The sequence below is a fragment of the Rhea pennata genome, chromosome 6 (genome assembly GCF_028389875.1).
Source record: "Rhea pennata isolate bPtePen1 chromosome 6, bPtePen1.pri, whole genome shotgun sequence".
Taxonomy (NCBI): domain Eukaryota; kingdom Metazoa; phylum Chordata; class Aves; order Rheiformes; family Rheidae; genus Rhea; species Rhea pennata.
The window spans coordinates 17,835,812-17,966,554 of NC_084668.1; the positions used below are offsets into that span (position 1 = coordinate 17,835,812).

The following is a 130,743-nucleotide window of genomic DNA, read 5'->3' on the forward strand; positions in this document are numbered from 1 at the left end:
TGGAGGTAGGATTACATCTGGGGACAACCTGGTGGCAGAGACAAGCCCTCCATCATGGGCATACAGCCAAGGGGCTCTGGAGCAGGAGGAAAGAAGATGCATGGAGCAGACAGCTGCCAAGCCCTGCAGAGACCTGCTCCAGCCCTGCCCCATAGCAGGACCTTTCTTGAGGGCAGGGGAGGGTGCAGATAGGGTGCATGTGCCTGGCTGGCAGGCTCAACGCTGCCCGGTAGTGCTGATCCTTGTCAGGAATGCGACACAGTTCCAGCACTTCCACCCAGGAGGACCCACCATGGCTGGGAAAGCCCAGAGAGCCCCAGAGCTCTGTCCACAGAGCCTCCTGCCTCCCTATATGGTTCCCACTGGCCTCCACCATGCCACACACCCCTGTCCTAGAGGTGGCTGCTCCCAGGATGTATTTACACCACGTAAGATGCTAGTGGATGGGAGAAGGCAGGGTACAAGCCAGCTACAGCAAGGGTGGTTGTCAGCACCAGTTCCCCACGGCTTCCCCTTCCCACCACCCACCCTGCCCTGCACACTGCTCCCTCCGAGAGGAAATATAAAAAGCACCAGGCTGCTCTTGCTCTAGGACTAGCCTGCTGCGGCTCAGCAAAGGCCCTTTCATTCCCCTTCCACAGACACAGGGGCTGCTCCGGATGTTTTTGTTTCCCCCTTGCTGCCCGTGAGAGCAGGCACCGTGACCGCAGCCAGCCCAGCCCCAGGGAGCAGGGCACTCAGGGCCATGGGTCCCAGCGCCTGCAGAGTGCAGTGTAGCCTGCCTGGGGCAGCACTGCCAGGCCCTGGCTGCTCTTTTAGGGTCTGGCTTAGGCACAGGAGTGGAGTCCCAGCCCCAGAGAAGGTGCATGGACACAAGGCAGGACGAAGAGAGCAAGCGATGGATGGATGAGGTGTGGAGGGACAAATGTGATGCAAATGTGTCCAGGGAACATCTGTAACTTGCTCTAGGGCATGGGAGCTTTCAGTGCCTTAGTGGCTTGGTTAGCCCCTGCCCCTTAGAGGCACCAGGGGCTGCATACCCCTCCCGATATTGTGGGTCCAGGTGGCACAGAGCAGGAGAAGAGTGAATCTCACCCAGACACAGTCTTTTATTGCAAATCAGTCCTAAATTAGGGTGGGTGGTTGTGTAGCCAAAACCTATCGCATCAACCCCTCAGTATCCCACTAGCCCTGCCCAGGTCCAGCGCTGGCTCCACTGTGGGACAGGCTGGGCACGTGGCAAGCTCTGCACCAGGTAAGAGGCAAAAAAGAGATTCCTGAGACACTGGCAAAGGATAGAGACACCCCATCTTCCTGGCACAGCCCATTGCTGCAGCAGCTTGAGAGCGGAGATTGCCCCGGGCTGGGCCCACTGGGAGAGACAGGAGAGGAGGCAGAGGGCAGAGGACATATGGGTGCTCTGCATGGCCTCTCTCAGATGCTGGGGGAGCAGGGACACTCGAGCTGTGCAGCGATCTTTCAGCTGAACAGCCCCTTCGCCTTCTTCTGCTTGGACTTGGCAACGGGCAGCCGGAGCTTCTGAGCTGGGGAGGAGGCCAGCTGGAAGAAAAGCGGAGGCAGCATCAGACCCCGTGGGGGCTCACGCCGGGCGGATGCGCATGTGCAAGCAGTGATGCCCACCCCAGATGGGCTGCAAACAACACACGTGTGCAACGTGCTCGCATGCTGCCCAACCAGTGTGCACAGACTGGGCACCTAGGTACCAAGCTGGGACCCCCAATATGCCCCAGAGGGGCATCGGGCTGGGATGCAAGGAGAGAAGGGGGGTGCAGGGAGGCCACAGTCAGGGCACCAAGGAGAGTGGGAGCAGGCTGCTCTGTCTTCCTGCCAGCCTGGAAAGCCCCATCCTACCAGAGGGTGTTTCTGGTGCTGAGCTCACCGTGGCTCCCTCGCTGGAAGGGGCTGTCTCATTCTCCTGGGTCTGAGGTGCTGAGTCTGGGTGCCCTGGGTTTTCTCCAGCAGGTGCCAGGACCTCAGCTTCTCCTGGTTCCAGAGACAGGAGAAGCAATTCAGGATTAAGGGAAGCAAGGCCAGGAAGAGGGGCACGTAGCACGGCTCAAGCCCATGCAAGGAACTAGTCCTGGATGGGAGAGCTCAGCCCTTGGGAAGAGAAGGATAGACGGAGGCTGCTGCATGGGATGAGCTGCACCCTGCCAGAGGGTCCTCTCTCACATTCCCCAGGCATGGGGGCCCAACCACCAGGAGAGGGGGCTTTCACACGTTCCCCATTGTGCGGCCAGGAGCTCCTCACCCGAAAGGTGCCGTTTCCGGACCTGCCTGGCCTCTTCCTGTGTCACTGCCACGTAGAGCTGCCGCAGGGTGGTGGCGAACGCCTGCCCATCTCCCGCCCCGCAGATCTGGGGAAGGGCCTGCAGGAGAGACCAGAGGCACCATCACTCCCACCAGCACCAGCGTGGGGAATAACCTGCGAGGAGCCACATCCCACCCTCTCCGAGATAACCCTGCTCTCTCTTGGGAGCAGCACCGCACGCCTGCGGGGACCGACGGCTGCGACGTGCATGACTACAGCACCCTCCAGATCCACGGCTGCAAAGCGAATTCCTGCCGGGCCACCCCAGGCGAGGGAGCCCCGGGTGCCGGGCGGCAGAGAAGGGGCCCAGCACCCTTCTGCCGTCCCCGGCGGTACCGCAGGTCGGGCACCCTCTGCTCCGCGCCGGGGCGGCCGGGCCGAGGCACGCGCAGGGCTCCTGCGCAGCCTGCCCTGCTGGCTCGCTGCTCAGCGCGCGCTTGGCAGGATGCTGCTCCTCCGCAGCTGTGCACACACAGAGGCACGCGCACGTGTGCACGCACCCTCACACCTGCGCCGGCCCGCGGGCCGCCTTCCCATTCAGCAGAGGGCTGCAGAGGCCGGGGCCGGGGCTGCGGCGGGTTGCGAGTCATTCATGAAACGCTGCAGATAAGATCGCACGGGAAGGGCTGCGGCTTCCCCCCGCGGCAGCCGCGCGGAGGCCACGGCTCGCCGATAAGCACAGCAAGCCTCCGGCAGCGGCAGGACCCCGCACACCAGCTGGGGATGGGGACCCTCCGCCTGCCACAGCCACCCCCAGCGACGCCTGCGTGGGCAGCGCAAGCCCCCTCCATGCTCGGTGGCCCCGCGTCGGCCCTTCAGCCGCCCCAGCACAGGGCCCCGGGGATCCTGCAGCTTCCCGGCCGGGAGGCAGGCTCGCAGGGCGATGCCGGAGCCGGGAGGGACGCCCCGCTCCGCAGCCCAGCTCCCGGGCCGTCAGAGCAGCTCCAGGCTCCCCGCGCCCATTTGGCTGGCATCTTTCCTTGGCCAGGTCGGACGTGGGGGAAAGCCCCCTCCTCCTGCCCGGGCCCCCCGCCAGGGCGGCGTGCCGGCGGGATGCCGCTCCGGCCGCGGCGGGCCGTGCCGGTGTGCACAGGGGGCCGCGGTTCCTGTGATGAGGAGGCTGCCAGGCTGGGCCAGCACCATGCCCTGTGGGAGCCTGATGCAACACAGCCAGAGAGCTAATACTCGCCCCAGCTCGGCTCAGCCTCTCCCATCACCTGGATGATGGGACACAACCGGTCCCCAGCGGCAGCACAGGGCAGGCAGTAATGGGGGTTGGAGAGTGACGGAAGAGGGTGCTTGTGCAGGGGTGTGAAAATGCATGTGTGCACCAGAGAGTGCGGCTGTGCAGGGGCAAGTGTGCCACTGTACACGTGCGTGTGCACAAGTGGCCGTGCTTATGGGTAGGTGAGCATATATGTGCGTGTGCAGGGGCGGCTGTAGCAGTGTGTAGGTGAGCGTGGTTATGTGTGCATGCGCCTGTGTGGTTGGTTGCGTGTGTGCGTGCGTGTGTGTGTGTGTGCCAAAGGTCTGCACACTAATCTCTGCTCTGCTCCACACCCAGACCACAGGAGAACAAAGTGTAACAGATAAGGCCAGTTCCTCTGCGGGCCAGGGGAGCGGGGAGGGGACAGGGACACCCAGACCCACTCAAGGCCAGAGTCCAAAGCCTGAGCCTGGCTTCCCAGTGGCAGAAAGGGCACGCCGAGACCCCCCCCCCCGGTGCTCCGTGCGGGGACGGGGAGGGAAGGCAGAGCTGACACCAGCGCGGTTTGACTGCTGCCCGAACAGGGACCCCCGCAGGTCTCAGCCCTCCTGCCTGGGGCGGGCTGGAGCGCATCCCTGCTCTGCTGGGATGGGCACGGAGGGCCCCTCAGCGGCAGGGCACACGTGCCACTTTGGGGACAGCTGCTTTGGGGCATGGGGACCAGGGGCTAGAAGCCAGGCTGGTATCCTGGCCCAAGGCACCTGGGCACGGCGGGAAGGACAGGGCAGCAGAGTGAAGAGACCTTGGCCCTGCAGGGAGACTCCCTGCCGGCCCCTCTGCCAGCCCTGCAGCCCACGCCTGGCTCTGCCCTGAACTCCCCCGTCTCGGGGTGCTCAGCCAGCCCCATCACCGCTGGCCCCACAGCCAAGCGGGGCTGGCCCAGAGCCTGCCATGGGGCAGGCACCGGGATGGCAGCAGGGGCTTGTTGCCCCTGCTCCCCGCCGTTCCCAGGGCAGGCGAGTGCGGGGGGCAGCCGCGAGCCGCGGCGGCGGGGGCTGTGCCGTGCGGGGAGCGCACCCGCTTCGCTTCTCCTCCGTGGTCGCACAGCAGGGGCAGCCCCGCATCTCCCCCACCTCTGCTCTGTGGTGCTCCGGGGCCAGCTGCTGTGCAAGACCTCCCGTGCCCCTGCCCGCTGCCACAGGAGGGAGCGACGCTCTGGGCCGAGCGCCCTGCTGGCATCCCGGGGATTGCTTGCCACTGGGCAAACACGCAGTTCAGTGCCTCTTTGCCCTGCCTCCAGGCTGCCAGCTACACTGGCCCATCACCAGGTCCCCATCACCATGGCCCAGGAAGGAGGAGGGATGCTGAGCACTTTACCCACCACTAGGATGCTCATGTCTTGCCCTGGACATCTCCGTCCCACAGGGCCAGGATTATTCCCGAGCTGGCAAGAGCAGTGTCCGAAGACAGAAAGGCGACTGCACTTCAAAGGCAGCAGAGGGGCTGGCAACGGGTGGCCCGACACAGCCCAGATCAAAGGCACAAGCTGGAGTCATAATTCAGAGAAAAGCAAACAGCAGCTCCCAGGAAAGCCGGGCACGGTGGAGCAGCGAGCAAAGTGTACCAGATAGCGCTGCGCGGGTCAATGCCCCGGGCGGGCGGGAGAGCCCCCGCCGAGGCACCCGGCCCGCGGTGCTGCTGCCCACCGCTCCCACTGGCAAGAGGTCCCCCGAAAGGCCAGGGTGCAAACTGGGAATCAGCAGCCGCCTCCGGCACTGAGCCGGGAGGCAGAGGGAGCCGGCGGCCCCGGAGCGGGAACGGCAGGGCCGTGCCACGCAGCCCTGCAGCCAAGCCGGTTTGTAACCAGACTCAGCGATGTTTCCCTGCAGAGCCGGGACTCAGCAGGCAGCAGAGCATGCTGTGCCAGCCACCGGCCACCTGATGGCCCCGGAGGATGGGAGGGACAAGGAGGCATCCCCCCCCTCCCCAGGTGCCAGTGGCTTCCCCTCCCTGCTTGCTGCGTGGGCCGTGGGCCCGGCGCATCCCCCACCTGAGCCCTGTTATGGCCAACTCGCTGCCCCGCCGCGCCTCCAGCCCTGTCCCTCAGCTACTTGTTTTTCTCCATTACTAGTCTCCAGGGTAAACACGAGGGCCAGGGAGCAGCGCGGGCGCAGAGCGCAGCCCGGGGAAGGCGCCGGCACGGCAGAGCCCAGCGAGCCCCCAGCTCCCGGCCGGGATCGCCCGCGCCGGCGAGCGGGGGTTGCCCCGCGTGTTATGACTACCTGGCTGCAAGGCCAAGCGCGATGCCTGGTATCAGGAGCGCCTCAAGGCTGCGGCGTGGGCCCCGCAGCACGCCCCGAGCCGGGCGATTAGCCGGGCTGGGCGATATCGAGCGCATCCGGGGTCGCTCGCCGTGTTCGGGGCATGCTGCCCTCCCTCCATCCACGTCCCTTCGCCCGGAGGAGACGGTGGTTTCGCCGTCCTCTCGACAGCACGACTGGGAGGGTCACGTCCCGCAGCGGGGCACCGTGCCACCGATGCAGAAGCATCGCCTTCCCCCGGCACCGGCTGGGAGCGGGTTCGCAGGCTGGCCGGACCACGCGGGGCCCCCGCGCCGGTGCCAGCCACCAGAGTCTAAATCGGTCGTGCTCAAAGCTGGGGACTGACCCTTTCATTATCACACCAGACGTTCGAAGCGGTTACCAGCGTTCTTCGCTACAAATCCCACATTCCTATTTTTTAATATATTTTTAACTGGAAAACACAGCGAACGGGGCCTGTTTGGAAATTACAGCCTGGCTGCTGTGGCTTGTATGTCAGATCTGCCCACATTCCCGCGGCCAGCCTCAGCACATGCTCCGCAGGGGCACACTTAATAATTCCTGCCGGGGCCGGGAGCCAAGGGCTGTGGGCGGGGGGCACATGGCTTCCCCGGCTCGCCCCGCCGGCGGGCTCCGCGCAAGCGGCGTGCCGGAGCGGCGGCCGGGGACCGGGGCTGGCGGCGCTGGCGGGACGCGCCGCTGCCCGTGCCGGGAAGGGAGCCGCGCTGGGGCGCGTGCAGCCCGGCGCCCCGCAGCGCACGGCGGCACCCCGTCCGGGCTCCCGCGCTCCCAGCGTTCGCGGGGGGAGCCGGGGCTTCCCGGGCACGGCGCCAGCGCTCCGCGCACCTGGCAGGAAGCGGCCGCGCGGGCCGCGAGAGGCAGCCGGAGGGCTGCCGCGAGGTGACGGGGTCGCCCCGGGCAAGAGCGAGCGGAGAGGCCGGGACAGGCAGCCCGGCACGGCGCGGCGCGGCACGGTGCGGCGCAGCCCGCCGCTCCCCCCAGCCGGCCCTCGGGCCCTGCTGCGGGCGATGTTTTCCTTTCCCCCGACTTTCGGGGCCTTTCCAGCGAGCAAATGTCAGGCGCATAAAGAGCGGCACTGTGAGCGGAAGATGGAGCGAGGACGCCTGCCCGCGTCCCTCCGTGCGCGCTGTCTCGCACTTCATCAAGGCAGCCTTTGCGAGCGAGGCACCCGCTTAACAACCAGCAGTCTATGCTGGCCGGAGACCGCAGCAGCCTGCCTGCCGCTCAATACGCTTTTCTTTTCCCCTTGTGCCGTTTCGGCGGCTTGGGTTACAGCCCTGCTCGCAGACACAGAGCGAAGGGGCGCGCGAGCCGCGGGGGCTCCGCATTGTGTCGCCTCTGCGGCGGGGCGGCTGCAGCTCGCCCGCGCCGGGGGGTCCTGCCCCTGCCCAGCCCTCCCGCAGCCCCTTCCAGGGCTGGATCCAGCGGAGAGGAGGGCCCACAGCAGCCCGGGCGGAGGGCAGGGGAGAGCAGGCGCTCCTGCATCGCGAGCATCGGCCCGTGGGGACCGGCTGCGGCTCGGCAGAGGGGCTGCTGCTGGGAGAGGGGTTCTGGTCCCCCAGCAGCCATGGTCCCCTGCTCATCAAGCTCAGGAGAGCCCTGTGAGAGGCTGGGGATGGCTGCCCGGGGGCTGGGGAGCAGCTGCTGGCTGTACCTCCACTCCGTCCTCGCCAGGAGCACAAGCCCTCCCATTCAGCAGCCCCTGGGGGCAACACTGGGAGAGGGGCAGCTGGAGCTGGATGCCACTTTGGCTTCTAAGAGGAGTTGGGCAAGGAAGAGTGCCCTGAAAAGCAACAGGTCCAGGCAAGCCAAGGCCTGTGAGGACTCGCTGCTGGTTTCCAGGAAGGCAGAGACACAGGCTGGTGGCTCCTATGGGCATCACCTCTGCCAGCTGGGCCCTCCACCAACACAGGGTGCCTCCTGCAACGGCCGAGAGCAGGCAGGACATGTCCTGAGCAAGCCCAGGAGCAAAAGGTGTCAAGACCCACTCACCAGGTCTCCCCTGAGCCCAGCAGCTCCCAGGAGGGACGGCTCAGGAGCCCCTCTTCTCTGCAAGGAAGTTGGGTGGCTCACGCTGGATAGTTATTGTAGGGTGGCTCGGCAAAGCTGGACAGCTCACCCGGGTTTGTTATTGTAGGGTTGCTCTGCAAAGCACGCCAGCTCATGCTGGGTTATTATTGTCCGTCCAGGAAAGCTGGACGCATCTCCCTGGTTTGTTATTGTAGGGTTTCTCAGGAAAGCCGGCCAGCTCATCCCGGCTTGTTATTGCTCCCGGCTTACGGGGGGCTGGCCTGGGGCTGCCAGGAAACTTCCTGCAAAGTGGGGTGACGGAAACAGAGCCACACCTGATGAATCACATGGGTGCCGCGCGGAGATAAGGGACAGTGACGGGTGGGATCCCGCACCCCGGCTCCACCCAGCCAAGACAGGCCGCCGGTTCATGGGAACAAGCGCTCGGCGCTCCCCCGAGGCGCGAAGCCCGCGCGCGGCGCCCACCATGCAGACGGCAGCGGCGGGGCAGAGCAGCCCGCAGCCCCCTTGGAAAGCGAAGCCCCGGCTGCAGCGGCAGCCCCGGGATGTGCCGGGAGAAGAGCAGGGGACGATCCCCGCGCCCGCGTCGGAGACGTGGGTTTGCGTGCCAGCGGGCGCTGGGGCAGGCTGGAGGCAGGGGCCGCTCCACCCTGGCGGCTTTGCGGTTCCTCCCAAGCGTGGGTGCACCCGTCCGGGCCCCACGGCATGGCACGGCCACGGGGGCAGCCCCTGGGGACGCTCCCCCCGCTGCCCCATCCTGACCCGAAACTGGAGCAGGAAGCGCTGCTGTGCGGGGCAGAGCGGGGGATGGCAGGGCTAATCCCCCGATTAACTCAGACATCTCCTAGGCTGGGCCCCGACGTGCCCCAACGGCACTGGCACCGCCGCTGGCACAACCACTGAGTCACTGCCACTTCCCCCTGCCCTGGCATGGCCTCTGCCTCACGGCCCTGGCAGCCTGCAGCATGCCTGGCACTGTACCCCAGCCAAGGGGCAGTGCCTGGGAAAGAAGGGTGTCAGGTGTCCCTTCGGGATGGGGACCAGGTGAGTCTGGTGGCAGGTGTCCCCTTTGGCAGTGTCCGGGTGATCCAGGTCCCCAGATGTCCCCTTAAGGAGTGCCCAGATGTGCCAGGTGCCCAGATGTGCCCACAGGATATTACCGATCTGTGTCAGGTGCCCAGCTGTGCCCCTGAGGCATCGCCCAGCTGCGCCAGGTGCCCAGGTGTCCCCCCCGGGCACTGCCCAGCTGCGCAGCCCAGATGTTGGGCGCTGGCCAGGGAGCAGGACTGAGTGTCAGGCGAGCTCTCCGCGCGCGGCAGCGGCGGCGGCAGGAGGCCAGGCTGCGCTGCGAGCACACAGCCCCTTCATTCATGGCAAAAATAGCCCCCCGGGGTGTGGTCCAGCCTGGAAAAGCCCCCTCCAGCCCCGGCCAGCCCATGTTTATTCAGCCCGGGGGACGCGCTGCCCTCCCCCTGCCCATGAGTCCCGCGCTGTCTCTGTGCCAGAGTGGCCGTTCTTGGATGCGGTTCCCCAGCTTCCCCCCCCGGCCAAAACATACAGGCTGGGGTGGGGGGAACGGCAAACCCCTAAAAAGCACCAGGTTTGTCTCCGGGAGGAGCAGCTCCCGGTGATGTCATGAGTTTGCAAGCGGCCACATGAAAGGGACTCGCTGCCCAGGAAATCCACGGGCCCGCGCTCCGGCAGACAAGCCAGTGATTCTTCAGTGGGCCGGGAAGGAAACCTCGGGGAGCCAGAGCCAAGGCTGCCTTTGCCCCAAGGCCAGAGCCTGCTCCCTGCCCCACAGTCCCCCAGGGTCCCTGTCCCTGCCCCACAGCCCCTCTCTCAGTCCCACAGTCCCCAGCATCCCAATCCCTCCCCTAGAGACCCGCTGCATCCCAATCCCTGCCCCAAAACCCCGAGGGCCCCAGTTCCTATTCCACAGTCCCCAGGACACCACTTACCGCCCCAAGGTCTCCAGCATCCCAGTTCCTGCCCCCTGGCCCCTGACCCTCCCTCTGCGCGGCAGCGGAGGGCAGCACCCCCAATCCCACGCTGCTCCATCAGGCTCGGAGCGGCGGGTGATTTAGGGCCAGGCGGTGCTGCCGGCCGACATCACGGATGCAGCAGGGCAGGGGATTCTCTTTCGCGAGGGATTACGCTGGGGACAGCTGGGAACACACAGACGGGGCCCCCTCCCCAAGAGCCGGCTGGGGTCTCGCCCCGCTACGGCGGGCACGGCAGACAGCAGGCTCTGAAACCAAATCTGCTGCCACGGGCCTCCCGTCGCCGCTTCCCGCGGGTGCGGGGCGCAGGCTGCAGTGCCGGGGCAGACGGGGAGTCCCTGCCTCGGGCCTCCTCCCCACGTGCGGAGGCACCGCTGCGCTTCGGCCCACCCCCCAGGCCCCAGCTCTGCACCCCCCGCAGCGGGCCGCCTGTCTCCTCCCGGCCAGCCGAGCGCACGGGAGCGGGTGTCGGAGCCCCAGGCCCTGCCCCGCCACTGCAGCGACCCGGGCAGAGCGCCGGAGGGGAAGCGAAGATCAAGGACTTTTCGGCTTCACCCCTCCAGGCTCCCCAGAGCCTCACTCGCACATTTTAAGGGGCTGCAAGCGTCCGGCCAGTCACCTGCAGCCCCGTCTTGGCGAAAGGGGTGGCTCTGCGCGGACCTCGGCCGCGGCCCGCGCCGCCTCCCGGGCGCCGGAAGGGCTGGGTAGGGCCGCGGGGCATCTCGCTCCTGCCGGGACCCACGTCCGGCCTCGGCTGCCCCGGCTCTGCAGCGCTGGGCTCACGGAGCGGAGGGAGCCCCGGGGCAGCGCAGGGGCTTGCAGGGCCCTTCCCGCTGCCCCCGGGGCAGGGGGGTGCTTGCTCCCGCGGGCCCCGTCCGGGCGACAAAGCAGCGGCTCAGGCTCCATGGCTGCCAATCAGGCACCTTTCACCGGAGCTAAAAATGCACTTCCAGAAGGAAAACAAAATAAAAACACAAAACAAAACAGAGAGGTGAAAAATTCCTTGACATTTCTCTCCTGCGAGTCCCCAGGGCCAGCAGAGAGGCGAGAGCCCCCGGAGTTTGTCAGGCAAACACTTTCACACCCTCGGCCACGCTCGGCACGCTGCCGCTGGAATGCCAAATATATATTTAAGCCCTGCTCATCAAAGGAGCCTGTTCGGAGTCGGTCTCGGGCAACGTGCATGTGGGTTTGGCCCAGAGTGAAAACCAGAGATGCTGAGAACATTTCTTGGGGATGGGAGAAAGTGCAAGCGCCCACGGAGACGCGCGCGCGCGGCGGCGCAGGGGATAAACGGCAGCCTTCAAGGTCATGTGTCTGCAAGGCCGTGGGCTGGGCACGGGGTACCTGCCCGCTCGGCGCGCTCGCTCTTATCAGCTCCCGTCGCGCAGCCGGGTGGGGATGTTTAGGCTGGACCCGGGCCAGCGGCGGTTCTGCATTCCTGCGCGCTATAAACCTAGTCAAAGCTAAAGGAGCTCGGCCAGCACAGCCAGGGTCCAGGGAGACGAGCAGGAAGCGACGCTCTGGGAGAGGACGAGCCTGCGGGGCCGCGGCGCGAGGGCGGGGGGGATCGCGGGGCTGGCCCGGGCGGCGCGCGCCGCGAGAAGCGGTACCTCCGTCCCCGGAGGTGACAGGTCAGGCAGGCCGGGGGCTGGCCGGGGGCCGGAGGCGGTGCGGCCAGGAGGGATCGCCGCCGCGAGCAAAGCGAGCGCGCCGCCGGCGCTGTGAAATCACGCATTACGCGCCTGTCGCCCGCGGCAGGACCTGTCCGTCAGGCCGCCGGCGAGCCGGGCGCTGCGCGCTCTGGTTACGGCCCGGGGAACGCCGCCTCGAGAGGCAGCGCCGGCCTGGCACCGACCCCGCGCAGCCGTGCCCCGGGTTCATCTCCAGGTGAGCGCCCGGAGCGCTGGCCCGCGGCTCGCGTTTCAGGCACCTGCTGCTAATAAAACACCCTGTCGGGGCATCTTCGCCCTCCCGTCTGCTCTCGGCACCCCTGCAGCGCTGTGGGGAAGGGGAGCGCAGGGCGGTGGGAGAGCGGCGGGCAGCGGCCCGGCCCCCTCTCGCCCCACGCCGCGGCCCTGCGCCCGGCGAGCAGCCGTCCCGCCGCGGGCTGCAACGCCCATCCCTCGCTGCGTCGCGGCGCCCAGGCCGCGCGGCGCTCGGGGCGACGGTCACGCCGGCGCCTCCGCGGTGACGGGCCTTTTACGCGTGGCTACGAGGGAAATAACACCCACCCCGGCACCAGGCCTGGAGAGCAGCCAGGATTTTTCCCTCTTGACGTGCTGACGTTTCCTCCCCGGTCCTGAACCCCTGCTTTGCTCTGGTGGCTTTAGCCTTTGAGGCTTGGCCCTCTCCATTCTCATGCCCGCTCTCCAGCCCCCTGCCCGCTCTCCGTTCGGGGCTGCCTTGCTCCGAGGGGCTTCACCCACATCTGCCTCCTCCTGCCAGCAGAACTGTGGCCTCTGGCCAAGCACACGCTTTCCTTAAAAGGCTCTCCGTTCTCATCCATATTTGTATAACCAGATTTTCTCTTCCATGGAGCATCACTCATCATCATCACTGCTGCAAAACAAGGTCCTAAGAAGCACCCAGGCCCCCTTTATCCACGACAAACACCATGTGCTCACAGTCACTTTCTCCTGGACCAGCACCACCACTTTCCATTCCAGCAACTCGTTTATCCTTAATAAGATGCTCCAGTATTTGCTGTCTTCTACAGAGCATCAGGCTAGAAAATCCTCCTACATAGCTTAAAGACCCTTCTGTGATGTTTTGGTCCTGGTGGCTCCTGTTGGGTCTTCAGGTTGACCCTGCCCAACTCCTGCTGTCCCCTTTTCCCCACGTCAGCTCCTTTGCAGTTGCCATCCCCTGTGCTGCTCTCTGCCAGTCTTGAAGACACAGTATTTTTCCGAAGGAAGGAGGGCTCAGCAAGCCAGCCCAAACGTGCTCCTTGCTGTGCTCCCCGCTGCTAGGCCCCAGAGGGGTCCAGAGCCGCTGGGCCTCGAGCAGAGGAGACCACCTCCCTCCCCAGCCATGACTCACTGGGGTCTCAGGGAAGAGGGGAGCATTGCAGACCCTCCTGCACTGCCATCAGCTGCCGCCATCTCAAAACATGAGCCCGTGGCTGGAAGACACAGCAGTGCCACTCGGGAAGCTGTTTCGTTGCTCACCAACAGCACCAGCTCCTCCAGCCACCCAGAGACGACCAAGGAAAGAAGGGTGCCCTCGAATCCCCCTGAGCGGCAGAAATGCTCCAAATGCCTCGAAACTCAAAACACAACAGTCAAAGTGGATGTCAGCACTGAGCGGAGGACTGGGCTGCGTGGGGCCCCCATCCCGCTGGGGACCTTGGGGTTAGGATCACCTCACCCTGCCCTGGGCTGGCTCCCCCGCGCCGGCGCCGACGGCTCGGTGCCTCCTAGCCCGCTGCACATCCGCCGTCTCGGCCCCGAGCAGGAGAGCAGGAATCAATTAGAGGGCTGGCAAAGGCAGGGCTCCTCCAGGGCTGGCGAGCGGCACCGGCTCCAGCGGCCGCAGAGCAGCGCTCGAGCGCACGTGGCACCAGGGCCAGGCAGCTCCCGGGCCGTCTCCGTGCATCCGGCCTGAGCCCCGGCTTGGGCTGAGCCCACCCCACCTCTGCCGCTGCCGGCCCTCGAACCCCTCCCCCGGGAAAGCAGATGTACAAATGGCTCATGGGGGAGACACATGGGAACCACTTGAAAGCCATGGTATGAAAGCGCTGGTAAACCAGGGCCACTCCTCTGCTCCTCCAGCTCCAGCGCTATTTATAGTGCTCCTGGTGCCCGCCCGGGGGGGCTCCATCCCCGGGGCGCAGCCTTCTGCCAAACCAGCCATCGTCTCCTCCGCGCAGCTCCCAGGCCCCCCAGCAAGGTCCGCAAAAGGCCCCAGACCCACGTGATAGTCAAGGTACTCTAGGGTGGGCTCTCCTTGCCCTCTAGGAGCCCAGCCAGCCCCACGGCGCGGCGGCATCAGCCTCTCTGGGAGAGGGCAGCTGCCCTGCTCCAGGCCGGGCTGCTCCCAGCACCCTCGGACATCCAGCACGTAGAGCAGGAGCGTACACGCATATGGAGCCCACTATGCCAGCCTGGAGACACGAGAGACCCCACCAAGCCGTGATCCCTTCCTGGAGCTCCAGCATTAGCAACCCAAGCGTCTGCGGCCAGGCTGGAGGAGACATCCCTGCTCTCTCCAGCCTCCAAGCAGCAGCCGGATGGGAAGGCAGGGGGAGACTTGCCTCAGGCTCTTTGGCTGGTTTTCATGTTGCACGAGAGGGGATCAGGTTTCCGCCCCATGTCCTGGTAGCTGACACCTCCTGGGCATTTGCAGGGACTTCCTGAGCCGCTGCAGGCAGAAGAAAGTTGAGGGTGTGATGGTGAAATGTGTTTTTGGCAACCCACACCTTGCCAGGGCTGTGGGGACAGATACCGGCCCCCCGGTGACGGGCAGTCACAGCAGCCAGGCACCGCGGGGGGCTGCCACCCCTCCGCCAGCCTCCGCAGCAGCGCGCGTGCGGACGCCCACGGCAGCACCCTGCCCTGCCAGCAGCAGCTGGGGCTCCAGCTGGGCACGCAGCTCAATGCCGAGTCGTGCACCGATGGCCGGAACGGGGGCCCAGGAGTCCGGGGAACAAACATGGCGGCAAGCCCACGCCTCGCTCCCCGGAGCAGCGGTGCGGGGGCTCTCGGCCTCCCCCCGGGCAGGCCGGGGAGGATGCCACACGCGCGAGCATCCCCGGGCAGCCGCAGCCGCGGCGGTGCGAGCAGGCTGGTGCAGAGCAGGTGCTCGCTGCCGGCGCTCCCCTGCCACCAGCCCCAGAGCAGCCAGACTTATTCCCTGAATATGTGGCCACTGGGGGGGGGGGGAGGCTTGGGGGGGCTCTGCCAGCCCCATCTGCCCTCCCGCCCCATGCACGGTCCGTGTCCCACCGCCCCCCTCGGTGGCCGCCGGGGCTGCCGCGGGCCCGACACCAGTGACGGGAACAGAGCCCTCCTGGACCGTCTCCGGCACCCGCCAGCCCTGATTACTGGCCCCGAGCGGACCCAAGTCTTTCCTTCCTCAACCACAGAGGGAAAAGTTTCCAAATTAAAAACCTAAAACTGGCAACAAGGTGCCCATGGCAGGAACCTTTTAAACTGGCCATTAAAGTTTATAAGTTAGACGGGCACCAAAAGCGAACGCCGAGCTGCAGGAAAACAGCCGCTCCTCCTCGGGCAGCCTAACCACGGCTCTCCCCAAAGCCGCAGGGCTGACGTCACGGCATGACTTCACCCGGCACCCACCGCCCGCCAGCCCCAGCCCCGTGTTTACCCCTGCCCGTCCCCGCCGCGGGCCCTCGCCGCCCGCTCTCCCTTTGAGGTCAGCAGCCCGGGGCCTGGCGAGGAAAAGAGCAGAAAGCAAGAAAGCAAACCTCAGCGCCCACAAGGCGGGCTGCAAAACACGGAGCCCCGGCGGCGGGCTCCGGCCCGGCCCTGCCGCCGAGCCCCGCCGCCGGCTCCGTCGCCTCCTTCCCGCCCCGGAGCCGCTCGGCCCCGGGGCGGCAGCGCGGAGCCGGGGTCCCGGCTGGGCGCAGGGCAGCCAGCCCCGGAGCGATGCACCGTGCCGCCCGAGAGGAGCTGTCGGCTGGGGGAGCTTCAGGCCTGGCGGAAACACCAGCACCGGGTGCCCGGGCTCTGGGCACTGCCGGGGTGGCACCGTTGCCTCCCCCTCCCCTTGCCACCGCCCGGGCACCGGGGCTCCAGGCTGCTTGAATCACCGCCGGGCTCGGGCAGGTCTTGCAGGCGCGCGCAGGGCACCGGTTTGCTTCGCACGGTGGGGCGGCAGCGCAGAGAGCCGGCAGGCAGCGATGCTGGGAGAGCCCTGCCTGCCTCGGGAGGGTCGCTGCGGCTGTCTGCAGAGCGCCGGAGCAGCCGGGGGATAACGCCAGGCTCTGCAGACCCTGCGCAAAGCGACCGTGGCAAGCCGTGAGCTCCAACGGGCCCGACCGCCGCGCTCAGTTTGCAGGCGCACGTTGCCAAAAAAACAGGTGAGAGCCACAAAAGCCACCCGGGTTCACACGGGGGTGGCGAGGGAAAGGCCCGCGGCTTCACGGCCACCCGGCCGCCCTCCGCGAGGCCAATGTGGAGACGCTGCCCTGCGGGCAAGGCGCTGGACAGAGCGGGCTGGGAAAGCCACCGTCCCCATCCGCCGACGGTCGGAGCCGCCCGCCGCCCGCCGCCACCCCCGCCAGAGGTCTGTGGGCTGCATTTATAGCCTCGGCCACAGGCCCTGGCCACAGAGAGCCCTTGTCCCCTGGACCGCACGATGCTCGGGAGCGCCTCCGGGAGCGGGGAGCTGGGCCGACCGCCTCCGCGCCCCGCCGGGCCGGCGCGCGGGGCACGCACGCAGCCTGCGCGCGCCTCCCCGCCGGCTCCGGTCGATGGGGAAGCACAAGGAAAATGCACGCACAGCCGCACACCCGCACACACACACACCGGGGCAGCCTCTGCAAACAACTGCTCGTTAAGTTAAAATTAAACTCTGCACAAATATTGACCTTTGGAGGGGACACAAACTCTGCCGATATATTTACCAGCTTTATAAACGGGCCTGACCACGGCGCCCTATACGCCGAGCCGGCGGAGACGCGGGCTGCGGAGGGACCCCGACGGAGCCTGCCCCCGCTCGGGGCAAGGCCGCCGGGCGCAGGGCGGGAGGATGGACCCAGCCCCCTTCTCCCCCCCGCCCCGAGCCGCGGCGCGGGTGCCGGGCAGCCGGCGGGTGGCAGACCGCCCCGGGGCGGGCTGGGGAAGGGCCCGGGGGTCCCAAAGCCGCCCCTCGCCGGCCGCCCGCCCCGGTTCTCCGCAGGAGCGGATGCCCGCGCCGGCAGAGGCAGCAGGAGCTGACCGCGCACGGCCGCCGCTGCGCACGGCTGGCGGAGGGGGGCACGCACCCAGCAGACGCGACCGCCGCGCCGAGAGCGGCCCCGACGGCGGGCGCAAGGCTGCCGCCCGCGCCGGCCGCCCCGGCCCCGGCCTGGGAAGCAGGTACAAGGAGGGAGGAGAGCGCTGCGCATACAGCAGGGGATGCCCAAGCTCCGGCTCTCGGAAACACTGAATAGAGTCTTATTCAGGCCGATGTAAAACACTGTTAAAACACACAAAAATCCTTTGAGTAATGGGCGAGCGGGAAAGAGGCATCTATAATTAACAGTAACTGTTCGAGACGGTCGCTGCCCAGAGACGTGTACTGTGCAAAACCACTTGAAAAGGCCCCGTCTGAAAGGCGAAGCCTGGGGTTTTTCAAGAAGCCCGTCATGTAACGATCCTGGCCCTTCCAAAATAATTCTGCCATATTAAAAAAACCCAAAACCTCAGCTTAATCGCCCCGCAGCGCTGGGACTGCAGAGCTCTGAGAAGAGGGGAAGGGAAGCACAACCGGCTCCAATTAGAGCCTCGTTAGAAAGAAAAGCTGGGGAGCTATTAGAGAGCAAGGCCAGGAGCAAGCGGAGCTGAGCTGGCTGCTCCTGGCAGGGACCCGCTGCGGGAGGGATGTCCCCACGCAGCCCCATCCCCTCTCCATCCTGCTGGGGACCCCAAAGTGGCAGGGTCCCAGCCTCGGGCACTTGGCCTGTGCACCCAGACGAGTGGCACCCCAGCGGCAGAGACCGCCCCAGCCCGCGAGTCCCCACGGTGCCCGGATGGGGGCTGCGTCCGCACGGGGAGCATCTCCGCCAAGCCCTGGGTGGCAGCTGCAAACGCAGGACAGTCCCACCGCGAATGCCTGAGTCCTCCCGCCCCGCGCACCTGCACGGCGCTCCCGCCTTGCCTCCCGCCCGGGCGCCCTCGGTGCCCGGAGCCCTCCTGTCCCCCCTCACACCGCAGGTGTCCCCAGCGCTCATCCCTGCACCCCAGCGGGCTCTGCAAGCCGAGGACGGCCTGCTGCCTGGCTACAGCTGGACACCGAAATGCCAAAGCCCCGTCGGCTTGGCGCGAGCGCCAGCGCATCGCCGCGCAGGGCAGCTTTGGCCGCAGCGTCCGCTCCAGGCAGTGCCTGCGCCAGGCCGTTTGCTTCGTCAGCGCCGGCTTTAATTGCGCCTGTCGGCCCCTGCCCGCCCCGGGGCAGGGCACCGGGCGCCCGCCTGCAGCCCGGCTCCGGGGCCGGCTGGGAGGCATGCTGCCCGGAGCAGCCTCCCCTTCCCATCCCACAGCCTGGGACCCATCCAACACAAAGTTAATTTCTAACCATGGGTAACCACCGATGCCCGAGCTGGGATGATTTATCCCCTATCTGCCGGGGTCGGATTTATGAGCCACGCATCCCCTAGGCTGCGATAAAGGCCGTGCCTGTGCTCCTCCGGCCCCCCCTTCCCGCAGCCCCTCCGCGCGGCCGAGCCGCCCCCCCTCCCTCGCGCCCCCTTTGCCAGCCTGCCCCCGGTGCGGAAACCTGACAGCCCGCAGAAGAACAGTAAACAGCACAGAAAATAACACACGCTGGAGGCCAAGGAGAGACGCGCCGGCCGGCGAAGCCACAAATGGTTCCTGCTTTCGGGACCTGCTCAGGAAAACAGAGTGGGATGCAACCTGGGCGCCCACCGGCCGGCGGAAGGGGAGAGGGGAGCTGCTATTAATAGCCGGGCCAGGGCGCCGCTTGCGCGCAGAGCTCGGCCCCGCGACGCCGCGGCCCCGGTGCCGTCAGTCGGAGGCAAGGCTGCTGGGAGAGCTGGGTGGGAATGGGCATTTCCCCTGCAAACTGGAATTTGCGCACGGGCCGCGATTTCACTGCAGCAGGGACGCTCCAGGTTTGCATCCCGTCCACTCCGGGGGTACCCACACACCCCCCCCCCACCGCCCCCGGCAAGCCGAAATGTGTGGAGAGCTGAGAGCCTCCCCAAACCTGCCCCAACTTTCCTGCCTTCCACCAGCCCAAGGCCACCTTTCCCGAGCACACCCCACGGTGGCCAAGTTGCTCCCAGAGCCCCCCGTGGCAGCGCCGCTGCCCCTGCCCCACGCGCTGCAGTGCTCCAGCCAGGACGGCATCACCCTTACGCACCCTCACTGAGATTCTGCACCCACGGAGCCAGCCCGATGCTCAGGCCGGCAGCCCCCGGGGTGCAAGGAGCGGGGCGGACGAGGCTGCGGGCAGTACTGCAGCTCTGGGGGGAGGCCCCCACCAGCCCCCACCGCCCCCAAGTGCTGCGGCACTGATAGCGGCAGCCCTGGCGAGGGAGAGAAGAGAGCCTTGTTCTGGGGCCAAGACTAAGGCGATTCAGTGCTCAGCTCCCTTGAGGTTTCTCGGGTGAAACCTGGCTCTGTAATGGCTGTGTCTGTAAAACGTATGGAAATGCCCATAAAACCTGTATCAAATGCTATATGGATATATATGGATATATGGAGAGAACTATGAAATTAGGAGTACGCGGGGAATTGGGGCAGGACGGCTCCTCTCCGAGCCGTAAACACACACAAGTGAAAGGCACCGCCGGCAGCGGCTCCCGGAGCCGTGCAGACAGGCCGGCACGGCCAGGAGCTGGGGAAGGACTCCGTGTCTCCGGCCGGAGCGGGGCTCTGCGGATGCACCGGTCCGGCGTGCATCGCGTTAAGGAAAGCCACCGGGACACAGGGACAACACGATGCTCAGCCCTCCCTGCAGGGCAGCGTGTCGACAGAATCGTGCGTGGGGCTGGAGGTCCCTCTCCAGGGCTTCACACTTGCCCCAGACCCCTGCTGCAGGCAGGGGCAGGGGTGCTGGCTCTGCAGAGACCTGGGAGTACCTGACAGCTCCAAGCAGAGCCGCCAAAGTGATCAGCAGGAGGCTGGAGAGAAGAGATGCACGTGGGGAGAACGGCCAGGAGCGGAGCAGTTGCAAAGATTTGAGGGCCGAAACACTTCAGGAAAGAGATGTGGGGCCCAAGGTGGATGTGGGGACAGAGGCCCTGACCGGGGAGCCGGAGGTGGAATGGGGACAGGGGTAGCCGGGTTATCATCCGCTTCACAGGGATACTGCCTCAGCAGCCTTGAGGCTGATCAGCATCCGCCAAAACCATGCAAGGTGCACAGCCCTTCCCCAGGAGCTGCAGGGCTGGCAGCGAGCAATGGGAGAGAAACGCAGAAGACGCCCGATGCCAGCCCACACCGCAGCGCTACGTGACTCCGGCGCATCCACCAGCCAGACCCAAAGAGAAGCCCTGCAATGCCTGGAAATGCCAGGGGACCGCTTTGCACCTTCTCTCAAGTGCAGGCTCTGGACAAGCCAAGGAACGCGTGACCCTCGTGCTGCACGTGGGTGGCTTTGGGGAGCCCCGCGGGAGGCAGGCGCAGGGCATGCTGCTTCCTCAGTGGCTTTCTGGGCTGCTCTGAACACAGAGGCGTCGCCTGCCCTCCAGGCCCCACGCACATGGTGGTAACTGCAGCTGCCTCCCAGAGCAAACCTGGTGCAGCTGGCAAAACTGGGGCTTCTAGCAAGGGGAATGACCCCAGAGATGACACCCTGTGCATGGGAAACCAGGCAGTCGCATGCTCCGCAGTCAAGGAACCACATAAATACGCTGGACAAGCAGCAGCCCTCTGCTCTACCAGTGTCGAAGAGCCATCGGGAGCCTACGACATGGGATCAGAGCACAGGGGAGAGGTGCAGGAGCAGCAGGTAAATAACTGCTGGTCCTGGTTGGAAAAGGGAGACCCCGTGGGCCAGAGCCAACTGCTTTTGAGGCGCACAATGCCAGAGCTCCTGCTCTACAGCCCCTGCCACGTGCTCGCACTGGGTCCCCATGGGAAACTTCCCAGCATGAAGGTTAGCAGGTCTCTTCCAGGGAGAGCAAATGCTTGGAGAACAGTGTGCAAGGGCAGCCCTCAGCCCCACTGCAGCCCCAAAGGCAGAGCAACCTGTATGCCACTTCGGAGATGCCCCTTCCCAAAGGGCAAGTTTCAGCACAAGAAGATGGCACAGCATTGGTTAGAGCAAACAACTTCTATTTTTACTCCAAGGGCATGCGCAAAATGCAAAGCACATGTGCAACCCCAAACACACAGAGCTCATGACACGGGCCCACAACACAAGGAGCTTTTGGGGTCTCTTTACTGGTCTCCTGGTTTTCAGCTCCTCCTCCACAGGGACAGGAATGCAAGGATGCAAGGCAAAAGGATATGCTGAGCAGCAAGCAGAGCCTTGCTGTGATCAGCATCCCGCTGGAGAAATTTGTTATGGACGAGAGGAGACCTTCCAACTCTACATAGCAGATTTGCCTTCCCCTACAATCTCATGATTTCCAGAGCTGAGATTTTATGAAAACATCAAATATCATCAGATTTTATAGCCAAATTACAAATAAATGGGCAAATGGAGCGTGCTTACCTGGAGTAAGCAATAAACCATGAGAGAAGAGCTGTGGTGGTACAGCGCTGTCACCACTGAAGCTTTTCGCTCCCTGTCCCACGCCAGGCGGCACCTGGTCGTCTCTGTCTCTCTTCCCTGGCACCAGCAAAGGCCAGGGAGCTGGACTCCTCACACCCAGCCCTCTGCTGCTCCCACTGAAACCTTTCCACTCCTTTAAGCTTTCCCAAAGCAGAGGATGAGCCCAGAACCCCCAAATTTGGGGATTAATCCCATTTGGCTGCCCTGACCACCTCCCGTAAGAGCAGTGCACGTAGAGGCACCTGTGCACCATTCAAGTGCTTGTGCAGCAGGGGAAGCCAGGGCAGGAATCAGCATGAGTCTCCGGCTTGTCCCTGCTCCAAACTTGCAGCCAGCAGGGAGCAAGGTGGTGTCTCAGCTGCCCCAAGCGTGGGGCAGGTGCTGCAGCGATGGGGAAAGCTCTCTGGCCCCTCCACCCCACACGCCTGCTGCGTGACAGCCGCCGCGTGAGGAAGGGCTCTCCCCACTGCACTGCTAGCTGGGGCGATGGGCCTCCGCAAGGCGTGATGCTGCCGTCTGCCCAGGAGCATCCCTGCCCCGGCGGTGCAGCCGGCGGGATGGGGAGGCGCGGAGACGCCGTACCGGGGCTGCGGGGCCGCGGAGCCGGGAGGCAGCGACGCGCTCCGCGGGCTGCAGCGGTGCGGTGCGGTGCGGCGCGGCGGCACGCTGCAGAGGCAGAGCCCCGCGCCGCCGGGAGCTGCTAGCCGGCGGCGCGGCGCCATCTGCCGCGTCCCTGGCACATGCCGGGACGTGGCACGTCCCCAAAGCCACACGCAGGGAGACGGCCCGGGCGCCCAGCTGGGCCAGCGCTGGGCACCGGGCCGAGCCGGGCTGAGGCAGGCAGCGTGTGGCCGCTGAGCTCCCCCTCCTCTCCGCAGCCCCTTTACCGGCCTGACAACCAGGACAGGCCACAGCCCACACGGGACAGGAGCAGTGAAAGGTCTGATGTTTCTGGGGTGCAAGAGCAGCTCACGGCACCGCGGCAGAGGGTGACAGTGCTAAGCTAGAGAGCTGTCATCCTGCAGGGCTGCAGGTCTAACGTCTCCGAGAGCCTCGGTCATCTCCCCAGAGCTCTCTGACAGCCAGGGCACCCATTTTCCAGCAGTGCGGCAGTGATGAGGGTGCGAGCGCCTCCAGCCTGTCTCCTTTGGTCTCCAAGCCCTAGTGCTTGGAGGGCTGAGAGGGAGTTTGAGGGGGCCTACAAAATAAATTAGTGAAGCACCATAGTTATGTGGCCATGCAAGGGGGGAACATCATCATCAGAAACTGTCAGCAAGAGCTGGAGAGAGGGATAGCAATGGAGGGGACCGCACGGGAGCTCTACAGGAGATGGATGGACCTGTGACCCTCCTGGCTCGGCCTACAGCTCTGCTCTGCATCACCAGGTTCAGACCCTGCCAAGGGACTCCAGAGGCAGGGGGCAACTTTGGGGGACAGGCTTAGGTGGGTGCTCTGCCAAGGCAGGGGTGCTGGGCAGGGACAGGGCTGTGCCAGACTGCGTGGCAGAGCAGGGACACTGGAGCATCCCCCTTCCCAGGTGCTCCCGATGGGTCTGCCCAGCTCCGAGCTTGACCAGATGGCCACGAAATGGGGCAGTGCCCAGGGTGAGCCAGTGCCCAGGGTAACCTCGCATCCCCCTGGCAGCAGTGCCGCACGGTTCAGCTTGCACGAGCAACCGGGGCCGTTGCTCTCAGCAAGCAGTGCTCAGCCCTGGCCAGCGGTGGGTTGGCATCTCCATGCCGGGGCTCTGGCTCAGCACAGAGCTGCCTTCCTTGGGAACCGAACTGCCAAGCAGGTGAAAAATACACCAGGACTGCACAGTCCAGAAGAAAAGGCATGAATATGGATAAGGCCTGGGGGGCTCATGAATATTAACGCACATTGCGGCTTTCAGGAACATCAACGCGGCGCAAAGATCTAATATTGCTCTTGGCCCCGCAAATGCAGCAATATCCTCATTCAACCCTGGCTGCCTGCTGCCGGGACCGTGCCAGGCGTGCCCCAGCCGGCACGGCCGGCATGGTGTGTCCGTCCCCCAGCTAAGCCCCTCAGCTCTGCAGCAGCCTGGATGTGCAGGCCATGAGCCCACCATCTCTGCAACCCCGCAGTCCCAAAATGCAAGCAGCTGGAGCAGCCGGACAGGGAGGCGAGCGCTCTGTGAGCATGGCACCTGCCCCGCGCCCGGGCGAACGCAGCCGCGGCGCCCCGCGAGCCAGCCCGGGGCTGCCGGGCGTGGGAGCGGGTGGATGCATGGGGCCGACACAAGCTGCCGCCGGGGAAAATCGCACCAAGTGTCTCAGCCCCTGCGGGCAAGGGGCAGCCTAAGCTGGCAAGGTCTGTTCGGGCCAGTAACACCTTAGTAAGTGCCTTTGGCGCAGTTTGCACAAGCCAGCGAGCAGATCCCCCTGCGCGCTGCGCTGGCTGAAGCACCGGTCTGGCCGTGCCACGGCCAGGCGCCAGGCGAGGGCAGAGCCCGCAGGGAGGCAGAGGACAGCAGGGGACGGCAGGCAGCCCCTGCCCGCAGCGGGGACACGCGCCCCCTCCCCTGCCCTGGTTGCAGGCTGTGTCCCAGGCACGGTGGGTGCTGGGGACTGGTCTCTGCCAGGACCAGTCACCCTGGGGCTTCCCAAGGATCCTGGCCCGAAGTGCAACCAGGACAGGAGCTTTGGGGCACAGCCACAACAGAGGAGATCCCTGGGGGATTTGGGGATGCTCCCCCAGGCCTCAAGGACCACATGCACAGACCAAGCACTGCTGCCGGCAGCAAGGCGACGGGAAGGATTTCAGGGGATGAAGAACCACGAAACAGAGCCAAACCCAGGGCAGGACGGGGAGCAGTGGCCCTCTCCGGGAGCAGCCCCCCACGGAGCTGGGCACAGCAGCCCAGCGCCTGCTGCAGGAGGGGGCCGTCGCCCGCACCCCCGCACGTACCCCGGCTGCACAGGGAAGGTGCCCCGAGCCACCTGCGTGTCCCCCCGCGAGGCCGGCAGCCCCGGAGCTGGGCCGGTCCCGTGGCCGCGGCCGGACAGAGCCCTGCGGAGGTCTCTGGGCACGGCTGCCGCGTGCTGAGCCGGTGCAGCGCGGGGTCACACCCAGGCCCGTGAACCCGGGCCAGGCACAGGAGGAACCTTCTAGTCGCACAATTACTATATTATGTAGCACTAATAAAAAAAAAAAAAAAAAAAAAGAAAAAAAAAGAAGGGCTTGAAGTTTTCTTAGTGCCACATAGTAAAGTATTTATAGAATTCCAGGCGTGAATGGGCCGCTCACAGGCCACACTCCTCCTCGGCGTCAGGATCTCCAGGAATTATTCTGTGCACTCACATTGTTGTATTCACCCGGCGATTGAGTTTAATTACAGACACCCGGGCGAACAGGCTGTCACTGTTCCAGCCGCGGAGCCTCGCCGGGGAAAGGGCAACTGAGCTCCCTTTAATGCAGGGGTTTTAAAAAGACCCAAGGCTGGAATAGCCGGGGGGGGGGGGCAGAGCCAGCCGCGGGGATGGCGGGGCCGGGGGAGCCGGGGGCACCGGCGGAGCCGAGGCTCCGCGCCCAGATGCGCCCGCAGCTGCTCCGCGCGCCGCCGCCGCAGGGAAAGCGCGCGGAGCCCGGCGCGGCCGCCGCTCCGGCGGCTGGCACGTCCCTCCGGAGCCCCGGAGGAGCTTCCCAAAGGAAAAGGTGGTGATGCGGGGCGGGGGGGGGGGATGCGTGGGGAGGGCTCCCAACTTATTACAGAGCAGGGTATAAACAGCACAAATAAATATAGAGCTGCTTTATTACAAGGCTGGCGGGCTCCGGTGGCGGGCTGATTACAGGGCAGCCGGCTGCAGCGCGACACGAGCCCAGACCTCAATAAAAGCCGGGCTTCTGCTCAGCTCCGGCGGCGCGCGCGCCCGCCGGGCCGCTGGGTGCCCCGCGCCGCCGCCTGCCCCCGCGCCCCGCCGGGCCGGAGGGCCGCAGCGGCGGCGGGGAAAACCTTAAACAAATAGTGAGTAAGCGATGAGCAGGGGCAGGCGGCCTCGGCAGACGAGCGCTAAAAATACGGTCGATTTTCCGAAGGAGCCGGCAACTCCCCAAACTGGAGATTAAAAAAAAAAAAAAAGAAAGAAAGAAAGAAAAAAAAGGGAGAGGAAAAAAAAATAAAAAGCCCGGAGGATTACAAATCCACCGCGGGGGTGGGGGGAAGACCCAGGAACAAGGAAAGACAACCACAGGGATGAGTAAGGCGCCGGCGTGACGTAGGCGAGCGCGCGGAGCGGGCGGCGGTGCCCGGGGCCGGGCGGCGCGGGAGCGGGCGCGGGAGCAGGCGCGGGCCGCGTCCCGGCCCCCCGGGCCCCCGGGCCCCCGGCCCCCCGGCCCCCCGGCCCCCCGGCGGGGGAGCGGAGCGGAGCGGGGCTCTGCGAGGGGCGGCCGGCGCGCCGCGGAAGGGCGCGCGGGCCGCCGGGTGAGGAGCGGGGCAGCCCCCGGGTCGCCGGGTTATCGGACGGTGACAAGGCGGCGCGGCCCGAGCACGCGACTTCCAGCAATGCAAGGCGCTTCCTTTGTTTGGGGAAAACAAGGGGCCGCCGGGACCGCTTCTGGCACGTCCTCGCCCGCCCTCAAACTGCCCCCCGCTTGCACCGGGGGCCCCCGCGGCCCGCGCCGAGCCGGAGGGCGCCCCGGGCCGCCCTTCGCCCTCTTCGCCTTTCTGCCTTCCGCCCGCGTTGCAGCGGGGACGGAGCCCGCGGGGGCCCTGCCGAGGCGCTGGCGCTGGCGAGCCACGGCCCCACCGCGGCGCCCGGGGAGCCGCCGAGGGTGCGGGTTGGAGCGGGCCAGGGGAGCACACCCCCCCCCAACCAGCCCTTCCCCGGCGGAGGAGGAGGAAACATAATAAGAAAAATAAAATTTATAAGCGAGGCAGTAATTACAGCATGGCTACCAAAGGCTGCCTCCTCAGGGCCATCATTATGTGGCTAAATTTAACGCCCCGCGCGGCCGCTCCGGCGGGGGGAGCCGCGTCCCGGGGCTCCGAGCATCCGCACAGACGCCGGCTCCTGCTACCTTCCCTGCACGCCGGCCAGGGCAGCACAGCTGAACGGCAGCCAAGAAAGCCATAAAGCAGGTCAGAATTTTTTTAATAGTCTATTTACCAAGATGCTGTTTTTACTGCCGAGGTTTCTCTTGTTTTATCTCTGGCCTTTTTTTTTTTTTTTTTTTTTTCCCTTTTTCCCCTGACTCCCGAACAGACTGGGCTGTATTTTCTGTTTTAGGTTCCTCTCTCTCACTTGCTCTAAATACTATTTTCAGAACTCTAATTTTATATGGTATGTCCCTTTTTTCCTTTTTTTTTTTTTTTTTTTTTTTTTGGTAAATATTTGCCATGACTAAGCCAGGACACATCCCGTTTAAAAGGCTCCCATCCCACAAAACATCAGCCCTTTAATGACATGAATCTCATTAGCTCTCCCCATGAAAAGAGGTATAGAAAGGGAGCATCACTCAGCCCCTCTGAATTCCTGTATCTGCACAGATATATATTTAGCCGTGTGTACTGTACAGTCACAGAAGGGGACAGTCTGGGCACACGCACACCACCTCATTCAGCTGCAGGGACCGAGAGCGGGGGCCCTCGGGACAGATTCTGCGGCGAGTGGGTTTTGGGATATCCGTCTGTCTGGGATGGGGTTTGGAACGGCTCTGGGCCCAGCAGAGGCTGAGCCGGTCCCTGGCAGCCGGTGGCTGGGCACAGAGGAGCCTCAGAGCCCCTCCGGGATGGCCTTTGGGCTCCTTTGAAGGTGCTTCTGCAGTGCACGGGGACAGTCGTGTGGAGCCCATCAGGGCAGGCCCACAGGGCTTACTTTACTGAGGTGAGAGTCTGTCTGTACCGCACCTAAAGACACCCATACGCCAGGGCTAGCAGGGTGCCGGCCTCCCAGGGAATGAGGGATCCATCCGTGCGGAGCAAGCCGAGCTCCCTGGGAAGGCCAAGCTCTTCCAGTCTTCCTCCCACGAGGGCCACTGGGCTCCGCAGGGACCACTCTTCTCCCAGATCTGCCCTCACCCACAACACCCCCCTCTCTTGGGAATCTGTCCACCCCACAGTTCCTTACTAAGCACGGTCATCCCTTCCCTGGTATGTTCATTCCTTCTTTGGCTTGCTCTTCCTTTTCTGAGCATGGTCATCCCTTTTTCAGCATGGTCTTCCCTTCCTCATCATGGCCATCTCTTCCAATACATGGCCATCCCCGTCTTGGCCTGGCTGTCCCTTCAATGGCATGGCCATCCCCTTCCTCTTGGTTCAGGCTGTTGGCAGCTCTTTGGTACCGGAGGGTGAAACCCCAGGAGATGCCATGAGCTTTGCCGTGGCTGAGATCTCATCCACAGCATCTGAACCCCAAAGCAGCAGGAAAAGTCAATGGAGACGGATTTGCCTTCCTACTCCAGGATGCTCCCCCAGCACACGCCCAGAGCCTTCCCCTTCCAGCCAGCGCTGCAGCACCTGCCCCGGCTCTCTGTGTCAAGGACTTGCCTCACCCCTCGCAGACCCTCCCCCAGGTAAGGGGCCCTTTCCCAGCTCCTCTCTGCATTCCCCCCCCCCCCCCCCCCCCCCGTTTCTAGTAAGAAAGCTTTTGCTGCAGTTCCTTGGCCCTACCGCACCCGGCCACGCAGCTGTTGGGGGAGCGTGTTAGTCCGGTCTTCTGCCCCTCCGCTTTTACTTTACCCCCAAATAAAAGCTGCGTGAGTGCGCTGCTGAGCCTGCAGCGCTTCGCAGAGGCAGGGCAAGGCGGTGCTCACTGCGCTCACGCGGGCGCTCCTCTGCACTTTGGGGAAGACGTTCAGCAAGAGAAATAACGCTGGGAAGGGCTGCAGACGGGCAGCGGCGTGCGGAGGGGCCAGCGCCGCTGCAGACACTCCCTCCCGCGCTGCCCGAGCAGCGCAAGCTTTGCAGCATGTAAATAAAGCTGGGGGGATTTCATTTCCCCACTGTTTTCTTTAAATTGCTTTAAAGATTTCATGTGGCCTGTCGGTTCAGGCAGCTGAGGAGACCTAGCAACAAGCGATGGCACCAACCCGAACCGCCTCGATCATGCAGCAGCCCCCCACAATAAAAAGATCAACACATCAGCGTGGCCCGCACGCTCGCTCCCTAGTTTGGGATCCTCTCCCTCGCAACAGCAGCACGTTTCCAAGCTCTTTACCGCCACCGGGAAAGCTTATTTAAAGGAGAAGAGAGAACGGCGGGCAGAGTCGCACCGAAGCACGTGGCTCCGGGAGCTGGGGCTTTCCAGAAACCTGCAGCTGTGCCGAGAGCTGGAGTCGTACCCCAGGCTGGAGCACGTGTGCCGAGAACGGCTCGGCAGGCGCGTGCCCCGCGGAGCCCCGCTCCCCCCCCACGCACAGCAGCCAACATTAATTCATTAACAGTCCCATTAACACCCAGCTGTGGTTTCCCCCCAAACTCAGGCAGGGACTCGCTCCCCTGCGACAGCTGCTGACAGGCCAAGTTTCCACATTCAGCCCTTCTGGAGTTCTGTATGAAAATAAGTGGTGCTTTTTTAAAAAGGAAAACTCTATTTCCCCTATACGCACACCCGCACGCGCGCGCACACGTGCAGAACTCACAGCAGGAATTTTCTCCAATTTCCCCCATCCACAAACACATCTCCTTTGGCCAGTGCCCAAACATTGCCATTTTCAGCCCAAAATACCAGTTTTTCAGCATCCAAAATGCAAAAAGCTGGTGTCACTACGAGCTGGGCTGGACCTGGTGCCTGCCCACCAGCCGCCAGCATGCCGGGAGACCCAGCGATGTGCCCGCCACCTCCGGCAGCGCCGGGCTGGGCCGTGCCCCTTCCCTGGCAGCGGCACGGGTGCTGCCATGGGCTTGGCGCAGTCCTAAGCTGGCTGCCACCAACCTGCCCCTTGTCAGCCCAAAGTGGGCAGCCCGCTGCATCCCCTGGCTGTGCTCATCCTGCAGCCCCAGTGCTTCCCAAGGTGATGCCTTCGCAGCCAGGACCTGGCACCCAGCACTTACATTCTCCTTCTCATCATCTTCCTTAGAGCTTCCCAAGGAGCTGCCCCCACAGCCCACTCAGGATCTGGCACCCCCTAACTATTTTCTCCTTTTCCCAGTCATCATCTTCCTTAGACAGCCGTGAGCACCAGAAACTGCTCAAGAAGCAGCTCCAACTCTGCAGAAGCCCTGGACTACCCAGTTTTCCACACAGCCTGAAATCCTTGCATCTGCCTGCACCTCAAGCACAACAGGAGCTCAGTCTTTGGCACGGTCACAGGAAGACTGGCAAGAGGGGAGCCAAGACCTCCAAAACGCAGCCCCATGTCGTGACCGGGCCGGGGGCATCAGCACAACGCTCGGGGCTAGCTGCATATGCAGGCAGCCAGGCAATTTCTGCTCCCCGGAGGCGGCAGGGAAAGGGCCATATATTTCCCAAGGTGCCGGGCCTCTAGCAGGACATCCTGCATCCCTTTGATACGGAGGTGTTTGGCTCACCGGGAGCCCTATAACTACTTGTACCTTTAAATAGCAAAGCTCACAACTGCCCTATATGGCTCTGGGTCTATAAGTTGTCTATATATTTGTGTACACACATGCACACAACACACAGAGATTTATTCGTGCTTTCAGAGTGGTTCAGGATACATTCCAAGACGAAATTCCAGCCAGCGCTGGAGCCAAGAACATCAGTCGCCCCGGCATACGCTGCCCCCTCTGCCTGTGCACACACTAAATGCGGAAAGGGAGAGGTATAAATAGAGAGCGAAACACATGAATGGCCCTGTTTCCTTGTGCGGATAGATACTGCACAAAGGTCCGAACGGAGAGGGAGCAGGCGGCCTCAGGAATGCTCCGGCAGCGGCACCGGGCTGTGCGGGCCCGAGGGGCAGGCTGCGCCCCACGGGGATGCGGAGCGTCCCCCGGGATGCTGCCTCCTGCCCAGATGTGCCCAGCTGTTCTGCACCGCGGTCCCTGCCCTCTACATGGGTTGGCACAAAGTGGCAGAGGCCACCTGAGCTCTCAGAGACGCAGGGAGCAGCCCGGGTCCCCTGCCACGCTTGTTTAGAGGCAGCCTGGCCATCCGGGCCGGGAGGATGGAGCACCCCGGTCCAGACCCGATCAGCCGAGGATGGAGAAGCCACCACGTCCCTCCCTGACACAGAGCAGTTCCTTTACAGCTCTGTCAAAGTCCACCTTGTTCTCCTCCCTAAAAGGTCCTTTGCTGGGAGGAGCTGCTGCCACATCCTGAGCTTTCCCTGGGCTGGGAAGCGGCTGCCGAGCCGCTGCAGCGCTCCTTCCCCAAGCCCCGTGGCACGGCAGCACGCAGCCCTGCGGGCACACACAACCCGCCTCGCCGCGGCAGAGCTTCGCCCTCCCTCTCTCACGTGCCCTTTTTGCCCCCTCTCCTCCAAGGCAAAAACAGGCTCCGCTGAGCTGATGCATTTCAGGGGCAAGGGAGCTGCGGCAGGCGCGGGACCCAAAGGACGAACATCTGGGAGCGGGGCCGGGGGGCGGCGAGCAGCAGCCGGGCGATTGCCCCTGACAAGGCGCTCCAGTTGCACCACTTTCCGGAGGGGGAAGGGGCTCTCCCCCTTCAATGCTCCTGTTTGAGCTCAGGCCTGGCACCGGCTCAAACCACTGCTCGCTGACACGAGATCAATCATCCCCCGAGCGGCTCCTCAGCAGCACCGCGCGGCCAGTGCCCATGTGCGGCAGGCTGGGGCCTCTCCCGCAAGAGTGGGGCGCTGACCCCTTCTGCCAGCCCGCCTGCGACCCCCTCTCCTCCGCCAGCCCGCAGCGATGCGCTGCATTGCATGGCACATCGCGGCATTGTACGGCGTGGCGCTGTATGGCATGGCATGGCATGGCACGGCATTGCATGGCACGGCATGGCGTGGCATTGCATGGCATGGCATTGCATGGCATAGCATGGCATGACATGGCACAGCACGGCATGGCATGGCATTGCATGGCACGGCATGGCATGGCACGGCATTGCATGGCACGGCATGGCATGGCATGGCATGGCAAGGCATGGCATGGCATGGCATTGCATGGCACAGCACGGCACGGCATGGATGAGGAAGACATCAGTCACAGAGGAAGGGTCCCTGCATATGCCAGATGGGCTCTGCATCTCCGGCGTGCACGTGCAAGGCACCACGTCGTGCCCCGGGGAGGATGCCACAACAGCCCTGGCCCAACCTGCGCAAGCCCAGAGACGATGCTGGGCTGATGCTGGGCCGGCTCCAAGCATGCAGCTCTGCGCCCAGCCACGTGCTGCCCAACCTCAGCGCAGACCTGAGCCGGGGCTGCGGCCAGGTGCAGCCGCAGCCGTGGGCAGCCAGGCAGCGAACCCCCACGTTGCCCTGGCGGCTGCGGGCTGGCGCGGCATCCCGCGGCGCTCCGGCACAGCCAGCCCGCTGCCCGCCGGGGCTCGGCCCCCGGCCCCGGGGGAGGCGCCACGGGGGGATGCAGGGGCCGGAGCAATCACAGCCATCAGGCGGGCAGCCAGCCCGGCCCCGGCGCTGCTGCCGCTGCCGCTGCCGCTGCCGCTGGGGGTTTGTTCCTTGCCCATGGTCTGGGCGCTATTTCGAGCCGCCTGCTGCCCTGGGGCGCCCGCGCCAAGTCTGGTTTTAGCAGCGTGCAGCTCCACTGACTCACTGCTTGTGTAAGCGGCCTGTGGTTCCCAGCGGTGGCCCAGCCAGCGCGCCCTGGCCGGGCCCCCCTCCCCTGATTAAGCCTAAGCAAATAAATAAATAAAGCCGCTCCGCCGCGCGGCTCAGCAGCAAACCCGCGGGGAGGGCCCGGCCCCCGCGCAGCGGTCGGCCCCCAGCACGTTGCCCTGTGCCATCCTTGCCGCCGCCCCGGCACGGGTGCAACGCACTGGCCTCACGAAGGGCGTGCAGAGGAGCCGGGGCCGGCGTGCACGCTCACGTTCTCGCGCGTGCAAGGGCAGGGCCGGGCCGTGGCGGCTGACGCTCGCTGGGGAGCGAAGCAGGCTTTATAGCCCGGTGCTGCGGCCTCCACCGCAGCCTCCTCCCCGGGCGGCCCCGCGCGTGGCGGCGGTGCGACGGGGCGTCACCCCCCGCCTGCGCGGGGACGGGGACCTGCGCGCCGGGGCCGCGCGCCGTGCAATGGCACGTGCTGCTGCACGCGAGCACCGCTTGCAGCTGCAGAGCCGCAGCTACCTGGCGCTAATTAAAAACATTCCTGGAGGAAGGAGCCGAAGGGCCGCTTCCTCCCCCTGCCATTGCCCCGCTGCACGGCGCTGGCTTGGGTTTAAGCTCCAGCTTGGCCACTGCTGCCTTCAGCCCCCAGGCAAACTCCTCTCCCGGGCTTGTTTTTGGCGCCTCTTAAAAGGGAGATGCAGCGTGCGAGGGGGTCGGGCAGAGCGCGAGGAGCAGGTGCCGGCCGGACCCGCCGGCCGACGCAGGGCTCTTCCCCTCGGCGCCGGCCGAGCGGGCCCCGTCCGGCCGGCCGCCCGCGGGAATCGGCCCGCCGGGCCCGCTTGGCCCCTTTCCCAGCCCGGTCGCCCCCGAGGCGGCGAACAATGCGCCGGGCTCTGACCCCCGAGCTCCTGACGTCAGCGGCCACCGCCGGCGGCCGCCCCGGGCGCTCCGGCGCGGGGCTCCCCGCTCGCCCTTGGCCAGGGGCGCGCTGGAAGCCGGCTGTTTGTTTATCTTCCTATTCAGCGTTGCTTGTTTTGATGGCACATCCTCCTCGCCGGGCCCGGGTCGACCTGTGAACCCTCCGCGTCCTGTTTGCCGCGGCCCCGCTCCGCCAGCCAAGTGCACGGGGCGGCCGGAGGCGCGGCGCAGCCGCCCCAGCACGCACCGGCCGCGGGAGATAAAAATATTCAGGGTGAAACATCCTGGGGCGCAGGCGGCTATATTTGAACTGATCGTATCTGTGAGTTTATCCGAGTGGTTTTGATTGCTGCTCTATTGAGTCCGGGCAGCCAAAACAACCGCAGCTCCAGCGCTCGCTTGCAAAGCAAGGCAGCACCGCTCTGCCCGCTGCTCGCTTGCGCCCGGGCGCAACCACGACCGCCGTGTGTCCTGCAGCCCCGGGACCGCACGGTGCGTGTGCCTGAGGGCCCAAGTCATAGCCTCCCTCCCTCCGCAGCGCGCTGGCGGTGAGCCGGGAGCGAAGCTCTGGAGACAGCAAAGCCAGAGCAGGGAGGAGCCAGGCGGGTCCTGATGGACCCAGGTCCTTGGCAGGAGCTGGACCACTCCAGGAGTCTGCTGCTTTTGCCACGAGGCCGGGAGGGAGGTGTGAACCGGCCAAGTGGGACCAAAGGGACACTCAGCCTGGCCTGTTCGCTGCAGAGTGGGAGACTGCCCCTGCCCAGCAAGCGCGTGACCGCCCCTGCTCCTGCCCCATTACCTCACGTGTCTCTCCTGCATCCCTGTCCCTGTCCTCCAGGAGGTGTGTGACGGAGGCACTGAGCTGCACCGCCCCTCTGCCCCTGCCCCTCTGGGAGCGGGACCCACCTCGCCAGCCCCATGGCATCCCCCAGCCCCTCTGCCCTCCTCCCGTGAGCCACAACCTTCTCCAAGGGTAGTGCCCAAGCTGGCAACACCAGGGAGAGGAACTCTCCCCTGTGTCTTGCACATGTGCCAACACACTCATGGGAGGAAAATCCACCCACTAAATCCAGAGACTCTGAGCAGTAAAGTGCTGGAGCCTGGGGGAGGGCTCTGCTGCCTCATCCTTGTACACCCACTCAGGACAGCGTCAGAGTTGGGACATGGGGCTTGCTGGACCTTCAGGAGAGCCAGTACTGCCATAAATATGTCTGCAGAAAGTCCTGCCTGTATGGAAACAGCATCGAAGCTGCTGTCACAGGGAAGCTGTATCTGCGCACTGGTTAGTCCGTAATGAAAATATCATCCGCAGCTGGGCCAGGACAGGCTCTCAGAAGCTTCTCATGAGTATCCTGAGGTTGCCCCAAGGAGTCATCTCTGCAGCACGCAGGACACCCAGGAACAAAATACCCTTAAACGACCGGCCCTTTGCTGCTGGGCTGGCCGCCAGGGTAGCCCCGAGGTGCTGAGCCCTCTCCCGGCACGCGCGCCGCACTCCTGTCGCCTTCGCTTTCCCCTCACGGCGAGAGCACCTTGGCTTGCCAATAAAAGCTGCTGGCTTTGCCTCCGCTCGTGCGCGGCCGGTATTCTCCCTTGCAGCTCTGCCCAAGCCCAGGCAGCTGCTCAGCAATGAACTCTTGCCAAAAACTGCATGTGTGAAAGCGTCGTTTCCTAAACGTATAAATATTCCCAGGGCTTTGCTGGAAAACTCCCCACGATTAGTTAAAACACCCTGGACGGCGGAGCGAACACAAGCTCAGCGAGAGGGCATGTTTAAACAGAGACGGTCCAAGCAGCACGCAGGAGCGCCCAGGCACGGCGCTGAGCTCGGGGACTGGCAGGTCCTCTCCTCTCAATGAGGGATGCTACAAAAGCCTGGGAAGCGGAGGCTTTCCAAGCAGCTGTGCACTTTCTCTCATCCAGCCAGCCCTGTGCCACACCATCACAGCTCCCTTCCAGCCAGGAGGCACTTACTGCTGTTGTTATTAAACATCCACAATTTTAAGCTCTCTTTTATAGAGGGAAAGGACGGAAGGACCATCAGATCTCTCCATCTGACCTCTTTGCCACTAGCGTTTAACCACATACACCCCGATACTGAGCCCAGCAACTTGGTTTTCTTCCAAGCAGGCTCCCAGCCCACTGTTGGAGACATCAAGAGATGGAGAATCAACCACTGCCCTTGGGAGCACGTCCCAGTAGCTAATCGTCCTTGGTAGCAAAACCATGTGCCTTATTTCTTGTTTGAATTTGTCTGGCTCCAGCCCCCAATCACTGGCTCATGTTCTGCTGCATTCTGCTAGATTAAAGAGAACCCTTCAGTAACCAGCATTTTCTCCTTGTAAAGACCCTCACGCACTGTAATCAAGGCATCTCTCAATTTTCTTCCTGATAAGCTAGACAGAGCTCTTCTCTTCCAAGTCTCTAAAAGCCAGACTCTCCCTCCAGCCCTCAATTCATTCCTGCAGCCTTGCTCTGATTGTCCGGCGTCTTTTTTAAAACCCAGACACCGGAGCTGGCCACAGCATTCCCAGTTCCCCACGGCATGTACTGGGGGACCCTCTTCCCCTCCATCCCATGGAGAACTGCTCCCAGTGGGGAAGTGTGCCAGGCTCATGCCTTCAGCAAGGCAATAAGTGAGCTGGGAAAGGGGGGGAAGGTACTGGCTGAGCCCAGGCACTACCAACACTTCTCCACGAGAACTGCAAGAGCGCTATGACACCAAGCAACAAAACCGTGGCACAACACAAAGCCAGTATCAGCAAAGTAGCTAGGTGGTCCCCAAGATGAGCCTAGCATCAGCTCCTGCCAGGAAAGGGGGTGATCTCAATATCGCTGCCAATAGGTCTCTAGAAACCTCGGCTAAAGTTCAGCCATGGCCAGAAAGGCAAAGGGAACAGCAGGAATGATTAGGGGATGAGGAGAGAACGAGGCAGTAAATACTGCTGTGCCTTGGGGGAAATCACTCCTGTGCCCAGACCTTGAGTTCACTGTGCAGCCCTGAGGCTGTTGCCTCTCTGAAAAAACACGGCTGAACTAGAAAGATGCAGAGCAGCAGCAGAAGTGAGCAGAGGTCTGTAACAGCTTCTCTGCAAGGAAGGATTAAATATATGCAGATTGGTTGGCTTGGTTATAGGACAATTAAGAAATTTTGGTAAAAATCCTGTAAAATTCACACCATGACTTCTCCATGAAAATGCATGCAGAACACGAACAGCAGACTGGTATTTGCTGCCCCTCATTAATACAAGACCTAGGAGGCATCAAGTGAAATGATGAGGTATCAGATTCGAAATGAAGGAAGCAGCTGCTCACACACTGCACCTCTCCGCTGGGGAGCTCACAGCTGCAGGACGTTACATGGACCGAAAGCATCAGTGGGTTTCAAAAAGGACCCGACAAATTCAGAGAGAACAGATTCTTACAGAGACAGTGACCACACAGCTGTGTCCCTCAGCCAGGCTGTCCCCAAGCTGCAGATGCTCAGGCACAGCTCCCAGGAGGCAGAGGACAAGCATTGCTCAAATCTTTCTGTTCCTTGTCCGGTGCCCCAAGATGCTGCTCCTGGCCACTGCCTAAGCAGACCAGGACCCCCCTCCACTCAGCCATTCTGATGCTCTTCCTAGCCAAAGCCCATCTCTTTCACCTGAATACTGCCAACACTTCACCCAGAGATCTGAGACTGAAGCATTTCTGCCTTCAGGAGACCAAACTCCACTTGCTGCAGGTGGAGAACAGGATGGTTAGAGAAGTGCAGAGTCCCACAGCCCATGAATTAAAGTTTGGGGCAGGGTGTTCATTTGCAAGACTGAGGGACAGGAAAAGACCCTCCACATAGACACATTTTCACGTGTGTTCCCACAGCAATGTAGGCCAGACTCCCCACACTTTGTCCAAAACCCTGCAGGTCACAACCCTTCCAGGCCAGGCTGGCTCAGGAGACCACCCCAGCAATTTTCCTCAGTCAGGTCCAGCCCCATTTCACACAGGCACAGAGTTTGCTGGCATATATCATGCTGCCGAGGAGCAAACCCAGCTTGCCAGTGCCTGCTCCCACGAGCTACAGCACCAACTGCACTCCCAAATCTATCCGGTAAGTGCTCCATCAGTCCGTTTTGCACAGCTTTGCAGAGGGCTTGATGAGTTACTCCTGCACACCCCACTGCACAAGTGGTCACCTGGCACCACCAAGCACCTTCACCCATGCCCCTGGCACTCCCCACCAGCTCTTGGGGGACTCTTGGGCTCAAACCCGATGTTCATCTTTAGCAGATGTTGCTCAGCAGTCCCTTAGACAAAGACGTAATTCATCACCCCTGATACTGGCACATCTGCCTGCATCCTTCCAGCAACAGCACAGAAACATTTATTGAGCACTTCTGCCACGTCTGCTTGAGTATCAATCAATTTACCACCTCCATCCACTAATAGGCTTATCCCATTGCTGGGAGTTTGGGTTTTCTTTCTTAGTATACTAAATAAAATCCTTTCCTTCTGTTCTTAGCTCTGCTAGTCATGATTTTTCCCTGATGCCTTTAGCTTCTGTTATCCATTTTCTACACTTCATAATTTCTAATTTATATTGATTGCTATCTACTCCCGCTTTCCCATTTGTTATAAACTGCTCTTTTATTTCTAATTGCTGCCTTCACTTCACCGCTGAACCAGAACGGGCTTTCGGCCAGAGCTGCCCTCTTTCTTGATTGTGGAATTGTGGCTTTTTGTGGCTTCTGAAATTCTTCTGAAAGAGCTCACAATTTTCATTCACATTTTTCTATCTAAATGTTTCCTCCTCGCTGATTTCACTCATAATTTCCCCCTGCTTTGGGAAATTAGCCCTTTCAAAGCATGAAGGATATAAATTACTGTTTAGGAATGTCCTTCCTTTGCCCAGGGTGAATGTAATCTGGTCATGATCATTGGTCCCTAGGCAACCTCCAAGTTTCAGTCCAGCAATGAATTCATCTCTATCCATCATAACCAGGGGGAAACGAAAGTTGCCTGTGCTGGATGCAATATCTTTCATGTAAAAGAGGGATCACCTCTAATTTTCAGAAACTCTGCAGATGGTTTACTGCTGGCTGTGCAAGACCATCAGCATATGTCTCAAAAAGCAATGTCCTGTCCAAGCACCACAGCCTTTCTTTCCATATGACACTATGGAGTCCCTACACCCCCATTCGACTTCCTGGTCTCTAGTAGACCCCATTGCTCCCCACTCCTAGGTCCTCACAGCAGAGAAACCCTCAGAAGCATCTTGAAGCCTTGCCTCTTTGCATCAATGGGCATCTTTTTTTCCTGATGTTCCCACATTGTCTTGAATCATTTCAGTACTTCAGTGACTGTTTCCAGCAACGAAGGAGGAGCAAGAGAAAGACTCTCTCCTTCCAAACCCAATTTCTGTTAAGCACATCTGCGAGGCAGAGCCAAACACCGCTGAGGGGAGAAGGGAGGACACGGCACAAATAACAGGATGAAAGCCACCTGTCCACATGACAAGCCATTGCAAAGTCACTCTTAAAAGCAGCAGGAGAACCAAAAGGAGGAGCTGACTGACCAGAAGTCAAGTCCTCCCTGACGGTGTTTTAGGCACACGGCATGTGCAGAAGGCAGGCAAGGACTCCTCAGTGACCCCACGCTCCCGTGGAGCCCTGCAGACCTGGTACTAGGATGCAAGCATGGGCCACAGCAGAGCAGAGTTGGCATTACCCCTCTCCAGTCAAGTCTGGCCATCCCAGCCAGGCCATGTATGTCCACAGCCCTGCATGCCAGCACCCGCTGGCCCCATAGGCCTCTATCCAGGGTGACATACATGAAGGTCTGTGGCGCAAATTCCCCAGGTCACCTTAGCCAAAAGAGAGAGGCTTTGCACCTCCCCTTACCTCAGCCATGAAGTTCTGCAGGAAAGTCTCCTCCTGGAAGGGCTCCGTCCGCAGGCGGTCTGCAAGAGAGAGCAGGGATCAGCCCAGGCAGGTCTGGCTGAATCCTCACTCTGGATTTGCTTTCCCCTTGCCCACGGGGCAAGGTGCCTGCAGGTAGCAAGGGAAGAGCTCCAACACACTGGAGTGCCCAGCCAGGCCCCTCGGTCTGGGGACACAACGGCAGCTGCCGGGAGACACAGGAATGAGGGTGAAGTGGGTGAACAGGCCACGCCACATGGGTGCATCGATGTGTCCCAGCCCGAGGGTGCCCAGGGTGCAGTAGCATTGCTGGCAGACACAGCATCCATGCATCCCCAGTGGCTGGGTGCAGGAGCAGAACACGTGTTTTGGTGCCTTCTTCTGGCTTCTGCAGTGACGTGTCTACAGGTCTGCGGTGACGATTTGTTCACATCTTCCCATTTTGCAGGATAGGGACAAATCCGTTTTCTACCTCATTCTGATGGGTCCCTCATTCAAAGCCTTAACTTTTCCCCATCACTACAAAGGTGTTGAGGAGTGCACGGCCAGGACGTGCTCCAGCTCCAGCTTATGCCAGAATGCTCAGGCAAGGGGCGGGAGAGGACGCTTGCCATCCCAGCATCAGCCCCAATTCCCAAAGCAGGACTCTCCTGGCTGCTCCGAGCCGTGCAGAGCTGGCGTGTCGTAAGAGAGAGGGGAGTCTGGTCGTCTCGCACCCTTTTTGGGGCAGCTGCAGGGTACATCCAGGCTCCCGTCTCACCTCGCACCGGCAGAAGCAAGGAAGCGCTGCGGTGCAGGGGCCTGGACCCCACGGTGTCCCTGGCAATGCCACACAAGTCACTGCTGAGCTACAGCTGCCACCATGTCCCAGGGGCACCCAGGGAAAGGCAGGTATCATCTCCCCACTGAAGCCGAGCAGGTCTGAGCTGGAAGCCTGCACCTTCCAGCTCTTGCTCCCGGCCCCACACACGCTCCCGCTCCCGTCGCGGGCTGAGCAGCCGGCAGAGAGCGCAGCCGGCAGAGCAGCACCAGTCCTGGCCTCCTACCGGGCCCTGGGCAACAGGGCAGAGCACCGCGCTAGCACGGGACAGCCCGAGAAGCAGCGCCCAGACAAACTGTGGATGCTGAGGACGAGCCCGTCCGCGTGGTTCCTCCATGCAGGGCCTGATCCGTGACCCCCTTGCCTACCCAAGGGGGCTTGCACCCGTCCGCCCCCGCCACCCCCACTGGGGCCAAGGCAGGCTCCCAGCTGGAGAGAGGCCCGTGCACACGGCTGCACTTCCAGCAGCAAAGAGCTGGGAGCCCCTGGTTGCTCTCCAAGTGCTTCGCGAGCTGCCGTGCAGGGGAAGGGAGCCTGCCGCAGCTCCGGCCCGGCCCTCGCTGGCATCGGCGCAGGCTTCTGGGGAGCGGCCAGGTGCTCTCAGCAAAGCGGAGAACCCCTTGGCGACTCCCCAAGTCCTCCGGCTCCCGGTCACCAGCCGCTCCTCCCCACCTCTCCCCCGGGGCTGCTCCCCAGCCTTCTGGCGACCATCTCGCTGCACATGAAACACAAGCCTCGCTGGGTGAGAGCCAGGCGGAGCAGGGCATGCCAGCCCCACGCAAAGAAGGAAACCCCTTCCCTGCTGGCTCCTCTCGTCCGCATCCGCCCAGGCTTCCCTCCTTACCTCTGCTCAGAGCAGCCCCGCTCTCCCTGTAGTCTTCGATCTCGGCGTCTTTCTGGAGCAGCAGGGAGGTCAGCTCCTGCAGCTGGGACTGCAGTGCCAGGCTCATCCTCATCAGGGGCCGCACCAGGTGCCGGGAGACCTGGGACGGAGGAAGGACGCGCTAGGGAAGGGCTGGAGAGGTGCACAGCTGTGCACAGAGCAAGGCCGTCACAGCAATGCCCGAGCGAGAGCTGCAGCCCCAGGTCACACGGGGTTCCCGAGGCATCCCCACGTCTCAAGTCTAGTAGGGAGCGGTGGAAAAGCAAGAACTGGGGGAAGGGAAGCAGGATGCCATGGGGTATGCCCCCCATGCCAGCCCCATCCTTTCACAGCTGGTGAGGGCCCAAGGGGGATGAGGAGCAAGCGATGCTTCAGCCACCAGGAGAAACTCGGGAGGAGGCAGAGCCCCCCTCCATGAAGCTTCCAGCCTGCAGCGGGGCCTCCAGACCCTCTCCACGGCTCTGGGCACCCCAAAGCACATTTCTACAGAGGAAACAGGCACAGCTGGCGCTGAAAGGCCAGGCATATGAAGCAGCCTCCTGCCCATTACCTCCCACAGCCCCTTGGAGAGTATCGGGGAGCCCCCCTCCTACAGCATCGCTCACGAAGCCTCCCCACTCCCCAAGCAGCATGCCCCTGGCACACAGCTCGGGGCGAGCTCATGGTGGGGCTGCACACCCCGAGGCACAAGCCGCAGAGATGGGGGGCCCTGGCACGCGGCGCTCTGCCGCTGCGCCGGTGCTCAGGAGGCAGAGCTGGGAGGCAGCCAGCAGCTCTGCGTCCCAGCTCTGTTCTGTGCGCACCTTGCGCTCCTGGCTGGCTGCTGAGCAGCACCTGGCAGGGCAGGATCAGACCCCGCTTTTGCGTTCAAGGCAGCCACGTTCAGCACCCCAAGCACTTCCCGCCTCCTGGGCGCCTTGCAGACATTGCTCTGCCTTGCTGTGTTTCCAGGCAGAGCGAGAAGAGCAGCTACCGGTGGAGAGCTCGGGACGCCGCTTCGCACTGCCACAGCTCAGACCCCGCGCTTCTTGCCCAGGGAGGGACAGCAAGTCCCCAGGGCGAGCCGAGCCCCAGGAGACCCCGAGCTCGTCCGGTCCGCGGTGCAGCAGCGGACGCGCTCCGATGCCGCACGCCGCAGCCGGCTGGCGAGCCCTGCTCTGCTCCCCGTGACGCTCGAGCACAGTGAGCGATGCGCCCGGTCCCCTAAGAGGGGAGAAGGGCTGTGCGGGGACCCTCCTCCCCCCGGCCCCGGTGGCCTGGCGGGAGGGCAACGCGGCGACTCGGAGCGAACCCCTCCACGCAAGCCCCACCGCAGCTGCGGCTGCCGGGGCTCCCGCGCAGGCCCCCGGCCGGCGCCGGCCCCCGCCGCCGCCGCCGCCGCCCCGCACGTTAGCGGGCGCCGGGCGCCCTCTTGTGCGCGCACGGCCACAGGGCCGGGGTGCCGGGGCGCCCGCCTCGCCGCCCTGCACACGCGCCCGCGGCCCGCGGGGCGCCCGGCCGCCCCTGGGGGGTGGGCTGCGGGGCTTGCCGGCGAAATCGCCCCGGAGAAAGAGGGCACTGAACCGCCTTCGGCTCCGTGCGCGGAGCAGCGTGCCGCAAGCCTGACACGTTTCGCGAGGTGACAGGGAGAGCCAATGTCTGAGGCCAGGTTTTGCAAGGTTTAGACCCTCCACTTATTGGCGTCCCAGGTGGGATCTATCCCAGATATAGCCCCCATCCCCGCTGCAACCGCCCGCACTGCTTTGGGGCAGTGGGGGCGGACTGCGGTCTGGCAGAGGTGCCCGGCTGGTGAGCCCCTGCACTAACCCACCTGCCTGTTCCTGGAGGCTCAGCTCGTCTCTACTGCAACATCAGAAACGAAAGTGAAACCCGCCGAACACCTGAAACCTCCCTGAAACCCAAACTGCCAGGTGGCCCTCAGACAGGAGCAACTCCTAAGAGCTGGGGAGAATCCTGTTTAATTCTCTCCTTTGCTATAGACTCCATATGGACGCTTTTGTGGTGGGGAGGAAGGGAGGGTCACTCGTGCCTCACTCCCCAGCACTTATCACAGCAGAACAGCATCACTCGGCTGTGCTGGGGGGTGGGCAGCGTTGGTACGTGGAGGGCATATTCCCCAAATGGACAGCCTCTCCCTGCTGCTCTGCAAGGAGCACGTGCGGAGCCATCCCTGCCTCCCTGCAAGGTCACCCTCAGCAGACTTCTGCCAGAGAAGCTAAAATGTCAAAGGAAAGAAATGGGCATGGTGAACCTCAGCAGGGGCAGCAGACAGCACAACCCCTCAATTTCTCCAAAGCCTCCAAGCATTAGAAGGCACTTGTTAGCTTCACACTGTCCCCCCCCCAAACTCGCCACAGCCCACGGCCATCGCTGCTCGGTGCCCTGGAGAGGCAGGGTGCCCAGGGCCCTCTGGTGTGTCGCTCACCATCTCCACGGGCGCAGCGGAGCAGTGGAAGTCCCAGTAGAAGGGCAGTCCCGAGAGCTCGCTTTTCACGTGAACGCTGAGCCTGCCAGGCGCGCGGTGGCAGGAGAAGGAGGTGGTGGCATCTGGGTGTCCGGCCAGCAAGGGGCCCATGAGGCTGCACAAGCGGTGCAGAAAGGAGGACACGTGGGCCGTCAGCCGCTTGTTCAGCTCCTGGCAAAAGGCAAGGTTAGAAGACCTCAGCACCCAAAACAGCCAACAGAAGGCCCAGCACACATGGATCAAAACTACTTCCACATGTCCTAGGGCAGCAAAAACCCACCCCTGGGCCTTGACATCTAGCCCCAGGACAGGACATTCCCCACCAGTCCTCCCAGGCAGGCCAAACTAGAAAGGTTTCCCAGCCCCAACCAGCAGGACCAGCAGGGTCTAGAGCAGGGGTGGCCAGAGCATGGTCCAGTGTGCTTCTGGAGCTGTGAAGATAGGACAGGCTGTGGAAGCCAGTGCCTTGGCCGTTAAAGTGAACAAGAGTCTCTCTGACACTAGTGGGACCTTGTTTCAACATACTGCTTAATGCACTGGCTCCGGGAAAAGCAGCTTCCCACTCAGCCCACAGGTGAAATGAGCCTGCCGGCCCTGGCCAAGAGAGGCCATGCTAAATAGTCAGGCCCACTCTCCGGGGAGGAGGGTGCTCGGCCAGCCAGGACGACAGCGCATGGGCGCAGCTGCGCAGGGGCTTCCTGGATCCAATGTGCTCCTGGCCAGCTCATGCTGGGACATCAGCTGGCATAAGGGGAAAAGGAGGTCCTTGGACTTCCCAGACACTCACCTTGGACCTTTGTCCCACAGCCTCCGCGTCCACGCTCTCGTACCAGACGCTGCTGAGGTCAGAGATCAGCAGGATGTAGCCAGAATCCCTGAAGCAAGCTTTGGCAATAAAAGCAGACTCGCCAAAGCAAACAGAAGCCCAGGGCTGGGTGAGGAGGCTGCTCTCCAGCTCCTCGGAGCCCTCCATCTGCAAGGCAGCAAACAGGTCTTTGCCGCAGGTCTCCCTCTGCTGCCTGGGGATCCCCGCTCCCCGCCAGCCCCTCTGCAATGCCCACCCCACATCACAGCCCAGAGGTGAAGATGCTCGGCCAGCTCAAGTCCATGCACTTCCCCCCACGTGCATGCAGCTCTCCTGGGGCAGACGGCTGCGGGAGCGCTGTGCAGGGCACTTCCCACCCCATGTCAGCTTAAGCATCCCGAACGCACCAGGGGACACCCAGGAGAAGCTTGCAACACAACAGCTGCCTCCCCTGGCAGTAACCCGTGCTCGCTGCCATTAATGTGGACAGATCTCTGCGTGCAAATTAATATTTAAGCTGCCCAGCTTGCACCCAGGCGGGCAGCAGGATGCTCCAGCCCCCAGAACATGGCATACGCGGGCTGCGCGCCTTCCCCTGCCTTCAGCAGCGCGCACAGCGAGCAACCCGCAGCGCCTGCGCGTGCCGGCTCCCCCCGCGCGGCGCGGGCCGGAGCGCTTGGGCGGCTCTGAGCCGCCTGCCCGGCCCGAGCGGGGCAGCGTCCGGGCTCCGCAGCCGCGGCGCTGCGGTCCAGTTACCCCGGGGCAAAGAGGAGCAGGCAGGCCTAAACGCGCGGGGAAGCAGCTCTGCGCTGTGGAGGCGAGCGCGGCGGGCCGCAGCGAGAGCCGAGACTACGGCTCCCAGCATGCTGCTGTCCTCCTCGGCGCGCCACGCCACCCGCGGCGCGCCACGCCACCCGCGTCACGCCACCCGCGCCACGCCACGCCACCCGCGGCGCGCCACGTCCCGGCCACACGGGAAGGCAGCCGTGCCCCTTCGCTTCCCCGTGAGGTTCGGCGCCGGGACGCGGGACCGCTGCCCCCGCCGCCTCCCCGAGAGGACGCGGGTCCGGGCTCGAGCGCCCGGCTCAAGCATCCCCGCTTTTCTCGGGAGGCTGCACGGCCGAGAGGCCGCGTCGAGCGGTCCGGACCGGGACACGCTAACGCTTTGTTCTGCGTCTGCTCCTGCCAAGAGCCGCCTCGGTGCCGGCCTGCTGGGGACCGCTCCGGGGCACGCGCTCCGCACGCCGCTCGTCCCGAGCCTTACCTGGGGCCTGGCCGGCCGTGTCCTGGCACGGAGGCACCACCGGAGCTGTGGGTCCCCGCACGCTGACCCCCCCCCCCCCAGCAGCAAGCGTGGACCCACCACTGCGGGGCCACAGAGCTGATGCACTGCAACGGGGTGCTAGGAGAGGTGGGTGCAGCCTGGAGTGCAGGCTGCGGGGGTGTAGGGGAGCTGGGGTGCAGCAGGGCTGTAGACCAGAGCCCAAGTGGAGTGCGGGGGCGTTGGGGTACAGGACCCAACCGGGGTGCAAGAAGGGTGGGCTCATAGGGCACTGCTGGGCTGCAGGACGGGTTGGGGTGTAGGGCCTAGGTGGGATGCAGGACTGGGTTGGGGTGCAGGGTCTCTAGGCTCACCTGGCCCTTGGAGAGGTATGCCCACGGCAACACCAAGTCCCTGCCACCCTCCAGGCACCTTTGGGTGTTCCTGGGCATCTGGGTGCTCCTCAGGACCTGGCTGGGGGCTGAGAGAGCCCCAGGCACGACCTGGAGCTGTGGCTAAGTCACTCCTGTGAACTGCCTCCATCGTCCTCCCAGCCCAAGTCCTTCCCTTGAGCTTGCACCCGTGGCTGGTTTGCAAGGCAGGCACGACCCAAGGGCTGCAAAGCCCTGGCCTTCCCTGCCTCCTGGCCGGGGTTTCATAGGCCAGTTTAGACTGGCCCAGGCTGCACTTGCAGGCGGACTCTGGTCTGCTGTAAATGCTGGGAGCTGCAGACACGGGCAGCGCAGGCTTCACTGCAAGCAGCGTAACCAGCGGGCAGCAGGACGCCCACCCAGCAACCGGCCTGAAGCACGAGGGGTCAAAGGCAATGTTTTCTTCCCCCAGAAAAAGCCCCTGCTGGCTAGCTGAGCAGCAAGAGCAACACACCAGCCTAAGAGAGCGCCTGACGGAGCGTTTAAGTGGTGAACGTGCCCGGGAGGCCCCCGCTGCAGGTTACAGCGGGCTCCCGGCGCTGGGGAGCAGAGCCGAGCAGGGCGGCTCTGCCCCCTGAGCGTGGGGCCTCCTGCTGGGCCGGAGCTTTAGATCTGGCACCGTGGGACCCGAGGGACCGCGGGCTCAGCTGGGAAAAGGCACTGCGCAGAGACGGGGAGAGCAGCAGGGTCAGGGGAGGCCAAGCGGCGGGCAGATGCCTGGGGGGCAGCTACGAGCATGCCTCCAAGCAGAAAGCCCTCAGGCTCCTGCTCAGGGCGAGGGCTGACCCCACCAGACACTCAGAGGAGCCCTGTGCTTTTTGCTGCCGTAGGCAACAGGCAGCAAACACCCCTCGGCCCCCTCGCAGAGCCCAGGGGCTGTGAAGAAACGCCCCAAGGCACAGCAGGGCACGGGGATCCTGGTGTCGGCAGCACAGGGCACGCGGAGAGGTGCCCACAAGCAGCCCAAAGCTGCAGGGTGAATCGAAACGTCTTGCACAGCTCCTGGCACAGCTCCTTGCCGGGGCAGAGGGACGGTGCAGGGCCGGACAAGGTGCTGGGAGCCGCTCTGCAGCTGAGCGGCAGCCACGGCAGGCGTCCGGCAGCGGTGGGAAGCACCCTCGTGCCAGGGCACACGGCAAACGTGCAAACCCAGCCCATCCCCACCTCTTCAGCCTGGTCAGTGGGGCAAAAGTGGACCTTAGGGTTGCCCATGTCCTTGGCCAGGCTGTTGTGCCCTCCACAGTCGCAGTCCTAGGGGCGCTGCGGGATGGTGAGCTCGTGTCTCCCAGACAGATCCCCACTGGAAAAGAAACTCCGAGAACAAAGTTGGTTGAGGGTTTTTATAGTTCTCTTCTGAAGTGGGGTAAATGAGGTTCATGCTGGGGCACATGGGCCCCTCCAGTCCATGCAGGCTTCGGAAACAAGGGAAAAAGAGGCTTGCGGGGATCCAAGTCGCCTCCCGTCACTGCCTTGGAGGGCTGACACAGGTCCCATGGGAGATGTCCCCTCTCCGTGGGAGCAGGGCCCACGGTCAGGCCGCAGCGTGCCACACGGGCATCTCCGTCTCGCTTGGCCTCCTCTCCGACTGCATCTCCACCGTGCCGACTTTCAGCAGCAGGTGCGTCCCTTCCCCGGTGGTGGCAGTCCCCTCCTCGGCGGCACGGCCGCCCCCCTCCTCCTCCTCCTCCTCCTCGCGGCCCGGGCAGAGGAAGCAGCAGGGGAAGGCTTTGCACCTGGAAGGAGGCAGCAGCCTCCTCAGCCCGGCGGGGAGCCCGTACACGTGGCTGGTGTCGCCCCTCTCTCCCCAGGGGCAGCGATCGCCTCTCCGTGCCGCTGCCACCTTGGCGAGCAGCCCTCGCTCCTCCAGGGTGCCTGAAAACAGGGCGATGGACAGGGTGTTGAGAGCCCTTCTCCACAGCTGCACCCACGTCCCTATGCGCGCAGAGGGGTCGTGTCAGCCTGTGGACATGCTGCAGCGCCCTGAGCATCCCCTCACCTGAGACCGTGTTTTCCAGGAAGAAGGACAAGAAGCCAGTTAAGAAGACAGGCACCATCAGCAGGGAGAGGAAGAGGAGGTCCAGAGGCACCCAGCCTGGGGGCAGCACCAGGGTTACCCAGGACATCCCAGCCCAGGAGCCAGGAAGGGGCAGGAGCATGTCTGGGCAGACCCAGGGGCTGGAGCCAGTGGAAAGGGCTTTGGTTGCTGCCATGAGCGATGTGTCGCTCCAGCCTCAGGAGACACGTGGCCATGGTGGCACCAGGCCCAAGGCTTCCCCTTCCCTAAGGAACATCCCCGCTACCTGTGGCCAAGTGAACCGGAGTGGTGCTGAGCCACCGTGGCACCAGCAGGGCCATGAACATGGTGAAGCCGACAATAAAGATGTTCCTCCCTGAGTCGATGTCCGCGTACTGGAAGTAGGAGATACCCGTGCCCACAGCCACAGCGTAGGTCACGCAGAGCACCCCTCCTGCGAGGGGCAGGAGTCAGGCAGCGCTGGGCACGAGGTGGGATGCCGGCACGCGCCAGCCTCTTCCTGTGCCTTGGGAACCCTCGGCAGCGGAGGGGGAAAGGGGACGTGATCCCTACCGTGAACCACCAGCGGGATGCGGGTGAGGAGCCCTGCCAGCCTGGGGGACATGCCCAGCAGCACGCACACCAGTGCGCTCACTTGCACCGAGAGGCGAGAGCCAGCCTGCCGCAGCGGGAGAAGGGCGGGTGAGCAGCGGCGATGCCACCGCCCCGCTCTGTGCCCCGATCCTACCGCCCAGCGTCAGCTCAAGCCGGGCCATCACACCCGGCGGCTGGGGCAGCGGGGTTCCCCGTGCCTCCCCGCAGCCTCACTCCGCGCCCTCGGGACGGGCGCCCGGCCGTACCTGCGTGAGGCTGCTGGCGCAGGCGTTGGCGATGCTGGAGGCCGTGCCGCCCGCGGCGCCCAGCAGCCCTGCCAGCAGGCTGCCCAGCGCCTCGGCGCAGAGGCCCCGGTTGCAGGCATCCGGGGGCGGGCGGGGGGCTCGCAGCAGCCTCCCGCACAGCACGTAGCAGCCCACCGAGTTGACGCTGCCGCCGACGGCCATGGCGATGCCCACCGCCAGCGCCCGGGGGGTGAGCAGCGGCCACCCTCCCTCGCCTGCAGCAGGGGGAGAAGCGGTGGGTGATGAGTGCCCGAGCAGAGGGCGATAGCGGTGCTAGTCCTGCCCACCCCGACCTGGGTAGGGGATCCAGAGCCACGGGGAGCGGCCAGTGCTGTTGGCCCAGGGCAGCTGTTCCATGGCCAGCTCCAGCGAGTCCCAGGGGATGCGGAGGTGGCTGAGGATGGCGCACACGATGCAGATGCCAGCAAATGGGAGCAGCACCTGCAAGGTAGCGTGGAGATCCTGAGCAGGGCACCCTCCCTTGCTGCACCCCCACCAGCTGGTCCTTTTCCCATCCCTTCTCCAGGAGACACCCTCCACCTGTCCTACAGCACCCCTATGCTCCCCCCCAACACCATCTGGAGCCTCTCCCAGTTCACACCAGGTCCTTCCTCACCCACTTTCTCTGCTTGCAGCACACAGCTGCACTCTGGGGCAACCAGGTCCCACCTCACCCACCACCGAAGAGCCAAGCTCAGTGAGGAGCCTGGCGCAGCCAGAGGGAGCAGGGCCAGGCAAGCCATGGTACCGAGAATGTGCGCAGGGTGGGGATGGACGGCGCCACGTAGCCCCCCCAGGCACAGCAGGGCAGGCGGCAGGACCCCAGATGCTGGGAGAAGGTGACAGCGAGGAGCACTAGCCTGGGAGAGACAGGGAGCACAGGTCACTACGCGGCGACGGGGCCCCCGGGGCAAAGCGCAGTGCCTGGGGCTGCACGCCGGCGCGGTCCCCCAGGCTCACATACAGCAGCGCTACCCCCCAGTTAGCGGAGCAGAAGAAGGCTGCCTCCTTGTACGCGGACAGCCCCACGATGGAGAGGCTCGGGGCCAGGACCATGGGCCCGCAGCGGCGGGCTGCCCACCCGCACACTCCGGACGCTCCCAGCACCAGCTGAACCAGCCCGGAGACCACCACAGCTCCCGAGACCTACGGGAGGAAAGGACGGGACACAGGAGACAGGAGCCGGTGAGGGCAGCCCAGCGCCTCCCCTTGGCCGCCCTCCCGCGCACCCCTGTGGGGTCCCCCGTCCCACGTGCTCCAGCCCCGCTCCGCTCGCCCCACGTGCCAGGGAAGGTAAGAGCATGCCCACTACCCGTCATTGCCTTCACGTGCATCCTCGCGATCCCCTAGCGGCTCGCACCCCGCGTGGGCTGAGGGCGGAGCAGGGGACGGGGACCCCGGGTCGGAGCTCAGGAGCACCAACCTCTCGCAGCGACGCAGCCCGGCTACCCGCGATGTCGCAGTGCGGTGCAGGGCACACGCTGGCCGCCGCCGTACCTGCAAGGGAAGTTCAGAGGGGGCTGAGATAGGCAGACACGAGGCTCCCAGAGCCCGGCTGGCGTGACGCCTGCAGAGCACCAGATCGGGACCATGCAGAGTGGGGTACCCAGGCTGGAGAGGGGCCAGCATGCCAGGGACAGCACCCCAGCATCACACAGGGGAGCTGTATCTGCTCCAGGACTGTCTCTGGGAGCAGCAGCCAATGACAAGAGGCTCAGGGAGGCAGTGCCAAACCTGACCTGGGGCAGATAAGCTGCTTCAGGAAGGGGTCATGAGTGCTTGGGCATCCTCCTGGGGCCACAGCACCTTCGTCCTTCTCCTGGCAGGGTCTCTGGCCGGGCTGTTGCTGGGTGGTGCAAAGCCAGGTACAGAACTCGAAGTGCTGGGAAGGGCCCGGTCCAGTCCTCAAGTCCTAACCCAAGAGGTGGCCACTGTGGTGATACAGGCCACGAGTCCTGCAGTCATGACCCTGTGCACCTTGTGAGTGTGCCCAGTGGTCAGTGAGGTGCCCAGGGTGCTGTGTACCCCATCACCAGATGGGCTAGGAGGCAGGACCCACTGCTACCCCCCATCTTGGATGCTCCAGGCTCACAGCACCTTGTTGCTGCTGATGCCCTGACACCAGCATGGCTCTGGGCCCCGTGAGGTGCTGGGGAAGGCTCCAGGGCTGTGCTCACCATTCCTGTCTGCACTGGCACTGACGGACCGGTGGGAGCTCAGCACCATGGCAGGGACCAGGTATTCAAACGATGGGATTTGAACCAGCGGCAACCTGGGAACAGGGAGACAGCAAGGGTAAATTAGGGAGGAAAGGGGATAGGGCTGTTCTGGGACCTCCTAGAACCCCAGCTGTCAGAGGAGTCAGGGATGGGAAGGGGCAGTGGTGGAGGCAGGAACTCCAAAGTGGCAGCAGGGACACTGAATATCCCAAATGTGTCCTAGTATATCCCAAGCAGCACAGGGGATATGCCCAGAGGCCAGGGGCTTTGCCAAGTGCATGCCCAGCTTGTACCTCGGTGCTGTGTATGGGCAGCGTTCAGTAGGCACCGCATGAAATGGAGAAAGCACGAGTTATGCTAGGGCGAGGGAGTGAGGATCTAAAGGGAGAATGCAGCAGTTTTGGTGGAAGGAGATGTGAGAGGAGGATGCAGCGATGGCATGGAGGGGACAGCCCATGCAGAGGTGCTGCGCAGAGGATTGTTGTAGGAAACCAGCATCTCCAAGGGGACCTTATGGCCCAACAGCAAATTCCTTGTTCCCGATCCTTATGCCCCTTCCCAGCTCCCACAAAGCCTATCCTCTCCCATCCCAAGAGAGGGGCAAAATACCACTGGCCCAGCTGGTGATGGCTGTGTCCCCCTTGCTCACCGGCTCCCCAAACAGGTCTGTAGGATGGTGGAGATGCCACAGGCAAAGAGGCTGCGTGCCAGCAGCTCGCTTGCAGCCTGGGGCTGCTCCTCAGGCAGGGTCGGGAGCAGGAGCAGGTGGAAGATGCAGAGCAGGGAGGCCTGTACAGCAAGGTGCTGCACAGGGAGGAGAGAGTGACACGTCACAGGATCCAGAACTGCAGCCCCCAGCACCTGGCACCCCTGGCAGGATGTATGCTCACGGACACCTCTTACGCCAAGCCTGCCACTGCCCAGCCATGCCACCCTCTCCTCTCTCAACCCACCCTGGCCCTTTGCATAGCGAAATGCAGCCCGTGTCCTGCCACTTGCGAGGATCCCAGCCCTCTCCCCATCACCCCAGCTGCTCACCGTGATCCACCCTTACCTGAAGGGCTAAGCAGCAGCTCAGCATACAGGAGCACATTTTCTGCCAGGAGCAGGATGGGGGGCTCCCAGCACCAGGTATTCTGTGGCAGCCCCCATTCATGCTGCTGCCTCCCCGCGCTCCCTCCTGTTCTGCAGTGCGGAACAGACCGGCAGACTCCCACCCCCCACAAGGGCCTAACACAGCCTGCACATGGCTGAACTTCCACCTTCTGCAGCAGCTGCCCCAGGGTTAGCCATTAACCTGAGTTGGTGAGTAACCTGCAACTGGGAATGCAAGTGTCACTCTGGACCCACCTGGGCCAGGGTGACAGCCAGCCACGGCCAGGACCCCAGACACCATTGCAGTACCAATGGCCTGAAGCCCAGACCACACTCAGGCTCCTACATCCTTCCTCCCTCTTACGGTATATGGGGCCAGGGACTGGGCCATGGCATAGACACCTCTTCCTTCACACTCTTGGAGCATCAGCAACAGCATCCCCTGGTTCCAGCATCTCCTGCTCACGTATGTTTCTCCCATGCACAGCATCTCTGCTCCACTAGCGCCAGTCCTTCCTCACAGTCAGCCCCTGAGGATCCCATTAAGAGCCATGTTGCCCTCTCAGCTACTGCCACCCTCCTCTGCAGACAGCTTCCGCTCTGAGCTTGTCACCGCTGTGAAAACAGAGTACACAACACACTGCACTGGGCTCCTGGGAGCCCAGCCTCCTCCTAGAAGGAAGGCAGGAAGTCCTGCCCACAGATGACACGTGGGCAGAAGATGCTAAGGGACAAGAGCTGCCTGCTTGGGTGGGAAGGCTTCCAAGGGAGCACAGATAGGGGATGCCCACGTTTTGTCACAGGACAGCGCTGGCAGTGCTAGCAACCACAACAGCAACCTTGCAAAGCCCTCACTGCTCATTAACTGGATAGTCAGCAGAGAGCAAAGAACAGTGGAGGCCATGCATTCCCCACATTCCCAAAGATGGGAAGTCTGCCTCTGTCCCATTGCCCCTGCCTTCCTGGCCAGGCTTAAGGTCCCTCTTGTCACCTGCCACCAGAGTCCAGTCTCTCTCGAGCTTTACAAGACAGCATGTCCCATAGCTGTAGCCCAGGACAGCCACAGGGTGTTCCTGGGGTGCCTGGGACTCCATCCCAGTGGGGCTCTGTGCCAGGGATGCAGGTGCTGGCCACAGGGAGAGGCTCAGGAGGAAGGACAAGGCAGGTGCACAGCAAGAACTACTTTTATTGGAAGAGATTTGCATCTACAAAAGAGTGAAAAACAGGTGTAAAATCCAGAGTAAAAAGAAGGGGTGCAATGAGCTGGGCTGGTCAGCAGGACAAGCTGCCTTCTCCCTGCCCCGAGGAGCAGTCAGGCACTGCTGTCCTTAGCTCCAGGCAGCCAGGATTTGAGATGGGGTCACAGAGTACCCCGCATTCAAAGAGTCCACTCAAGGCAGTACAAGGAGACACATCCCCAGCCACACCTCGCCACCCCCAAGCCACACAGGACACACCCTTTCCTTGGGGCACAGCCACATCAGAGTCCCCTCATAGTGTGATCCCTGCATCTCCTGAGAGGCAGCCTGCAGCTCCCAAAGGGGAGCTGCTGCTGGGGCACGCCAGCAAGGGCTGCTTCCACCTCCTTCCTCCTCTCCCCTCAACTATGCACACCATCCCCATGCCACACTGCCTCCCCCTGGCCAGGGTCACTAGCCCGGGCCCTCCACTCTGCACAGCCCCAGTGTCCTACATCCCACACATCACCTCTGCCCCCAAGGCACCAAGGGCCATGCAGCTCCTGCATGAAGCAGGACTCTCCCTTACCTAGCACCCTAGGCAAGCACACCCTACTATTCAGCTAATATGCCCTTGTCTCAGCACCCAATGCTCTGCAGCACCCAAAGTGAAGGAAACCTCTGCCCTGGAGTAGGGGTGGGAACAACAACAACACCACACAAATGCTGGTTTGGAAGTAACACAGGGGCCCCCAGCCCTGTGCAGCCCCAGGGATCAAGGATCCCAGAAGTGCAAGGAAGTGAGTTGTGCCACACTGGAAAGGGAGGGAAAAGGGCTGCCCCATGCTCCTAGCTGGGAAAAATAAAGCTTTTGATTCTGCTGAGATCCAGGGCCATGTGCAAGGAGCACTGCCTCAGCCCTAGGGGTTCCGGCCAGTCCTTGCGGTTGGAGACTGAATCCCAGGTTGGGCCAACGCTGGCAGAGCACGCGTGGCAGTGAAGCACTGGAGGAGCTGGGAGCAGGGCAAGTCCAGAGGGACCAGGCTGGCTAAGAGTTGTGGCAGGGACTGTACGGTTGGATCTCTCACATGCGCTGGGCACTCTCCGGAGGGGACCTTGTGGGGAACTCCTGTGTGGGGCAGGACCGGGCACCTCAGCATAGGAAAGAGCTGTCATCACGCTACCCCAGAGGTAGAGCGCGGTTGCTGTGACTCCCCCACGATGCTGCTCATCAGCTGTCTCGTTCTTCCCCATGCACCGGGCACTGCTGGCTGGAAAAACAGCAGGCAGCTCAGGCTGAGTCTGGCTCGGGGCCAGGGGCAGTAGGGCATCCAGCTGGCAGCTGCCCTCCGCAGGCAACAGCGCAGGCCGGGGGGCCGCAGGGCCGAGGTTCCTCGCAGACACAGCCCGGTGCACCGCAGTGACGGAGGCGAAGACAGCCACGAAGCCGGTCAGGTACACGACACCCAGGAGGCAGGCCAGCTGCAGAAATGCAGAGAGTTAGCCCAGACCCGCCAGCAGTTCCCCAGGGCCTGCCGCAACCCAGCTCTGCTCAGCACGGCTGCACATCAACCATGACGAGCAACAGCACTGTCAGCACTGGGGCTGGACACCAAGGAGCAGGCAGCCATGCTGCAAATGGCACACAGCTCGTCCAAAGCAGGGGCTAAATACCACTAACCAAGATGCTCCAGCTAAATCCTAACAGCTCCCAGCTCCTCCAGAGTGCCTCCTGCATGCCCCTGCACAATCGCGTATGAGGCTGTGGTTTGGCACAGACTGCTCCAGCACCAGGCTGCAGTGTCTGGGGCAGCACAGCTGCACAGTAAAACCAGCATCTTTCTGGCTTCTGATGGCTTCATTTTCAACAGGGAATAAACAGGAAGTTTCCAATGGAAAAGGGTCCCACCCCCAAATCCATGGCCAGCTCACATCTGGGATGTTTCCCTGGGCTCTTTCAAGGAGCTGCCCCCAGCCTTTACCTTCACCACCTGCTGGTAGAACTGGCCCAGCGCTTGCTGCCACAAGGACTGCTCCAGGAGGACACACAGATCCGTGTAGGTGAACCAGCCACGCCACGTGCCCTGCTTCTCTGCCACACTGCAAGGAAAAAGGGCATGGGGGATGCAGCACAGACCTTCCCCCACCCCAGGAGCTGCAGCCCAGGCAGGCCCTGGCATGCTCGGAGCGAGACCCTGCCTAAGGTGCCGTGGTTGCGGAAGGGGGCTGCAGATCCCAGCAAAGGCTCACACGTAGCCTCAGCTCTTGCTTCTCTGCAGCAAGGCTGGCTCTGAGCACACATAGCAACGTTCATCTGGGGCTCTAGACTGACAAACAGGATTCCTCAAATGCGTACCGTCCTTCCAGCCAGCTCAGCACTTCAAACAGCTCCCGGGGGTCTGTGTAGAGACTCCAGTCCTGCAGGGACAACAGTGACGCATCAGCCGTGACCTATGGCCAGGCTGCCCAGAACCTTGAAGGATGAAAAACAGCTGAGCACATCCTTCTCCATCCCCTCACAAGAGTATAGGAGAAAAGAAAAACGCCAGGCTCCCCTTAAACCCCTCCTTTTCCTCTCTATGAAGCTAAGTGGACACAGGGACAGTGTTACTTACAATGGCACTCAGGAAGTTCATCTCCAGTGTGTTCATTGTCTGGACATCAACCTTCCCTGCTGCTCCCCATTCGTCGTTGAACACCTCCTCCTCCTCACCCTCATCATACAGGTACTTACTGGCAACCATCTAGAAGCAGCACAAAGGATAGAATTTCAGTCCCCGCCATGCTCCTCCAGGCCTCTCTCCCACTCAGGGGCCTCCCAGTCCACCCTGCTCACCATGGAGATCAGGAAGAGGTCTGAAGATGAAATCTGCTGGAGGTATTCAGGGTTTCGATGCCGGAGTCTCTCAATGTAAACCAGTGCCAGCATCATGGAGCAGGGCGAGATGCAGGCTTCCCTGTGACGACAGGGCAAGAGCCAATCTGAGGGTTACTTGTGTGCTACAAAGGGCCCAGACACCACAGCACAACCCGGCTGCTCCCTCCGCATGCAGAAACTCCTTGTCAGCTGCCCTGAGGAGTTGCAGCAAGAGAAAGAGCAGAGGACAGAGAGCACACACCTCCTCTCTCTGGGCACAGCCAGTTCTTAACTGAGCAGGCCTGCCTGCAGCCAGACGTGCTGCAAGGGCTCAGCTGCTCAGAGCAGACCCAGTATTCAGACATGACTGCATGGCAAGTGCTGCACAGCCACAGCCAGAGATCCAAGCCTGTACAGACACCCCAAGAACATGAGCATTCCTACATCCCAGAAAAGGGAACAGGACTAAACTTAAGTGACCTGGCTGTGTCAGGAAGACACTGTGCCCGCAGCCTTGCCACCTACCCAGCACCTCTCTGACATTAATTAGGTCTAAGCACAAAGCTAATGTTAGCTTGGAGGACATAACTGAGCCAGAGCAGAGGCAAAACCAGAGGCAGCCAGCTCTGACATCAAGCACAGGGGACAGATTTTGCTTCTTACCGAGAAACATGAGACACGTATTTCTTCTGGAGCCTGCGGATGGGGCTAGGAGCCACTTTCTGGAGCAACTCCACGGCAATATCTAAGATAAAAGAGCAACAAAAGGGGCTAATCCCATACAGCACAATCCATCCCCACATGCACATCCCATCCTGCCCCCTTTCCCTACAAGCCCAAGGACTCTTGGCTTTTACTCCTGACAGCTCCTCAAGGATCATTTAAACTACGAAGGTAAGATAAGCCTTGTCAGAAGTCTGGCATGAGGCAGCAGCAAACAAATAGGCCCAGAAGAGCCAGGCTAAAAGCAGGCAGGGGATGCAAGTGTCCCAAATACAGCAGCAGTGCCAGATCCAGATTAGCATGTCTGTGTCAGAGAGGATGACCCACAGTCAGCTGCACAGAGAGGCTGACACCTTCCCCTCACCCTGCAGCACCTCAGACAACCTTTCCTGGTTGCGCTTAACGAGACTTTCCAGGACCTAATCAACACTAGGTCTTGCCAGTTCCTTGCTCCACCCAACCATCATCATCCTCCAGGGTTGGTCAGTGCTGGCCTAGCTTCTCCCACCACCACAGCCCCAGTGCTCCCAAGATGAAGGACAATGTATTTACTTAAGCAGGAGTCCAAAGGGACTAATAGGAAGCAGCAATATGCTGTAACTGTGTACCCAGTTGCCTTTGTTTGCCAAGCCTTGGCTATGTGACAGCTCACTCCAGCCAGGACAACTGGTTTAGGTGACTGAAGAGCTCTCATTTTTTATGTGGCTGTATAGATACCAATTATGACTGAAGCTTGCAGCAACAAACAGGGTCCAGAAAGGAGCTTGCTGCCAGTCCCAGTCACACACTCAACACAGACAGTATCCCAAGTGCAAGCTGAGCGTGGCACAGCAGGCTCTGCTGACAGGATCACCAACAAGGTCCCCTACGGAGGGTACGTGCGTAGCAGGGGCATTGCTAACACACACTCTCACACATCTGCCCATCACATTTGCTGAGAAGGAACTCCACACACAATCCGTCCTTGCTGCAGCTCCATGCCTCGATCTGCTTGCTGCACTCTTGAGACATGCCTCAGCATCCAAGCGCTGAAAAAGCCAGAGACTGACGGATGGCAGATGGCTTCAGCAAATCCCATCTCACTTCTCAACACGATAGGACCAGCTGGCATTATCCCCAACAGCACTCTAGTCTGGTGCATGGCAAGAAACGGTTTTGACAGGCAATTTGAGCTCCATTTTGCCATTGAGTCCTCAGTTATAGAACTGAGAATGGAGCTCATTCCAGCAGCCTCACAATTCCAGCTCCCAGGAAGCATCAGTACACCATCTCTCCAGTACCTAACAGGAAGGCTGCAGTCCCATAGGCACTCATGCGTGCAAATAATTCCCACCAGCAATCACTGTACTCAGAAATGCATAGCTAGAAGACATCTTCCTAGGTCACCCTGGCCACACCATTGCTGGGTGTGACAGGCAAGTAGATTTAGCTCCAGTCACCCCCGTCAGCAACTCTTACACTGGTGCTGCATCCCACTGCACCTTCCCACCATGCTCAGCCACCCTTGCACAAAACAGGACACGCTTGTCTTTCCCTGCTATCACACCAGCACCACAGTCCCGAGGGACAGAAAGAACCCAAGTCCTCGAAAGCTTGCTCCATTCCTCCCCTGTCAGAGGCTGGCAGTCCAGACTGTTGCTTTAACTCTCCCACACAAGGAATCACACCTCTCCCAGACAGGCTTTGCCACCTTTCTTAGCTGGGAGGTTTGTCCTGGCATCAGACCTATTTTTTAGCTCACAAATTGTTGGATTTGACAGGATGACAACACGCAGGGAGAACAGTTGACCATTGGTCCTGTCTTGCAGCTACAACCTGCTGAGAGTCATTACAATTTTTTCCTTTCAGGATTGAACAACTCCTTTTCTTTCAAACACTCTTCTGTCACCTAACCCAGTACTGCCTCCTGCTACAGCCCTCCAGGGTCCTTCAGGACCTTTTCTAGCTCTTGTCATGCTCTTCCAGGCTCTCCTCACAACTGCCCATCTTGTTTAAAGGGCAGTGCCATAAACTGGCCATGTAGCAGCAAAAATGCTGTACTGAAACAGATCCCCCAGTCCCAGGTCCCTTCTCTGACAGTGGCTGATGGCACATGGCAAAGGAAGACTGCAAGAACAGATAAGCTTGCAGTGATATTCACCATACATCTCCCCCACCCCCAGTGGCTGGAACCAAGGTATTTCCTGATCGGAGACAGTCTTTGTATTTAATAGCCTTCAGGAGAGTTATCTCCCACGAATGTGCCCTTTGAACTTTCAAAGTCAGCAGCATCTTGTGCAATACTCACATCTTGCATCCAAGTGTGAAGTCAGCCTTGAAGAGGAGTCACCTCCCTCTTTCGTATCATTTCCTTCAGCACTTGGGATCTCCAGCAGCGCCCAGGCAGCTGGCTACCCTGCTTGTCCCTTCGCTGTCCCTACATGGCCCATACCTCCCTCCTCAGTGAGGTACTTCAAATTCAGCCTGCTGCCCATTTCAGACAGCTTCCCCAGACTTATCACGGGGGTTTTGAACACCATCACACTTCCTCACCCACTCAATGCCCTCTGCAAACTGTGGAAACATGCAGTCAATGGAAACACTAGTGGGACCAAGTATGAAAGTCCCTTAGCAAATTACTGCTCACCCTCAACAGTTTCACTGTTATCACCTGCACTATCTCCAGAGCCTTGACACTGCAGAGCCCTTCTGCTCCCCCAAGTGCCACTGGATCAACAGGAGAAGAGGAGCATGATCCAGATAAACACATGTGGGACACTTCTTATCCCTTTGGTGCTTATAACAACAAGTTTCATAAGTTCCCCAATATCTTGCAGAGCACAAGGAGTTGTTCAAGACAGCTCCCATCAGGGACAGGGACACAGCCTTCATGCCAAGAGATCTCTAAGCAACCCAAAGGGCTCTGCACACCAGTACGGTGCCAAAAATGCATGATACGCCAGGCAGAGCAATAAAACAGAAGGCAGGAGCCACGAGGCTCTGGCACCCTGCCCACTATGCTGCACAGAGTGGAGAGGGCCGGGGAGCAGGACAGGGGTGGGATTTGGCACTGGGAAGGAAGCGGGTGATTTGTTGGTCTCAGCCCTTGGGCTATTTCCAACCCCCTTGACTCAGCATTCCTATCTGGGGACACCGAGCACCCACCTGCCACGGGGCTGGAGAGATTATCCAAGCTGCAGTCTTTGTCCCAGCCATAATAGAGCCGCTTCCGCACCCTCTCGCTCAGCTGTTGGTGCCTGGGCAGGAACTGCAGGCAGACGCAGGAGAGATCAGAAGAGCCCCACGGCCCAGCCCCGCGCAGCGCCGGGCCCAGCCCCGCAGCCCAGCCCCGCACCCGAAGCGGGCGCGGCAAGGCCCCGGGGCCGCAGGGGAGGGCGGAGGCAGGACGAGCAGGGCTGGCGAGGGGCAGGGCAGGCCCGGGGCCCCCAGGGGCAGGGCCTGCGCGCCGGGAACCCACCGTGAACTCCTGGAAGCCGCTGAGGGAGAAGGCGCCCTCCTCGTCCAGCAGGAGCCCGTCCAGCTCCATCCCCGGGCCGCGGCTGGATCGCGCCCGCCGCCGGGCCCTCGCCGCGGTCTCCTGGCCGGCGGCCGGGCCTCCCCGAGGGCGCGGGGCCGGGTGGCGCGGGCGGCACCGCCTCCTCGCAGCGGCGGCGGCGGCGGCGGCGGCGGCAGGAAGCGCCCTGGGGCGGCCGCTCCGCTTTCCTCTTCCGGGGGAGAGGGGGGGGAAAAACACCGGAGGCGCATGCGCACAGCGCCCCGCCGCTCCCGCGGCCACCGGGCATGCGCGGCCGGCCCTCTCCCCTCCTCCAGCGGGGAGAGCGGTTTCGGCGCATGCGCGGCGCCCCAACGGCCGCCGGCCCTCGTCACGTGGTGCCGCCGGCCCGGGGCGGCTTCAGCGCGTCGCCGCCCCCCGCTTCCGGCGGCGGCTGACAGCGCCCCCGCCCTCCTGCCTCGGCGGCGCCGGAGCCGCGGCCATGGCGAGCGGCCGGGCCGAGGAGGCGGCGGCGGCGGCGGCCGCCGAGGAGGAGGAGGAGGAGGCGGCGGCCGTGGCGGCGGCGCGGCTGGCGGCGGCGCTGCGGCAGCGGCTGCGGGGCTGGGAGGCGGCGCTGGCGGCGGCGCAGCGGCTGCTGGTGTGGGAGAGGCCGCTGCACAGCCTCGTCACGGCCGCCGCGCTCGGCGGGGCCCTCTGGTGAGCGGGCCGGGGCCGGGGGGGGGGCGTGGACGGCGCCGCCGCCCCCCGTGGGGCTGCCGGCCGGCTGCCCTGAGCCGTGGTCCCTCAAACGCGCCAAGATGCGCAGCGGGCGGGGGAAATGGCTGAAAACGCGGAGCCTCCCCTGCGTTTGTTTTCTCGCCGAAGAGGGGCAAACATGGGGTGGGGAGGGAATGGAAATAAAAGCCCTGACTGTGCAAAGAGTTGCCCCGTCTCTGGTCACACGTGAGGAGTCCTGGGCAGCAGGTGCGTGAGGTAGTCCTTGGACCGCTCCAAAAGGGTTAGGAAGTCTCGTTTGCTGACTTGGGTATGTGGTGGGTGAGGTGGCGGTGGGAGCCCAGTGTGCAGCCCTAAGTTGTGTCCTGAGGGATATCCATTCCAGCCTCCCTGCCTTTTCCTGCTGGTTCCCAAATTGAGGTCAAGGAGGTTGTGGTGAGTGGGCTGTAGCAGGAACCATATGGCTTTTAGGGTGTTTTTAATTAAAAACCTGTGTACTTGCTTGTCATAAGTCTTCAGGGTTGGCAGTGAACTGTGGCCCAGGACATCTGGGAACTACTGCACCATCTAATCTTGTCTCTGCTGTATGTCATCTATGTTTCTGTGATAAAGATGAGAGCAGCTCAATCCACAAGAAACAGCTACAGAGGATGTGTTTCGCCAGGAGTAACCCTGCTGTTTTCCTTTGACAAGCATAAACAGGCTCCTCCCTGATGCAAGCAAAGTGCCAAAAGGTTGGACAGGATTTGTCCTGTGATAATAAAATGCAGCTCCCAGCTACTGTGCCTAATTGGAGACTTGCCCAGGCACATTTCTGGTTAAATTTTGCATCCTTGCTCTTTTGGTCCATTTCACTCCATAATCACAGTCAGCAAACCGGATGGGTTCCTGGAATGGAAGGCTGCCGTGTGCTTTATTTAAACCCTTCTACTCATTGATCTGTTTTGGAGGACACTGATCTTTTGTGAAGGCCAAGGCTGCTCTTTTTCAGTACGACCGTATTCCTGCCATTCCGCCTTCCCTCATTGTCGGTCTCGCAGGCGCAGCAGCAATGTAACAAGTCTGGAGTGTGAGTGGCAGAATCCAGCTGTGGATGGGAATGAAAAACATCCTGTTTGTTTGTATAAACAATGAGTCAGTTGTATTGGCAAGATACTCTCAGTTACTGTCTTTCTAAGAAGAAAAGATTAAAACTGTTCGGGGAAAGAGTTAAACGTTAGTTGCAGATGAGATTGGAAAGGACAGATTGAAGTTGGAAAAGGGGGAGTGGGGAAAGCACGTGACCATACAGCCTTTGAAGTCACTCTGAAGAGGCTGCTTATATTTTCTTTCCTCATCCGTAAGAGTATTCAGAGGCATACATGATAGCTGGGTACTTAAATGACTTTGGGCTGCTCTACCAGATGGAAAGGCCCAAATGCAAGCTTTGAAGTTAGCGGGAGCGGGAAATGCGTGCCATGAGACTGCAGGAATGGTATAGGATGATGACTAAGGGGCTGTGTATGGAAAGGTTGAGGGAGGAACAGAGTGCCCAGAATATGGGATAGCAGAGAGAGATTTAAATATCATGGAGGAGGAGGAATTATCTGCAGTCCCGTGGAGCATTTAGTCTGTATCCTGTAGTTGAAATACCTATTTGGGGAGGGGAGTAGATAGGAGGAAATTCTTTCTGAGTTGACATGTTAAGCTACAGAATTGTTGCTTCAGGAGAAGTGATGAAAGATATGTTGTTCAGGTCATTATAGAGCCTCAGTAAATCCTTCAAAAAATGTGAATTTTATTCTGTGCTCCTCAGTGAGACACATCTCTTCCAAGTCCTCTCAGTGGGGAGCACAGCAAAGTACATGCGCTCTCTGGTTCTGTTGATTGGTTGGTTCATTTGCAATTAGTTATTGACAAATATTTTTTTGAAGAGTAGCAAGGTAAAATACCTGAGTGGCTTTTACTTTCTGGAAAGGGATTTTCATTAATGGAGAGAGGGTGAGAGCATTTCCTCTGGCTGTCTGAGAACAGTAGCAGTTGCTCTGCAGTGACTTAAAAACAGCTCCTCTGGGCTGGAGCAAAGTGCTGATAAAAGTAGGAATACAAACAGCCATTACTGGCTCAAGTCCCATCCTGGGACTTTTGCTGTTGAATCTGCATGAAGTAGGGAGATAAACTCTTTGATGTTGGGGTTGCATGAGTATCTGCTGGTGTTTGGCTCAAACAGATGTGTTGGAGAGCGACATGAAAGGTCTTAGGATAAAGTCAAGTGACTAACTAAACCACTTAAATGCTAGGCTTTGACTAAGCAGGGAAATGTTTGTGAAAAAAATGGCATCTGGAAGCTGATACAGGATCTATTTTGGTGCTACCTGGGGATGGCACTGGATGTTATGATGACAGATGGAACATAAGTTTTCAGAGAAGGGGCTAATTCTCCACCAGTCTTCTGCAGGGCCTGTTCGGCAATTTGTATTTACGTTATCTATAGCCTCCACCTTGAGCACTTGAAGGGACTTGTACAAGGGAGCTTTAGCCTTGCTTCACAACTGCAGGAGACACTTGGGAGCGGGAGGGGGGGGAGAGCGCACTCGGAGATGACAGGTCTGATCACGGTTGGATAGTGGGCAGAGGCACCATTTGAGAACGTTCCCATGGCTGGGTGGCTGCTGTGGAGTACAGTGCTTACTGCACTGGCCTGGAGCAGTCAGATGTTTCTGTTCTGTTGAACGCTGAGCAGCATTTGTTTGCTCATCGAGAGCAGCAGCTGCTTGCCTTTTCCTTGCATTACCCCAACTGACAATTTCCCGTTTGATTTCTAGGTTGTTTTCCTCCACTTCCCTGAGACCCCTCTTTCTCCTAAGCATGTCCTTTCTTGGCATCCTCTTGCTGGAGAGATGGAAGCCCAGATTCCTATTTGACTTCTCAGGTATGTGATGAGTAACACTGCAGCTGGTGATGCAGTTCTGATGTTACCAGCTCCTGCACTATTGCCACAATCAGTCTCTTCCTGGCTCTGTTATAGGTTGTATAAGCCCCGTTCCTTCTCTAACTGCAGGCTTTGTTACTGTTGCTGCCCCTTGTATACTGGTGTCTGCCAGAGCGTTAGGATGTATCCCTTGGCAAGCCTGTGCAAGTAGAAAGAGACAGTTTTTGAGGACTGACAGAATTGCTCCCGTACTGAGAGGTGCTGGGAGTAGTCTTGAGAGTGACTGATGTGGTCCAGCTAGCTCAGATAAGCTTGTCAGAGAAGCTGGTGACAGATGTTGAAGTGTTTCCGCTGGGCACTGGACTTTCTCAAATCTTAGATTTTTCTAGCCAACTTAGAAAGGAACATATTAAGAACATCTGTGGTCTTTTATTCCTCTTTCTATGCAGAGTTTAACTTCTGCTGGCTGTGTAAATTAGCAGATGCACATGCCCTTTCTCTCCTGCAAGTGTCATAGTGAAAAGGTCATTCCAGATCCGAGTATATGTGTCCAGCTGAGCAAGGGAGAGGAAACAGTGGGTTGAATTGCGTTGGTTTTAGTTAATACGGTGTGGGCTTACAGCCTGAGAGAGGCAAAGCAGATGACAGCCATGTTGCCTTGCAACACATAGCAGAGTGGATGATGAGGTCTAACAGTGAGGACAGTTAGTGTATTGTACCTGTGCTGAACAGCATTTGGTCTCCGGCTAATCGTTGAGTCCGGTCACTTGGCTTATCTTTCATGTTTATTAAAGTCTTTGCCAACCTCAAACACAACAGCAACAAAAGTAATATTCTTATTATGATGATAGGCATGGATTGGCTGCTGTCTGCTTTGAGTGCCTCCTTCACTGAAATTTCTTACACAACTGGACCTAGACCTGCCTACTTCATCCACTGCTGCTGCTGTTCAAAGGCAGCCTGGGGCCTGCTATCCCTGCCCCCTTACTCTAGGGAGGGTTTCTGAATGAAAGCCCTTCTATGTGTGTGTTTGTAAGGTACCCTTTATGTGACCTAAATGGGTACTGCCTTAAAGGGTGCTTTCACAGAAGTCCTGATAAGATTAGATACGTTTCGCTGTAGTCTCAAACTGTTTGCTTTGTGCGGTTCAGGTAACTAGGCAGCCAGACTGGACTCACCAATTTAATTTCCTGCTTATTCGCATTATTTTTTTAAGGGAATAGTTTAAACCCAACCCAAAACATCTCATTTGAAACATGTCCAGAAATGCAAAGGCTTGGTGTCCCATACAGAATGGTGTTATTGAGGCACTTGGGGGTAGAACCTCTCCAGAAAGAGCCAGGCTTGTAAAAGTTGCATTATCTCAGAGGAAATAGGAAATCTATACTGAAATCAATTTATATGATGCAGAGCAGTGAATAATAATAATAATAATAATAATAAAAAGGGAAGTTAGGCTAATCCTGTGTCGTCAGTTCTGTAAGAAGTTAGTGTGCATCCTATTAAGCTGCTCCTCAGTGGTGTTCCACATGTTTTGCTCCTTTCTGAACCCTTTCTGCCTCTCTGCTGCTGACACCAAAGAACATGGACACCTTTCTGGTGTACTTGATTAGGTTACAATCCTGATTTCAGCTTATTTCACTGGACCACATTTCCTCACCCCCTGCAATGAAGGAGTTGTGTACTGCTTACCTGCGGGGCCTTCTGGTTGAATTAGCACTGCTAAATACTTTGGGGGTTTTGTTTGGCGCTGGCTTCCCGCTGAAGCAGAGGTGTAGCTTTGTGGCTTTCCTTCTCAGTGCTTCCTATAAACCTTTCCAGGAGTTTTTGGAAATAGGTCAGTACCACACCTTTAAGAATTGGCATGCATATACACAAACCTCAGCTTATGGCAGTTCTGTATGTCTTGGGTGCTGCTTATAACGTCATTTCTGAAGGAATGCTGGCATTAAACCTCAGCATTTATTCTGCAGTTACTCACATGGTGTTAGCTGGGACACGCTAACAGCACTGAGATGCACAACTTTTTTAGGTCCTGTCAGAAGAGACTGGGTGTTTTTAGCTCCCTTACAGGATGTTTTCTTCATATGTAACCACCTCTATGTGGAGTAGTTAGTAAATATTGTTTAACGACCGAGGAAACATCTCCACTTTCTCCTGAAATGGCTATCAAGTAGGGGTGTTTTGTAGCATTGTTGTTCGGCAGCTGTGTTTTTGTTGGAGTTTAGTGGAGAAGAGCTCTAGCAATGGCTGCGTTGTGAGCGAATGCTCATGCTCCTTAAAAAGGGCCCCTGCTTTCTAGCTAAAATTTATACGCTGATGAAGAATGCCCCTTGGGGAAGTGTTGAAAACCTGTAAGAGCTGAGGAATCCATCAGTGATAATTTGTCAGTACCAACATGTAACCTAAACTCTTGTGCTGCTGACTGGTCTCCCAGAAGTAACTGGTGTGTGTCAGATGATTCGTAACTTTTCACACTGGATTGTGGATTAATGACAGCAAGATTTCAGCTGATTTTTGATGTTGTGAGGCCAGCTGGGTGTCCTGTTTTCTGGCTTAATTGTACTGGTGCTCAAAACTATTGCGGCATAAGTTGGAGTTAAGTCTTGCTTAAGTAAATTTGACCCATCTGAAATGCCCTCTAGGTTTATTGTGGTTGTACTGTTCCTCCAACCAGTGTAAGACTGCAGTGCATTGGGATGAATAGCAGGCAGACTACACTACTGTAGGCACCAAAACACAATTGATTTTAAGAAAGCTTGTGTTTTGCCAGATAAGTAAAATCACATGAGCACTCTGCAGCCTGCTGAAGTGTTGCACAGCTCCCCTGGATGAAAAATCTTTCTGACACCCTCAGAAGAAGCAGTTGAGAGCAATTATTTCACTCCCTCTGTTGGCCTGCTTTTGATGGCTTAGACACTGCAGTCAGCCTGGGAAACGTGGAATTCCTGTGCCGTGCAACTTGCTGCATTGCTGGTGCATCTGCAGAGTGCATCTGGTGGACTACAAGTGAGCATCTCAGCACCTTGTTTGGTTGTACTGGTACAACCAGTATAGCCTGCAATCATAGACACGCCAGTGCCAAATATAAATTTTTTAGTCACCTAGTGTAGTTAAAAGATGAGACTTCAAGATACTGATGGACTTCTGCATGCTACAATTAAGCAGGTTTAGATTCCTGAGCACAGTAACAAAATACAACAACGGCTGTTACAAGAGAGGAGCAACTGTTCAGCACAGGTGAAGCTGCATCCATATTTCTTTCTCAATCTGAGGCAATAAACTTGAGTTTCTTTCGTGGCCAATGCCTGCTGGCTGCCCAGACAGCCATGCCAAACAGTCTTCGGTAGAGGAGAAGATGAGCAAACCAGTCTGAAAGCAGTTGACTCCTCTTGTCAGGCCAGATTACTGGAAATCTGGGTCATGCTCTCAAAGAATTGCCTCCTCCCTTCTGTGGATAGCCTACCACTCCACTGCACTGTGCAGGCTGCCTGGTGCAGTGCCTGCAGCGGTAGGAGGAGTCTGACATACTTGGCCAAACATCCTGTATCTTGGGAGGATAGGGACAAGGCCACTACAAGCAGTTACTCACTTCTGTGGGAATGAAGTGAGGGTTAAACTGAAGTCTGAAATCTCACTTGCTGTTGGCAGTGAAGCATATTCTTTTCCATGTGTTTCGCTGGGGAAGTCAGTTCCACTCTTGGGCCTCACATCTGGCTTCAAACCCTCCTCTTCCCCCCCCACACACATTGCATTTGTAAGCGCATTTCTAGACCAGCTGACCTAGTCTTTGAGCATAAACTCTTTTCCTTTGTTTTAATCCTATTTATGTGATGACATGCTGTGTGTCAGATAGGGTCCCACTGATTTTTAGAACCTCTGGGCAACTTGAACCAAGTGTGATGTTGGCCAGACAAAGCTGTTTCAGCCTCAAAGATATTTCTGCCCCTACAAGTTTCAGAACAGTAAGCAGACAGTAGACAAGGGTAGACCTTGAGGGGCCTTGCCAATATGATCAAGGACCTTGTTAAAAACGGGAGAGTTATAAATGTTCTGCTGCTGGAGAAGCTTAGGTTGAAGCTTGTGCGTCCTTAGACTCTAGTCAGCTAGCCAGAAGACCCAAATCCAGGAGAAAGCAGGCTGAATTGTTCTTCCCTTCAGCACTACACAGAGTCCCCCTTCGATTGTCTCTGGGTTGGGTGCAAAGAGGGATGGGAGACACACTGCCTTGTTCTCAGCTGGATTGCTAAACCTTAGCAGTGTAGTTAAATTTGTGTCTTGCTGGCACAAGGTGCTGTCAGGAGACATAAAAGAGCCATAAAATTAGATAATTATACATGAGACTGCTATTTGGTAGTTAATTCCATGGAAAAGGGCAGAGACAAGAGAAGATCTGTGGCATTTGTACACTAGTGCCCTGCCAGGGACTGTGGTCTGGTCAGCGGGAAATGCAGCAGAGACTGCCAGTGCCTTGTTTAGCTCCGTAGCAGGAGCTGAAGTTTTGCCCAGCTCGGGGATCGTGCTGGCAGCCCGTTGTGAATGACAAAGGCTAGGCAGCTGCCCTTGTCTTCAGTACGGTGCCACATCCTGTGGGGGCTGTGCTGCCCAAACGTGCGGGGGTCCAGGGTGAGCTGTGTGATCCCTGCACTGGAAGGCCCAGGTGCTAGTGGTGGGGTGCACCTCAGATAGGAGCACTGTGCCACTCATCTGTCAGCGCTGGCTGCAGGATGTGCTGGGACACCCTGAGACAAGCACTTTGGCGGCTCCGGTTTTCCAGGTATGCTTCACTGAATCCCGGACTGTGCAAACTCCAGGCCAGTCTTTAGTCTGATTCCAGCTTGCGTGTGAGCATGATAGAAAGTTCCCAGGGTGCATCCTTAGCTAAGGATGATGCATCTCCAGCTCTGCTCTATTCAAGTAGTAAAAATGTCATGTTTTATTTTTCACTTGGCTGACTAATATCCTCTGTTCTCCTTACAGCACAGCCATCGGAGGAGCCAGGAGGGGACAGGTAAGCTCACTGTGTGCTCCTTCGTGAGAGGAGAGAGTAGGCACACCTCAGTGTGACACTCTCATCCGCCCTCCTTGCTATTGTCCATAGACTGCATGGCTCCTGCTGTGAAATGGTGTCAGTAGGAGTTTCCACTGCACCAGGAGCTGTTTATCAGCTCAGGAGCCTCAGCTTGAGACTCTGGGGAAAGCTAATGTTCTTCAAGTAGCAATAAAGCTCAAGTTCTTCTGACATCAGGAACTCTAGAATTTCTTCCTTAAATAAAACATAGACAAAGAGGATCTGTCCTGGGCTATTTGAAGAATCCTTCAGAGAGAAAGAAATTCCCGAGACTGATTTTTGCAGGCCATGTGTGTTGTCTGTAATGGCATAATTTGCATCCTGTGCTTGGCCGTGGTTATGGTTTTGAGCTCCACACTCTTGTTGTCTTGGACTTGATGCTAAAGAATGCTGCGTAACTAGTTCTACCTCTGACGCTTCTGTCTGTGTCGCTTTTAATAAATCGCTTTGCATCTTGGGCCTGTAGCATGGGGATGCTGTAGCACAGTGTCTGCTGCTTGGCTCAGGAGTCTCTTGGCTGTTCCTGCTGAAGGGAAAAAGTATCAACAAATCAAGTATCTTCTGTAGTTCAGTTAAAGATACAGTCGGTATTATCAAGCCCTTGGTAGGGAGCTCGACTTCGTTGTGCAGCTGTACCCCCAAACAAACTATGTTCAGAGATTGTCTTCTTGCTCTTGTCTGTCTCTAGTGAGGGGGTGACTTCAGGGGCACAGCCTCACCTGCTGAGTGTCCCTGAGCTGTGCCACTGTCTGGCAGAGAGCTGGGTCACCTTCAGGCTGTACCTGCAGGAACTGCTACAGTACAAGAGGCAAAATCCTGCTAAGGTAAGCTAGAGACACCTACTCTTCTGTGCAGGGGCTTTTCTCTCCGTTGCTAATGGCCTGGGAGATGGAGGAATGTCAGATCAATATTTTTACAATTGCTATCTTTGTTTAATATTTGCTATTCCTTACTTTCAGACTATGCCATAGGAAGCTTAAGTAATGAGTGATTGGCTTCCAGTATTTGTAAGCTAGAGCTGAACTTAACCCCTTCTGTGAATGGCTAGCTATGCTTTGTTTTATTTCCTAGTGTGCAAAGGAAGCTCTTTGATTGAGAATGAGGAGAAAAAGGGAAACCTACAGTCTCTGCCCTTTCATAGGCTCCACTTGACCCTGTAAGATAGTCCTAGTTACTTTGCAGGCTGCTGCTAGCCAGATCCAAATACAGCGGTGTTTCTGAGTGCATGGAAACTTGTCATAAAGCATGTTCTGATGGCTGTGACGTGTGTTGTTTGAAAGTGTTTGTAGACAGGAGTTGCCTTAGCATCATGAAAAAATATGACAAACCAGCCACTAAGATTATATCAGGCTTAGTGGAGTCCAATGCACAAAAAAAGCATGTTCCTGTCACTTCTGATTGTTCCTCTTCTGATATAACACTGTCTGAGCACAGGGAGTAGGGGAGTGGGACCAAGATGCCTATAAAGTGTGAATTCATTGGAAGTAATGCCCTTAAGATGCTCTAGCCTCTTCATTAGGAACAAAGCTTTCCACTGCTGGATATAGTTAGTATCTTAACCCATGTCCTAGGTTGCAAGGCATCTGGTTTTGCTTCTCCTCATCCCCAGGAGAATGCAGGACAAGCCATCAGCTTCCACTTTCTCTAGAGGAGCAAGACCCTGCTCCGGTGGAGTTATGGGTTCTGCAAATGCTTCTGCCGGCTGGTTTATTGCATGGCAGTGGCACATTGTCTAGTAGCTTTGTAACAGCTTCCTGTCTCTGTCAGGATAGTACAGGCTTCTTTAAAATTCTGAGCTCTGCAGAGGAAATGTACTCTAAATGACAATTTGCAATATCCCATCCTAACCTCAGGGAACAGCATTCATTTCATAAAGAAGGTTTCAGAACTTTCCCAAAGCTTTGTTTAATTTTACTGGGGTCTCGGGCTACCTTGGTCTTCCTGTGCTTGAATCTCTTTGTATGCTTACAGCTTAACCCAACCAACCTGTCCAAGTTGTGACCGTCAGCATCTGAACACAGTGCAAAATTGGGCAAGAAAATAAACTCTTGGACTGCTTTCAGGGAGTTTGATGTACTGAGTTTGTCAGGAGCATCTCTCATGTGCTCTAACTGGGTTTCCTACATCGGATGCATAGATGTATCTCTGCCTCTTCTCACTTCTATTTGTTCTTCTCTCTCTCTTTCTTCAGTTCTGCATGAGTGTCTGTTCAGGCTGCCTGATTCTGGCTATAGTTGGACACTATGTTCCAGGCATAATGATCTCCTACATCATTTGTGAGTATAAGCAGCTTTCTTATCTGATTTAAGCTAAAATGTGACCTACTTGTGCTGTTGATAAGCTGGTAGATGCATACTTGTGATTTTCTTGAGGGGATCCACGCTGGATGATAAATCAATACAGGCAATGCGCCTTGGAGTAGTTTCTTGCTTTCAGTGTGTGCATGCAGTGCAGCTGTAAAGTCAGGAGAGGGAGCCGTGGTTAGAACATAACTTTACTCCTCCACCTACTTCTGGGGCCCTGCTGGCCAGAGAAGCAGAAAACTGTAGCCTTTCAGTTCCTTGGGTGGGCAAATCTGTATCTGCCAGGCTTGCATCGGAGAGTTATTAAAGAAACTGCACATTTAGCTTTAAGTGAGATCTTTTTTCACTGCATCATGAGTCCCTGCTAACTGTGAAAACTGTTCAGGTGGTCTGCTGCTAGCATGTCAACACATGAGCTGCATGCTGATACCCTTATAAAAGTCTCAGTGATTTTATTTTAATAAGCCCACCTCCAGGACTCTGTTGCATACTCAGACTGGGGCCTGTTAGCTGAAGTGGAGGGCTTATGCTTTATCCTAATGTAGATCAGTATCCTAATGTGAATGAAGACAGAGATGTTTTAGGAAAAGATGGCTAATTATCAACTTCAGAATGAGTGAGAGAGCCAAGGAAAGATGAGAAAGCAATTGTCATCCAACTGTGTTTCCCTTGATGCAGAGCTTCTTGCTGGCACCCTTTGAAAGGGCTGTGTTGCACTTGGGCTGGCTCTCACACTCCCTGCGTCCTGTGTTTGCAGTGCTCAGCATTCTGCTCTGGCCACTGGTGGTTTACCATGAGCTGATCCAGAGGATGTACACACGATTGGAGCCTGTCCTGATGAAACTGGACTACAGCATGAAGGCAGAGACGCTACATCACAAGCATGAGAAGAAAAGTAAGGACCTGCCTTCTCTCTGACTGTCTGCAGTGCTGTGCCCTAGCACTAACAAAGGAGTAGGGGGGCATTTCTGACAACAGCGTATGTGTGAACAACTGCAGTGGAGCGAGAGCAGAGGAGAAAAGATTGAAACTAGAGAGTTATGGGGAGGGCAATTGAGCAGGTAACTATCTTGAGAATAATAGATTAAAGCAATAGATCAGATTTGTCTCTGGGAATCTTGGGATTTGGGGAAACCTATGCAGCTTCCTACAGAGTAGGAGAGGTGGTGGCTAAATGATACATAAAAGAACAATATTCCTGACTCAGGCTCATGTTACTCATGTCAAAGCCTTTTCTTTCTTTTTCACAGAGCGACAAGGGAAGAGTGAGCCTGCAGCAGGTGATGAGCCAACAGCAGAGACAGAGAGTGAGAGTGAGGCAGAGCTGTCTGGCTTCTCCCCAGTGGTAAGAGCACAGAAGGGCTATGCAGAAACCAGTCCCTCCTCCATGGTCTGTAGCAACTTGAGAACTGAGGGGTCGTCTGAGTACAGCCACACTGGTACCAAACAAAAGCAGCGAGTTACTTCTTTGCAAAATCCCGGGGAGGGGAAGGATATAGTTTGGTAAAAGCCATTATCTCCAATCTGAGTACTATGAATCCAGTGTTGCAGGGCTGGTGATGCAGTAGCAGGGCAGAATGAGCCATGCTCTGGCCTCCTCTGCTGACCTGCAGAACTGCTTTGACGCTAACACTCCATGCTCAGAAAATGCAAGCCTCTTCTGAAGAAACCAGCTGTCTTGGTGTAATGTGCAGAGGCTCCACTTCAGTTCAGCACTGGAAAGTGTGGAGGAGCAATACTAGCACCTGCCTTTGCTGAAGCTTTGTGCTTGAAACGTTAGCTTCCAAAGGAATGCAGATACTTGGACCTGCTGCTGCCTATAGAAGTCTTCATAGGGCCCAGTGACAGGAGAAAGGGGTGCTGTGCTCCTTGATGGTCCCAGGAGAGAAGGAAGGCACAAAGCCCTTTGCAGAAAGACCTTGAGGAGCTAAACCTGTCTTGTGCTAGCTAGCTCTTTCAGATTCAGCATCAAGAGCCAGCAAAGTTTCAGGCAGTGCATTATTGCAGGAGAGCACTGAGCCAAGACAGTCTTTCCCTGGCAGTGCAATGATCACTTTGTGTAACCCTTGCTGTTCTCATAGTGTCCCTCTGCAGAGTCTTTCCAGCAAAGAACAACTGCCTGGGAACTCTTGTTTGTGTGGAGGAGCCCATAGGCAGCAATGGTAGTTTGTCCTTCTGCCTTCATCCCGTGCAGGTGGATGTGAAGAAGACAGCCTTGGCACTGTCAATCACGGATTCTGAGCTCTCTGATGAGGAAGCATCCATCCTGGAGAGTGGGGGCTTTTCTGTCTCAAGGGCTACCACCCCACAGCTGACGGATGTTTCTGAAGGTATGTGATGGGATACTTAATACCTTCCTTGCCCTGGCTGTTTTTTCCCAAAAGAACTTTGTGGTCCCAGTAAGGCCATCTCTTCTTCCTCCTATCCAACCTAACAGGACAATAGGGAAAGAAGACAGCTATTTGCAAGAGAAAGTGTGAAAAAGAGAAACTAGTAATAGCAACAAAACATGTCCTGACTTTATGGGTGATTCTGAGTTGGTCCCGACTGGATATCTTCCTCCAGCTACAGTTCCACAAGACAATTTCTCCTGTCACTCCGAAAGGGGAACAGAGCTGTCCTCAAAGTCCATGCTAATTGGCAGAGAACAGGAGGATGGAGCAGACCAGCAGAAATAATTATATGGTGTCCGTAGTTCCACAGCCAGGCACTGATGCTGGGTCACACAGGTCAGAGCCTGCACCCTGTAAGCCTTACAAGCTCAGAGAAAGACTGGTTAGTGGTGAGGAATGGTAATCGCTCAGAGGGGTCGCTTGAGCGTCTGGGGAATGATAGGCAGGTGAAGTGCTGTGAGCATGATTTCCCTAACCCCATGCCATGGGTTTTAGAGGAGGGCTGCAGATGCAGAGCATGAGCTTGGGAAGAAGCAGTCTTCCCTGAGCACGGAGCATGTAGAGCAGGGTGAAAAAAGAAGTGTAGGTGAATTGTCCCACTGTGAGAAGGGAATAATTCCAGACACCTTTCTGCTGTGCTCCCTGCCCTGGGCTCACCTCGGAGTGAGCCTTGGTGTGTCAGCTGGGAGTAAGTGGATGGGAGGTGTCAGGAGCCTGGGCCGAGGTAAGGGGACTCAAGTCTTAATGCCATTGCTAATGCTGGTGCCTTTCAGACCTGGATCAGCAGAGCCTGCACAGTGAGCCAGAGGAGTCCTTTTCCAAGGACCTGGCAGAGTTCCCCTCCGTGGAAGAATATCATTCCAGAGATCTGGGACCACAGAGCGATGAAGATGCATTTGGTGTGCCTCTGGGTCCTGAGCTTGCCCATGCTGCCCGTGAGCTGGACTCAGCAGAGAAGGAGGCTGCGGACTCTGACCTCTCCATCCTTCACCTAGCGTCTCCTCTCCATTTTGTAAATACGCACTTCAATGGGAGCGGGCAAGTGGCAGGAGGTGACACAGAGCCAAAGACTGCCTCCGCTCCGGGTCTGGGCATCTGCATTGACACGCTGAGTGAGGAGATCGTCACCACTGCCATTACCACAGCAGTGCAGAACACCCTCTCTGCCCTGCTGCGGTCCTCGGAGGCCAGCGAGGGGCCCTCCCTCTCCGAATTCCTCCCCATGGAGCCTGAAGAGAAACTGAGCTTCCAAGCGCAGCTGTCAGAGACCGAAGCAGTGGAGACAGAGACAGCAGCTTCACCAGAGGATGAGGAGGAAGGAGATGACTTTGAGCTACTGGATCAGAGGGAGCTGGAGCAAATGGATGTAGAGCTGGGGCTTGGAGAGGAGCAGGTAGCGGAGGAGTCTCCTGCTTCTCTGGCTTCGGCTTCTCCCTCTCCCGCACAGGCTGAGCTGCCGAAGCAAGGAGATGAGGAGGAGGCAGTGACGAGGGCAGCATCTATGTCTTAGGTCGTCTTTGTGCGTCCCTTTTTTTCTCTATAGTCACTGGAAAGAAGGAAGAACTCGCATAGCAAACATGCAGTGGGTTTTTAGATATTTGTGTTGACTGGGATGGAAAAGTGTCAGTGTTAATGTGCTGTGTCAGGAATAACCAATCCTTTCCATCCTTCTAGAGCCCAGCCTTCACTGGCTGAGTGGGAGAAGCCCCTGCCCTGCAACCGGGGAGGAGCTGGCTCATAGAAGCCTTATGCCACAACTGAAACACCAACCCCAGCAAATGCTTCCTAGTAATGGTGCAGTATTTTTGTCTGTCTTCTGTTTGTCTTTTGTTTTGCACGCAGAGTACTGAGCTAGCTGTAGCTGCTGCTAATACCCAGATTCCCAGTAGGACATATGCAATCTTATTTTATTGGGTTTTTAAATGGCTGAAAGTGTAAATAATTTTAACTTTCACTGATTTAGTTGGGGGGGAGGGATGAGGTGCACACTCAAATTTAGCTCTCAAGGGCTAGGGGGAGGGGAAGGATGGTAGTGGGGTGGAGGGTAGCAGTACGGAGAGGGAAGCAGATGGGTTCTGCGAAGCAAAGAGCCCCTTTGCAAACCATTAGCATTTTTCACATCGCTGCTGGAACAGGGTGTCAGGCGATACCAGGTTTCTTCTGTGTCTGATTTGAGTTATGCTACTGTGTGGCTGTGGAGTTTTTGCAATCAATGAAGTTCACTCCTGGCCCCCGTTCGGTACTCCCGTTTCTTCCCGCCTTGGCACGTTTCTCTGCCCAGACTGCTGCCCTCAGCTAGCCTGGTCCAGCGCCCGCTGCCTCCTCATCCTCACCGCTGCCTCCCTCGGCCCGGCGCGGTAGCGCGGTACCTGAAGCCTCCGGCGCGGCTTGAAGAGAGCCCGGAGCCCTCTGTCAGGCAGCAGAGGGTCTGGGGGCCGGGGCCGGGGCCGGGGCCGGGGCCGGGGCCGGGGCCGGGGCCGGGGCCGGGCGGGGGGGGGGGGGCGCTGCGCGGAGCTCTGCCGCGGCCCCCGGGGGGGGCGGGGCCTCGGCGCCCCGGGGGGGGGGGGGGCGGGGCCTCGGCGCCCCGGGGGGGGGGGACGGGGCCTCGGCGCCCCGGGGGGGGGGGCGGGGCCTCGGCGCCCCGGGGGGGGCGGGGCCTCGGCGCCCCGGGGGGGGCGGGGCCTCGGCGCCCCGGGGGGGCGGGGCCTCGGCCGCGCGTGACGTCACGGGCGGGGTGGGCCGCGCCGGCCGCCGTCGGGCCGCGGCCGCCATGGAGTTCCCGGACCTGGGCGCGCACTGCTCCGAGGCGGCCTGCAAGCGCCTGGGTGAGCGGCGGCGGCGGGCAGGGCCGCGGCTGCCCGGAGCCGGGGGGCAGCGCGGGGCCGGCCGGGCGGCGGCGGGCCGGGGCGGGGGGAGGCGGAAGGCGGCGGCGGGCCGGCGGCGCGCCCGGGCCGTGAGGGGAGGGCGGGCGGGCGCGGGGGGCAGCGCTGACCCCGGCGGCCGCGTCTCCCCCGCGCCCAGACTTCCTGCCCCTGAAGTGCGACGCCTGCGAGCAGATCTTCTGCACCGACCACATCGCCTACGCGCAGCACAGCTGCACTTCGGCCTACAAGAAGGTGAGCGCGGCGAGAGGGGCCCCAGGCTGCCCCTTGCACCCGCCGCCGGGCGCCGCCGGCTCCCGGGGCGCCGCGGGCCCGCAGCGTGAACAGCCGCCCTGGGAGAGGAGCAGAGCCGAGCCGAGGGGCGCGGGCGCGAGCTGGAGGGACGCGACGGCCCGCGGAGCGGGGGGCAGAGCGGCTCGCGCGGTGCGGGGCGCTGCCCTGGGTAGGGTTGCTGCTGCCAGGCCTGAGCACGAGAGCAGGGCCAGGAGCGGGGGGTAGATGGCTTGGGGCGTGGGTGCTCTTGTCCTGCAGCTGATGTGCCTCACCTGAGCTTTGGACTCGCTTTGAGGAAACACGGGGCATTCCCAAGAAGTCCCTGTGTGTGCAACTGAGGGCACAGACCTGGGGGGAGCCAGGCAGCGAGCGGAGGCGCTGGCAGGGAGCTGCTCCCCCGGCTGAGGAGGGCAGAGGCCCTGACTCTCTCTTTCCCTATGCTTTAACAGAATAATTTATTGAAGCAATTTGCTGGACTTGGGAGTTGCTTCCCTATCCCTTGGGACTGGCCCGGAAAGCGGAGGTATCTCTGAAAGCTGTGGTCTGCATCTCAGTGCTGCAGACTTCTGGTCTACCTCCTGCAAGTGAGCGGAATGGTTTGGGCATCTCCCTGCCCCGTCATGTGTCCTTCCTAGATCATGTGTTAGCATAACCCTTCCAGGGCTAGAAACAGCAAGATGAGCCTTTGGAGGTTGGGGGAGAGGATCTCAAACCACAGATGAAACTGCAGAAATCATGGCAGGCAAATACTGAAAGGGGGAGAGATGGTAGCAGGGCCTCAAGGAGGCCCAGCTGCTGGGTGTCAGCCACGTGTCTGCAGCTCCCTTGTCTCATCTGTACAGGATGTGCAGGTCCCCGTGTGTCCTCTCTGCAACACCCCAGTCCCTGTGAGGCGGGGGGAGATGCCCGATGTCGTGGTGGGGGAGCACATTGACCGTGACTGCAAGTCTGACCCTGCACAGCGCAAGCGCAAGGTAGGAGCCTGGGGCTCACCACCTCGCAGAGCCCGTTTCCCTGAGCTGGGTGCTGCGCTTGCCTGATGCTGCTCGTCGCAGGTGCGGTGAGCTGCTGAGCTCAGCTGAGTCCCTGCTGAATACTGAGGGATAGGATGCAAACAACCCACTGCCTGGCCTGGCCAGTGTAGCCTCTGCTTGCAGAGGTTCAGGACAGAAAGGATTGGTGAGATGGTGGTGTGCACATCTGCAGAGCTTTGTGGTGTGAGTCTGGGGCTAACTTAGCAATTGGGTGGGGCTGGGCAGCTGCGTGGGGCACAAGGAAAGGCAGGATGGTGTTCAGAAACTACACACTACCATTAGAAAAATAAATCAGCGATTAGTTTCCCCTTCTTACTAGGAAGAGGAAAGAGCTGTGGAGGCTTTCAGTGGACTGGAGCTGTCCCTACAGGAATCCAGTCAGCCCAGCAACAGCAAGAGAGCTCTAATGGACCAGGCAGGAGTCCTTGGGCAAGGCACTGTCTCTCCTGCTATAAAGTTCAGTGCCCAGGAGGAACTTTTTCTGTAAAGGCTGAGGCACGAGGAAATCGTTAATAATTTATCTAAAGAAAACTTGTACTGAAATGCAGACTTCAGAGCCTTATAGAAGTGGCAGTGCCAGGGGGCTGGTCAGAGCCTAGGGCCATCCTCCCTTCCCCTCTCTCACCTTGACAAGCCCTTGGCAATGTCCCTTGTCACTGCCACCGTGTCTGCCTTCAGATCTTCACCAACAAGTGTCTGAAGCCTGGCTGCAAGCAGAAGGAGATGATGAAGGTGATCTGTGACCAGTGCCACAAGAACTACTGCCTCAAGCACCGGCATCCCCTGGACCATGACTGCAGTGGGGCAGGGCGTCCCCTCTCCAAAGCTGGGTGAGGGGCTGGCGGAGAGAGAGCTGGGCTTGTCAGATGTGTGACAGGGAGGAAGCTGGTCTCTTCCCGCCCTTAGCTGCTTGTTGGGACTGCTGCATCCTCATACTTCCTGCCCTTGAGTACTGTGGGAGGACAGGGGGCGGGAAGTAGAGATGCCAGTGAGGTGTCTTATCCTTCGATGAGGAGCCCAGGGATGGCCCGTGATGGATAAAGCAGTTGCTCATGGGCATGCTGTCTGTCCTAGTCACGCTGCAGTTGCAAGAGCCGAGGCATCCTCCGCCAAAGCAGTCACTGCGTCGAGCAGCGGAGCTTCCCGGCAAGCAGACAGCCCCTCTGTTCCAGCCTCTGCCAGGTACAGCAACATCCCCAGCTCTGAATTCCGAGATTGGCATGACCAGGCTCAGCTTGACTCCCTCTGGGACACAGGAGTGACAGCTCCCTCGTCATGGACTTGTCAGTGCTGCCTGCCTTGACAATAACCCTGCTTCTCTCCCGTTCGTAGAGGAGGCAGACCAGCCAGCTCCCAGACTCACAGCACCTCCCCTCCAGCTGTCATGCTGCAGAACGGACTGGTGAGTGACTTGGTGTGGGCATTTTGGGCACTTTTGGCTGTGTCCTGTACCGTGAGCAGTGACTGCAGCAACTGGGAGCTCTGAAGGGGGGTGCCCAGCCTGTGCATACCCCCGAAATGCTCAGCAGTGACTGAAGTGCATGCTAGCTGGCCTTCCTGTGGGAACAAGGATCCCAGGCACTTGGCGAGGCATCAGCAGAGTTTGCCCTGCTTGCGAATAGCATCGGTCAGCTCTGCTCAGTGCTGAGTCTCCTCCAGACGAAGTGTCCTGGCCCTTTTCTCCAAATGTTGCCTTTCTGTTCTGCAAACTGAGTGCAGAGAGGGAGGGTAGCTGCTTCCTGCTGATGTTCTCCAAAATGCCCTCTGCACAGGCAGATAGGGCTGCACTCTCTGGAGATGAGAGAGATGAGAATCTGCTCTCTGCTGAGGTGCATGGCGCTGCCTCCTGCTGTCCCCAGGCAGGCTGATGATGAAATGTTTTGTTTCAGAGTGAGGAAGAGGCACTGCAGCGAGCTCTGGAGATGTCACTGGCAGAGTCAGCACTCAACTCTGAGCAGCCACCCAGGTACAGCCCAGAGACACGTCATGTCTGAGTCTACGTGCGAAAGGTGCCCTGGGCAAAGTCATGTGGCTTTGGGATGACATTTCTCTCAGCATGTGACTAGATGATGCCTCTGGCTGATTGATGGGGGAAAAGGGGTAGTTCAGAGCTAGTGCAGGGCCCTGTTTAGGGAGCAAGCCCTCTAGCACGCTGGGAAGGAACAGTGACAGCACAGAGTAGGACAAGCTGTTGTCTGACCATTTGTCAGCTAGCGAGTGTGGCTGGAGCATGCCAGAGCTAGAACGGATGTGCTCCCAGGGAATATTCAGGAGCTTAAGTCCTTGGGCATGTTTCTGGTGCTGCTAAAAGCACCATCTTACAGACTGGAGTTAAAGGTCTGTGGAGAACACGGCTGCACCATCTTACAGACTGGAGTTAAAGGTCTGTGGAGAACACGGCTGTCCTGGGTGCTGTTTGTTCACTGCCAGCCCCAGCTGGATCCTTTGTTTTCGCCCCAAAGCCCCTGCCCTGTTTAGGGTGTTTTTCTATTGCTCCCTGCCCTTAGCTGTCCTGAAGGGTTGCAGTGATGGGGAATGCCTGCTACCCCAAAGGGCTCTGACCGTGAGGGCTGGTGAGTCTGGGGAAAGTGTGAGGGACACCATGCACTGCTGTCCCCAGCAGCACGCAGGAAGAGGAAGATCTGGCGCTGGCCCAGGCACTGTCAGCAAGTGAAGCTGAGTACCAACAGCTACAGCGGCAGGTGAGTGGGACTGCCTGTGGCTTTGCACCCTAGTGGGGTTGATCCTAGCTGTGCTGCATCGTCGTGGGGTCCTCTCTGGGCTGTGCTTCCTCTGTGCTCTATCTGGGGACGCTTTCCCCTCCAGAAGGGCAGCCCAACCCGAGGCAATGACAGTGTCACTGCTAAGCACGCAGCCCTGCGGACCTGAGCCCTGAATGTGCCTGCTCATTGCCTTGCTTGTGCCCCTTGTAGGACAGAGGAAGAAGTTTGTCTTTCCTTGCTCACTGTATGCTTCTTCCTGTTCCAGATGCACGGTTCAAAGCCATCAAACTGCAGCATGTCCTAGGCCTGCAAGGCAGGGTGTGCCAGCGGATGTGGGACCTGCTTGTGACCCAAGGAATGGCTGTGGCCTACCAGTTGGATGCTGTGTGGTTCTGGCCTGCATACTGATAATAAGAGCCCTTTGCCAGGGACAAATGATCTCCTTGGGGGCTGTAAGCAAGCTACTAACCACACCCTGGCAGCATAGGCCTGTAGAAAATTGGTGCAGCAAATTGCTGACGCTCCTGGAGAAGTGGCAACTGTGGGACAAGGCCCAGCGCGGACTGACCAAAGCAAGCAGCTGCCCATAGTGTGCACTTTGCCTACAGCTGCTGTGGCTGTGTCCCAGGGCTGCAGTGCCCGGGGGACTATGTGGTGTAGATGGAAGTGAGGGCACAGCTAGTCTGGAGGGGAAGAGTTGCATGGGGCCATTTCTGTGTGCTTGGACATACAGTTGAGATGTATCTGCCAGTAACAGGGGCCTGGATTTCATCCTCTGGGGAGGGTCCAACCAACCTCTCAGCAGACAACAGCAGTGCCTGGAAAGGGGTCTCACCATGCGCGTGGCACAACTGAACCTTGAAGGGCCGTGCCCTTCCCCACTCCTCATGTCCTCAGTGCCTCCCCTGCTGTTTGCATGCACAAGAGCACATTGGGCCTTACCTAGCTCAGCTTGGGACACTCGTGTTTGCACAGGGCGAGGACCTCTCTGAGGCTGAATGAAGGCATGTTTCCTTTCTAGTTTAAATTTACAAGGACTGTTAACTGAAAAGTAACTTTGGTGGTGACTTAACTGGGCCAGTGTGTTTTGCATGGGAGGACTGCAGCGGTGTTCTTCATGGTGGCTTCTCTTGGCTGCTCAATCTCTGCTAAACTATCCCTAGGCCACCACATGCTCTCAGGGCCTGCTTCTACCCAGGACAGATGTCCACTGGCCACTGTTTGCATGCTACAGTGGTGCTCTTAGGGCAGGAATGCCTCTCCGCTATGGTCTCAACCATGCTGTGCGTAATCCCCTCCTTGGAAATGGCAGTGCGGTGCCCCAGCAGAAAACCTCGCAGATGTAGCCCGAAGCTTAGAGCTGCCTCCAGCACTAGTGTTTGGGGACAAGCGCTGGCCCCCAGGTGTGGTGGCTTTTGTCCTGCTGGCCCTTTGTTGGTAGTCTGTGTGGCAAAGGGGGACCATGCTGCTTTCTCACTAGCTGTCTTATGCCTCCCAGCTGGAACTGCTCCTACTTCCGTGGATGTGCTTGGGTCTGCACAGTGCCAGGCTCTGCTTTCCTAGTCCAAAGAGTGGTTGTCTGCTGGCAGTGTCTCCCTATGCCTGGCCAGGGCAGGTGGGGGTACAGGCTGGGGTGAGGGAATGCTGAAACTTGTCAAAATGCTGTTTGGGGGAAATAAACATGTAGCAGAGAGCTTGGAGTAGCTTGAGGAGAGCTGTAGCTTGGTATCCATCCTGGAGCCCTGCCTCTGCCCCTACCTTGCAGGTCGTGGGGCTGGCATCACCACAACGTAATGACCTTGTGAGTGGGGCTGGGTCCCCAGCTGAGCCCCTTCTGCATATGTCACTAGATGGGCAACTCGGGGTTGGCCTCCTCCCCAAAGCAAGTCCTTTCAAGTGCTGGGCTTCCCTTGCTCTCCCTGGAGCAGTGTGGTGGCAGAGCTGCTGGCGCACCTGGGTGGCTGCCTGCTCACATGCTCTTCCTCACTCAGAGCTGCTCGCCAAGAAGCTGCTGGTCCCTGGCTGCCACGGCAATGCAGTGCCAGTGCGCAGGGCTGGTGGCTGCACCTTCTGCAGGTGACTGGAGCTGGACTGGGCTGCGAGAGGGGGAGCAGGCTCTTCCCCAGCCCTGACACTGGCTCTCTGCCTGGGAGGCCGTGTCGCCCGGCTGGCGCCACGCTGCCGATGCAGCAGCTGCTCAGCGTGATGCCAGCCCTCAGGGCGCAGGGCCTGTGACGCCGGCGCAGGGCTGCTAAAAACTGCTCACCGTGCTCTGGCAGCGATCAGGCCGCTGCTGCGCGTGAGGATGCCTGGGCCACACTGGCCTTCCCTTCTTCCCTCCGTCCTCCTCCTGGGCTGCGCTCAGCAGGCTGCGGTGTGGCAGCAGGCCCCTCCGGAGCGCTGTCCTCTGGGCCCTCAGTAAAGGGCTCGCTTGGAAAGTCCAGGCTTGGGTTTGTTCTGCGGGTTCGGGCACTAGCCCCACAGCCAGCCTGGTCCTGCCCCGAGCACGGGATCCCACAGCCTCCCCACGGGAGTCCACAGGCGCGCACCCTCCCCAGAGCACACAGGAGCAGAGCTGGGCAGGACCTGGTTTAAGAAACTACACACAGCAAAACAGACAGGTACAACCGCAGCGGAGTGTCCAACCCAGTCCCTGCAGCTCCCGGCTGGCAGCAGGCAAGTGGGGCCGCGGCGCTGCGGGGCCCGGTCCAGGGTTGCAGCAGAGCACGTGGCCGTGCTCACGGCCCTTTCTTGCTGCCGGCGGGCTTCTCTGTGCAGCGCTCCTTGCTGTCGCCGTCGTCGCCGGCCTGCTGCTGCAGCCACATGCTGGCGTACACCCCGCCCTTCTGCAGCAGCTCCTCGTGCCTGCGGGGAGCGCGGGTCAGCGCGCGGCCCCGAGCCGGCCCCGTCGCGGGGGCAGGCAGCGCCGAGCCCTCCCCTGCGCTCACCTGCCTCGCTCCGCAATGCGGCCCTCCTTGAGCACTAGGATCTGGTCTGCGCCCACCACGGTGGAGAGCCTGCGGAGGAAGGCAGGGCAGGGGACAGCAACGGGCACCCTCCGCTGTTCCGTGCGCCCCTTACCCCCAACCAGGTGGTCCTAGCACGCTCTTGGCCACCTGGCTGCAGCCTGGCCGGTGCCTGTGTCCCTCTCTGCGCCGCACAGTCCTCCGACACCCTGCTCCTCGCTGAGCCCTCGGCCATGCCCAGAGTCAGGTGTTAAAGGCAATCAGAGCCCCAGGAAGCACAAAGAGGCATCTCCAGCCACAGGCTCCTGCCTGCACGCCACGAGAGCAGCTCTGCCAGGCCGAGCCCCAGCCCTCGGCTGGTACCTGTCGTGCCCGCCCTCCCCCTGCCTGGCCAGTCTGCGAGCCCTTGGGAGCCCCCGCTCTGTCACTGCCCCTCTGCTGCAAGGTCCCAGTGCATCACAGCGAGCCACCGCGAGAGGATCCCGCTGTGTCCTGCAGGCAGCGTGGATGCAGGGCTCGCTTCCCCCCCACCACCACCCGCCTCGCACTCCAAAATCCACAGAGCCGAGCCACAGACCCTGGTGTAGGAGGCGTCCGTGCCGGTCTGCCTGCAATCCCCGGGTTGGTGCAGGCAGCGTGGGGGAGCCCAGCTCTGCTCCAGCTCTCAGCGCCTCCCAGATGCAGGCACTTCCCCATGCGCCTACCTGTGTGCAACAACGATGGTGGTGCGGTGGGCGCAGACCTTGGCCAGGGAGGCCTGGATGTTCCTTTCAGTCTCCGTGTCGAGCGCGGACGTGGCCTGTGGGAGAGGCAGCGCGTGGGGAGGGCGTGAAGCGCAGTATGGACGGAGGGACAGGCCACACCGGCGCCGGGCAGCAGCTGGGGCAGGGCTGCTGCAGCGCAGAGCAAGGCTGGGCTGGGGGGGGGGGGGGGGGGCCACGGCCTTTACCTCGTCCAGCAGGATGATGTGGGGCCCCTTCAGGATGGTGCGGGCGATGGCGACACGCTGCTTCTCCCCCCCGCTCAGCTTCAGCCCCCGCTCGCCCACCTGGGTGTTGTATCCTGCGGGCACAAGGGCAGGAACACGCTGCACCGGCGCCCTCCGAGCTGAGGACGGGCTCTGGGGCTCTGCTGCGCTGGGCAGCACGGCCTGCCCTGCCCGGGAGCCGATTCAGCCCTGGGCCGACAGCAGGGAGAGGCAGAGCAAGGCACAGGGCCGCGCAGGTGCCCCCATGCAGGGCGTCACCCAAGAACGGCCGTTGCCACCAGTGCCCACCCCATGACGGCAGCTGCAAGGCCGCGGGAGACCCCGCTGGGACAGCAGGGGAGGACACAGATGGGGCCGCGAGGCTCTCACCGTCGGGGAAGGAGAGGATGCGGTCGTGGATGTCAGCAGCCCGGGCCGCCTCTTGCACCTCCAGGTCGGTGGCTGTGACCCGTCCATAGCGGATGTTGTTGGAGATGGTGTCATTGAAGAGCACCGTGTCCTGGGGCACCACCCCGATGTGGGCACGCAGCGACGCCTGCTTCACCTGGGGGCCATGGCGGTGGTGGGCGAGGGCTGAGCAGGACCTCCAAAGCCTGACTGCCGCCAGCCCACCCTTCCCCCTTCTCCTGCCCGACTTTAAACGAAGCCACGTGGCGCCACAGCACCTTGCCAGCACAGCCACAGCAGCTAACGATTCAAAGGGGCTGGGGGCTGCCTGCCCTCCAGCTGCCATGGGGACGCTGGTCCCCTCACCAGGCTGCCCGGAGCAGTCGCTCCCTCTCTGGCCCCGAGAGGCCTCCTGTCTCTCACCTGGGAGATGTCCTGCCCGTCGATGCGGATGCAGCCACCCCGCACATCATAGAAGCGGAAGAGCAGGCGAATGATGGTGCTCTTTCCTGAGCCCGAAGGTCCCACCTGCACACAGGGGAAGAAGGTCTTGGAGACACCAGAGACCCTGCTGGTGCCAAATGCTAGGGGCCACACAAGGAAGGACTGGCCCAAGGTAAAGCCAGTCCTGCACACCCTGCTACGGATCGGACCCACTTCCCAGCCCCACTTCCTCCAGCGATTAACCTAGTGCCCCAGTGCCGCTCTCACCAGGGCCAAGGTCTGCCCAGGCATCACAGAGAAGGAGACGTCCTGCAGGATTTCCTTCCTGGGAAAGGGAGACGGAGAGGGGTTCAAGGCTGCCTGCCTTGCCCCACGTCCCCATGCCAGGCCCCATAGCTCAGCTCATCCCATCCTGCCCACGCTGTGCTGCCGCCCCATACCCATCCACGTAGCTGAAGTGCACGTTCTCAAACTCAATCCGCCCGGCCTCCAAGCTCAAGTCTCCGGCGTTCACCACATCCTTCACCTGCCAGATGCAGAGACATAACCTCAGAGCCAGCCCATCCCTGTCCTCAGGGGCAGGACCACAGGACCGTGCCTGAGAAGAGGGTCTGGAAAGAGGCAGTGCCTGGAGTCTAGGGGAACATCAGGGTCCTAGGGACATATCCACAGGGATGCTGCTTTCCAAGGGACATAGTGGGGAGGAGTACACATGGCTCGAGTGCGATACATGCTGAGGAGCACATGGAGATGAACTGGGAAGTGATGGAGCATGGGGGTGCCCTGCATCACACTCACCTCCTGCTCCTCGTGGAAGAGCTCAAACATGTTCTCCATGTCGATGAAGGAGTTCTGGATCATCCTGGAATGAGAAAAAGACAAGATGGAAGGGTTTAGGAGACCACACTCTCATGGGGATGAGGGCAGCACTGACTGCAGGGCACACTAGGCATCCCTGAAGCCCTGCTGCTCCCAGCATTACCTGTAGTAAGTCCCAAACCAGTTTAGCGGTGTGTAGAGCTGGATGATGTAGGTGCCGAAGAGGACAAAGTCTCCCACCTGGTACGGATGGGCAAGAGGGACCCATCACTGCCAGCACTGGGGTCCCATCGCAGGCAGGCGACTGCCCAGGCTGGCACCAGCCTTACCTGCAGCTTGTTCTCAGTGACAAAGTAGGCACAGAGCAGGGACCCCGCCAGCAGCCCCAGGCCGATGACCAAGTTCTGGGTTTGGTTGAGGAGGCCCAGCGAGGCACTAACTTTCCACTCCGAGATCTGGAAAAGGTGAGGTCCTCCGTAAAACTGCTGCCTTCACACCAGACCTGTGGCGACCCTCATCATCCCCAGAGATGCCTGGGATGCTTAGTCCTTCCCCTCAAAGCCCCCTGATGCTGGGTGCTGAGCCCCCGCCACCCCGTACCTGGTACTTGACGATGGCATCGTTGAAGCGGTTCACCTCGTAGCTCTCAGCGTTGTAGTACTTCACCTGCAACACGCAGCAGTAGGGTGAGCGTCCAGCCCCGCTCCCCCAGCGCTCAGCGCCCGCCCTGTGCCCCTCTGCCGTTACCGTCTCAAAGTTGAGCAGCGAGTCCACAGCCCGGGACTTGGCCTCGTTGTCTCGCGTGTTCATGTCCCGCCGGTACTTGGTCCTCCACTCCGTGATGAAGATGGTCAGAGCTGCAGGCAGGAGGGGGCCACGTCAGTCTGTGCCTGCCGCCCCCAGCCCGGCGTGGGCACCCTGCTCCCGACCCCCCGCCTGGCACTCACTGAGGTACAGGCTCATACACACGAAGATGATGAGGCCAAACCAGGCGTTGAAAGCTGAGGTGAAGTAAATGATGCCAATCACTATGTCTGCAATGGTGGGGATGATGCTGAAGACGATGTAGCTGGGGGGGGCAAGGAGGACGTTGCATCAATCCAGCCACACGGCGCGACCCTCTGCCCTGGCTGCCCCCCGCCGCGGGCGCGCTCTGACCTGAGCAGGCTGTTGATGCTGCTGGTGCCGCGGTCCACGCTGCGCAGGACCTCGCCGGTGCGGCGCCCCAGGTGCCAGCGCAGGGACAGGTTGTGCAGGTGGGCGAAGAGCTGCACCTGCACCTGCCGGTTGGTGAACTGCTGCACCCAGACCCACAGGAAGGTGCGCAGGTTGCTCACGAAGCCGGTGGCACCTGTGCGGCGGCAGGGCACAGTCAGTGGGGACAAATGCCACCCTCCTCCCCTTCCCCATCGCTGGGGCATGTGTGCAGCTCACAAACCCTGGCTGGGCTAGAGAGATGTGGGACAAAACCCCCCCACTGCCACCAGCCCGGGAGCCAGCCCTGGTTGCCGCTCCCAAGACAGAGCAAGCAGTGACCTGTGGACCACAGGCATCCCCACCTCCCCTGTGCTGTCCCCAGCGCCCAGCGCTTCTCAGTAGTCCTTACCGGCACCTCCACCCTGCAGGAACTTCAGCCCCACGTAGATGCAGACGGTCCAGGCCAGGGTGTGCCAGGGAGCCCTCTCCGTCAGCTCGTTCACTGGGGAGACAGTGGCACGGGTCAGGGCAGAGGGGCAGGGAGCGTCACTGGGCACCCCGAGTAGAGCCTGCATGGGGACCAGCCCCTGCATTGACTCCTTCCCCCAGCACTGCCCCAGCACCTGTGTCCTGCCACGTCCCTGCACCCTCCTGGGACACTTACGACACCTCCTCCCCCCCCCCCCCGGCGCATAGTGAGGCTGTGGGTGCTGGTCCTTGAAATGCAGCATCTTCTGGGTCGGGCCAAAAGGCTACATTGATGGAAGAGCAGGGGAGTCAGAGGTCCAAAGGGGACACACCTTGGGAAGGTGGCAGCACACGCGTCCCTGGGCAAAGTGTCTACCTCCAAGCCCTTTGCTGCAGGCAGTGGTGCCCACTGCCTGGCAGGACATGGCAGGACACAAAGATAAGGGTCCCCTGCAAGGAGCCAGCACCCAACCTTGGCTCTCCTCAGCCCCCTTCACTGCTGGGACGGGGTGTCAGTGAGCGGGGACAGCCAGCCCCACACGCCTCACCGATGTTCTTGTAGTAGATGGGCACGAAGACGTTGATGGCTCGCTCCAGCCCCATCAGCGCCATGCAGAACAGCACCAGCCCCTGCAGCAGGCGGTTGCCCCTCGGCCACATGTACTGCACCAGCAGCTGCAGCTTCTGCCGGAAATCCTTCCAGGTGGACGCGGTCCTGCCGGCGTCCGGCAGGAGAGGCTGGGGGGAGAGGACAGCAGGGAGGTCACTGCCCCAGTACCCCACCCCAGGGAGGGAGATGAGCAGCCTTAAACGACGCTGTCCCTGTCTCCTGAAGTCCCGATCCCAGGACAGCTGCGTGCAGGCACAGCCTCCTCCCCAGACACGACCCCACATGGTCCCAGCTGCAAAGCAGCACCCCAGGACTCACCTGGCTGTTCTCCACGTCACGCTCCTCCTCGTTCACTAGCAGCATGTAGGGCTTGTGGGGCAGCCCCGGGGCCTTCATGCCCAGGACGAAGAGCGTGAAGGTGCAGATATAACGCAGCAGCCAGAAGCTGAACTGCACCTGGCGGGAGAGACGGGGGGTCAGTGCCGCAACCTTGCCTCGGCACAGGCCAGGCGCAGCCGGGTGCAGGATGGGCAAGTGCTCAGGGAGAGGCAGGGACCGCAGGCAGAGAGGACGAGGGCAGTGTGGGGCACAGGGCTGGCCGTGACCGGTGGGGGCCTCTGAAACCACACTGGGGTGTGGGGGCAGCCAGGAGAGAGGGGAACCTGCTCAGCTTGGCCAAGTACAACCACCCCGGCGGACAGGCGGACTCCCCTCCAGCAGTGCCCTCAGGGCTGGGCCTGACGGGAACAGCAGGCACGCAAGGAGCACGCGTTAGCCAGGGCTGCGATGTGCAATAGGAAACGTGGGTGCAACCAGGGAGCACGTTCACCCTGGGTGCCAAGTGGAAGGGATGACATCGGGGTCCAGGTGATCCGGAGGCAGTGCAGGCACAGGGATGGTGCCTTGCTTCCCTCTCTCAGGGTGGCAGCAGCTGCGTCTGGCACAGCATGGCACACGTGCCCACCTAACCACCAAGCACCATGGCTCAGCAAAACCCCCTCTGAGCCACGCAGCCTAAGGGCGCGAAGGGCCCCAGCAGCCGTCCCCACACCCTGTGCAGCCCCCAGCCCAGCCGCACGCCTGGCCCACCTTCTGGTTGGTGTCCTCCAGCGCCCACCACCACAGCGGGCTCCTCCAGCACACCAAGGTCAGGTTCTCGGCAGCGAAGGCCAGCGCCCAGAAGAGGAGGAGGACAGTGCCGTGGCCCCGCGTCCGGTCCTGCGCCAGCACCCGCGTGTGCTCCAGCTGCAGCAGGGCGATGGCGCAGCCCCAGCTGAGGGCCCAGAGGCACGTATGCAGCACCATGTAGCCGTAGAGCTGCCCCAGGCCCCCCACTTGCCACAGCAGCCCGGCAAGGGGCTGCAGGGACAGCAGCAGGGACAGTAGGACCTGGCCGCGGTAGAGGCGCGACCTGGGGATGTACTTGGGCTCCATGGCACGGCCAAAGCGGACGTAGCAGGAGTACTGCAGGGCGCCCAGCAGCAGGCAGACGCTCAGCAGCACGGCCGGCACCAGTGTGAAGAAGAAGCAGGGCTGGAAGCCCTGCTGGACCCAGACCTGCGTGAAGGAGCTATTGCCCTCGCAGTAGCTCCCCAGCACCACCATCCTGCCCGGTCACTGGCTGTGGAGAGAAGAGGGGCTGTCGGGTACGGCTGCAAATGGGGACCCATGGCCAAACAGAGGGGGCGCTCACGGGGACAAGGGCAAACATTCTGGACACAGGCAGGCACCCCTGCATGCAAACAGGGCCAGCTTTGCACACCAGCAGCCCAAGCGTGCACCTGGATGGACGTATGACACGTGCACACTGCCGAGGGCTGAGCAGTGACCATGCCAGGCGAGGTGCTCTGGTCCAGCACGCTGTGGTTGCCCCATGGCAAGGTGGAAGCAGTGGCAGAGGAGGGATGTGGTAGTGGTGCTGGGTTCAGGGTCAGTGCACCGTGGTGCTTGGCTATGCCCTGCTTTGGGGCTGCACTGGGATCAGCCAGGTTCACCAGTCCTTGCAGGTGCACAAGGACAGGTGGGGGGGGGGAACGGACAGACACGGATACACGACAGACGGACAGTGAGTGCACAGTGCTACAATGCTGCCAGCGACAGCCGCGGGGATGTGGACGCGCTGGTGTCCTTGGATAGATCTGGGGCAGGGGGTCTGTCCTGGGGGCAGCGCACAGGCAACGTAATTAAGGTGTGGGGAAATGCACGGGGCAATATTTGAGGCGATGCACGGGGAAACGCGGGAGCAACACGGGGAACCGCGGGGCAATGCCCGGGGAACGCCCGGGGAACCGCGGGGGCAAGGCACGGGCAAAGCGGGGCAATGCCGGGCCGGGCCGCGGCGCCGGTCGGGCCGGGCCGCGCACGCCCCGGGGGCAGCGGCCTGGGCCCTGCGCGCCGGCCCGGGTGCCCGGGGAGCCGCCATGGGCCCGGCCCGGCCCGGCGCGTGCTCACCTGCCGCCAGGCCCGCTCGGTCCGGCCCGGTCCGGCCGCGCCGCGCACCGGGCGCCGCGCACGGGGCTCCGCGCACCGGGCCGGGCGCCGCCCCGCGCCGCCGCCGGGCCCTAGCGCCGTCCGCCGCGGGCGCCGCGCCGCGCCGCCCCCAGCGCCAGGCGCCGCCCCGAGGCCCGGGAGAGGGGCCGGGGCTGCAGGCGGCCCCCGCCGCCGCTTATCGCCGCGGCCAGGCCCCCCGCGCCCGGCCTGCGGCGCCCAGATAGACCGGGCGCCGCACCGAGCCGCCGCCGCCTCCCCGCCGTGGCAGGTGCCGACCGCAGCCACGCGCAAGTGCCTCAGTTTCCCCGCGGCGGCCGTCGGGACAGACGGGCTGAGGACAGGGCGACGCGGGCGCTGGCGCTGCGCAAGGACGGGCTGCCGCCGCCGGGCCGGCAGGCAGCGGGGCCGCCCGAGGGGAGGAAGGCGCCACCGAGCACCATTAGCTCCAGCCAGCGCGCCCCACCACAGCGAGGATGACACGGAGCCCAGGAGAAGGTGGGCGCTGTGCCTGCTCCGGACGCAGCCCAGGCCACCTCACAGAGCTGCACCCCACTGCTGCTGGGTGCTCCACTCCCTGGGAGGGCTCACAGGGACACACGGGGAGCCAAGGCACCAGAGGCTGCTTGCACATGTAGGCTACACCAAAGCTAAGTGTTAGATCTGAAACCAAGGCCCCATACCCCTGCAAGATGAGTGCATCAGCCCCATCTTTCAGCCCCCCTCAAATCCACAGCTAGGAGATGTTATCATCTGCCCAGGCACAGAGCCCTTTGTAGCATCAGGAGTACCAGGAAAAAGGGCCAAGAGAGATGCTTGGCAGCCACCCAGCTGCAGTGGTCACTCAAGCCATTCACTGCTGCAGAAAGGGCTTGTTACCCTGCTGAGAAGCCCCGGGTTTGCAGGAAGAGCCCTGGTCTGAGCTGGGGAAGCTGCTGCTGGGGTTCCCTGGATGCCCTCCTGCTGTACCACACGGGCTGTTCACTAGGCACGGGCCAACCAGGAAGATAATGTCGGACGTATCACTCCCAGGAGCTGCTCCCCACTCAGCCCCTGCGTTCCTTTGTCCATGCACGCTGCAAACCCAATGTGCGGCTGGAGCAGAGAAGTGCCTTGGCACCAACCTTCGGGGAGGCCCTGCTCCTCCCCTGCTCCCAGCTGGCTCCACACCAGCCCAGTCAGCTTGCAGCCTCCCCAGCAGGCGTTCAGGGGCAGAGTCCATCCTGGGCACTGCCTTCTCCAGCATCCTTGGTCCCACGTTACCACCCCTGCTCGGCAGCCAGAGACAGGCAGGCTGCACGGCACTCCAGCGCAAACGGAGACTCGGACACCGGCGTGGATGATATGCCCCACCTTTATTCATGGCTATACAGCTGTACAGCGAGGACACCGGGCTGCGATCAGCACTCCCTGGGAATCCCTGCGCACCCGCACACCCTGGGAGGGGATGAGGAGGAGCAGCTTGCCATGCACATGGGACAGTGACGACACAAGCACAACATGCGGCAAGGACTCCTGCTTGCTCCTGCCAGGCCTCTCCCTCCTCCTGTTATTCCCAGAGAAAGGCCCAGACTTCCCCACTTGCCCCAGGATGGAGCCAGCCTTCACCAGCTCAGCTGGCCCTGCTTAGGGATCAGGGGTGACGACACCAGGAAGCCCAGATCAAGCATCCCACCCCCAAGGCCAGGCCAGCCAGCGTAGAGGGCACCCACACCCTTGCCCTTCATACAGAGTGCAGCCAGGAGGTGCTTCTCAGTCTGTAAAAACCCAGCTGGCCCACGTGTGTTTGAGATCACCAGCTGCTAAATAGGTGACGCAGGCTCAAAGGGCTGCCCTGGGGCAGGGATCATTGCCCTGTGTGCAGAGAGGGAGCCCAGGCGGCCAGGGAAGCAGCTAGAAAGCTCTGGTGTGTTGGAGACTTGCCTTCAGTTTCCTTGTCAAACTCATCATACCACAACAGCCCCAAGCTGGAGCTGCTGTGGGGTCTTTGCAGCTGATCCTCTGTGGGAGTCGGGGGCTGCCCCCAGCAGCTGTGCAGAGAGCACACCCATGGCTGGGGATACCAGCACACTGGTGTAGTACTCAGGCCCACGGATCTCTTGCCCCCCGGCTGAGCTCGGCCACATGATTTATCCCCAAGTCACACAGCAATCCACCGAGAGACCCCAGGATTCCTGACCCCAGCTGTGATGAGCTGATCCCCATCCAGGGCTTTGCTTTAGTGCACTCCCTTCGGTCTCTTACAGGCTCAGACCAGTCACAGCTTTGGTCTGTCCTTCCCCATTGCAACAGGGAGCCCATTACCCAAAAGAGCCTGCCCCTGCACAAACACCCCCTCTACGCTCCCCAGCCTAGAGGAAGAACATCAAAGGCCAGACAGGGCCATAATTATTGAACCATCAGTGCTCCTGGCCCTCTTGCTCCTATGACCAACAAGGTCTAACAAGAGGTAAGTGCCAACAAAGGTTGGGTCTACAAACACCAGGGCTAGAGCCAGCCCTAACTGCCACCTTGTCATGGGCCTGCAGGCAAGGGTGGGCCTCATGGACAGCACAGCCCATACCACAGCAGAACAACTGGCGTGTCCCACCAGTTGGCAGTCACCTGGGGGGGTGTTACAGCCTGAGGCACTACACTGCAGAACTACTGCAGAATCACAGAATGCTTAAGGCTGAAAGGGACCTCTGGAGATCATCTAGTTAAACCTCCCTGCTCAAAGCAGGGTCACCTACAGCAGGTTGCCCAGGACCCTATCCAGATGACTTTTGACTGTCTCTAAGGATGGAAACTCCACAGCCTCTCTGGGCAACCTGTTCTAGTGCTTGCTCACTCTCACAGTAAAAAGTTTTTCCTTATCTCTAGGTAGTACTTCCTGTGTTTCAGTTTGCGCCCATTGCCTCTTGTCCTGTCACTGGGCACTACTGGAAAGAGTGGCACTATGTGGCAATAGTAACAGGGAATGAAATGACACTGCAGAAATTCTCAACTCTGGTAGAACTACAGAAACCCTCAGCTCTGGTAGAATTATGTGGAATAGTGATATGAAGTAAAAAAAAAGAAAAAAAAGAAGAAAACTGCAAGGGAACAACAGAACATGATTGGATGAAAGGCCATTAGACTTGTGTTGGGTTAAATTACAGTTACTGGGGGAGAATGACAGGGGAACTCGAAAAAAGATTAACATCAACTTGTGCAGTGTGGACCCTGCTCCAGATAGTTGGCCTGACCGCAGGACCCGCACCCATACCAGGATTCCTCCGTGACAGACAGGGCACTGAAGGATCGGAACTTGTAGAAAGAGCAATGAGCTCACGAATCTGGAGTGCACAAAGCATAATATGTAGTGCCCAGCTATAGCAAATTAGGCAGAGACTGCAATCTAAGAGTGAGTAATAAAATACTTATTACTTGAGGTCATGCTACACCTGTAGTCCTTGCTCTTTTATGGTCTCCCTTATGTTAGTAAACATCTGAGGAAGCCTTGGGCACAATGCCACATGCCTCCATGCTTGTGTCCCTCCTACCAGGCGCGTCTGCCCCAGTGCAGAGAGCAGCTGGCTCAGCAGGCGTGTGCCCAGCCCTGGCTCAAAGGGCACAGGGCAATAACCCTGGCAGGGGAAGAAAGGTGGCCCTGGACTCCAGGAATGGGAGAGGAGGGCCTGCCTGTTGCTTACAGAGGACATGGTAAAAGCAAGCAGTCCCTGCCAGGGGAAAGAAGAGTGAAGGAGAGTGAAAGCAGTGCCTGGCAGGGGTTAGCCAAGATGCACACACTCGCAGGCTGCCACTGAAAGAGGGGCAAGGGAAACCAGGGTGATCTGGGAAGGTCCTGTCTGAGGTTACACTGCACAACCAGAATCTCTGCTCTCCTCTCTACCACGACGCTGGGCTAGGGTTTGCCTCTCTCTTCTGGGGCTAGGGCACCTCCTCTTGCCCCTCTGAGACACAAGCCGTCTGCTTGGGATATGGGATCTGCAGCAGCCAAAGCAATGTTGCAAGCAAAAGCATTCTCTCAGGAGTGAAGGAAGGAGCTGAGAGCCCCTGGGTGAGATGCAAGACGCACTGAAGGCTTTGTTTGGGCAGGAGGAAAGCCCCAATGCCGCAGAAATGGCCACATCAGGAAGACAGATTCAATGTACCAGACAGGTCAGGCATAGGGAAGAGGCTTTTATAACACCCGGGGGAAGGGAGTCAACTCAATACACAGAGCACAAGACCTTTAGAAGGCTCCAACTGGGCTACATGTGCCCCTAGTAGAAGCCAAACTGGACCACCTCAGGGTCTCTTTGGCATTGCAAGTGGGCCCTGCTAGCAGTCCATGTCCCACGGGCAGTGGCCAGGGGGCACATTGTCCTAGTTCAGCGATATGGCACAGAGGCTGCCAGCTGAGAGAGATGCCAGGGAAAAAGAGTCTCCCACCTCCACAGCCCTTTCCTGGTGTGCAAGGGACTGGACAGCTGTCATGGGAGCTGGGGAAGAGCTGCAGCATCCCCAGATCCCAGTGAGAGCAGGGCCTGCTGGCTCTGCCATCCCACCCCCACCTGCAGCAGGGGCAGTGTGAGCGTGCACAGAGCAGGGGGACTGCTCCACTGCCATCCTGCTCCGGACTGAGAGGCACGATGTTTGTCCTCCCTGGAAGGGCAATGAAGTGCTGGGCACCTTCCCAAGGCTGCAGGCAGGGTAGTAACGTTGCCAGCACTGCTGCAGGCTGAGCTAGCTCCCCTTGACACCTCCTGACACGGGTGGCCATCCCAGGGGACGCCAGCTCATTCTGGAGGCAGGTCCCAGCTCCGGGTGGATGTCTGGAGCTAGTGCCTTCTCACATGCCTTCGACCAGCAGTTACTGCTGCTACCTCCGAGCCAGTCCACAGCTCCCCATCGCCAGTCCCATCACGTCAGCTTTCGCAGGCTCTGCAGCGATCCTCCGACACAGACGACACAGATGTGAACACAGACACACGTATGTACTCACACACGCATTCACCCCGCAAGAGTCAGTGGCGTTGACTTGACAAACGGCTGGACACAAGGCACCACCGCAAAGCCGCTGGCCTGGCAGTTTTGTCTCTTCGGCAATCGATGGCAACAAAATGAAGCCCAGGACCACCCTGTCCCCTTTGGGACAGGAGAAAAATCAGGCTGATGCCACATCCTGCTGCCCAGGCGGCTCCCAGTCTGCAACCCCCACGAGATCCCCAGTCTACAAGGCTACACCTGCAAGACAGAGAGGGGACGTGGCACCTACTGGGACCAGCTGCCAGCGCCCCAGCCTGCCAGCTAGAGTTCACGCAGCCACAGCTTTTGCCCCTACCTTGTGGATCTGTGGTGGAAGCTCATCTTCTGAGCTCTCCTCCGGCACGGGCTCTGGGTGTCTTGCCGACTGCCCGTCCTCAGCCCAGCCTCCCAGCGGAAGGCGAGAGAAGTGTGATGGGGCTCTGTGCACTGTGCCTGGGTCTGCAGGACAGGTGAGGAAGAAGATCAGCTACACAGGGGATGCCAGGCTTCAGCAGCAGGCAGGCTGCCCAAGCCAGTCCATACAGGGCATCCGTTACAGGGCTCTGATCCCGAGCTCGGACCTCCACCCTGGCTCCCATACCTGTGATACCACCGTATCGCCGCTGGAAGCCAGTCTGCAGTGTAGCTGTCTCCTCAGCAGGCTGCCGTGGTGAGGAGAAGGGGTAGCTGGCAGAGCGAGGGATGGGGACAGAGCCACCCCGCTGAGCTTCCAGCTCCTCGTGGGCACTCTCCCCGCTCTCATCGCTCTCTCGCCGGTGCCAAGCATGCCGCTCAGGCTCCAGCTGGGTTTGCTGTTTGTGCAACTGTAGGGCCGAGACACGAGCAGGTCAGCCATGCGGGGAGAGCACAGCCTCCCGCCACCATCTCCCCAGCAGTGCGCTTTCACTGCTCTCAGCTCCCCTTCCAGTCACTCAGAGCTCCCCAGCCAACCCAGGCTCCAGCTCCACCCTGACTGCCCTGGGCCCATGCCCTGCTGGCCAGCCCGGCTCCCGGCTGCTCACCTCGTGCATGTAGAGCGCGTGGAGACTCATCTCGGTGGAGGCATACTCTGACAGGATCATGCTCTGCAGCTGACCCTCCCAGGCACTGCTCCCTGAGCTCACAGTCCTCGCATCAGCACTGCCATGGGACACACAGGAGATGTTCATTGCCTGGGTGGCCCCCTACACAGCACCCAGCCCAGCCTCTCTCTGCTCTAATGTCAAGTTTGCAGACACTCACTCCTGTGATGGAGAGGGACCGGCCCTCTGTGTCCCCTCCCCAGCCACACAAGGTGATCAGCCCAGGCATGGCACTGCCCTGCCCCAGGTATCGCATCACACAGTGCCCCTGTGCCAGGGCACAGAGCTCACCAGCGTCTCACCTCCAGAGCAGGTGGCATTCAGGACCAAAGCAGACCCTACTTAGACATACCTCTCACCCATGGGAAGGGATGCTCAGAGCAGTCTCCTTCCTGCCAGGAAGGTACTGTGGTGCCTTCAGGAAAACACCAGAGCCCCACACCGCCCTTTGGGGGAGGCGAGTGTAAGCACCTGGGCCTAGCTCTGCTTGTGAACATGTTCCTTCCTATCCCAAGCTGCAGAGACAAATGCCAGACAGCCACTGCACGCTTAGGACAACAGCGCAGCAGCAGGGCATGCAACAAAGGGATCTGGGACTTGCAAGGTCTCCAGCCACTCCCCTTCAGCCAAGGCTGCCATGTCCTTACCCAGAGACTGTCATGGCACTTGCACCCCGAGGCTGGGCTCCCTCTCCATCCCTTCCTCCTGTCTGGAAGCCACTGGGGGGCTGCTGGGCAGACTGGAGCGGGGAGAAGGAACGCAGGGCCGAGGCCACTTCAGAGAGATGGCGGGAGGCCTGTCCATCGCGGCCCATGTGAAAGCCCAGGGCTGAGGAGCCTGCTATCACATTGGCAATCAGGCTGTGAGGCTGCAGAGTTGAAAAGGAGAGAGTCACTGTCCTGTGCAGAACTGGAGGCCTGACCTCCATACCAACAATACAGTACTGAGACCCCACAGCTTCCTCCAGCCCCTTTCCCACCTCATGTGCTCATCATACCTCACTGCTCATCTTTAGAAACCCAGAAGGCAGTCCCAGCTAGCACTATCATATTTGCATCCCTGGATATGGCCCAGGAAAGGTGAAAATTTGCCCAGAGGGCCTGATTATCCCAGAGCTTGTTGGCACCCAGCAAGCACCCTAAGAACACCACTTATCCCCTCCGGCCTGGACACCTCTGACTCCGACTGCAGGGACTGGATGGAGCTGAAGAGGGCGTTTTCGGGGAGCACAGCCTGCTGGGCCAGGGCCACGCTGCTGTCTCGGTGCACCCGCTCCTTCAGGAAACCAATGAAGGCTGTGCTCTCACGGGGTGGCTGCCACTTGGGATTGGTGATGGCAAAGTGCATGAGGGACAACTCTGTCTTGCCATCCTCCGCCTGCTGGTAAATGGAGGCCTCGGTCTTCCCTGCTGACATCCACTGCAGAACAGAGAGAGGTAGTGAGGGCCAGGATCTACTTTAAGCTCCTGCCAGGCCTGCAAATCCTGCAGGACCAGTCTGGGCAAAATCTGCAACACCCAGCACAAGCTAGGCCACAGCTCCAGGCAGAAGGCAGGCACTAGAGCAAATGTGTCATCCTAGTTTAGCCCTTGCAGCCCAGAAAATACGGTGTCCTCCACCTCCCACTGCAAAGGAGATGGAGAGTTGGGGGCTAGCACAAAAATCAGAGCTGAAAGCTTTGTCTTGCACTCTCCAGCCCACAGCAGAAGCAACTACAGCCAATAAACAACTGCTCTTAAAAGCTTCCTGCCACAGTGAGCCCATTCCTTCCCAGTTCACGGCCCTGCCACTAGGGAGCCTTTCTTGATGACTCATGTAAATTCCCAGGCACAGGAAACAGACTGATCCTCTTTCACTTCGCAGTGCTTTTCATATAATGAAAAACAAATCCCTTCTCCCTCATCCTGCTTCTTTCCTGGCCAAAAGCAGCTCAGCTTTTTTAATCTGTTTTCAGTGGTCGTACTTTTTAAGAGGTCCAAATATACCCACTCTTCTCCTGAGGGAGCAGGGCACAAGGTTCTTGTCTGCAAAGACAAGCAATGATGTTAAACACTAAGATGTGGCAGAGCCCAGGGTATATTATATTAGGTTAATAGCCACAGCCTGGTGACCTGTCCTGGCAACTCCGGGCACTCATCGCTGAGGCAGTCACAGGCTGTTTGCTTCAGGCCCCCAGGAGTGGTGAGTTACAGCTTCTCCTGTGTCTAATGGATCAGGCATGCTACTGTGGAGCCCATGCTGCTATCCCACCACGCACGGGACATACCGCTGGGTGGCCATGCTGGCGCACATCCATCTGGGCAAAGGAGCAGGTGTCACCCACACCCACCACCTCCACTGTGAAGTTGCGAAAGAAGTCAACAATGTCCAAGGACTTGGGTCGGAGGCAGACAATAAGGATCAGGGGGGTAATGATGGGACTCAGGAGTTCCTCCAGGATGAAGACCTAGGCAGGGAAACAGGGCTCAGAGTGAGCTTGAGGATGCCAGAAACTGCCCCAATATAACTGGCCCCAGGGCAAAGCTCAGGCCACATCCCATCCTGCACTGGAGACTATCCCTGCTGCCTCCTCAACAAACGCACAATCTTGGAGCCAGCCCTGAGACCTGACCCATCGGCTGAGGAAGGTCATCTCCAAGAAAGTGCGCTCTGTCTGCTCAGGAGCTGCCTGGCTCTTTAGCAGCTTCTCCCTCCTGCAGGGACAAAAGTGAGTTTCTGTCTCTGTCCCTTGCAAACCAGGCTCACCGCTTTGTACTGGAAGAGCTGGGCAAACTCGTCCCGGGTCTCGTAGCGGTGAGCGTTACCCTGCCAGTGGTCAGGCATGTAGTGGATGTGTGCCAGGATGACCCGCAGCAGCTGCTCTGGGCAAAACACCAGGTGTTGGTCTGGAATGAAGGACCTGCAGGACAGGACAGGGAAGCGTCACAGCATCGCACTTCAGTTTAAGGGAGATCTCATCCTGAGAGGGCAGGGCAAACAGCCCACATCCACAGCTCCACCTGTGGCCTTCACTCCCAACCCAAACCCTCCTGCTAGCACAGCCCAGGGCTCCTGCTGTATAGCTCCAATAAAACCCCTCATATCATTTCTAAAGCCATCACTGCAGTCACCACACCAAGTTGACTAGTACTCCCTTCTCCCATCTTCCCCATTCTGCCTCTCCTCAGCTGTGCTCTTCCCCTAGAGCAGACTCACATCCCCTTGCAACATAACAGCACATCCACACAGGTGGCACCAGCCTCTCTGTTCCCCTCAGAGTTGCTGGGAGCAGCCAGCTCTGCCCAGCACAGGTCCACCTCACCTGCACACTGTGATGCCCACCCCGAGCAGGGTGACTGTTGTCAGCACATGCTCAACTGCCAGGACATCCTCATCATAGATAGTGAGAGCAATGAGCACAGCCAGGATGGAGCCAGCAAAGAAGGCCACATTCTTGGCCACGATGGTGAGAAGTGGGGAGATGAAGCAGTTCATATACTTGGAGGCTGGCTTGTAGCCCTTGCTGAGGCGTGAGTGCAGTTCATGGTCCAGCTCATTGAAGTGACGGAGGTAACAGCGGCCGTAGAGAGACCAGCAGCGGGCACCCAGGCTGCCCGGCTCCCGCTTCAGGATCTCTGTGTAGCTGAAGAAGGCGTAGAGGATCTGCCAGATGAGGATAAGGGGGCAGAGAAGGAAGTTGGCAATGCCAATCCAAAGGATGCGAGTGCTGAGCTTCTCAGCTAGCTCCAGACGGTTCCCAGCCCGCTTGTATTCAGCCTTCAGACTCCACTCGTTCTCAAAGAGGGAGCCTGGCCCCCAGAAAAAGATGAGCTCGAAGTTGTACTTGAGCCCGCGAGAGTAGAAGACAGTGTCTCCCAGCAAGGGCAGGCGGAAGCGGATGGGCAACAGAGACTTGTTCACCATGGCCACCATGTAGTTCTTGAAGCGGAGAATGCGGTGGTAGATGTCCAGCTCTGTCAGCTCTTTCTTGTGGATGCAGATCTGGTGCTCCTTCTGGATCTGCACGATGCGGGCCTGCACCTCCTGCCAGGTGTAGTAGGGCAGGTTGGACTGGGAGGAGGAAGCAGCAAGGTTAGAGGTTGGCTACATAGAGGGACAGAGGTCAGGCTGCACCCTGCTCTAAGAGTGGGATCCAGCACACACTCTTGGGGCACCAGTGAAGCACACACAACACAAGGCATCTTTCCACGCTGCATACCTTGCCCCACTGGCTTTTACTCTAGACTAACGAAGATGACTGTTTCCCACCTACTCACATACAGGCTATCTTGGAGGCTTACATGAGCTTTCCTTTCCCCTCAGAGCCATGGGAAGCACACCTAATGCTTGGAGTCAGTGGGGAGGTAGGAATAGGGGAAAGCATTTGATCGGTGTCCTGGAGGCAGCCTGTGGCAAAGCTGGCGACAAACCAAGCCTCTTGGCTCAGTCTATCTTTCTCAAAGACCCATGGCTTCTTCTAAAAGGAAGCACATCACCCTCTGATGTTATCAAACAGAGCAGAAGATCCTGCACCAGGTTGTAGGTGTAAGCCTCAAATCCTGTCTCTGACACAGATCTCCAACATGCTCTTCACAAACTAAGTAGCTCTATACCTCAGTTTCTTCATCAATAAAGAAGGAAGATGATTCTGCTTGTCTCCCAGGAGGTAAGAGAACACTCTCACTCATGCCTCACTTATGCCTTTGCTGTTGAAAGGCATCACTGAAAAGGCCATCACAGATAAAAATAAACATATTGGGTGGCAGATGGCATACACATATGCCAGCACACACAGCGACAGGCTGGGCAGAGAAGGGTTAACATACAGCAAGTTGGCTGCTGGAAAAGCTGAAAGGAGATCAACATGGTTACATAACCCTGGGAAGAGCTGGAGCAGAAGGAAAAGCACTTGGCATGAGACTTTCGGAGAAGTTGACTCCAAAGGAGGGTAGAGGGTAGCTGTTTCTCATTGCACAGCAAGGACTCCTGCTTTCCTCAGCAGCCCTGCATAGGGCCCACAGCTCAGCCACTTACCATGGGGATTTTGAGGGCATTGATGTAGAAGGAGTGAATTTCCCAGTAGCAGCAAATGTTGTAGACAAATTTGATGAGTCGGTGGATCCAGAAAACCCCAGCTATCACCAGGATGCAGATGAGGAAGCTGTTTGACTGGATTCTGCAGGCAAGAAGAGGCAGAAAACAGGAGTCAAGGTCCAGACAGCCCTTAGTGTTCGAGAAAGCAAGAGCAGTGGCTAACGTGCCCTCAGCTGCTCCTACCTTGCACTGCAGACATTTGGGGGGAGGAAGGCATCCGGCAGCGTCACCTTAATAGGCTCACTAGGATGCTGGCTGTGATTCACTGCTTTGTTGGCAAAGAGAATGTCATAATCGACGCAGCTTATAAGAAAGGTGGTGAATGCCACCACGAAGATGAACTGCCTGCGAAGAGAGGGAGCGGCCATGAGGGAATCACCCTGTCCATCTGCCACCCAGACACAGGGCAGGTAGGAGCTGCAAGTCAGGCGGCCCCACAGCCATGGTGCCAGGAAAGCTCAAGGGGCACCGCCTCCTCAAAGTGGAATACAGGTTTGGGGCATGGAAAACTCTAATAAAAGACAGGCAGGATATCTGAGAAGGGATCTCTCCTGCCTCCTTACTGGCATGGCTCAGCACACTCCCACAGCCGCTCCCCAGCCTCCTGTAATAGCCCCAATGGCCTACATGGGATGGGAACCTGAACTTACATAAGCTCAAAGATCTCCCCGATGAGCATACAGGTGAAGCCATTCTTCTGATGCAGATTATAGATGTGAGAGTTATAGTCAAGGAGAACAGACTGGAAAGCCTTTCCTTCTGACAAAGGGTGGAGAGACCTCCTGTCCCACTGGCATCCATAGCCTCCCAGCCAAATCTCTCTAACCAGTGATGGAGACCCCCTCTCATCTCTATCCACCAGCAAGCTGGTACTCCACTGCAGGGAAGCACACTCTTCCCAGGTATAGCACAGCTGGGATAAGAGGACCTAGCTTGATCCAAATCTCCTTCTTCCCCCAGAGGTGGATGCTGACCAAGCAGAGAACAGAAACTCAGCCTGCCCTCATTCTGCACAAAGGGAGGGGTGGATAGGCAGCAAGAAGAGATTTCGGGCATAGGGCAATGCAGAGACAGCAAAAAACACATTTAATAACCACAACATCCCATAAGCATAGGGGCTCTGCCATCCCGCAGCCCCTCTGGAAGCATGTAGCGTCCTAAGGAAAGGGGTAGATGCTCAGCCCCAAGTTATGCAGAACCAAGCATGGGAGAAGAGCATGAGGCAGTGGAGCGCATGCCCTCTCGACACAGCGCACATGCTGTGGAAGGATATACGAGAGAAGAAGAGATCCAGGTTCTCTATATGATGCCACGGAGCTGAAGGAAGGAAAAACGCAGGGTGAGAGCAGCTCCAGCACACACCCAGCCCAGCTCTGGCAACACACACTGCCCCCTCTCCTCTTCCCCTCTCTCCTGGTCTCTCTCCCAGGCCCCCAACCCGGCCCCACAGACACCCCCCCCGCCCGGCTCAGCCCCCCTCACCCCCCTCAGCCCACGGCTGCCCTCTGGCCCCGAGCCCCAGGGCCAGCTCGGGGCCTTCCCCCCACCTCAAAGGCCCCGGGCCCCCAGAGCTGCGCCGCCTCAGGCTCCCCGGGCGAGCCCGCCGCTCCCGCCCCAGGCCCTGCGGCCTCGCGTCCCCCCCGGTGCCCAGCGCCGCCACAGCCGCAGCCCCCGGTGCCGGCGCCGGTGCCGCCGCTCACACTTGGCGCCCTCGGGGACGTGGACGAGCAGGTCCCCGCCGCCGGGGGGGGACTCGGTGGAGGAGCTCTCCAGGCGCTGGTACTGCGTCTCGAAGTGGGCCATGGCGGGGCCCCCGCGCCGCCAGCCCCGGCCCGGCCCGGCCCGGCCCGGCCGCCAGCCCCGGCCCGGCTCCGGCCGCCCCGCGACTGGCGGCCGCAGCGCCCAATCGGAGTCGCAGGGCGGGGCCGGCTGCGGCCAATCGGGGGGCAGGAGGGCCGGGGGTCGGACTGAGCCTAGCGGCGCCCCGTCGCAGGGCAGGATGTGGCGTGCGGCAGCTGAGGGGCGCTTCCGGGGCGGGGCGCTTCCGGGGCGGGGCGGGGCGGCGGGCTGCGGCGCGGCGCGTGAGCGGCGGCGCCGGCCGGTAACCGGGGGGGAGCGGGGAGGGGCCGGGGAAGGCTGCGGCGGGGGCCGGGGGGTCCCCGCGGAGGGGTCCCTGGGGGAAATAAGGGGGGGCCCGAAGGGCGGGTAGCAGCGGGGGGGGGGGGGGGGCATCCATGGGGGCGGGTCCCTGGAGAGGGTAACGGCTCCTGGGGGAGGATTCCCGGGAGGACATTCCGGGGGGAGGGGGTGCCATGGGGAGCCCTGGGCGTGAGGGAACAAGGATCGCCACGGGCGGGGGGATCCTGGGGGGTCACACCGGGATCCTGGGGGGGATTACTGGCCACTGTGCGGTGCGGGATCCGTTGGGGAGGCAGCAGCTGTTGAGTTGTTGGGATCCCTGGAGGGGAAGAGGGTTATGAGAAGGGCTTGGGGTTCCAGCTGGCTGGTGCTCCTGGAGTTGGAAATTCCCTTGTCCTGCATGCCCCCGGGCTCCCCATGCTGTCCTTCAGCTGGGAAGCGTCCTGGAGACAGGGCTGTCGCTCGCCTTCAGTGCTGTCCCTTATACTCAGGAGCAGTGGCGATGCCAACCCCAGAAAGCAGATCCATTTTTGAGGCTGCCCAGGACCCCACCTTCCTGCATGGACTATCCCTTGTCACTGGGTTTTCGGTGGATGCATCGGTCACGGACCCAGGATCCGCAAACCATGGTGGGTTTGGTTCCGAGGGAGCAGAGGAATATCATGAAGGGGTTATCTGGCCAAGCTTTTATCTGTCTGTCTTAGACTATGAGGACTGAGCCTCTGTGGTACAGCTTGGGTGGCTACCTGGAGCTTGGCACTGTGGGAGCTGCCAGGTGGACGGTGAAATGGGCTCTGCTTGGACCTGTGTCTGTCACCCAAAAGTCTCTAAAATTCCTTCTGCTGCCATAGTGCTACCTGGGTATCCGGGATTGCAGAAAGACCCAGCAGTCCCTGCTCCTTGCTGAGCCCTTGCAGTGGTGCTGCATGAAGAGCTGGCTGTGGCACAACCCTTCCTTTCTCTTGCAGAGAAATCTGCAGTTGCCGGCGGCGAGGAGAGAGCCCGTGGGGTCCCGGAGGTGCCTGACCGGATGTACTGCTCGACCTGCGCACAGGCTTTTGACAGCCGGGAGGAGCAGGTGAATGGAGGCCGACCTGCCGGCGTCAGCGGTGGCAGTACTGAGCAGGGCTGGCACAGGCTCGGCCCCAGGGCTGCGCAGCGCAGCGCCTGCTGCTTCTACCCCTCGCTCCTTTTCCTCCCCAGACCGAGCACTACCGTCTTGACTGGCACCGCTTCAACTTGAAGCAGCGGCTCCTGGGGCGCCGGACACTGCCGGCAGAGAGGTTTGAGGAGAAGACCTGTGCGGGTGAGATATAGCGCTGCCCTCAGGAGGGCCCAGGCTGCCCAGCCCGGGCTGGGGACGTGAGTCCCTAGCTGCCCCTGCTTGCTTAGGGTCCCTTTGTTCTGCCCTGGTGGGGTCCCCTGGCTCTGCTATTGGGCCCTGAGCCTGCTGACTTGTTGTGGGAACAGAAGTATGTTCCACCTGCGCCCGTGCCTGTCCATGTCTGGGATCTATAGACCCAAGCACCTCTCTCCACTGTCTACAGCCCCCTTGTGACTATTTAAGGTATTGGACTGGACATTTCTGGGGCTCTGGACCAGATCTGGGCCCTTGGATCTATCTGCAAAGTTTTGGGGATGGCCGTGGATTGATACTTGCCCTGCTCCACTGCCCCATTTCTTCTCTCTCTTGCAGGTGATGTTTCCAGCATCTCGGGATCTGATTCGGAGAGCTCCAATTTGAGTAGTGAGTCAGAGTCACTGCCTGCTGCCAACAATAATCCTGGGACCCCCCAGGTTCCCCGCTCCCATAAAGTGCTTTTCAGGAATGCAAAGGGCCAGCTCATCTCTGCTTACCGCTGTGTGCTGGGCACTGGAAAGGCAAGTCACAGCCCAGCCTGCTGGAGGAGGGAACCCCAGAGTTGGGGGGAGAGGGGGACCTGGGGTGTAGACATCTGCCTGGAAGTCCCCCATGTCCCTGGATGGGGAGGGTGGCCTCGGGTGCCAAGTCAGAGCCTTAAGACTCTCTGCTTGTCTGTTTTTGATTCTGGGATGCTCCCAGGAGCAAGATCTACTTCCCCATTTCCCTATAATTTGACAAACCTTTGCAAGTGGAAAGCCCTACTCAAACCAGGGCAGAAGCAGTAGCTAGGACCTTCTTCACAGTCCAATAGTATGAGTAGGACAGGATGAACTCTGTTTCTTTTTGTCTATAACCCCTCCTTGTCCCTGTGCCAGCAGAGGGACTGACCTGGAGGATAGCAAGAGGTGGTAAGGTGATCCCACACATGCTAGCAGCAGGGTCTGTGTCTCAGGGTGGCAGCGAGGAGTCAGCAGAGCTGGTGACATCGCTCCAGAGCCTCAGTGCAAGCACACGCTGGGTTGTGCTGATGATGGGCGGCGGCCACTTTGCAGGAGCTGTCTTCCAGGGGTGAGTATGGGGGAGAAGACCTTGGCTCACCCCTCTGGCAGGGACAAGTGGGGCTGGGTGTTGGATAGGCCCTTCACTGATGATGGCCACCCCCTCCCTATTCCTTCATCACAGTGCTAATGCACACCCTGGGTACCAGCAGCTCCTGGTCTTTGCTTGAGAGTTGGTTTAGCTCTATCCCACTGTAAGAGAAATGTTTATGGGGCACTGGCAGGGGCAACAACCCCTCCAGGGTTGTGGGGAGCATCATCTCTCCTTCCCTCTGTGCATGGGCCTTGTTGCTCATGCCTGCCCCTCTCCACAGCCCCCAGGTGCAGGAGCACAAGACTTTCCACCGTTACACAGTGCGAGCCCGGCGGGGCACATCCCAGAGCCTACGGGATGCCCAGACCCCAGCTGCTGCACCCAGGTCGGCTGGAGCCTCGCTGCGGCGTTACAACGAGGCCGCGTTGCTGAAGGTGGGAATGGGACCAGCGCTGGGACCTTGGTGGGGGAATGTGGTCATGCCTGGCTCCGCTGGGTGGAATTATGCTGCTGTTGGAGGTCACATGTGGGGTGTGAGCTCCAGAGGGAGGCCAAAACACAGTTGGGGCTGCTCAGTCCTGAGATTGTTCCTGCTCTAGGGCTGCCTGTGCCCGCACTGTGCAGCTCAGGACCCCACAATGCCCACCTCTTCCTCCCCAGGATATCCAGGACCTGCTGACAAGCTGGGCGCACCACTTGCAGGAGGCCCAGCGCATCTTCCTCCGGGCCCCTCGCCACAACCGGGCACTGTTCTTTGGCAGCAGGAACCCACCTCTTACCCAGGGTGACCCCCGTATCTGCCACATCCCCCTCAGCACTCGCAGGGCCACCCTGCGGGAGGTGCTGCGAGTCCACACCATGCTGGCCAGCCTGCAGGTATACGGTGAGTCAGCCCTGCTGTGGTGCCTGTGAGTCGAAGCAGGTGGAGTGACACGGTCCCCGCATGCAGCCCCATGCGTGTTAAGGCATGCTGCACCACGAGATAGAGGTGCCAGCTCTCCGGCCTTCCATCCCTGGAGACATGGAGCACTCCCTGTCGCCGGGCAATGATGGGAGCACCCTTGTTGCCCAGGGAAGGACACACCACTGGAAGACATCACTGGGTCCCCCCGGAAGAGCTGGCAGAAGGCGCGACGGGTGGCAGAAGTGGATTCTCTGCAGGAGGGCATGAGCGGTGAGTTGAGCCATGGAGGGAGACGTGGCTCTGAGCGCTGGAGGGACTGGTGTCATGGCCAGGGGCCAGGCTGGCAGCCCCACTGCAAGGCCTGGCACTGCAGTGGGGCGCTCTGCAGAAAGTGGCTTCATGCTGGGTGGTGTGTGCTTGGCAGAGAGCCCTAAGTGATCAATGCTATATTTGGGTCCCAGCCCCTGCCTTGTCACCCCCCTCAACCCCAGAGGAGGAAGAGGAGGAGGACAGCCTGACAGGGGAGCTGGAAACTGTGGAGGTTACACTGAGGACTTTGGACCTCCGGGAGTTTGAAGTGATGCCCAAGCGAAACCGCAAGAGGAGGAGGAAGAGGGACAAGAAGGTGGAGAAAGGTAAGGGGGAAGAACAGGCCCGGGACTGCGTAGGAAGGCACCGGGGAAGGAGCTGGCACTCCTGGAGTGCAGCCTGGGCTGTGACCCCTTTTCCCACTGCATACCCCCTGCGCAGGGTCCTGTGCTGAGGAGGCAGGAAGCCTGGAGCTGTCAGCGGAGCCACAGGGGGAGGCTGAGGTTGAGCCCCTTTCCTGGGGAAGTGGAGGTAAGGAGGCTAGGAGCTGGGCCAGGGAGTAATAACTGGGCCCTAGAGTGTTTCCACCTGGATGGCTGGGAGCAGAGAGCAGCAGAGATCTGTGCTATGAGAGCAGCCCTGGGATACTGCAATTCCCCAGCTGGCCTGCTCATTGCTGTGGGAGAAGGGAGGGCCACCAGGTCCAATCCCCTGGCACCTGCTCCATTGCGCAGGCAGCACCCAGCTCAGCCTGGTGTGTGGGGGGGTTTGGAACAGGTCTCATCCCGGGAGGAGAGAAGGGCCTGGCTGTTGTCAGCTGTGCTCAGCAGTGTCACAATCACATAGCTGTGACACAGGCTCTGAAGGCACTGGAAATCCTGCCCAAATCCAGTCAGCAGTACAATGCTTTAACTGTGCTGTGCAGGTCATGCAGAGACCAGAGCACTGTTCTATGCAGGGAGCCGAATGGCCACATGGTGTCAGGGTCCCTTCTGTGTCCTTCCCTTATAGGAGACCCCCAGATGCAGCTCCGGGATGCTCTCTTCACAGCGTGCAAGACAGGGGATGTGGGGACCCTGCGGCACCTCCTGGGTGTGCCAGAGAGCGGGAGCCCACCAGGGGACAGCGAGGGTGGGAAGGAGGCTGTGCCCTTCTCTCTGCTCAACCAGCCTGTGGACGAGCGTGGCTACACCCTGCTGCACGTGGCAGCATGTGCAGGGAAGGCCGAGGCCGTGTACCTGTTGCTGGAGGCAGGGGCTGACCCTGCGCTCAGGTACGATCGCAGGGCCTCCAGGGGCACGTGAGCACAGCCTCTGCTGTAGGAGGCTTCTCCAGCACGCCCTGGTGCCTGGTGCTTCCCTTGCCTACGCCAGTGACCCTCCTGCCCTGGCCACGGGAGACTCCTGCCAGCCTTGCCCTGGGACAGCCAGGGTGGTTCTCTCCCAGCCCTGCCCTAAAGTGCTCCTGGGTTTATCGGTAGGCTGTTCAGAGGGCTAGAGCGAGACTGCCCTTTGCAAGGCAGGAAATGAGGAACGGGAGGATTTGGGAGCTGTTGGCCCAGGGGATGTGCAACTTTCCCATCCGTGGCTGCGGTATCCTGGCCTCTGCTCTGGTTGGACATCTCTGGGGCAGTCTCTGGGCTGGCAGGCCAGCAGGTCACAGGCAGCAAGACTGCAAGGCTGAGCTGGTCTGCTTTGGCCTGCAGAGACAGGCAGGAGCGGCCCGCCTACTGCGTCTCCGCTGACAAACCGACCCGCAACGCCTTCCGCAAGTTTGTGGTGGACCATCCGGATAAGTATGACTACAGCCGTGCCAAGGTGGGTGCCTGTCCTGTGCGCTTGCTGCTCAGGGGCTGGTGGACCCCAGAGCTGAGCCCTCCTTGGCTATACCCCAGCATTCTGCCCCAGGCCACTGATGTCTTCACCCCCAACTCAGTCTCCACCCTTGCTGCCCACAGGTGCCCGGGCCTCTGACGCCAGAGATGGAGGCCAAGAAGCTGGAGAAGAAGCGAGCACAGAAAGCCCAGCGGAAGCAGCGGGAGCAGGCTCAGCGGGAGGAGCGGCAGCGCCAGGAGAAGGAGCAGGACGAGAAGCAGCGGTTTGCCGCCCTGTCTGACATGGAGAAGGTGAGGCTCTATATGGGGAAGAGGATCTGGCTGGGCTGGGGCAGTGCAGGTGCTGCAGGCTCTGGTGCCACAGGCCCTGGCACTCCCAGGGCCATTCCCAGGCTGGAGGCGCTGACCTGGCTCTCTGCTCTCCAGAGGGCCCTGGCTGCTGAGCGGAGGCTGGCTACAAAGCTGCAGGATCCTGGCACAACTCTTGCTAACATCAGGTAACAGCCGGGGTAGCTGTTGTGCGGTGACAGGGAGGTTGAGCGTGGTCAGTCTTAGCCAGGAGCACTCCTCTACCAGGGCCTGTTCCTCACTGCGAGCACAACACAGCACAGTCATCACAGCAGAGACCCGCTCCCCAACGCTCGTGTGGCTGTTGCCTGCCTTTCTTCTCTTGTCCAGCCTAAACCTATTCCCAGCAATTCTGTTCCTAGCAGTACTTGTTCCAATGCTGTCTCCCTTTCTGCACTTTACTCTGGGAATATTTTTCAAAGGGCAACCTCATCCCCTTGAGGCCAGGGCTATGGAAAGTCAGCCTCCCCAGCCACTTCTGTGCCACTGTTCCTGACGTCACATCCCTTGTCCTTTCTCTGTGCCACCCCGCAGCCTTGTGGGCAGTCAGCCCTGTACGCTGTTCTGGACAGGGGCTCCCCAACTCCATGTGGGGGCTGTTTCTCCCATGTTCAGCCTGCTCCAAGGTGTCTTGCACCAGGCTCTCACCCTGCATCACCTCCAGGGAGCGTGGTCTGGCCAGGCAGCAGGGCTGCTGGGTGGCCCTGTGCCTGGATGCCTCTGCCCTGTTACCAGAGGAGCCCCAGTGCCCTTGTGCTGCTGGTGCCCTTGTCCCAGCCCTCAACCTAGGCACTGAATGTATCTTTGCTTTTCTGCCCTTTTTGCAAGCGTCCCCGTCACTCAGGGCCACCTCTGCTCTTTTGTGTAGCCGCTGCTGGCACTGTGGGGAGTCCCTGCTGGGCCGGATCCCTTTCCACTACCTTGACTTCTCCTTCTGCTCCACGGCCTGCCTGCAAACCCACCGCCGAGCCCGGGCCAGCCACACGTAGGGCCGGAGACTGCTGCTACCTGCCAAGAACCAATGTGGTGGAGACATGGCTGAGCACTGGCTGCCTGGCAGGGGGACGGAGAGCCCTGAAGCACTGCTGTACAGAGTGACTGCGCTGGCCATGTCGTTCTCTGGGGCAGCTGCAGCAAGGCCCTGGTCAGCCGCAGGGGGCACGCTTCTCTAGGCAGGTCCTGGGGACGTTAGAGCTGGGATCCTCTATGAGCTAATGTGAGGGGCTGGGGCTGCTCCATGGTCCAGCCCAGCCCCAGATGAGGAATCCTGGTGGCTGCCCTTTTCCCTGCTGCCTTGCAGACTGCTGTCTCTGGCGCTGAGACAGATCCTAATGCATCCAGACCCTGCATCCCTGTGCCACCTGCAGCCATGCCTGCTGGCATTCTCGAGGCTCGGCTTTTTCCTCTCTTCTCCTGGGTGCCATTGGCATCTCAGCCATATTATGTTGGCAACTACCTCCTGTGCCTGTATTGCCAATAAAGAGGTGTCAGAACCTGCTAGGCCCAGCGTGCTGTGTGTGCACGAGTGTTAGGGGGACTCAGCACAGGCATTGATACCATTGGGGATGAGTTGCGGGGGGCACATGCAGAACAGACTGAAGCTGGGTTGCTTTCTCCTAGTGTAGACATTGGCCTGGCCCCAGAGGAGGGCAGATGTCTGTGCTGGGGTACATACCCCTTCCCCAGGCATCGAGGAGGGCTTGCCGCTTCCTTCTCTTCACCAGCTCCCCCCCAACACACATCTCCTCAGCCCTAGCAAGAGGTGGTGACAGTGCCTGGCAGCTCTGGGTTTATTCTGTGGCCACGGTACCGTGGCTGATGGTCGTGTTGAAAAAAGGTCGGTCAAGGAAGAGCAGGAAGGGGGTGGGAGGTGCCCCCTCCAGCTCCAGCACCGTGATGTTGTTGGGACGGCCAAGGTGCAGCACTGAGCCAGGCACGAAGAGGGTCTGCTGGGGTCCGCGCCGGGGCCAGTACCGGCCCAGGTTGAAGCCATTGATCCATAGCTGGCCCTAGAGGATGGAGACCGGGCTGAGTTGTGCCCTTTTCCCCTCTCATCCCCTCTCTTTGGTGCATGCACAGCCTTACCTTGCTCCACCCTGGGAATTTCACAAAAGTGTCCCAGGCGATGCCAGGGGTCTCAAAGATCCCAGTGTAGAAGGCTGGCCCTGCTCCACCCTTGCTGCTTGATTTCAGTAGGGCAGTGTGGGGCCAGCCCTGCTGCACTGCAGCATCTATGGCTAGGGGGTAGATCAGCCAGCTGCTCAGTGGGCTGGAGTCCAAGGAGAGGTTCCCCAGCAGGCCCTGAGAAGGAGCAAGAGGGAAAATGAGGCAGCACGGTCTGCCTTGGGCAGGTGGGTGCCATACACGACCTTGCTTGGCTTCCCCTGGGTGCATCCCCCTTTCAGCAGTAGACATGGGACTGGACCCAAGCAGAGGCTGCAGGGTCCTGGCTTCCATGGTGGCATGCATGGCAGAGGGCGATGCCAGTCTTGCTGCCTTCCCTGGTTCCTGGTGGATTTGCCACCTTTGTGCATTTGGAAGGGGGAGGATGGGAAAGTGTAAGAGCTAACATAGGAGTTCTGCCCCCAAGCGCTGACTTTAGCCAAAGTCTGTCAAGGTTGGCAGGGGAGGGTGTGCGTGGCCACATAGGTGCCCAGGCCGTGCCCTCCCAGGCAGGTGATGGAGCCCTCTCCTCTCACCTTGAAGTCACTGACGTTGGCCCCAAAGTTGATCCTGCCCATGTTCTCCAGGAGCAGGTCCAAGGTGGCCCCCTCCCTGCCTGTCACCTGCAGCGACGTCTGCCCGTCCCGCTCCAGCGTCCCCTGATACTCCTGTAGGCATGAGGTCAGCAAGGCCACCCTGTGTTGGGATCCCAGCACCCCAAATGCCATCCGCAGCTAGCCAGCAGAGCTAGCTGCCCTCGCCCTGCCTGAGCTGCACCTCCCCTGGCAGGGACAGGGACAGGCAGACAGCCACTTCCCATGGCCTCAGCATGGTCCATGGCTCCCAGCACCCTGGCTGTCCCCGAGGACCTGGCACAGTATTGTCTGGCTCCAAGGAGGCAGGGCGAGCACCAGGTGTGCACCCAAGGGCTCACCTTTTGTAGCATCACGTAGCCGCGGTCACAGACGCTGTGGGGAGGAGCGCTCAGGGTGGCCAGGTCTGGGACGTCCCGGGGCAGGTGAGTGCGGTACAGCACAAAGCCGTGGGCCTGGGGGACACAGCAGAGCAGCACGGGAAATGGGAAGCAGGGCTGGCCACTGGCTCTGACCCTCCATCCCAGAGACAGGGCAGTGCTCTGGCCTGACAGGCTCGGCCGTGCAGGAGAAGACAAGCCCAGGAATGTCTCTGTGTCCCCTGCAGTACTAAGCCCCTCACCTGCTTTATGGCCTCAAAAGTGAGGGGAAACTGGCTTTTGATGGGCCCAGAGGGGCACAGTACATCCAAGACATCCAGGAGATTAGCGTACTGCAAAGAGATGGGAGCTGGGCAGCAGGGCAGTGCCACGCAGGGGTAGCACAGCCCTTGGAGCGGGCACTCACCTTCTGCAGGGCCACCCGGCCATAGGCGTACTTGGGGGTGGCAGGTGGCATTGGACCGACTGGTAGAGCCTGGAACTGAACAGCAGATTGTTAGGTGCCCCGTTGGGCCGTGGCTTCTCCTGGGACCCTCATCTCAGTACAGCAGGGAGGTGTCCCCTAGTAGCCTAGTGGCTGTCCTCCCAGGTGCCTCTCTGTGTCCTCTGCCCCAGCACAGGCAGCAGGGCCCAGTGCCAGGTGGCCTGGGATCTCATGGCACCCGGGGCAGGGGCATGCTAGTGCTGTCCCCCTCCTCCTACCAGACTCAGCACCTTACTGACGACCGTGCGGATGGCAAACAGCTTCTCAGTGGGGTCTCCAGCCTCCGAGAGTGGTGCGTCATAGTCATAGCTGGTGGTCACTGGCTTGTACTCCTCCTTGAAGTCAGCACCTGGCCAGGGAAAGCCAAGGGAGCTGCAGGAAGGGGCACTCTGGCAGAGCTGGGGGCCTGGACCCCAAGGACCCACTGGTGGGGACCAGCCCTAGGCTAGCTGCATTGCGGTGTGGGGGGGACAGGCCCCAGGGCTGCAGGCCCGAGGTCCCTGCTCAGAGACAACAGAAGTCCCAAGGGGGAGCTGGGACCCAAGAGACTAGCCAGGACCCAGGGTATGTGTCAGCCCACACAACAGGATAGAGGGAGCCCTGGAACAGCCTCCCCCCAGACGGCCGAGGAAAGTCCTGTAACCCCGGCCCCACAGTGTGCCTGTGCCCCTGCTTGGCCCCACCGTGCTCGCCGGCCCTCCCCCGGGCACGGCCCTACTCACCGCTCCAGTAGGCGAAGTTGGTCCCCCCCTGGAACATGTACCTACGTGACACCCCAGAGACCGAGGTCAGCACCCGCACGAACCCCGGCAGAGGTTTGTCAGGCACCTTCCCCCCACCCCCTGCTCCCTCCACAGCCCCAGTCCAGGCCCGCCTGCCCCCCACAGCCCGGGTCCCGAGTCAGCCGCCAGCCGCGACGCCTGCGCCGATGCCTGCAGAGGGGTGGGCTGGCAGCCCTGGCCGTGCCCCCACCTCAAGCCGACGAGCTACTTGCATGTTGACGTTGGCTCCCAGCTGCAGCATGTCCGCGAGTCCCTGGGCTACGCGCGCAGAGCTGACGCTGGCGTGCGCCTCCCCCCAGTAGTCCAGCCAGCCCGTGTAGTACTCGGAGTTCACCTGGGGACGCAAGGGGCTGTTACGAGCCGGAGCGGGGGCTCCTGGCACCGCCTTCATCAGCCACATCCCCCCTGCTCCTGCTCCCCGGCAGCCTGGCGCAGCCTCCCTCTTTGCCTCGCACCCCCAAACCCTTCTGCCTCCCCAAAGCCACAGTGGCTAATTCCCTCCCAAGGTGCCCACGCCAAGCTCACCAGGGGCCCCTTTGGCTGGACCAGGCGCTGGGCACCAAATGCCTCCGTGATGTTGGAGCCTGTGGAAATTACGAGGAGAGGTTGGAGAAGGTCGAGACAGGACCCCTATCCTTCTCCTCTTCCATGGAGCACCTGGCCCAAAGTCCACGGTGGCGTAGAGCCCCTGCAGGGTGCCACAGCGTAGCTCATCCGCTTGTGTGCCGTCAGTGGTGAAAAGCAGCACGTCATCCCCCAGCAGTGCCCGGAAGGTGCCCAGGAGGTGCCGCAGGTAGTTGTAGTCACAGGCGTAGTAACTCCCATATTCGTTCTCCACCTGTGAGCAGGACACAGGGAAGGACCCAGTACCCCGCACGGGAGGAGGGCTGGAGTCAGGTCCCAACCTGCACCTGGGGTAGCAGGGTGACATGAGCACCCAGCTTATCCTTCCCTCCTCCAAGGCCCAAGCGGGGCATTAGACATCATGACAGCGTCAAAGAGGTCCTGGGACAGATACTGCAGCCCCAAGTCCTCATCTACTAGCCCCAGCTCTGCCGGTGCCCCTCAAACCCCAACCTCCTGCCCTACAGCACTGACAGGTATCCTGAGCCCTAGTCCTTGCAGAGAAACCATGGTCCAGATGACCCAGGGGCTCTGAGAGCGTGCCAGAAGAGGGCAAAGTGTAGGGAATGCAGGTAGCTTTTTAGGGCAAAGCTGAAGATGACCCAGAGCAGGACAGAGAGCCAAGTCCCACAGCACCCAACCTGCACACTGATGATGTTCCCCCCATGCTGGTACAGCCGCGGCTTGATCTTGGGTAGCAGGACATGGAGCCAGGAGTCCACGGCTGCCAGGTAATCTGGGGGCACAGACAGCACCTCAGCCTGACTGCAGGGACCACTCAGCTTCACATGCAACCAGTGCTGTGAGGATGAGGTTGGGGCAGGGCTGAGAGCAATGGGAAAGTGGAGGTGAAGGAGGAACTACCAGGCTCCCAAAAGAGAGAAGCAGACAAGAGAGAAGATGGGCATTCTGGGGCTGGTGAGTGCCAAGAGACAGACCAGCAGCAGACAGCAGCATGTGTGGACTAGGACCAGTCTCTCCGGGCACCATTCCAAGGCTCACCGGGATCGGAGGAGCGCAGGACGATGTCTGGTTTCCACAGCAGCCAGGCAGGCAGGCCACCCTAGAGAAACACCCCACAGTGGGGAGGGAGACAGAGAAGCTGCTCAGCGATCTCGGAGGCACAGAGCCAAAACACTGGTGATCAACATCAGAGCGGCCCGTGCCTGGTGGGGCTGCAGCCCAAGGTTTACAAGGCACCAGGGTCAGCAACGCAGCAAGAGGCACCAGCCCCGCTCTGTCAGGCCCCCATGAGGTCATCCCACACGGGACCGGGCTGGTCTGGAGCGGGCTCGGTGCAGGGCTGGGGCTCACCATCTCCCACTCGGCGCAGATGTAGGGTCCCGGCCGCAGGATCACCAGGAGCCCCAGCTCTGCTGTCAAGTCCAAGAAGGCTTCCACGTCCCGGTCCCCGGCAAAGTCATAAACCCCCGGCAGCGGCTCGTGGTAGTTCCAGGGGATGTAGCTGGTGGAGAGAGCGATGATGAATGTGGATGGGTGAAGGACACCTCTAGCAGGGCAGGGAAACATCTCCTCTCCCCTCTGCACAGGCTGGGCCCTCTCCCCCTGCAAAGGATGGGATGGGCTGGGGGTGGCACCCAGGGCTAGCCCAGGCTCATGGTGGGGCCAGGGAAGCCCCGGGGGTCCCTGACCCCCCTCTGGCTCAGTAAGGCTGATCCCTGTGATCAGACAAGAAAACACCCCTGCCTCTGGGAGGGGTGCGGGACTGAGGGCCCCAGAGCCGCCCGAATGGCTGCAGGGCTCCGCGCGGCCGGGGCTGCCCCGGCACTTACACCTGCACCGCGCTGAGCCCGCTCAGGTACATCTTGAGGAGACGGTCCCTCCAGGCGGGCCGCGGGACGCGGGCGTAGTGCACGCTGCCCGAGACGTAGCGGAAAGGGGCGCCGTCCTTCCGGAAGCAGCCGCCGTCATAGTCGATCTGGAAGGAGCGCGCCGGGGCGGACGCCTGCGGGCACAGGGGCAGCGGTCGGGGCCGCGCACCCTCCCCGAGCCCCGGCTGCCCCGGCTGCCCCGTCTCCCGCTCCCTGGGGACCGGCGCTGGTTCCCGGCGGGGGGGACGCCCCTTGCCCACCCCGGGGGGATCCCGGGGGTCCTCCCCATCCTCGGCGCACGGATGAGGGCCCGGAGGGAGAGGCAGGGCAGCCACGGCCGCCTCGTGGCACCCCCTTGCTGCTCACACCGCGCTGGGGGCATTTTCAGGTGGGGTGCTGGGGACAGGGTGCTGGAGGGCAGGCGAGGGGCCGGGAGAGGCACAGGGGGCTGCAGGAGAGGGGAGCTGTGGCAGGAGGAGGCAGGGTGCGGGGACACGGAGGAGGAAAGCGGCAGCTCCTGGCGTCACCCCAGCTGGATCCTTCCCAGCGCAGCCCCACCGGCCTCTCCCGAACTTTCCGCCCGGGCTGGCTTTGCTAACCTGCGCGTGCAGGAGCCCTGCCGTCAGCAGCAGGGCGAGAGCGGGCGGCCCCATCCCGGCAGCAGCGGGGACGAGCGGGGACGTAGCCACCACCACGTGAGGGGACGTGGACACCATCACATGATCCTTCTCCACAGCTCCGGGCGCTTCTTCCAGGTCCTAAGCTCAGGCAGCCGGGCAGCGGCGCCGGCGGAGAGGAGCGTGGGAGTCGGACGGGGGCGGCGGGCACGGCCGGCGCCTCGGCCGCCCCGCGCGCGCCCGAAGCGTGGCCAGCCTTGCGCTGCCTGCGTCAGTGCCACACGTCACCCCGACCGCTGCTGGGCATGGGGCGCAGGCAGCACCCCACAGCCAGCACGGGCTGGCTGATAGGCTTCCAGTGCCCCCCCCTCCAGCCTTACTGGGAGCAGTACTGGGCACTGCTGAGCCTCACAGGGGACCCCAAAGGGTGCCTGGTGTGGGGTGGACAGGGAGGGGGGTGGGGGAGCAGGGCATCTCTCCAGGCCCTCCAGGGAAAGAGAGGGTACTGGGACGTAACGGTGGAGCCTGGTGCCAGCCCGATCAGTGCGACGGGGAGACACCACAGCCTCGGCACGGGGCGAGACAGCGAGACAGCCCCTGGCTTCAGTGGTGCAGCAGCGAAGCTGAGCCCTGCCAGGATGCTCTCCAGAGCATCCCTACAAAATCACGCCTCCAGCATCACCCCAAGACCATTTCTATCGACAGTCCCTGCACACACGTGACCCCGGGCCGTGCCAGCTGGAGGAGCACCAGCACCGGGGACCAGCCGGGAGGCTGCCGGGGCCCGCTGCCAGCGCAGCAGCTCCTCGCGGCCGGGACCTTCCGCAGGGCGGTGCCGGCGGCAGAGCGCGACGGGCAGGCCAGGTGCGAGGGGCTGGGCCCCGCCGCGCCCCCCCGGGCACGGGGGCGTCCCTCACCAGGCGGAGCTCCGCTCCCGGGAGCCCGCGAAGCCGGGCGCCGCCGCCTGCCTCTGCCGCCTCTGCCGCCGCCGCCGCCGCCGCCGCGCCCGACGGCTCGCGGCGGGGGCAGCCCGGGGAGCCGGCCCGGCTCGGCCCCGCCCCCTCCGCGGAGCCCCGCCTCCTCCGCGGAGCCCCGCCCCCTCCGCGGAGCCCCGCCCCCTCCGCGGAGCCCCGCCCCGGCGGTTGCCGGGCGATGACGCGCGATGACGCGGCGGGCGGACGATGGGGCAGGCGCTGTGCGTCTGCTCGCGCGGCACCGTCAGCGTGGGGGGCGCGCGCTACCTGCTGCTCCACCGCCTCGCCGAGGGGTCAGCGCCGCGCGCGGGGGGGAGCGCGCGCGGGGGCGACGGGGCAGGGAGCGGAGCGCGCGCGGGGGGCGGCGCGCGGGGCCGTGACGGGGCGGGGGGGGGAGTGGGCGGACGTGCGCGTGACCGCGGGGAGCATGCACCAGCCCGGGGGCTGCCGGTGCACCGGGGAGAAGGGGGGTGCCCGGGCCCGGGGGGGGGATGCCCGTATGCCCGTGCCCGGGGGATGCTCGTGCCCGGAGGGGGGGGGATGCTCGTGCCCGGGGGGGGTTGCCCGTATGCCCGTGCCCGGGGGATGCTCGTACCCGGAGAGGGGGGGGATGCTCGTGCCCGGGGGATGCTCGTGCCCGGGGGGGGATGCTCATGCCCAGGGCGATGCTCGTGCCCCGGGGGGGGTTGCCCGCATGCCCGTGCCCGGGGGATGCTCGTACCTGGAGAGGGGGGGATACTCGTGCCCCGGGGGGGGGATGCCCGCGGTGGGGGTACAGACACCCCGAGGCACCCCCGCTGCTCCCCATCATCAAGCCCAGCCTGGCTGCGCGAGCCCCGCTCCCCGCGCCGCCCCTCCGGCCTCCCCCCCAGCCCCGCGGAGGGGTGCCGGGTCCGGCCCGCGGCTGCGGGGGGACGCCTGTCCCACAGCGCGCTCGGCTCCGCGCAGGGGCTTCAGCTACGTGGACCTGGTAGAGGGGCTGCGGGATGGGCGCTTCTACGCCCTGAAGCGCATCCTGTGCCACGACAAGGAGGACCGCCGGGCTGCCCTGCGCGAGGTGGAGATGCACGGCCTCTTCGAGCACCCCAACATCCTGCGCCTCGAGGCCCACTGCCTGGTGGAGAAGGGCGCCAAGCACGAGGCCTGGCTCCTGCTGCCCTACGTGCAGGTGAGGTGGGGCGGCGGGGCGAGCGGGCGGCCGCCGGGGCCCGGCCCGCGCGGCAGCCAGAGCAGCGGCCACCCCGCTGCCCGCGCCTTTTCCAGGGAGGGACCCTGTGGAGCGAGGTGGAAGCGCTGCGAGGCAGAGGGGCCTCCATGCCGGAGCGGCGGATCCTCCGCATCCTGCGCGGCATCTGCCGCGGGCTGCAGGCCATCCATGGCAAGGGCTACGCTCACAGGTGGGGGGGCCGGGCGCTGGGGGGCTGGCGGCGGGGCAGGGCCCGGCGAGCTCTCCGTGACCCGCGTCCCCCCGGCCAGGGACCTCAAACCCACCAACGTGCTGCTGGATGAGGACGACCGGGCCGTGCTGATGGACCTGGGCTCCATGAACCAGGCCCGCATCGAGGTCAACAGCTCGCGGGAGGCCATGGCCGTGCAGGTGGGACGCTGCCCGGTCCCCCTGCCCCCCACGACCGGGGCTCTTGGGGGCGGGGGGGGGGGGGGGACACGCCACCGCAGCTGCTCCCGGGCCCGGCGCCTCCTCGCCGCGCTCAGCCTCCCGCTCTGCCTCTGCGCAGGACTGGGCCGCCCAGCGCTGCACCATCTCCTACCGGGCCCCCGAGCTCTTCGCGGTGCAGAGCCAGTGCGTCATAGACGAGCGCACCGATATCTGGGTAAGCGCGGGGCGCCGGGGCCACCGCCTGGGCCGCCGCCGTGGGGCAGCCCTCACCCTGCCCCGCTTCAGTCCCTAGGCTGCGTGCTGTACTGCATGATGTTCGGCGAGGGCCCCTTCGACGCCGTCTTCCAGAAGGGCGACAGCGTGGCCCTGGCGGTGCAGAACCCCGTCGCCGTGCCCCCCGACTGCAGGTGAGGGGCCGGGCAGGGCGGCCCGGCTCGCCCCGCGGCGCCGCGCTGAGCCCCGCCGCCCTCTTCCCCGCAGGTATTCGGCTGCCCTGCGCCGCCTGCTCTCCTCCATGCTGACGGTGAACCCCCAGGAGCGGCCCCACATAGTCAACGTCCTCGACCAGCTGGAGGGGCTGGAGCAGACGCCAGCGGGCCACGACACCACGCAGATGTGAGCGCGGCCCTGCGGCGAGGGGCGCGTGCCCGGGCAGAGCCCGTGGGAAAGCCCCGACCCTCGCCCGGCGGCGAAGGGAGCTGTTTGGAAAGGGATTTTTGCACTCGGCGTGGAGCTGCTCCTGTGGTGGAGATGCAGTGGAGCTGGAGTGTCGCTGCCAGCGTGCCCCAAGCGTGCGCGGACCGGGGCAAAGCCCTGGGGCTGGGTACGCGAGAGCTGCTGCTGAGCACCGGGGCCCCGCGCCTCTAGCGGGGTCGCTCCCGGCTGGAGGCAGCCGTGTGCCTCCGCACAGCGGTTGGGGGGCAAAGCTGCCCTCCGGGGCCCAACTTTATGCTGGAACGAGGCAAGGGGCAGGCGTGACCCGGATCCTGCTCCCAGCCCCGACGTTGCCTTGTGTTTTGAGTAAAAATGCTCTTGTGGACGTGTGGTTGGAGTCCCTGAGCGCGGGGAGGAGAGCCCCGCTGGGGCGTGCGGAGCAGGGCCCTTCCCAGGCTGAGCAGCCGTCCGTGCCCTGCAGCCAAGTGCTGCCCGAGGGGAAGGGCGGCAGAGGACAGCCCCTGCGGGTCGGTGCAGCCGGAGCACGAGCGGGGAGAGTTGAGCTGTGGCCTGAGGGCGCCTGGTAAGAGCGAGCACAGACAGCGTTGCAGCTGGAGCCGGGCCTTGCTGCCAGCCCCTCCAAGCCAGGGCTCAGCGCAGGGCCAAAGCGGCACGCGTGCAGGGCGGCAGCGCGGGGCCAAGCGATGGCAGGCAGGGCCCGCGGCACGGAGCTGACGAAGCAGCGCCTGCGCCGAGGGAGGGGGCAGCTGCCCTGTGCGCAAGGAAAGCCCTGGGGCAGCACCCGCTGCATCAGCTCTGGCTCCTGGGAACAGCCCCCACCCCGGCCGAGCGGCCACCCCTTCTCCAGGGGGCTCACCCGGATGGCACGGAGCAGTCTGACTGCCCACGGCAGAGGGAGACAAAAAAAAAGATGCAGACGGATGGTTTCACAGGGAGCGTTCCCCTCGTTTAATCCTCTCACCGCAACACAGCAGTAAAGCGGACACCGCGATTCATGCCGTGCGGGATGCCCTGTCCGGGCTGCACCCCAACGCACCGCAGAGGCCTGGTATGCCCCCGTGCCCCCAGTGCTGAGCCCCAGAGGTGGGGGCAGAGGGGCCAGGCTGCTCCCCCCCACCCCCTCCCAGTTTCAGCAAAGCTCACCAGCCCTGACACCGCACGCAGGGGAACTCCTGGCTACTGCAGATTTTTTCCTGCTTAGGCTACATCTGCTCCTGGGGGTTGCAGGATACAGAGCAGAGATGTAACATCTACCACACAGGGAAGCAGTGCCCACCCCTGCCTGGGCCAGTGAGCAGCATGGGATGTGTGCCATAGCCATGGGTGCCCTGGGATTGGACCCAGAGGCTCTTACCTGTGCAGGGAGCAAGCTGGAGCTGGAGCAGAGCACGCTAGGAGGAAGCATAGCAGCAACAGCAGCAGAGCTGAAGCACTCACCACACACCTGACCTGGCAAGAAACCAATAGAGCTTGGGGGTTAGTGGGAGACACGGAGACTCAGACTGTTTATTGCCAAGGATTTGTGCAGTTAACACGCAAAAAGGAGGAAGGTCCTTTGGGCAGGGCGTCTCTACTCCTCGCCCTCCTCTTCATCCTCATAGGAGTCCAGGCCCACCTCCTCGTAATCCTTCTCCAGTGCAGCCATGTCCTCCCGCGCCTCGGAGAACTCCCCTTCCTCCATGCCCTCTCCCACGTACCAGTGCACAAAGGCTCGCTTGGCGTACATCAGGTCAAACTTGTGGTCGAGGCGAGCCCAGGCCTCGGCGATGGCCGTGGTGTTGCTCAGCATGCAGACGGCGCGCTGCACCTTGGCCAGGTCGCCGCCCGGCACCACCGTGGGCGGCTGGTAGTTGATGCCCACCTTGAAGCCCGTGGGGCACCAGTCCACAAACTGGATGCTGCGCTTGGTCTTGATGGTGGCAATGGCAGCGTTGACGTCCTTGGGCACCACGTCCCCTCGGTACAGCAGGCAGCAGGCCATGTACTTGCCGTGGCGAGGGTCACACTTCACCATCTGGTTGGCCGGCTCAAAGCAGGAGTTGGTGATCTCGGCCACTGACAGCTGCTCGTGGTAGGCCTTCTCTGCAGAGATGACGGGGGCGTAGGTGGCCAGTGGGAAGTGGATGCGGGGATAGGGCACAAGGTTGGTCTGGAACTCGGTCAGGTCCACGTTCAGGGCACCATCAAACCGCAGGGACGCTGTGATGGATGATACTATCTGGCTAATGAGGCGGTTGAGGTTGGTGTAGGTGGGGCGCTCGATATCGAGGTTCCTGCGGCAGATGTCGTAGATGGCCTCGTTGTCAACCATGAAAGCACAGTCTGAGTGCTCCAGGGTGGTGTGGGTGGTGAGGATGGAGTTGTAGGGCTCCACCACCGCAGTGGAAACCTGTGGTGCTGGGTAGATGGAGAACTCGAGCTTGGACTTCTTGCCATAGTCAACAGAGAGTCGTTCCATCAACAGGGAGGTGAATCCAGAGCCAGTGCCACCTCCAAAGCTGTGAAACACCAGGAAGCCCTGGAGGCCTGTGCACTGGTCAGCCTGCATAGAGAGCCCGTGTGAGATCACTCTGACATGGATCTCCTTATAAATGTCTGACTTGTTCAGAAGTCCTTTAGCTCCTACCTCATCCATCCCTTGCCACAGCCAGCTATTGACCCTTTCCCAGGGCATAACAGGGCTCCTTTCTCTACTCCAGCCCCCAGAAGCAGGACAGACCCTGCCCAGCACATCATATGCCCCCTCTACAGTTACCTACCAGCTTCCGGATCCTGTCCAGCACTTGGTCAATGATCTCTTTGCCAATAGTGTAGTGCCCACGGGCATAGTTGTTGGCAGCATCTTCCTTGCCTGTGATCAGCTGCTCTGGGTGGAAGAGCTGGCGGTAGATTCCAGCTCGAACCTCGTCTAGGAGAGATCATGGGAGGATTGAGACCTGGAGGTCTGGCAGAGGCTTTTGTTGTGAGCTGGGCCCGAAGCAGAGCCATCCCTTTGCCCTCGTCACAGCTCTGCCTACTAGAGGCACGGCCCAGGGAACCTGCCAGAACACGTCAGCAGGGCCATGGGCGTCAGGTTTCTCTGCATGACGGAGGCTGCTGCCACCTCTTTGCAAAGAGCTCAGCTTCTCCTAGCCCATTGGGAGCTCCCTTCTCAGAGGCTGCCACACAAGCTGCTGTGCCGGTTGGGTTGGTTTCTCTCAGCATGTGTGCATCAGAGACTGCAAGTATCGCTGCCTGTAGGACGTTTCACTATCAAGAGCTCGCACTCAACTTATGGCTTCTCTTGGGAAAGGTAGCAGTAAGGCCCCCTGCAGTGAACTCAGTGCAGGATCATCTCAGTAAATGGTGAACACCAGCTGTTTGCTAACCACTCCAGGGTGCATACTCCAGAACAGACTAGCAATAAGTGGTTTTCACACCCCAGCCCATGCACCCCTGGGCTCCAGCACTCACCAATCACAGTGGGCTCCAGGTCCACAAAGATGGCCCGTGGGACGTGCTTCCCGGCACCAGTCTCACAGAAGAAGGTGGTGAAGGAGTCGTCCCCTCCACCGATGGTTTTGTCGCTGGGCATCTGCCCGTCGGGCTGGATGCCGTGCTCTAGGCAGTACAGCTCCCAGCAGGTGTTGCCCATCTGGACGCCGGCCTGGCCGACGTGGACTGAGATGCACTCACGCTGGGGAAAGGAGGGAGGGAGGGAGGCAGCATCAGCTCCCGGTCAGGACCGTGAACTGCTGCACTACCTTCCTCCCAAGCTGGGCTCCATCCCCACCACATGATGTACAGCCTGGGAGATGCTGTGCCCTCCTTCTCCTCCCCAAATGCTCATCCCAGAAATACGCAAATAGCTCTGCACAGCTGCCCAAACAGCCCTGGGAGGGCTCCCTGCCTGGCGCCAGCGCCCCAAGGCCATTGCACAAGGGCACAGGGGACAGCTCTAGCTAGCAGCCCTAGGCAGCATATTCCCCCTTGCATAAATTCCTGCTTTTGTCCAAGGAACCCCGCAGCAGCTGCTGCTACTGCCACGCAGAGACAATGTGCAGGTTTGGGAGCCAGCCCTGGCACTTCTCCTGCCTGGCTAGGCCCTGCTGGGAGTCCACCTGCATGCTGTCCAAGGCTGTCCACTAGCCCAGCAAGAAGGAGAGGCTCTGTGCAGTGCCCCACGCCCCAGCTGCTGCTTGCAGCCCCACAGGGCTCCTCACAGTCTTGGCTGCTGTCCCCTGCTGCCCACGGCAGCCCCAGGCCTGACTCCTCACTGCAGGGAAGCACGGGTGAGAGGCTGAGCTGACTAGGGCACATACCTGATCCATGAGGCACAGTCAGCCCAGGGGCAACCCCACCCTGTCCCTGCTCTAGAGCCGGGCAAGAGATCACCCTCCCCAGGGCGAGGAGCCTTTTGGGTTGTGGGGCAGCAAAGAGAGTTGCCTGTGGAGCCGGCTGTCTCCGAGGCATCACAGAGACTCCCTGGGCCATACAGTCCTGACCCAGTGCTGCAAAGCCCTTGTGGAAAGGGGAGCGGGGGCACCAGGGAGCAGGCTGCAAGCTGGAGATGTGCCCCTGCTCTCCCCTCAACCAGGCACCCGGGGAATGGGACCACGAGCTCCATATGGGAGAGCATAGGGGCTGGAGCGCTCCTTGCTCCTGCGCTCCCCGGGCACACGGCGCTCAGACAGAGCTCGGATGGGGACTGTGCTCTGCTCCACAGGGCCCCAGGGAATGACAAGGATTCCTGCGTGCCTGCTTGCCCTGGCTCGCTGCAGGGAGGCATAAGGAGAGCGTCAGTGCGGCAGGGAAAAGCGCAGTGCTCGGTGGGGACCGGGCTCGGCCGGCGGGCAGCGGGGGCCGGCAGACCCTGGGCCGGCGCTCCCCATGGGCCCAGCACAGTGCCGCCTGGCATGGCCCAGGCCCCCTCCCGCGGTGCTAAATATAGCCCGGGTCCCGAGGCGACGGCAGAGGCGATTACCCGGTTTGGGCCCCGGCCCATGCCGCAACTCCCGCAGCCCCCGCGGTGCGGGCCGGCCACCCGCGGCCAGAACCGACGGGGCGGCCCCGGCTCAGCCGAGCCCCCAGCTCCGGCCCCCGGCCGGCGCCTCCGCCCCCGGCAGCTGTCCCCGTCCGTCTGCGGCCACCGGAGGGGTCACCCCCGCCGGGCGCTACCCCCACTGCGCCGGGGGGACCAGGCGTCCCGGGCCGGGGCCGGGGGGAACTGCTCAGGGGGCACGGCCGCCCCGGGGCAGGGGCCGGGGGCGCTGCCCAAGGTCACGGCGAGGGGCACCCGCGCCGCCGCAGCCCCGCCGCGCCCGCCCGGGGGCGGCTGCGCCGCCGCCGCGGTGGCCCCCGCGGAGCCGGTCCCGGGACCGGGACGGGCCCGCACTCACCATGCTGCGGCGGTGGCGGGTCCGGGCTCTGCCGGCGGCTCGGTGCGGCGGGACTCGGTGCGGAGCTGCGGCTGCGGCAAGCCCCGCCGCAGCGTCCTCTTATAAGGGGGAGGGGCCTGAAGCCGCCACGCCCCCTCATTTGGGTACATTTGCATGCGAGGCGGGAGCATCCCCCGGGGGGAGCGCGCGGGACGGTCCGCAGCCGCCTTTGGGGTGTCCCCCCGTGCAGGGCACCCCTAGGCGCTCCAGAGCTTTTCCCAGGCCCCTCTCCATGCCCTGCCGGGAGGGCCAGGCCCTCCCCACAGCCCAGGGGCACCCAGCCGGGCTGCGAGGAACACACTGGCCTCAAACCCTCAGGACAGCACTCAGCCACCAGGATGGGGCAGGAGTGGGAACAGCAGCCCCCACTTTGCTCTGATACCACCTTCCCCTCACTGCAGGCTCGACTGGGACCTAGTGACCCCCAAAGCCTCCAAGACCTGGACCTCTAGAGTATAAAAACGAAGAGAAACAGATTAGAGACATGGACCAGGCTCTGGAAACAGAGGTGCTCCCCAACCTACCTTCATCACCTCAGCATTTCAGGTACAAAGGGCTGCCCTTCCCTCCGGTGGGGACTGGCAGGCAATGCCAGGCACCTCTGTGAGCCTGCAGAACGGCAGGGCAGAAGCGTGGGGTGTGGGACTGGCACAGAGAGGTCATTGCAGCCGGTTCACTGTTACCTGAATGACTCCTTGGGCCAATACTCAGAGAAACCGTTCTGTTTGGGGCCTCGCTACTGCAGCCCGCCTCATCGAGGCCAGGACTGGTCCTGCTGCTGAGGATGATGCATGAACCACCTGCCTGGCTCCCCAGCAGAGAGTGAAGAGAGCCCAGCACTCAGACCTTGCACACTGAGCACACAGCAGGGAGCAGGCTCTGTCCTTGCTAATGGGATACCATCTCAGTGTTCCCTGCCCATGGAGATGGGGGTTTCTTTCTGCTACCCAGGAGCGTGCAAGTGCCTTGGCATGCCAGGAGGAACTGTCATGTCCCCTCTCCCCTGCAGTGGGGTCTAGCTCAGAGGTGCAGGCTAATCTTTAGAAAATAAGGAGTTGTACACAATTATAACTCTTACATGCTTTTGGCAGCAGTCAGGTCTATCTGAAGATACAGGGAGAGGCAATTCTGGTGTGGGATCGCTCCCAGAGCAGCAGCGCACTTCTCAGCCCCACTCAGACCTCTGTAAAGGAAGTGTTCAGAGCAGTGCCCAGCATAAGGGGCAGCACATCCTGCCCTGTCCCAGCAGCAGATATTGCTCAGCCTAAGTCCAGGACTCTGGTCACTGGCACGCGGAACACTGTCAGGAGCCCTGGAGCTGCCCTGCGCCAGCCAGGGGCAGACAACTGCCTGGCCATGGTCCAGGAAACAGCAAGCCCTAGTGCTGGCTCACACTTTCCCCTACAGCTGACGCTGATGCATGCCGGGAAGGGGAGGAGGGCAACAGAGGACAGCCCCTGCAGGTCAATATAACCAGAGCATTAGTGTTAAGCAGGGAAAGTTAATCTCTGGCCTCAGCCCACTGGATATGAGTTAAAAAACAAATCTCCTGTTTACAACTGGAACTGCAGTTCAGCCCCCTCAAAGCCTGGGCAGCGCAGGGAGAGGTCTCTGCATGGGGCAACACAGCATGAGGCAAGTGGCTTAGCAGGGTATCAGGCGCAGGCAGAGCCAGGCTGGGGGGCCTCTGGGCAGGGGACCTCATGTATGAGGGAAGGGCTCACAGTAACACACATCATGCCCTGACAAACAGCAGCAGGCCTTGGGGACAGGGAACAGACTCCCCTCTTTCCACGGTGGGGAGAAAGGGAGCTGCTCCATCAAGAAATATCAGCCCTTGAAAGTCACCATAGGAGAGGCAGAAAAATTGCACAAGTCATCAGGAGGTCCTTCCAACCCCTTTTATACCAGCTCCAGCAGGAGAGTAGGCAATGGCCAGGATACCTGTACCCTTCCAATGCCTCCTCTCCACTACAGTTCAGCCTCTTTGTGCACCTTCCTGGTATCCATTCACAGAGACCAGGCAGGTTTAGCCCAGTTGGTAGAGCGTGGTGCTACTAATGCCAAGGTTGCGGGTTCAGTCCCCATATGGGCCATGCTGAGGGTTGGACTAGATGATCTCCAGAGGTCCCTTCTAACCTTATCATTCTATAATTTTATGGAAACTATTGTGTCCCATCACACTATGCAAAATATTCAGGACTTCTCCTGATCTCTTCGCTGGGCAGGTTTGGGCACTTTCTCAGAGCATGCTATGTGCCCTGTCCATATTCCTGAGATGTCGGACTCTTACCTGTGCAGGGAGCAAGCTGGAGCTGGAGCAGAGCACGCTAGGAGGAAGCATAGCAGCAACAGCAGCAGAGCTGAAGCACTCACCACACACCTGACCTGGCAAGAAACCAATAGAGCTTGGGGGTTAGTGGGAGACACGGAGACTCAGACTGTTTATTGCCAAGGATTTGTGCAGTTAACACGCAAAAAGGAGGAAGGTCCTTTGGGCAGGGCGTCTCTACTCCTCGCCCTCCTCTTCATCCTCATAGGAGTCCAGGCCCACCTCCTCGTAATCCTTCTCCAGTGCAGCCATGTCCTCCCGCGCCTCGGAGAACTCCCCTTCCTCCATGCCCTCTCCCACATACCAGTGCACAAAGGCTCGCTTGGCGTACATCAGGTCAAACTTGTGGTCGAGGCGAGCCCAGGCCTCGGCGATGGCCGTGGTGTTGCTCAGCATGCAGACGGCGCGCTGCACCTTGGCCAGGTCGCCGCCCGGCACCACCGTGGGCGGCTGGTAGTTGATGCCCACCTTGAAGCCCGTGGGGCACCAGTCCACAAACTGGATGCTGCGCTTGGTCTTGATGGTGGCAATGGCAGCGTTGACGTCCTTGGGCACCACGTCCCCTCGGTACAGCAGGCAGCAGGCCATGTACTTGCCGTGGCGAGGGTCACACTTCACCATCTGGTTGGCCGGCTCAAAGCAGGAGTTGGTGATCTCGGCCACTGACAGCTGCTCATGATATGCTCTTTCAGCCGAAACAACAGGAGCATAGGTGGCCAGTGGGAAGTGGATGCGGGGATAGGGCACGAGGTTGGTCTGGAACTCGGTCAGGTCCACGTTCAGGGCACCATCAAACCGCAGGGACGCTGTGATGGATGATACTACCTGACTAATGAGGCGGTTGAGGTTGGTGTAGGTGGGGCGCTCGATATCGAGGTTCCTGCGGCAGATGTCGTAGATGGCCTCGTTGTCAACCATGAAAGCACAGTCTGAGTGCTCCAAGGTGCTGTGAGTGGTGAGGATGGAGTTGTAGGGCTCCACCACCGCAGTGGAAACCTGTGGTGCTGGGTAGATGGAGAACTCGAGCTTGGACTTCTTGCCATAGTCAACAGAGAGTCGTTCCATCAACAGGGAGGTGAATCCAGAGCCAGTGCCACCTCCAAAGCTGCGAAACACCAGGAAGCCCTGGAGGCCTGTGCACTGGTCAGCCTGCATAGAGAGCCCGTGTGAGATTCCACCAAGCAGTAACATTGCTAGAGGGAAGTTTCAGACCTTTGCTTGCCAGAAGCATCTCCCACCACAGCCAACTACTGATCTTTCCCCAGGGCATAACAGGGCTCCTTTCTCTACTCCAGCCCCCAGAAGCAGGACAGACCCCTGCCCAGCACATCATATGCCCCCTCTACAGTTACCTACCAGCTTCCGGATCCTGTCCAGCACTTGGTCAATGATCTCTTTGCCAATAGTGTAGTGCCCACGGGCATAGTTGTTGGCAGCATCTTCCTTGCCCGTTATCATCTGTTCGGGGTGGAAGAGCTGGCGGTAGATTCCAGTTCGAACCTCATCTAGGAGAGGTTAGCACAATGTTAGAGGTGTTGAAATTTTTTTGCCTGGGGAAACTTGTGCAGAGGTGCTCTAGGGAATACTCTGTAGTCGGTTACTTCCAGAGACAGTGGCCACTGTTACAGCCTATCCAGGGTTGTACACAAGTGGGTGGCAGCAGGACCCACAGAGGTATACCCTGGGCTCCAGCACTCACCAATCACAGTGGGCTCCAGGTCCACAAAGATGGCCCGCGGGACGTGCTTCCCGGCACCAGTCTCACAGAAGAAGGTGGTGAAGGAGTCGTCCCCTCCACCGATGGTTTTGTTGCTGGGCATCTGCCCGTCGGGCTGGATGCCGTGCTCCAGGCAGTACAGCTCCCAGCAGGTGTTGCCCATCTGGACGCCGGCCTGGCCGACGTGGACTGAGATGCACTCACGCTGGGGAAAGGAGGGAGGGAGGCAGCATCAGCTCCTGGTCAGGACCAACACTACAGCTGCTGTGGGTGGTGAGCTGCCTGCAGGTCCCATGTGCCTGAGCACAGACAGACCATCCCCGGCACACAAGCTTGCAGTGGTCTTCAAATTATGCTAGCCTACAGCCTGGGAGGCTTGTGCTTACACCATCCCGCTGGCTTGTCCCAGATCCAGCACTCTGCCTCTCCTCACTGCACTGCCCACCTCAAGGTCCCAGGGGGACACTCCTTCCGTTCCAGGGGGCATAGAAGCCTTTTCCCTGAAGCCAGGGACAGCCAGAAAATAAGTTCCCTGGCTTGTACCAACTAATAGCCCTGGGAAGCCCCTGGTGAGCACCTTCTCCTTTGTACACACACTTGCTGAGGCTACGGGTTAGGGCCTTGTGGCAGCTGTCATTGCCTATGGCCACCCAGAGGCAACGTGCAGGTTTGGGAGCCAGCCCTGGCCTCTCCTGTGCAGCTTGGCTCTGCTGGGAGTCTATCAGCCCCACAGGGAGCAGAGGCTCTGCGCAGCCCCAGGTCTGACCCCTCACTGCA

General features: G+C 60.8%; 12 protein-coding genes and 1 long non-coding RNA gene across 37 annotated transcripts in view; 5 read left to right on the top strand and 8 right to left on the bottom strand.

Annotated features, from left to right (window-relative positions):
• Positions 1-1,102: 1,102 nt before the first annotated feature.
• Positions 1,103-44,380, bottom strand: NHEJ1 (non-homologous end joining factor 1). Of its 2 annotated transcripts, XM_062578233.1 has the most exons (7): positions 43,765-44,380; positions 42,939-43,148; positions 40,475-40,613; positions 38,793-38,851; positions 2,273-2,390; positions 1,901-2,004; positions 1,103-1,560 (listed from the first exon to the last, which is right to left on the bottom strand). In XM_062578233.1, exons 1-7 carry the CDS (start codon positions 43,948-43,950, stop codon positions 1,480-1,482), a joined length of 897 nt encoding a protein of 298 aa, XP_062434217.1. In that variant the 5' UTR covers positions 43,951-44,380; the 3' UTR covers positions 1,103-1,479. The 2 variants fall into 2 exon arrangements, with proteins under 2 accessions (XP_062434217.1, XP_062434216.1); XM_062578232.1 differs by lacking the exon at positions 1,103-1,560 and having other exon boundaries at positions 1,799-2,004.
• A 350-nt stretch (positions 44,381-44,730) lies between these two features.
• LOC134141785 (uncharacterized) lies at positions 44,731-47,868 on the top strand. The gene is made up of 2 exons (XR_009958722.1): positions 44,731-45,193; positions 47,490-47,868. It is a non-coding gene; the product is annotated as an uncharacterized LOC134141785 (long non-coding RNA).
• SLC23A3 (solute carrier family 23 member 3) lies at positions 46,801-52,783 on the bottom strand. Of its 9 annotated transcripts, none has more exons than XM_062578180.1 (12): positions 52,693-52,783; positions 51,661-52,316; positions 51,256-51,410; positions 50,565-50,659; positions 49,811-49,884; positions 49,363-49,533; positions 49,136-49,247; positions 48,349-48,828; positions 48,062-48,167; positions 47,775-47,942; positions 47,471-47,566; positions 46,801-47,346 (listed from the first exon to the last, which is right to left on the bottom strand). In XM_062578180.1, exons 2-12 carry the CDS (start codon positions 51,760-51,762, stop codon positions 46,815-46,817), a joined length of 2,091 nt encoding a protein of 696 aa, XP_062434164.1. In that variant the 5' UTR covers positions 51,763-52,316; positions 52,693-52,783; the 3' UTR covers positions 46,801-46,814. The 9 variants fall into 9 exon arrangements, with proteins under 9 accessions (XP_062434164.1, XP_062434163.1, XP_062434162.1 ...); XM_062578179.1 differs by having other exon boundaries at positions 51,661-51,920; positions 52,066-52,772; XM_062578178.1 differs by having other exon boundaries at positions 51,661-51,926; positions 52,066-52,772.
• Positions 52,784-52,867: 84 nt separating this feature from the next.
• CNPPD1 (cyclin Pas1/PHO80 domain containing 1) lies at positions 52,868-60,092 on the bottom strand. Its single transcript, XM_062578187.1, has 8 exons — positions 59,917-60,092; positions 59,604-59,706; positions 56,400-56,481; positions 55,716-55,836; positions 55,495-55,623; positions 55,236-55,297; positions 54,862-54,979; positions 52,868-54,361 (listed from the first exon to the last, which is right to left on the bottom strand). Exons 1-8 carry the CDS (start codon positions 59,983-59,985, stop codon positions 53,729-53,731), a joined length of 1,317 nt encoding a protein of 438 aa, XP_062434171.1. The 5' UTR covers positions 59,986-60,092; the 3' UTR covers positions 52,868-53,728.
• A 296-nt stretch (positions 60,093-60,388) lies between these two features.
• Positions 60,389-75,579, top strand: RETREG2 (reticulophagy regulator family member 2). Of its 3 annotated transcripts, XM_062578973.1 has the most exons (10): positions 60,596-60,648; positions 61,279-61,400; positions 63,471-63,577; positions 68,558-68,588; positions 69,337-69,472; positions 70,840-70,924; positions 71,709-71,846; positions 72,202-72,296; positions 73,146-73,281; positions 74,118-75,579. In XM_062578973.1, exons 3-10 carry the CDS (start codon positions 63,514-63,516, stop codon positions 74,852-74,854), a joined length of 1,422 nt encoding a protein of 473 aa, XP_062434957.1. In that variant the 5' UTR covers positions 60,596-60,648; positions 61,279-61,400; positions 63,471-63,513; the 3' UTR covers positions 74,855-75,579. The 3 variants fall into 3 exon arrangements, with proteins under 3 accessions (XP_062434956.1, XP_062434957.1, XP_062434958.1); XM_062578972.1 differs by lacking the exon at positions 61,279-61,400 and having other exon boundaries at positions 60,389-60,648; XM_062578974.1 differs by lacking the exons at positions 60,596-60,648; positions 61,279-61,400 and adding an exon at positions 61,438-61,735.
• A 502-nt stretch (positions 75,580-76,081) lies between these two features.
• Positions 76,082-81,949, top strand: ZFAND2B (zinc finger AN1-type containing 2B). Of its 4 annotated transcripts, none has more exons than XM_062579023.1 (9): positions 76,082-76,169; positions 76,366-76,460; positions 77,342-77,473; positions 78,212-78,363; positions 78,608-78,715; positions 78,866-78,935; positions 79,423-79,499; positions 80,154-80,235; positions 81,755-81,949. In XM_062579023.1, the coding sequence occupies exons 1-9, from the start codon at positions 76,115-76,117 to the stop codon at positions 81,902-81,904; spliced, it is 921 nt and encodes a 306-aa protein (XP_062435007.1). In that variant the 5' UTR covers positions 76,082-76,114; the 3' UTR covers positions 81,905-81,949. The 4 variants fall into 4 exon arrangements, with proteins under 4 accessions (XP_062435007.1, XP_062435008.1, XP_062435009.1 ...); XM_062579024.1 differs by having other exon boundaries at positions 80,157-80,235; XM_062579025.1 differs by lacking the exon at positions 81,755-81,949 and adding an exon at positions 80,522-81,307.
• An 883-nt stretch (positions 81,950-82,832) lies between these two features.
• On the bottom strand, positions 82,833-90,664 carry ABCB6 (ATP binding cassette subfamily B member 6 (LAN blood group)). Its single transcript, XM_062579006.1, has 20 exons — positions 90,587-90,664; positions 89,225-89,756; positions 88,454-88,591; positions 88,074-88,263; positions 87,467-87,559; positions 87,019-87,211; positions 86,808-86,929; positions 86,608-86,717; positions 86,461-86,526; positions 86,190-86,315; positions 86,024-86,100; positions 85,840-85,903; positions 85,482-85,567; positions 85,309-85,366; positions 85,021-85,125; positions 84,580-84,754; positions 84,172-84,284; positions 83,927-84,021; positions 83,205-83,273; positions 82,833-83,121 (listed from the first exon to the last, which is right to left on the bottom strand). Exons 2-20 carry the CDS (start codon positions 89,738-89,740, stop codon positions 82,995-82,997), a joined length of 2,523 nt encoding a protein of 840 aa, XP_062434990.1. The 5' UTR covers positions 89,741-89,756; positions 90,587-90,664; the 3' UTR covers positions 82,833-82,994.
• A 1,294-nt stretch (positions 90,665-91,958) lies between these two features.
• On the bottom strand, positions 91,959-103,623 carry ATG9A (autophagy related 9A). 4 transcript variants are annotated; one of them, XM_062578327.1, is made up of 14 exons: positions 103,470-103,623; positions 103,041-103,086; positions 102,420-102,482; positions 101,953-102,114; positions 101,710-101,851; positions 99,998-100,746; positions 99,442-99,595; positions 98,963-99,142; positions 97,870-98,115; positions 97,344-97,564; positions 96,637-96,754; positions 96,216-96,438; positions 95,931-96,073; positions 91,959-95,833 (listed from the first exon to the last, which is right to left on the bottom strand). In XM_062578327.1, exons 1-14 carry the CDS (start codon positions 103,570-103,572, stop codon positions 95,828-95,830), a joined length of 2,556 nt encoding a protein of 851 aa, XP_062434311.1. In that variant the 5' UTR covers positions 103,573-103,623; the 3' UTR covers positions 91,959-95,827. The 4 variants fall into 4 exon arrangements, with proteins under 4 accessions (XP_062434311.1, XP_062434312.1, XP_062434313.1 ...); XM_062578328.1 differs by lacking the exon at positions 103,470-103,623 and adding an exon at positions 103,317-103,389 and having other exon boundaries at positions 102,420-103,086; XM_062578329.1 differs by lacking the exons at positions 103,041-103,086; positions 103,470-103,623 and adding an exon at positions 103,317-103,336 and having other exon boundaries at positions 102,420-102,777.
• A 186-nt stretch (positions 103,624-103,809) lies between these two features.
• On the top strand, positions 103,810-111,256 carry ANKZF1 (ankyrin repeat and zinc finger peptidyl tRNA hydrolase 1). 4 transcript variants are annotated; one of them, XM_062578598.1, is made up of 16 exons: positions 103,810-103,870; positions 104,400-104,537; positions 104,877-104,986; positions 105,112-105,214; positions 105,605-105,789; positions 106,224-106,339; positions 106,644-106,797; positions 107,024-107,246; positions 107,436-107,537; positions 107,729-107,902; positions 108,018-108,107; positions 108,588-108,849; positions 109,282-109,393; positions 109,534-109,701; positions 109,837-109,907; positions 110,627-111,256. In XM_062578598.1, the coding sequence occupies exons 2-16, from the start codon at positions 104,411-104,413 to the stop codon at positions 110,745-110,747; spliced, it is 2,118 nt and encodes a 705-aa protein (XP_062434582.1). In that variant the 5' UTR covers positions 103,810-103,870; positions 104,400-104,410; the 3' UTR covers positions 110,748-111,256. The 4 variants fall into 4 exon arrangements, with proteins under 4 accessions (XP_062434582.1, XP_062434583.1, XP_062434580.1 ...); XM_062578599.1 differs by having other exon boundaries at positions 103,821-103,870; positions 104,403-104,537; XM_062578596.1 differs by lacking the exon at positions 103,810-103,870 and having other exon boundaries at positions 104,146-104,537.
• A 265-nt stretch (positions 111,257-111,521) lies between these two features.
• Positions 111,522-117,299, bottom strand: GLB1L (galactosidase beta 1 like). 2 transcript variants are annotated; one of them, XM_062578435.1, is made up of 16 exons: positions 117,216-117,299; positions 116,578-116,750; positions 116,099-116,249; positions 115,787-115,847; positions 115,426-115,520; positions 114,818-114,998; positions 114,686-114,744; positions 114,373-114,494; positions 114,101-114,141; positions 113,609-113,727; positions 113,301-113,375; positions 113,137-113,226; positions 112,856-112,969; positions 112,458-112,589; positions 111,844-112,059; positions 111,522-111,767 (listed from the first exon to the last, which is right to left on the bottom strand). In XM_062578435.1, exons 1-16 carry the CDS (start codon positions 117,267-117,269, stop codon positions 111,549-111,551), a joined length of 1,902 nt encoding a protein of 633 aa, XP_062434419.1. In that variant the 5' UTR covers positions 117,270-117,299; the 3' UTR covers positions 111,522-111,548. The 2 variants fall into 2 exon arrangements, with proteins under 2 accessions (XP_062434419.1, XP_062434420.1); XM_062578436.1 differs by lacking the exon at positions 112,458-112,589.
• Positions 117,300-118,411: 1,112 nt separating this feature from the next.
• On the top strand, positions 118,412-120,864 carry STK16 (serine/threonine kinase 16). Of its 4 annotated transcripts, none has more exons than XM_062578600.1 (7): positions 118,412-118,500; positions 119,156-119,375; positions 119,471-119,604; positions 119,684-119,804; positions 119,944-120,039; positions 120,111-120,232; positions 120,306-120,864. In XM_062578600.1, exons 1-7 carry the CDS (start codon positions 118,415-118,417, stop codon positions 120,442-120,444), a joined length of 918 nt encoding a protein of 305 aa, XP_062434584.1. In that variant the 5' UTR covers positions 118,412-118,414; the 3' UTR covers positions 120,445-120,864. The 4 variants fall into 4 exon arrangements, with proteins under 4 accessions (XP_062434584.1, XP_062434586.1, XP_062434585.1 ...); XM_062578602.1 differs by having other exon boundaries at positions 120,361-120,864; XM_062578601.1 differs by having other exon boundaries at positions 120,111-120,228; positions 120,306-120,428.
• A 557-nt stretch (positions 120,865-121,421) lies between these two features.
• Positions 121,422-125,972, bottom strand: LOC134142257 (tubulin alpha-5 chain). The gene is made up of 4 exons (XM_062579118.1): positions 125,879-125,972; positions 123,954-124,176; positions 123,260-123,408; positions 121,422-123,042 (listed from the first exon to the last, which is right to left on the bottom strand). The coding sequence occupies exons 1-4, from the start codon at positions 125,879-125,881 to the stop codon at positions 122,071-122,073; spliced, it is 1,347 nt and encodes a 448-aa protein (XP_062435102.1). The 5' UTR covers positions 125,882-125,972; the 3' UTR covers positions 121,422-122,070.
• A 2,354-nt stretch (positions 125,973-128,326) lies between these two features.
• LOC134142258 (tubulin alpha-5 chain-like) overlaps positions 128,327-130,743 on the bottom strand; it is a 4,544-nt gene continuing 2,127 nt past the window's right edge. Inside the window, exons 2-4 of the mRNA XM_062579119.1 lie at positions 129,949-130,171; positions 129,606-129,754; positions 128,327-129,398 (exon numbers count right to left, since the gene is read on the bottom strand). Of these exons, the coding sequence (XP_062435103.1) occupies positions 128,427-129,398; positions 129,606-129,754; positions 129,949-130,171 (1,344 nt within the window). The 3' untranslated portion in view covers positions 128,327-128,426. The remainder of the gene's footprint in view (positions 129,399-129,605; positions 129,755-129,948; positions 130,172-130,743) is intronic.

Excerpts from the sequence above, each read along its gene's own strand:
- NHEJ1 (XM_062578232.1), bottom strand. The coding sequence starts at position 43,950 with ATGGAGGGCTCCGAGGAGCTGGAGAGCAGCCTCCTCACCCAGCCCTGG. Across the intron at positions 2,391-38,792 it reads TGCAGAACTTCATGGCTGAG|GCCCTTCCCCAGATCTGCGG; the intron begins GTAAGGGGAGGT and ends TCTCTCCTGCAG. Across the intron at positions 2,005-2,272 it reads CCGGAAACGGCACCTTTCGG|GAGAAGCTGAGGTCCTGGCA; the intron begins GTGAGGAGCTCC and ends CTCTGGAACCAG.
- SLC23A3 (XM_062578180.1), bottom strand. The coding sequence starts at position 51,762 with ATGAATGGGGGCTGCCACAGAATACCTGGTGCTGGGAGCCCCCCATCC. Across the intron at positions 50,660-51,255 it reads CAGACCTGTTTGGGGAGCCG|GTTGCCGCTGGTTCAAATCC; the intron begins GTGAGCAAGGGG and ends CCCTGTTCCCAG. Across the intron at positions 49,885-50,564 it reads TGCCAGTGCAGACAGGAATG|GTACGGCGGCGGCCAGCGTG; the intron begins GTGAGCACAGCC and ends CTTCCCTTGCAG.
- CNPPD1 (XM_062578187.1), bottom strand. The coding sequence starts at position 59,985 with ATGGAGCTGGACGGGCTCCTGCTGGACGAGGAGGGCGCCTTCTCCCTC. Across the intron at positions 55,837-56,399 it reads TACGTGTCTCATGTTTCTCG|GGAAGCCTGCATCTCGCCCT; the intron begins GTAAGAAGCAAA and ends CTGTCGTCACAG. Across the intron at positions 54,362-54,861 it reads TCTACCAGCAGGTGGTGAAG|CTGGCCTGCCTCCTGGGTGT; the intron begins GTAAAGGCTGGG and ends GCATTTCTGCAG.
- RETREG2 (XM_062578972.1), top strand. The coding sequence starts at position 60,434 with ATGGCGAGCGGCCGGGCCGAGGAGGCGGCGGCGGCGGCGGCCGCCGAG. Across the intron at positions 69,473-70,839 it reads AGAGGCAAAATCCTGCTAAG|TTCTGCATGAGTGTCTGTTC; the intron begins GTAAGCTAGAGA and ends CTCTTTCTTCAG. Across the intron at positions 70,925-71,708 it reads AATGATCTCCTACATCATTT|TGCTCAGCATTCTGCTCTGG; the intron begins GTGAGTATAAGC and ends CTGTGTTTGCAG.
- ZFAND2B (XM_062579023.1), top strand. The coding sequence starts at position 76,115 with ATGGAGTTCCCGGACCTGGGCGCGCACTGCTCCGAGGCGGCCTGCAAG. Across the intron at positions 77,474-78,211 it reads CTGCACAGCGCAAGCGCAAG|ATCTTCACCAACAAGTGTCT; the intron begins GTAGGAGCCTGG and ends GTCTGCCTTCAG. Across the intron at positions 78,716-78,865 it reads TCTGTTCCAGCCTCTGCCAG|AGGAGGCAGACCAGCCAGCT; the intron begins GTACAGCAACAT and ends TCCCGTTCGTAG.
- ABCB6 (XM_062579006.1), bottom strand. The coding sequence starts at position 89,740 with ATGGTGGTGCTGGGGAGCTACTGCGAGGGCAATAGCTCCTTCACGCAG. Across the intron at positions 85,367-85,481 it reads CACTTCAGCTACGTGGATGG|GAAGGAAATCCTGCAGGACG; the intron begins GTATGGGGCGGC and ends TCCCTTTCCCAG. Across the intron at positions 84,755-85,020 it reads ACGGGCAGGACATCTCCCAG|GTGAAGCAGGCGTCGCTGCG; the intron begins GTGAGAGACAGG and ends CATGGCCCCCAG.
- ATG9A (XM_062578327.1), bottom strand. The coding sequence starts at position 103,572 with ATGGCCCACTTCGAGACGCAGTACCAGCGCCTGGAGAGCTCCTCCACC. Across the intron at positions 102,483-103,040 it reads GATCTCTTCTTCTCTCGTAT|CTATAATCTGCATCAGAAGA; the intron begins ATCCTTCCACAG and ends TAACTCTCACAT. Across the intron at positions 102,115-102,419 it reads GGGGAGATCTTTGAGCTTAT|GCAGTTCATCTTCGTGGTGG; the intron begins GTAAGTTCAGGT and ends CTCTCTTCGCAG.
- ANKZF1 (XM_062578596.1), top strand. The coding sequence starts at position 104,246 with ATGAGAAGGGCTTGGGGTTCCAGCTGGCTGGTGCTCCTGGAGTTGGAA. Across the intron at positions 106,340-106,643 it reads GCAGGAGCTGTCTTCCAGGG|CCCCCAGGTGCAGGAGCACA; the intron begins GTGAGTATGGGG and ends CCCTCTCCACAG. Across the intron at positions 107,538-107,728 it reads TCTGCAGGAGGGCATGAGCG|CCCCTGCCTTGTCACCCCCC; the intron begins GTGAGTTGAGCC and ends TTTGGGTCCCAG.
- GLB1L (XM_062578435.1), bottom strand. The coding sequence starts at position 117,269 with ATGGGGCCGCCCGCTCTCGCCCTGCTGCTGACGGCAGGGCTCCTGCAC. Across the intron at positions 114,999-115,425 it reads GGAACATCATCAGTGTGCAG|GTGGAGAACGAATATGGGAG; the intron begins GTTGGGTGCTGT and ends TCCTGCTCACAG. Across the intron at positions 113,728-114,100 it reads CAACTTCGCCTACTGGAGCG|GTGCTGACTTCAAGGAGGAG; the intron begins GTGAGTAGGGCC and ends TTCCCTGGCCAG.
- STK16 (XM_062578600.1), top strand. The coding sequence starts at position 118,415 with ATGGGGCAGGCGCTGTGCGTCTGCTCGCGCGGCACCGTCAGCGTGGGG. Across the intron at positions 119,605-119,683 it reads GGCAAGGGCTACGCTCACAG|GGACCTCAAACCCACCAACG; the intron begins GTGGGGGGGCCG and ends CCCCCCGGCCAG. Across the intron at positions 119,805-119,943 it reads GGGAGGCCATGGCCGTGCAG|GACTGGGCCGCCCAGCGCTG; the intron begins GTGGGACGCTGC and ends GCCTCTGCGCAG.
- LOC134142257 (XM_062579118.1), bottom strand. Across the intron at positions 123,409-123,953 it reads CCTGGAGCCCACTGTGATTG|ACGAGGTTCGAGCTGGAATC; the intron begins GTGAGTGCTGGA and ends GATCTCTCCTAG. Across the intron at positions 123,043-123,259 it reads TGGACAGGATCCGGAAGCTG|GCTGACCAGTGCACAGGCCT; the intron begins GTAGGTAACTGT and ends CTCTCTATGCAG.